Below are 140,448 nucleotides of genomic sequence, written 5' to 3'. Positions count from 1 at the left end.
GCCACAACGGGGCAGTGGGGTGTCTCAATACGGCAATCTCATCAAACCCCAGTTTCCAATAGCCAAAGAGCACGCCATCTCTTACCACCGGCAAGACGAACCAGTCGTAGCAGAGGCCAGCAGGCCAATAAGGGCGGTATGGCTCAGTGGGGTCAGGGCTGTGGGACATAGAGCAGATAACAGAAAAAAGAAAATAGAAAGTCCTTATGGAAATATTAAATGTCCTGGTGGACTTCCTGGATTAGTCTCGGCACGGGTTTTCACGTTGGGGACGCTGCCCGCGGGCGCCCCTCCCATCCAATTCTTCAGCCGTGCGTAGAGATATCAGCCTCCGGAGTGATATCAGCAGGGCGGTTGTCTACCGGGCGTCTGGAGATGGTCAGCCGAAGGGAGTTCTCTGGATCTGGTGTTACTGTCCAATCGGAAATGGCTTTCTTCACTCGAGTATGGTGGACCCACGGGGTGATGCCGGCAACCTTCACAGCAGTAGGGGTAGAGAGTAGCACGGTGTATGGTCCCCTCCAGCAGGGCTGTAGGGGGGCTCGCTGCCAGTCTTTCACCCACACTTCGTCACCTGGCTCGAACTGATGGAACGGTGCAGTTAACACACATGGGGTGCGAGCCTGGGTCCACCTGTTGAGATAAGAAAGAACTCGGGAGAGTGACTGTACATAATTATTCAATTGCACATCTTGGCTAACATACGGAGTTAACATTCTAACATATGGGACTGGTCTCCCAAACAGAACTTCAAAAGGTGACAAGTGGGTCCGTTTTGACGGAAGCCTGCGGACCCTGAGTAATGCCAAGGGCAACATAGCCACCCAATTAGACCCGGTTTCCTGTGTCAGCTTGGACAGCTGATTCTTTAGAGTCCTGTTCATTCTTTCTACCTTTCCAGAACTCTGGGGTCTATAAGCAGTATGCAGCTTCCAGTTGATCTGGAGCGCTTTAGCCAGTCCCTGTAGGACTGCATGAACGAATGCTGGTCCATTATCAGATCCTATGGACCTTGGCAATCCATAGTGAGGGATGATTTCCTTAAGCAGGCATCTGGTTACTTCAATTGCCTTTTCAGTCTTTGTTGGCCATGCTTCGACCCATCCGGTGTAGGTGCACACTGCCACCAGCAGGTAGCGATATAGTCCACAACGGGGCAAGTCAGTGAAGTCCACAACAAGATCTTCCATAGGTGCAGTTCCACTGTGCTGAACTCCCGGGGGAGCCAGTGGTCCGGTTCTGGGATTATTCTTTTGACATAGCAGGCATTTCCTGGAAACCTGGGCTGCCAGTTGATAAAGGTGGGCTATATAGAAGCACTTTGCCAGCTGCTTGGTGGTAGCATCTGGCCCCATGTGGGTTGACTCATGGTACCTCTGAGTTATCTGTCGAGACAGGGACTCTGGAATCCATTCCTGTCATCAGGTGTGAGGTACCATCCTTCGTTGGTCAATGTCAACTCCTGGGCGTCTGCAGTGTCCCTTTCCTGTTTTGTGTAAGCCGGCTTGTCAGCGGTGCTTAAAATCTCTTCCGGGATCAGTGCTCCAATGATCGGAGCTGGGGCCAGTTCCCGGGCTGCTTCCTTGGCCACTTTGTCTGCCAATCGATTTCCTCTGGCCACTTCCCCGGTCCAGTTGTGTGTCCATAACAATGGATAACCGCTACCGCTTCAGGCTCCCATACAGCATCCAGAAGGTTCAACAAAGCTTGTGGGTGGGCCACCTGGTTTCCTCTGGAGGTAAGCAAACCTCTTTCTTTCCATAAGGCTCCATGGGCGTGTAAGGTCAGGAATGCATACTTAGAATCAGTATAGATGTTTATCTTCTGCCCCTTTGCCAGGCTCGGGGCTCTGGTAAGCGCAGTTAGTTCTGCCAGCTGGGCCGATGTTCCAGGCGGGAGTGACTTTGCTTCAATCACCTGGTCGTCCAGGGCTACCACTGCATAGCCTGCCTTTCGCTGCCCAGCCTCGACAAAGCTGCTTCCATCCACAAACCATGAAAGCCAGTGGGGGTTTGCCTCGTCTTTGAGATCAGGCCTGCTGGAATATACTTCGTCCATTACTTCAATGCAATCGTGCGTCTGCTCCTCACCTTCTCCTACCGGCAACAGGGTAGCTGGGTTGAGGGCGGTGGTGACCTGGAACTTCAAACGTGGGTGCAACAATAACATCTGACACTTTCTCATCTTTGCTTGGGAGAGGAAATAGGTACCCTTCATGTCAAGCAGTGCTGGGACTGCATGCGGAGTCACACAAACAGTGTCTTGGCCAAAAGTAAATTTGTCAGCTTTGTTCAGTAGGGTGGCTACTGCCACAACTGCTCTCATACATGGCGGTAAACCTTGTTCTGTGGGCGTCAGGCGTTCAGATAGGTATGCCACGGGCTGTTGCCAGCTCCCCAATTTTTGGCATAGCACTCCCTTCGCTGTTCCCCGGTCTTCATCCACAAACAGGGAAAAAGGCTTCTCAGGATTTGGGATACCCAGCGCTGGTGCTTGCTGCAATGCCCTTTTCAGATCCTTGAAGGCCTGCCGTTGCTCCTCTCCCCACACAAAGGGGTCCTTTTCAGTTCCTCTGGTTGACTCGTGCAGAGGCTTGGCAATTGTGCTGAAGTCAGGGATCCATATTCTACAGAATCCTGCCGAGCCCAAGAAGCCACGAAGTTCTCTGCGATTCTTTGGCTCTAGAATCTGGATAATGGCTTGCTTCCTTTCTTCTCTTAGGGTCCGTTGCTGATGGGATATATCAAATCCAAGGTATTTTACAGTGGGTTGGCATATTTGGGCCTTTTTCTTAGATACTCGGTATCCTGCTTCAGCCAAGTGATTTAACAAATCCTTGGTGGCTTTCATACACGTGTCCTCGTCTGAACAGGCCAAAAGAAGGTCATCAACGTACTGTAACAGGACCCTGTGTGGGCTGGTGGGGAAGCTAGACAGGTCCGAGGCCAATGCTACCCCAAAAAGGGTTGGAGAATTCTTGAAACCTTGTGGAAGCCTCGTCCACGTATATTGCACCTTGGTGCCTGTTCCTGGATCCATCCATTGAAATGCAAACAGGGGCTGACTTTCCTCCGCCAGACGGCAGCAGAAGAATGCATCCTTCAAGTCCAGTACCGTGAAATAGCAGGCAGTAGGAGGTATTAAACTCAACAGTGTGTAAGGATTGGGCACATTGGGGTGGAGGGTTTCCACGGCTTGGTTGACCAATCGGAGGTCTTGGACCGGGCGGTACGTGCCATCTTCCTTCTTCACCGGCAAGAGTGGGGTGTTCCACTGAGATTGACACTGTCTCAGGATGCCATGGCGAAGCAACCGTTCTAAATGTACCCATACTCCTTCTGCAGCTCGCCGGGGGATAGGGTATTGGTTCACGGCCACAGGGTTAGCAAATGGCTTGGGCTTAACTATTACAGGTGGGATATTCTTTGCCATTCCGGGTGGGTTGCTTTCTGCCCATACACCAGGGTCAACTTCTTGCAGGAGGTCCTCTGGAATAATCCCCTCCTCTTCTTTTACCATCATTAAGCGCCAGTGTTCCCTCAAGGGTAACTCTAAGGAAAACTCTCCTGTTGGCCCTGTGGTCATTGTTACTTCTCCTGTCGGCTGGAAAGAAACCTGGGCTTGCAACTTTGATAGCAGATCTCGGCCCAATAGTGGGATGGGACACTCCGGTATATACAAAAACTTGTGTTGGACTACTTGGCCGCCCAGGCGACAGATAACAGATTGCAGGAAGGGGGCTCTTTGTGATTTCCCTGTGGCTCCTATTATGTTAATTGTTTGCTTGGTGGGCTTGGACACTGGTATGGGCAAAACAGAGTGGGCGGCTCCTGTGTCAACCATAAAGGGGATAGTTTGGTTCCCTGTTTGTATTTTGACCATGGGCTCACGGGAACCTAAATCAGCTGGGCCCGGTCTGTCCTAGTATTCTTCCTCCTCTCTCAGGCTCATCATGCCGGGCTGCCTTTGGGCTGAGGGGTACCAGGGAGGTCCCTGTCCACGTCCTCTACCCCTGCTGGCATTTGTCGATGACCAAGATCTCAGTTCCTGTCCAGGTCCCGTGGGGATTGGGCCTGGAACTCGTTCCCCTCGTCCTCTTCCTCCTAAGTGGGCCTGTGGGCATTCTCCTTTCCAGTGCCCTTCCTGCCAGCAGATGGCGCACTGATTCCTTCCCAAGCGGCCTTGCCCTCCTCCCTGGGCACTTCCTCTTTTCTGAGGGATGGGTGTGGTAGCCTGTAACGCCATCAACTTCTTTGCTTGATACTTCTCCTTTTTCTTTTGTTCCTCTTCTTCCCTCTGATTGTAAGTGGTTTGAGCCAGTTCTAACATCCACTCAAGGGTGTGGCCCATGAACCCCTCGTGTTTTTGAATTTTTCGGCGGACATCGGGCGCTGCCTGAGCTACAAAAGCAGCCTTTACAATAGGGGCGTTGGCAGCCTCATCTGGGTCTACTGGAGTATACTGACGGTAGGCTTCCTTCAGGCGTTCCAGGTAAGCCCCTGGGGCCTCTTCATTCCCCTGCACTACCTCTCTGACCTTCACAAAGTTGGTGGGTTTCCTGGCTGCCCTCCTCATACCATTTAACACATTCTGGCGGTAGGTAGTGAGGGTTTTCTGGCCATCAGCAGTCTGATAATTCCAATTCGGTGTACTATCAGGGTATCCTGTTATAATGTCTGGATCCGGTGTTCCCTGTGCTCTCATGTGTACTCGGGCTTCAACATGGATTCGCCTAGTTTCTTCTGTGGTTAGCAGCGCATCCATCAAATACTGCACATCATCAAAAGTGGGATTATAGGTTTTAAAAATCCCTTCAAACAATTTTATAATTTTTGCTGGATTCTCCTCAAAGGAAGGATTTTGATTTCTCCAATTACAAACATCTGCACTTGAAAAGGGTATATGCTGGACCGTGTAGGTCCGTGGTGCCTCCGCCCCATTAGGCCCTGGAGGTCCCGGTGGGTCATAAACCCTTCGGAGGGGCATTACTCCTGCTGCCTGACCCTTCCTGGTTTTCTCATATTGTCTATGAGACATAACTCTCTTCGCCGCCTCTCCCCACTTACGTTGCCATTTCTTTCTCCTGTCCGGGGTACAACATTCTGCTGCCTCAACTAACAAGGGGCTCACATCCAACTTTTCCGCATAGGGGCTCACGTATGCCGTAATGCGTTCCTCTTGTCCCTTGGTCCACTTCTTATACTCCTCAGTCCATCTCATTAACTTCTCTATAAATTCCTCATCATCCCCTTCCTCCTTCTTTTCCTCTAAATCATCATTCTTTAACAAGTCGCTGTCCTTTTGTTCTGGGCTTGATGGGGGGCTTGCTTGGGCTTGGGGGCCAGTTCCTCCCAGTGCTTGGGGACCTGGGCCTAGGGGATTTGCTAGAGGGGCAGTTGGTGGAGCATAGGGTGGTGGTGGTTTGATGACTCCCCCCTCCTCATCTTCTGGGTCTGGTATCACCGGGGGCTTTTCTGCCTTCCCTGCCGGTCGAACTGCACAAATTGTATTTCGTGGGGCGTCGCCTTGGCAGGCTTTCAACCACGGTGGATTCTTTTCTACATTGGTTTTCCAAGTAGAAATGTAGGGGATTTGGTCTGGGTGGACATTCAATATGTTCTGATATAATGGGCTGATTAGTTGCAAATCAAAGCTTCCTCCTGACGGCCAATTAGTTTGCGTGGGCCAGTCAACTTCACATAATGTCTTCATTCTCTGTTTTCGCAATTTGACTCCCCAATCATCATGCTTTGTGGCCGCTTTCCAGTTGTTTAAAAAACATTCCAGAGGACTACATTGGCTTGCCCCAGACCCCATTTTTTTTTTTATTTTTTTTCCAGATACTCCGCTCTTAACCGGGCTGTAAATTCTTTCACACTTCACACGATTCAGATTGTGGTCTGGACGAGGTCTCCCTGCCAGAAAACGCACAATCCTGCAATCGCCCGGCCAAGGGGAACGCTAGGCCCCGGCCCACACTCAAAATTCACTCACAGGAGTATCTGAACACGCCACACACAAAACACACCAATGCAATTTCCACATGCAACACACAGCAATACAATTTCCCCTCTGTTTCCCTTTTTCCCCCCCCCAACCTTACCGGCGGCCCCCCCTGGTGCCACGGCCAGTTCCCTTCCTGGTAGCACTGTACTGCTATGACCAGGTGAGGCTGATCAGGCCTCTGGCCCTTTCCCTCGGGCCCCTAGCCCTTTCCTTCGGGCTTACCTTTTTCTTTCCGCTGCGGATTCCCTCTTTTGGCCTCTTTCCTCCCTCGACCGAGGTTCCTACTCAGGAGCGGTGTGGCCGGTTTCCCCCACGAATCAGTAGGGTGCGCGCTGAAGCCTGCAAACTCCGGTCCGAGCTGTCCACCTGGTCGAGCCTGGCTCTCCCCGGCCCCCTGGGGTGGGGCAATTCCCGGCCAACGCACCAAGCTGTAGGCTTATGCCTTTTACTTGCCAGAGAATTGCTTACCCGCGTCCCCAGGACCGAGAAGAGAACAAAAAAGTTCCAGGAAAGTTTCTTCTTTGGAGAAAAGAGTTTTATTGCAAATCTGTGCACAGAGACAGCCAGCAGAATAATTTCTGAAATCTGACTGTGTTGTTACCATGTTCAGCAAGCATTTTTATACCTGAAAGCATTCACCCTCCTCCCATACCTCCCCCCAAAACTTCCCCAATCAGCTGGCAAGTTTTCAACTCATTACCTTTTAGGGCATATCAATATTTGCTGGCTAAGGCTGCTAGCTAAGCACTTCCCCTGCTGGTTAAGCATTTTCTCTGCTCAGTAAGCACCCCCTCCCACCTCCTTGTACACGTGTCTTCTTTTGCTAGCTAAGCATTCCCTTCGTATCTCTTCTTATCTTGCATTTACTAAAGCAGAAGCAAAGCAGGAAACATCTTGCTAGTGGTTTTTAGTTAACAGCAGTTTCTGGCTAGGCAGGAAACGACCTCCTGACCTGTAGCTAACATCAGCAGTTCCAGATAGCTGGTTAGGCAGGAAACGGCCTCCTGACCTGTCTGGTTTAGACTTTTGCAAAGAACTGCATTTTTGAATTTGAGCTGTGTAACCATCCTAGCAGAGTGCAGGAATTTACTATGTGTAGATAATATTAATGATTAACCGTTCCCCTCTCCCTTCAGTGGTTCCTTCCAACTCTACAATTCCATGATTCTATGACAATCTTCTCTTCTGCAGTGAGATGTATCACATTTCTGCTGACAACTTCATTGTCCAGAAAGTGGGAGAAGCAACAAGAGGAACAGCCATTTTAGATCTGGTCCTAACCAATGTTGATGACCTGGTTAGTGTGGTAGAAGTGGAAGGATCATTAGGCGTGAGTGATCATGCTCTTCTGAAGTTTACTATACAGCGGAAAGGAGCAGCCAAGCATACTAGGACTCAATTTCTTGACTTTAAGAAAGCCGACTTCATAAAACTTAGAGAAGTGCTGGGTGAGATCCCATGGACAGTAATACTAAAATGAAAGGGAGTTCATGATGGCTGGGAGTTTGTTAAGAGGGAGATAGTAAAAGCACAACTTCAGGCAATACCAATGAGATGCAAACATGGAAGGTGCCTAAAGAAGCCAGGGTGGCTATCTAAAGAACTTTTAACTGAGTTAAGATTAAAAAAGGATGTGTACAAAAAATGAAAAAGGAGGGAACCACCAAAGAGGAATTCAAACAAATAGCCAGCACATGTAGACACAAAGTCAGAAAAGCTAAAGCACAGAATGAACTCAGGCTTGCTAGAGAGGTTAAAAGCAACAAAAAAGGCTTTTATGGATATGTCCGTAGCAAAAGGAAGAACAAAGAAACAGTGGGGTCATTCAGAGGAGAAGATGGTGAAATGCAAACAGGGGACACAGAAAGGGTTGAACTCCTCAATGCCTTCTTTGCCTCAGTCTTCTCTGATAAAGAAAACAATGCCCGACCTGAAGAATTTGGAGCAAATGATTCAGCAGAGGAAACACAGCCCAGAATAACTAAGGAGATAGTACAAGAATACTTGGCTAGTTTAGATGTATTCAAGTCTCCAGGGCCAGATGAACTGCATCCAAGAGTATTAAAAGAACTGGCAGATGTGATCTCAGAACCACTGGCAGTCATCTTTGAGAATTCCTGGAGAACAGGCGAAGTCCCGGCAGACTGGAGGAGGGCAAATGTTGTCCCTATTTTCAAAAAGGGGAAAAGAGAGGACCCAAATAATTACCGCCCAGTCAGTCTGACATCAATACCAGGGAAGATTCTGGAGCAGATCATTAAGCAAACAGTCTGTGAGCACCTAGAAAGGAATGCAGTGATCACCAATAGTCAGCATGGATTTCTGAAAAATAAGTCATGTCAGACTAACCTGATCTCGTTTTTTGACAGAATTACAAGCCTGGTAGATGAAGGGAACGCAGTGGATGTAGCCTACCTTGATTTCAGCAAGGCATTTGACAAGGTGCCCCATGATATTCTTGTAAAGAAGCTGGTAAAATGCGGTCTTGACAGAACCCTCTGCCCCCCCCTGCAAACACCGCCAGGGCCCTTCCTGGTCTCTGCACAGTTCAAAGCATCTGCAGAACATCTGCAGCGATGCATTTTTGCAAGTGCACAGCCTCACATCTTATGAACCCGTGCCCCTTCCTGAACGCCAGACCGTTTGATGGGCGGCATGTGCACGCACCCAGCCAGATGTGCCCAGGAGCGGGCAAAGTCATGGGACGAGGGAAGGAAAACCAGGGGGGCTCTGTTCATGGCAGACCTACAGGGAGCCAGACCCGAACATGTGGAAGGCTGTGGAGAGGCAGAAGATGGGACGGGTGATGGGGACCAAAAGGGAAGGGGGGTCCGGGTGCACTCGCCCAAGCACATGGCTAAACAGTGGAACTCACTGCCACTGGAGGCCATGACGGCCTGACCAAAATCACCCAGATCTCTCAGGCCCAAGATTCCCATAGAAGATTGAGCGTAGTTTCTTTTGGGGGGGGGGAATTGTGAGACACTTCAATGCCTGGCTGAGTAAGCGGCTGCCTCAGAAACCAGACGGGTGAAGGAGGGGGGAAAGAAAAAACAAGAGGGGGAAAAATGTGGTCTTGACTATGCTACCACTCAGTGGATTTGTAACTGGCTGACTGACCGAACCCAAAGGGTGCTCATCAATGGTTCCTCTTCATCCTGGAGAAGAGTGACTAGTGGGATGCTACAGGGTTCTGTCTTGGGCCCGGTCTTATTCAACATCTTTATCAACGACTTGGATGATGGACTCAAGGGCATCCTGATCAAATTTGCAGATGACACCAAACTGGGAGGGGTGGCTAACACCCCAGAGGACAGGATCACACTTAAAAACGACCTTGACAGATTAGAGAACTGGGCCAAAACAAACAAGATGAACTTTAACAGGGAGAAATGTAAAGTATTGCACTTGGGCAAAAAAAAATGAGAGGCACAAATACAAGATGGGTGACACCTGGCTTGAGAGCAGTACATGTGAAAAGGATCTAGGAGTCTTGGTTGACCACAAACTTGACATGAGCCAACAGTGTGACGCGGCAGCTAAAAAAGCCAATGCAATTCTGGGCTGCATCAATAGGAGTATAGCATCTAGATCAAGGGAAGTAATAGTGCCACTGTATTCTGCTCTGGTCAGACCTCGCCTGGAGTACTGTGTCCAGTTCTGGGCACCACAGTTCAAGAAGGACACTGACAAACTGGAACATGTCCAGAGGAGGGCAGCCAAAATGGTCAAAGGCCTGGAAACGATGCCTTATGAGGAACGGCTAAGGGAGCTGGGCATGTTTAGCCTGGAGAAGAGGAGGTTAAAGGGTGATATGATAGCCATGTTCAAATATATAAAAGGATGTCATATAGAGGAGGGAGAAAGGTTGTTTTCTGCTGCTCCAGAGAAGCAGACACGGAGCAATGGATCCAAACTACAAGAAAGAAGATTCCACCTAAACATTAGGAAGAACTTCCTGACAGTAAGAGCTGTTCGACAGTGGAATTTGCTGCCAAGGAGTGTGGTGGAGTCTCCTTTTTTGGAGGTCTTTAAGCAGAGGCTTGACAACCATATGTCAGGAGTGCTCTGATGGTGTTTCCTGCTCTATGATTCTATGAAAGTGTAGTAATGATGTCTAAATTTCCACCTGCACATATAAAGTACTGAAAGCAAATCCTATTCAAATATGTTTGCATCTGCACATATAAAACAGCAGATGCAATTTTCATGCAAATCCGTGTCATGCTTTTTTGGCGATCAGTAAGCGACCGCACGCGACCAGCGGCAGATTATCACAGCGTCGTTATCCAGTGATGGGGACCGCGTGCAGTTCCTCCCTCCAACCTCCAGAGGGCAGAAACGTCCCCTTCAAGCAAGCCTTCTAGCTCCCCTTCTCTGTGGTAGTCTAGCGCAATTTAGGCGTTTAAGATCCCGTTCCGGGGCTATCGCGCTCTCTTCCACGCCTCCAAGATGGCGGTGAGTAGCTTGTGTTTGAGGAGTTGCGCGGAGGGACCCCTTGAATCCGCCGCCATCCTTCCGAGTCCGAGTCCTTCTGGGCAGGAATTTACTCAGGCGCGGCGGGGAAGGGCTGGGGGCTTTCCGTGGGGCCGTTTTGGGAAACGGCGAGAGTCTCGCCGGGCGGGGAGGGAGGGCCGTAGGAATAGCTGGCCCTATGGCTAAACCAGGCTAAGGAGTCGAGCTTCCTCCTTTGGAGAGGCCTTAAACGGGGGTCTGCAGATACTGTGGTCCTCCAGGCCCTATTATCTTTGACCATTGGGCAAGCTGACTGGGCCTGATGGGATGTTTCATTCCCATCCTCCATTCCACACTCAGTTCTCTTTGGGGTGCGCGCTCCGGGAAATCAGTGCATCCCCCAAACTTCACTTTCTTTGGGGCTGCATTTTCTTACCCAAGATGCTTTTCCTTGGGTGATAGGTGGTTGCCAGCTCTCCCTTCTGTTTCTTCTCCCCCCGCCTCCAACTTGGGTTCTTTGAGAACAGCATGATAACACAAGAAAAGCAGCCAGTGCAATTTGCCCTGTTGCTTTTGTCTCCATGCTTGAAAAAGCTTCGCTTGCTGAATTCTGTAGATGTAGTTCTCTCTCTTAAGGCTGGAGGGTTTTTTTTTGGGGGGGGTGCTGGAGGGCTTGAGGGATAGAATACCTCATGCAAGAAAAGTTCATTGCACACAGGAAGTTGATATGTTGTTTGAAAGGCTAGTTTAGAATATTTCTACCTAGCATTCTAGAAGTCTAGGGAAAGGGAATGTGTTTGCTATCTTGTTGTTTTTGTTGTGCTTTTTCTGAGCAAAGCCAGTCCAAAGTAGTTTACAAACAACAAAAATGGCAGGTATAAAAAGTCAATGTTACTAAAAACAGGGCTAAAACAAATTCATGATGTTAAAAACAAACCAGGACCTGTTGGGCTGTCTGCATGTCTGGTTCTTGTGTTTACCTTTGTGTATTGGTCACCAGCCTCACTATATGTTAAAGATAATGTAAGTTGCAGTTACCCCTTGGAAAGTATCACTCAGTATTGTATTTACCTTGTGCTGAGTTTGGTTTATAGCCATGCTTATGAACAACCTATTAAAACTCTACTTAGGGTAGCTACCAACAGGTTTTTACAGAAACACCGCAAACTTTGAAACAGACATCCAGAATTAGGAACCATTTTAACAATTACTGTGTTTCTCGTGGTGCTGCTTATTCTACTCTATAAGGTGCTCATGTGATAGCGGAGAATACCACAAAGAGGGGTGGAGTGGCCACTTGAAGGCCTTTTAGGGTCCAGGGCAAGGATGGGGAACCTTTGGCTCTCTGGCTGTTGCAACTCCCATCATTCCTGACCATTAGCCATGCAGGCTGGGACTGATGGGAGTTGGAGTCTTAACATAATGTGGGGTGGGGCACACATTCGCCACCCCAGCCTAGGGTTTCATGCTAAATTGCCAACATGGGGACAGAAGATGTGATTGTAAACGTTAAGCGTCATATGAAAACTTGTCCCAGCCCAATACATTGCTTCTTGTGTTATGCCATGTGAGTTGGGTATAGGGAAATCTGTCACTGGTTTAACTGCTTTCTTTTCCCCACCATTGCACAGCAACAAGACAAGGGTGAGAAGGAGAACCCCATGCGGGAGCTGCGCATCCGCAAACTCTGCCTGAACATCTGTGTTGGGGAAAGTGGAGACAGGCTCACCCGGGCAGCCAAAGTGCTGGAGCAGCTCACAGGCCAGACTCCTGTTTTCTCCAAAGGTAAGCTTTTTTGGAAGAATGTTACTGAAGTTTCTAGAGCAAGAAGGCTGAAATTTTATTCATACCATTTTATTTTTATTTTTTAAAAAACAAAGGAAGGATCAGCTTCTGTGCAGGATGTATAGCAGTGTTTCCAAAGTTATTTAAGACCATCAGTGGTCTGGAAACTTCATTTGCTTCCCCTTACCCAGACTTCTCTTTTTGTTGTGTGGGTGGGCACCCTGGTCCAGCTTAACGCATGCACAGCATGGTGACTAGGGCAAAAGAATAGGGATAGGTGATTGCCCCAGGGCAGGAAGTCAGGGAATGGGTTGGCCGACCTCACAGTTCTCTATATACCTAATTGGATTGATTTTGAACTGGAATCCACATTTCATGCTTTCTGTTCTCTAGTGTCCACGTCTTTGTCGTTTGCAGGCTTCCCTTTAACTATGAATGCTAGAAATCTTTAAAAAAGAGAGCTGGATTCTTAAGTTAGCCTATCAGTATTACCAAAAGTAGATTTTAGCTCAGGCCTCTCTGTCTAGTGCTCTCTAGAAGTTTGGGCGGCAACTTCCAGGAGCCTCACTAAGCACAGCTAGTGGGTAAGTGTAATGGAACTTGTCCAAAAACACATGGTGAGTACTAGGTTGGGAGAAGTTTAAGCCATTGACTGGGGCTGCTTACAGCTGGTGTTTTTGTTGGGGAGTTGCCACTCAAACCCACTTCCTTATCAGCAGTGATGCATGCCTTCCCCTCTTTGTGCTTGCAGTCACGTGGCCTGTCAACACGTTTTCTGTATAGCTTGTTTGCAGATGTGGACCTACTGTTTGGAAGTTGTAATCTTAAACTTGGAGCTGGGTGTTTGGTGGACATTTCTGACCACCATATTTTTGTTTTCCTTGAATATGGCATGTCATATCTGTCCTTTTGCTGACCCTTTGAGCAAACTTAAGAGAAGTTGTGTTTCTTCTTCAGCTCGATACACAGTCAGGTCCTTTGGGATCAGGAGAAATGAGAAGATAGCCGTTCACTGCACTGTACGCGGGGCCAAAGCTGAGGAGATCTTGGAGAAAGGGTTGAAGGTGAAGTGCTGTCCTTGCTGTATTTGGATGCTTTCTTAAGAGAACTTGGCACATGCAAGGCGGAAAATGTCAAAGCTTAAAGCTGATGTCCATGTTTCAGGTGCGAGAATACGAGCTGAGGAAGAATAACTTCTCTGACACCGGCAACTTTGGCTTTGGAATCCAGGAGCACATTGATCTGGGGATTAAATACGATCCTAGTATTGGTATCTACGGCTTGGACTTCTATGTGGTTTGTATACTTAGCTTACCCTTTTGCATTCTTAGGCTGTAATCCAGAGGTCATGTCTGTAGAGTTGTTTTGTCAGTCTTACTAACTCTGAGCCTAGGTGCCACTGCAGTGGTAGCTGCCATTTTCTGCATGGTTGGACACACACGAGAGGGGCTGTTACCCTAAAACAAATCTGGGGAGCCTGAACTTAAGCTGTAGCAAGTGCACTTGGTGCATGCATGCAAGCAAATATTTATTGATAAAAGTAAACAGCTGCAAAGACCTATTGGCATAGAAGGTTCTTCAAGATATGCCTGAAAGTCAGATGCAAGGATGCCTGCTGAATCGCTCCTGGAAGACTGTTCCACGGCGTGAGAACAGCAACACTAAATGCCTGATTTATAGTTGAGGCTAGTTGGGCCTCTGTAAACACAGGAGAAAACTAAATGCTCTCCACAGAGGGTCTCTGTGATTGACCTGGTATATAAGGGCTCAGCAAATCCTTAAGTTATCCTGAGACCAAGTTGTTCAGGGTTTGTAAATCAACACAAGAGCCTTGAATCTGACCAAGTAGCATAAAGGGAGTCAGTGCAGAAGTTTTAGCAAAGGTGTCACATGCTTTCAGCTCCCATCAGTGGTCTAGCTCCTGCATTCTGCACCAGCTAGAGCTTGTGGACCAGAACATTCAATGATATTTTATTGTTCCAGTCTGTATCTAGTTAACATTTGTATCTATGGACACCTGAGTTACATATGAGGTTAGGTAGGCCCAAAACATGTGGTTTGATGTGCTTGGGCCCTCTCTCAGCTCTCTGCCCCTGTGCTATAACAACTGGCAACAGCTGTAGAAAGGGAACCATGTGGTTTGACCAATTAACACTTTTTACTTTCTCTGCAAACTTTGCCATTGGATATGCTCATGTTCAAATTCCCACTTTGTCAAGCTTATTGGGTGAGAAGAGTCTCCTTTCTCAACCTATTTTAGCTGACAGGGCAGCTGTGAGAATTGAATAGGAACAAATTGTAAAAGCATCAACTGAAAAGCACTACTGGAATGACTGCTGCTGTTCTTTACTGCTGCAGCCATACAGGCCTGCAACAGAATCGTTTTTTGAATAGTTTACTGTGTGTTCCTGGGGTGAGATTGACATGTATGTCCAGTGAAGCACTGCTGACACTGCTCCTAAGATAATTTTAATTGACTTGCTGAAAGTTGTCTTGTTACGCTTACTGTTTTAAAAATAGATTGCTGCTTTTATTTATTTATTTCCCAGATTCGTGTGTTTTTTTAACAAAAATTAAACACATAAAGTTAAAAAATTTATATAAAATATAATAGTTTAAAAGTAATTAAACTATACTGGAATCAAAAGGATATTGTCAGTTTTCTGCTCTGTTTTTTGATAGTCAGTTTTGGGGTAAGTCTCTGTGGGGGCCACGCAGGCGAAAAAGTGGCTTTACAATGAACACATTAAATAGCTGTTCATGTAACATTGTGTCTATAGATTCCTTAAAAGGAGCATAGGAATTAATCCTAAGCAAGTGTTGCTCATGATGGCTTTGCTTATCTCATTAATGTTGGCAGGTGGGGTATAGCATTTTAAACTTCAGACCTACATCTGAGGTAGGTTAGTCTAGGAGAGTGACTTGCATCAGATCGCCCAGCTCTTCCTTGTTACCCAGGTCCTGCATCCAAATTCAACACTCTAGCAGCTGCTGCAGTGTGTGTACTCTGTGAGAAGCTGTGAACACCCTTCTTGGGTGCTATGGATAACTTGGGTGCTTTTCTTAAATTTCTTTCTCGAACACTATGAAAGATGGAAGTCTATCTGAAAAGGCTTTCTAAAGGTAGGTCTTCAGGACTCAATGAGGCTTGTGTTTCTGCTGCAGGTTTTGGGCAGGCCAGGCTTCAGCATTGCTGACAAGAAGCACCGAACTGGTAGCATTGGGGCCAAGCACCGAATCAGCAAGGAGGAAGCCATGCGTTGGTTCCAGCAGAAGGTAGGTTTTGCTGCATTTTAAGCTGCAAACAAGCTTGCAAAACATGTTTAGTCTGCTTTGTTGACTTCTTTGTGTTGGACCAATATATTTAAAAGAAACTATCCCTGCCCCCCCCCCCCAGTGTACAGTGATGCCAAAATCAATTGGAGGCTTAACAGTACAATTTAATGCAATCAACAGTTTCTGACCTTAGCATCTTTAGGATAGGGTTTACAGTTAGCTTGGCTCATGTCAAACGGTCAGCGAGAGCAGAGGTATGTTGAACTTTGCCACCTGGCCAAGCTCAAGGTTCTTGTGTTAATTCACAAAGCCCTGAATAACTTCGGCCCAAAGTACTGTAAGGGCAATCATGATATCTTATGTTCCACCTAGATTACTGAGGTCATTTGATGGAGCACTTCTTGGTGTTTTGCACACTCCTGAAGCCCAATCATCCTTCACTTAGGACCAAGCCTTTAGTGTGGCAGACACTGCCCTGTAGAACTCCCTATCAGTAGAGATTTGGCAGGAATCACCCCTGCTTTCTTTTAGATGTCTCCTAAAAAGGATTTTATTTAGACAGGCCTTTGAGATGTGAATTTTTCCAATTTGCAATTTATTTGTTTTTATTGTAATTTTTGTATGGTGTAAATAGCCTTGCATTTTTATGGAAGTGCTGTTTATAAGTATTTAAGTAAAGTAATTGTGCTCAATTCTTACCTTCCACTTCTAAAAGAATTCCAGTACATAAGTCTTCAGCAGTTCTGATAGTTTGGAACAGTTTTGGAGAGCTGCATTGAATTGTTAGTGTTTGCCTACATTAGTCTAATGGATTAACAAATGTAAAAGATGTGTGTGACCTGTGCATTCTGCAGCAAGGTGGATGGAGATTTCGGGGGGCAATTCATACAGTTCTTCACAGTATTGGGAAATGTTCCAGTTACAGATAGGTAGCCGTGTTGGTCTGCCATAGTCAAAATAAGAAAATTCCTTCCAGTAGCACCTTAAAGACCAATTAAGTTAGTTCTTGGTATGAGCTTTCGTGTGCATGCACACTTCTTCAGATACACAGTGTATCTGAAGAAGTGTGCATGCACACGAAAGCTCTTACTAACAGTTGGTCTTTAAGGTGCTACTGGAAGGAATTTTCTTATTTTGGGAAATGTTGTGAGCAGCATCTCAAAAGTATTTGGAATATGCTTCCACATGGCAAGATCATTATTTACAATGTGTAAGCTTCTCTTTTATAGCACTCTTCCTGCTTAAATGGCTTGTAAATATACTATTGCTTTTCTTTTTCTGTGCCACAAAAAATCACTAATGTGTGGGCTGGTGCAATATTTATAATCTGCTAACTTCTGAGTTTGTTTCCCAGTGCATCAAATCACTTTGCCGAAGACATGATGTGGGAGAAATTTCCTGGTGGTGGCTATGCTTTAAAGACTAGTCTTTCTTGCACAATTATTTTGATAATCCTTTTCTTCTCTTGCAGTATGACGGCATCATCCTTCCTGGTAAATGAAAAGTTTCCAGTATAAAAAAGTCAATAAATTTTTCCACCATTTAACTTGCTGCTGTGTATTTTGTGGTCATTTATCCTTTGCTGAGCCACTATATCTATTTGTCCTTTCCATGTTGTGTCTCAGGAGCTATTGTCTGCCTAATCCGGAGGCATGGCAAAAGCTGCTATAGGAGGAGGACTGTGTAGACATACAACATGATTTCAAACAGTTCCTGTAGCCTATCATTTGGCAGGGTGGGGGTAGATGGAAAACAGGACAGAGACACTCCACAAGTACAGAGGGTGGGGTGAAAGTGGCAATATTTCTGATTCTGCTTTCTGTTTCACTCTTACAAAAATAGCTTGGAGGTGTTGCCTGTGGTTGGCTTGGCTGTAAAGAGCCTAGTTTCCCCAGCCTAGGCCACTGGCCATCAAAGACACAGGTGATCCCAGTAGCCGTCTCCTCATTGATAACAATACATGTCCTTTCTCTACTTTGGAAGATCTTGTACCTTCTTAGATAATTGTATGCATGATAATCCATTTCCTGTACTAGGAAAATGCTCCACATTATTTTGACATCCAGGCCACCACTTTTATCTTAACATTTTTCTTCTAAGGAACCAAAGTGGCATATAGAGGGCTCCCATCCTCTTGCGTCCAAGCACTGACAGTAGACCTAGACCTACCGTATTTTTTGCACCATAACATTCACTTTTTTCCTCCTAGAAAGTAAGGGGAAATGTCTGTGCATGTTATGGAGGAAATGCCTACGGGTGGCATGCCTACGGATTTTCCTCCTCTAAAAACTACGTGTTATGGTCGGGTGCGTGTTATAGAGCGAAAAATACGGTAGTTAGCTTCAACATGGCTGCTGCATCACATGTCTTCAGATCATGCTCTGTCTGATATTAGTAACAAATTGAATTCTGTAAAAACTTCAATTCGTATTCTCTGTGTGTAGTGGAGCAGAGTCTTTGCTCAGACTGCCTTTTAGCATATTCTATTACTAATCCCCTTTCTCCAGTTCTGATCTGTATTCAATATTTGGTAGACAGCTGGAGTACCGTGGGTGATTCTTTTAGTTTTGGGTGGGTTGTAAAAAACCCATTGGCCTTGGCTGGGACAGCCAGCCAGACGTTTCCTGAGATCAAATTAGTAGTGCTCCTTGAAAAGCACAAGGCACAAGTGAGACCATGAAAGAGAATTAAATATATTCTGAGTCTTCACAAGATGTGCCATCCAAAGACACACAAAATGAGTGACTTCCTACTCCCCAAATGGAGCTAGCTCAAAGCCAATCTAATGAGAAATAATTGCTCTGACCTAAGAGCCAAATGGGTAGATAAGAGGAAGGGCCCATGGAGGATGGCTTTTAGCATGTTGTGTGTGCAGTTACTGGGGAAAGCTGTAGGCTTGCTGTGATAACAGCGGAATACAGTGGTACCTCGGGTTAAGAACTTAATTTGTTCTGGAGATCTATTAACCTGAAACTGTTCTTAACCTGAAGCACCACTTTAGCTAATGGGGCCTCCTGCTGCTGTGCCGCCGCCACACAATTTCTGTTCTCATCCTGAAGCAAAGTTCTTAAACCGAGGTAATATTTCTGGGTTAGCGGAGTCTGTAACCTAAAGCGTATGTAACCCGAGGTACCACTGTATACCACCTCTTGGTCAAGGTGGGGACAGACAAAAGTGAGCTGGCATGGAAGATTTAATTTCTTATGGTAATTGAAGGGGCTGTAGCTGAGTGGTGGAGTACCTAACTATGGACACAGAATGCCCAAGTTGAGTGTTGAACTCGCCAACTAAATGCATCATAGGAAAATGGCTCTGGAAAGACCTACGTATCTTTTTTTTTTATTATTTTTAGGACAAATGTTGGCACCAAAATTACACAGTGCAGGAATTTCCACCTATTTAAACTGCAAGTAGCAATGGGAGCTGATCCAGATAAGGACTGCCAAGGGGAGGGACGTTTTCCTTCCCGTTTCTATTGCTACCTGTAGAAATTTTAAAAAGCAATCCACATATTTCCTGTTGTTGCATCCTTACTTAGTAGATACTATTGGGTTAGATGGACCTGGTATAAAACAGCCTCATAATTGGCACGAGGCAGGCCTGTGTGAAAACAGGAAACTCTCGTGCCTTCCTCTGTAATGGTTGCACTTTTTCTTGGGAGGCTTATACTGCCTTGTACAAAAGGCTGTCGCCACAATTGCACAATCCCCTGTGTTTGATTCAACTCAGTACAAACACTTCCAAGCACACGTGCCCGCTTTGCCCAGGGTGGTGGGGGAAAGTGCTGTCAGCCACCCTGCAATTAACTCAGCTTCATTTGCCTCTCATAATTATTCTGTCCCCTAGCAACGTACTTCCTTGAGGCATGGCGTGAAAGAGAAATTATTAATGTAAAAGGTTTGATGAGAAACCCTTTTGTTCTTATGGGTGGTTCTCCGGGGATGGGGAGGCTGTAAAACTGTAAGGGCCTGAATGGGCAGTGTCAAAGCCAGGTATGAGAGTGCAGGATTTGCAGCCTAAATCCCTTCCTTGAAAACTTCCTTTCAAGAGAGTCATTGGTTGACAGTACACACAAAATGCCATTTCAAAGTTCCACACCACATAGACGACGCAACACAAAATTGTAAAGTGTGCTTCAGATTTTTAATTTAGACCTCAAGAATCCTATATCTCAGTGACACAGTTCATTCAAGGTAAGTCTTAAGGGTCACACCTTTCTTTTAAAAAACTGGTGGTGATATTTGGGGGTAGAAGCTGAGGGACGGGGAGTTGTATTTCAGCTCAAATGACGTCTTCAGGTTTCACTTGAGGGACTGGAAATTGTGCTTTAAAAGTGTTATTAAAGTAAAGCCATGGGAAGGCGGTGCTGTATTCAGCCCTGTTACTTATTTTTCTGTGAGGTAAGCTATAGTACATGGGTAACTAATTTGTGGCCCTCCAGATGCTCTTGTACCCAATTAGCCACAACAGTCAAGGATGGGGGTTGTCCAATAACACCTGGAGGGCTGCAGGTTAGCCTCCCCTGTTGCAGTAAGACAGTGCTAATTCTATAAAGCAAGTTTGGGGGACCTTTGGCCTTGGAAGTGTTGCTGAACTACAATTCCCATCAGCCTCAGCAAGCATGGCCTGTGGCCAGGGATGATGAGGTTTGTATTTCTGCAACATACAGAGGGCCAAGAGCTGCCCACACCTGCTCTACAGGTAGAATATTTATCTCCTGGAAGCTGGCAAAACCAAGCCATAAATGAGATTTTTAAAGAAGTATTTCGACGTTCTTGTGAACCCCCTGATCATGCCAGCTGAGGCCAGTTCTGACTCTTTCCTCCATTCCATCCAACCATCCTCTCACCCTTAAATGCTGACCGTTGCTGAGGCAGCTGAGCTGGCTCTGGAGCCCCTGGTGCTTGAGTGCGGAAGGGCGATGGTGCAGCAGGAGACCCCCACGGTGCCTTCGGAAAGTTCTCCTTCCTCTGTCCATTCATTCAGGTCCGGATTGTAGGCGTGGATGCTCTTCTGGTACTTTTTCCCACTCTCATTCCAACCACCGACAACCAAGATCTGCCCACCGAGGGTGGCCACCCCCGCCATGCTCAAGCCGGTGGGCAGGGGGGCCATGTGGCTCCACTGGTTCGTGGAAGGGTTGTAGCACTCCACAGGGATGACGTCCACCCTCTCCCCCCGGGGACCCAACTGGCTGCCACCCAGGACGTAGGCGCGGTCTGCTAAGGTGGCAGCGCAGTGCCAGCCTCGGGGGCTGCTCAGCCACGCCCCGTCTCGCCATGAATCTGTGGCGGGGTCATAGCTGCAGACGGTACGGGAGTAGGCGTTGTTGACGTAGCCGCCAGTCACCAGGATCTTGCCATCGATGACCACGCTGGCATGGCAGCAGCGGGGCAAGTCCATGTTGGCTTTGGCTTGCCAGGTGTTGGCTGAAGGGATGTAGCATTCCAGAGAGACTAGGGTCCCCTTGGCATTACGTCCCCCGATGGCATAGAGGTTCCCATTGAATGCGCTGAGACTGAAGTGAGTTCTTCTGTGCGACATGCTGGCCAAGTGCAGCCAGGTGCCAAAACGGGGATCATACCTGCAGAGGGGAAGAGAGTTTGTCATTGTCACCATTGAGTGTGATGGCTATGCTCTGCCTCCATAGTTGGAAGCAGTAATGCCCCTGAATACCAGCTGATGGGAACTGCAGGAGGAGAGCGTGCTCTTGTGCGTGGGGCCTGCTTGGGGGTTTCCCACAGGCATCTGCTTGGCCACTGGGAGAAGAGGATGCTGTACTTAATGGACCATTGGGCTGATCCAGCAGGCACCACAGGGGTTGCTGTGTTGGCTCCTTATGTGTGGTTGAAGCAGGGGATCTGAGTTTGCCTAGTGAGGCTGTCAGGGTAACAGTTTGCGGTCCCACTCCTCAGGTGGGGCCCCTAGCAAACCTGAGACCAGTTAACTTAAGGGGTCACAGGTTTTACATTTTCTAAATACAGTCATACCTCGGGTGACAGACGCTTCAGGTTGCGCACTGTGCCAAACCCGGAAGTACCAGATGGGTTACTTCTGGGTTTCGGCGCATGCGCAGAAGCACGAAATTGTGATCCACACGTGTGCAGATGTGGCGCTGCGGGTTGCGAACGTGCCTCCCGCATGGATCACGTTCGCAACCCGAGCATCCACTGTAAATAAATGCAGCAGGGCCATAAGACCACTAAGCCCAGAGTCATAGAGAACGTTCCTTTTTTCTAGGTGCCCCTGGGGGAAAAGACCTCAAAACACATCTAAAGTCCCTCTGCCTGTTGTGCCCCTTAATTTTTTGGCTCAAACGGATGTCTATTATAATGTCTCTCTCACCCATGAAATAATGTTTTGTGACATGCCTTAGGCTTCTGTCCTCAATAAAAATCAGGGTTAGAAATAAGTACCTTCCCCATCCATAGGAGCATAATATAAGAAGAGTCTGGCGGCTGAATCAGCCCAAATGCCCATCTATTCAGCAGCCTGTTCCCAGTGGCCAACCAGATGCCTATGGAGAAAGTGTAAGCAGGACCTGAGTACACCAGCAACTCTCCCCACTTGTGATTCCCAGAACCTGGTCTTCAGAGGCACATTCCCTCCAATACTGGAGGCAGCATGCAGCCCTAGCAGCCAGGGATAGCCTTTTCCTCCATACACCTCAGTCCATCTCACCACCCCAAAACTCTTCAAGCCTTGCTAGCTGTTGGCCCTGAAATGGACCTGTTCAGTGGTGAACCCCCCACCAGCTTTAGAATGCCTTGCCTCTTAAAAGTATGTAAGACATCTACAGGACTGTCATTAAGAAGCCAACAAAAAATATGACTTCTTACATAAGCATTTAGAGATCAATACTGATATTCAGATCTATGTCTACCTTCCTATATGTGATTTTTATTTTGTGATGCTATTTTTTAATTGAGGTTCTTTTTCTGTGCCCTATGAGGGAGTTTATGCATCAGGTGTGGGGAGCCTCAGCCCCAGGGGCCACATACAGCCCACTGGATCTCTCTACTTGGCCCGTGGGACTCTCCCCAGGCCACACCTCTCACCTGCCCCACTTCATACTGTCTTTGGATTTTTTTCCTGGCTGGAATGTGTCTTTGAGCTTTGACAATGCCTCTTGCTTGCCTAGACTTAGGATAGAGAGGGCTGGGTGTACAGAAACTAGTCTACTGTGCAAAGGTAAAATTCACATTTGTTGCTCTGCCTACTTGTGCCTCTGGCAGGTGGCCCCAGTATATCCAGGGCTGGGAAACTGCTGGCCTCTTCAGATGTTGCTGGACTACAGCCCCCAAAACCATTGTCCATGATGGCTGGGGATAATAGGAATTGGAGTTGGGCCCTGGATACCCCAACATGGATTTAGAAGATTTCAGGCATGAGGAAGACCCCTGCTTGGGAACCCTATAGACAGTGTCAATCAAGGTGCAACTTCCCCATTACCTGCACAGGTTGTTAACTGCATGCTTTGCCTGGTTCCGGGCATCAGTTTGATCCTCTCCACCAGCCACATAGAGGAATCCATCCATTACCACAACACATTGGTTAAAACATTTGGTAGGCATCTCTGTTAGCTTATTCCAGTTTCCTTCTTGATCTCTGTAGCTTACATCTTTGCTAAGAGCTTTCTCAGCCGAGCATGGGCGGCCCCCAACCATGAGCAACACTTTACGGCTTCCTCGAATCTTGGTCCTTCTGGACTGGAGGTCATTTTGCTGATAAGGTAACAAGTGGTAATTCATAGCGTCTACCAGGAGCTTGTGGCATTCTGGGTTCTGCATCATGCACGGCACAGGCTGAATGTAGTTGATCAAGTCGTGAGCCGGGATTGTGCCAAATCGGACATTGTTCAGGAGGTCGGCGGCGTGTTTGATCCGCTTGGGATCAAACTCGATCCATTTCATGACAATCTGAAAGACCACCACCTCATTGGGGAACTGAAGGTTGTCGTCCATCAGCAGCTCGTTGAGCTGATCGAAGGTGAGTTTCATGAACTGTTCAGTGTCGGAGAACTCCAGGAAGCATTCCCGGATGAACTTCCTTGCAGCATCCTTCGCCTGGCTGAGATTGTAGGTGTCTGCCAGGTTGGCGATGTACATCCAGTTTTCCACATTCATCTCCTGGATGAGGAAGTCAGTGCACATGTTGAGCAGAGCATACATCCTCAGGCGGCTGGCTATGGAAATGGTGCTCCCAATGGTGTACAGAGAAAGGTTCAGCTTTCCAGTGTAGGTGTAGGCAATGGCGGTAGCCAAGCCTAAGGAGGAGGCATCTTTGAGGTCCACTTGTTGAAGGTTTGGGTCTTTTTTCAGCAGGCTTCTGAAAAACTCACTGCAGGAAGACATGACCAACTTGTGAACGCTGAAGGATTTTGTTTTTGTGACAATAGTGAGGTCACAGAGGAAACGCTCCTGGTGCATGAGGCTCATCTCCTCCAGAACACTGGTTCCGTGGCTAGGATTTGTGACTTCTGTGGCAGTGCAGAGGAAGCCACCTGAACCATTTTCAAACAAGCCGTCTAGTTGCTGATGGTGGTCAATGTCAAGAGAAGAATCCTCTACCATGGTGACATTCGTAGACGTCTCCGTCTTCGACGGCTTGCTCTTCTTTGGGGCTTTCTTCTTGGGTGCCATTGGAGCGGAAGCGTGGCCTGTAAGGTGTATTAAGGAGAACACTGCTTTGTAAAGGAATATCATAGGTGACATATATATTGGCCTCCAGCACCAAATGGATGGAGGAATTTGAAAGAGACAAGAGTGGGGAACCTGTGGCCCTCCAGATGTTGCTGAACAACAATTCCTATCAGCCCCAGGATGCATGGCCAATTGCCAGGGGCAATGGGAGCTGAAGTTCAGCAATATCTGGAGGGCTAAAGGTTCCTTATGCCTCTACTATCAACTGCAATTGCATTTAGATGTAGCCCTAATCTAGGAGCCAAATGCATTCTACCCCCCACCCCTGTTTCTCTAAGGCCCTTGGGACTGTCTCAAGGCCACAACCCATTAGCCACACCCTCTCCCCAGGCCACACCTCTCACCTGCCCTACTTCATACTCTTCTTGGGTATTTTTGCCTAGCTGGAATTCATGGGCATAGCCGGGGGGGGGGTGAGCTTCATGGGTGTAGCCAGCATTTTTGTTGGGGGGGCAGGCCTTTTCTTAAGGGGGGCAGAACCTCAGTTTGTTATGTATTTTTATTGATTTAGGGGGGCAGCTGTCCCCCCCTTGGCTATGCCTATGGGGAGGTCCCCCCCCAGATCAAGTAAAACAATAGAAATACTTAACTTCCTGACTAATCACGTCAGTTCTGCCACCTCCCAACAAAAGTCCTCCCCCCCCCCAAAAAAAATCCTGGCTACGCCCATGCTGGAATTTCTTTGATTTCTGTGAATGCCTCTTACTTATTGGATGGGGGCTAGAGGAGGGGTTTGTGGGTGTATGGATAAACAAGCCTATTTTACAAAGCTAAAATAAACATTTATTGCTCTGACCACTTTTGCCTCTGCCCACATGCTATTTTATGTGTTGCATTTATATCCCACCTTTCCCTCCAAGGATCTCAAGGTGACATACTTAGTCCCCCCCCCTCCTCTTATCCTCACAACAACCCTGTGAGGTTGGTTAGGCTGATAGGCAGTTTCTGACTCAGAGTCACCCAGGGGGCTTCATGGCTGAGGGAGATCAAAACCTGGTAGTCTGACACTCTAACCAAGTGACCCACCAGACTAGCTCTCACTGATTTGTGCCCCCCTGGAAAGTTGCCAGGAAGGGAACATGGCCTTTGGGCTGAAAAGGCCGATCCCTGGATCAGACAATACTGAGCTAGTTGGACCAGTGGGTTGACTGGGCAGAAAGCAGCCTCCTGTGTTCCTGTAAAGTAAAGGTAAAGGGACCCCTGACCGTTAGGTCCTGTTGCGGACAACTCTGGGGTTGCGGCGCTCATCTCACTTGATTGGCCGAGGGAGCCTGCATACAGCTTTCAGTCATGTGGCCAGCATGACTAAGCTGCTTCTGGCGAACCAGAGCAGCGCACGGAAACGCCGTTTACCTTCCCGCCAGAGCGGTACCTATTTATCTACTTGCACTTTTGATGTGCTTTCGAACTGCTAGGTTGGCAGGAACAGAGACCGAGCAACGGGAGCCCACCCGATTTGAACCGCCGACCTTCTGATTGGCAGGCCCTAGGCTCTGTGGTTTAACTCACAGCGCCACCCGTGTCCAGTATTATAATACTGTAATAATACTGGGCCAGTATTATTACTGTCCTAGCACTCACAGATAGGTAGCCGTGTTGGTCTGCCATAGTCAAAATAAAAAAAAAAAATTCCTTCCTGTAGCACCTTAAAGACCAACTAAGTTAGTTCTTGGTATAAGCTTTCGTGTGCATGCACACTTCTTTTATTTTGTCCTAGCACTGTTAACGGAAAAATCCGAGGGCTCCCTTGGACAAAAAACAAAGACACCAACCAGGATTACTTGGAGCAAAACAGCAGCCTGTAGGCTTGGCCTTTATTGATCGGTTGCAACAGGGTGCTCCCCTCACCTGCAGGAGAGAGGAGAGACCCAGAAAAATGGTGTGCAAGGCCTTATAAAGACTTTTGAAATTGCCACCCTGTAGATCAAGACCACCCCCAGAAACATCATACATACATCACAGAAGGGGTGTAACCTAAGACCACCCCTCAGATACATCACACCTACATCACAGAAAAGGCGGTCCAAAATAGAAATTTTAATATTGTTTTTCTCCTGTTTTTGTTTATCTCCTGTCTGGCAGGTTACTTGATTGGATTTCCTGGGTAGCCTGGCCAGTCTTTTGTAATGATAAATACTTAGTTCCTGGGCCAGGTCACAGGCTCACACCCTATTCAAACACAGACATACCCTTAAGACAGGATTTGTGAAGGAAAAGACAATGGGGAGGCTTTTCCATTTTGACCTTGCAGTGAAAAGATTTGGTCAGTTTAGGAATAAAAATGGTTCCAGGTTGGCCTTCCTGTGCTGATCTATGTATGTGCTTGGTTGGTACACTTATGAACATTACCATATATCTAAGACCATAAAATTCCTATCACAGCACAAAGCTGGCAGGGTGGGCCTGAGGCTTTAAAATAGTAGCTTGGCCCAGGTCAATCAAGGGAGCTCATAGCTGTGGTGTGATTTGAACCAGGGAGTTGCTCCCTCACTGCCCAAACTTCCAGCTACTTAGCTACTCCAGCTCTGTACAGTTCTTTTTGCAGAAACCCATCGTGGGAGAATAGAGTATACGATTTAGGCTGTTGCATGTAACTGAAAGCATAGGCTGTGTCTCTGGGCAAGACAGGCACCGTATCTTCCAGAACACAGAGAAAGGGTTGGTGTACCCTTCTGTAATAATTCCTTCCATCAAGGCTTGCCACGTGTGGACTTCATGACTTGGGACATGCGGCATGACTGCATTTGATATCTGAACTGAGCGTGCATACAGATTCTGACCCTCCACAGGCAGGACGGCTTATTGCTAATGTTTCTCAGCTGTTTCTGTCCACCTTCCCTTCCCTCTGCTGGGGGCTGGGAGAGGAGGGAAGGAGATCTGAGCTCCTGGGTGACAAACCTGTTTGTTACAAGCCAGAAATAGCCGAAGTGCCTCTCTGTCTTGCATCTCTCAGAGCTGGACATAAAGATCAAATTTCTGGAGGGTTAAGCAATTGGCAATTCTTAGAACAGGATGGGGAGGAAGCAAAGTCCTAGGCTAGGGTTGCCAACTTTTTTACCAGCCTTTGTAGCTGTGCCTTTAATAGGAACTTGATCTGCAGACATTTGTAAGCGTTAAGGATCTAGATGGAGTAGCATACCCTCTGAAAGATCAGGCTTTCAGTCTAACAGTGTTTCTGGACCCAGCTTTGCCTCTGGAGGGCAGGTTGTTGCTGTGGCCACAGAGTGTGCTTTGTGCATCTGTGACTAAGGTGCTAGCTGCGACCCTTCTTACAGAAGGCAGATTGAGCCACAATTACACATGCTTTGATTACATGTAGGTTGGACCACTGCAACATCCTCTGCATGGGGCTGACTCTGAAGACTGTTGGACAACTATACTCTGCTACTGCCACAGACTCCTTATTGACAGACTCTGTATCTATTTAGTAAAGGTAAAGGTGGCCCTCAGTGTATTTTTGAAGCCCAGTTCTAAGTACGCAGCTTGGGTCTGTGAAGGACCCCTCCCCTTGCTCCCTCCACAGGACTCTTCTCACCAGTGAAGACTTTCTGAAGACCCTTTTCTCTGCATCTTACCACCATCTGATGTGCAATTGGAGAGTACACAGAACGGGCTCTGGAAATTCTTCCCTGCCTCTTCCCAGTCTTTAGGAAAATGTCCCAAGCGGACTTATTTAGACATGCTTTCCATGCTGTCTGTTTCCCAGAGTTGTATTTATGATGCTACTGGTTCCCCCTTCCACACACACTTTTCCTAGTGGGGCTGGTTGTTCCTAAATTGATTTTATTGTTTTGTGATGGTTGTACTTCGGTCTGAGGACAGAAATGGTGTGCAAAATCTGTAAAGGCAATGTGAGTCCAAAACTGGGATGTGCTAGTGTGCCGCAAGCAGGGTCTGAGACTGCAATGCTAAGGCACTTTCCAGGGAGTAAGCCCTTTGAACTCAATAGACTGTTGTTGTTATTGTTGTTGTTTTTAAAAAAACCCACTTCGGAGTAGACCCATCTACAATTGCACTGTAATGTGTGTTTTGAAAAATATATGGTACAATCTGATATGTACATAGGAAAGCCACCTTATACTGAATCAGACCATTGGTCCATCTAGCTCAACATTATCTATGCTGACTGGCAGTGGCTCTCCACAGTTTCAGACAAGGGACACTCTCAGCCTTACCTGGAGATGCCAGGGACTGAACCTGAGACCTTCTACATTGAAAGCAGATGCTCTACCACTGAGCTACATCCCTTCTACTTAAAAGTAAATTGAGTTCAGTGGTATTTACTCCCACGGGTGGCGCTGTGGGTTAAACCACAGCGCCTAGGACTTGCCAATCAGAAGGTCGTCGGTTTGAATCCCCGCGACGGGGTGAGCTCCCGTTGCTCAGTCCCAGCTCCTGCCCGCCTAGCAGTTCGAAAGCACGTCAAACTGCAAGTAGATAAATAGGTACCACTCTGGCGGGAAGGTAAACGGCATTTCTGTGTGCTGCTCTGGTTCACCAGAAGTGGCTTAATCATGCTGGCCACATGACCTGAAAGCTGTACGCCGGCTCCCTCGGCCAATAAAGCGAGATGAGCGCCGCAACCCCAGAGTCGGTCACGACTGGACCTAATGGTCAGGGGTCCCTTTACCTTTTTAAGTGTGCCAAGGATTCCAGCTTGAGCCATTACATTGGATGCCTCCACTACTCTGTGCCCATTGAGCAGCAATTGGGAGGAATAGGGATGCACTTTTTCCTGACGGGGTCCTGCATTACAGGTGTACATCTGGCCAGTGATGTATAAAGCACTGTGGACCAGGTGGTTCCTTGATCTGATCCAGCAGGACTGCTCTTATGTGCTTATATCATAGAACATTAATTACATTCATGGAGATGGTGCAATCGAGCCCTAAGGTATTAGCTATGGCAGCTGAAGAGAACCTCCCCATCTAGATATAGTCTACCTGTTAATGAATAACAGCTGCTGGGTTGGGGGCAAATGACAGGTGAGGATTCTTGCTTCCATGTTTTGCTTGTCAGCGTTTGTCTGGCCAGTGTAAGAAACTGGAATCTGACCTAGATGGGCCCTTGCTCTGATCCAGCAGAGCTCTTATTAGTGTTCTAAAAGGGATCCATATTTTTAGTGGGAGTGAGTGAAGTGTGTGCCTCCAATATAAGCCAAAAAACAAGCTAGATAACAAATTTTTTTGAAACACTGTAATGCAATAACTATTAAAAACAGCAACAGCAGCATCAACTATGTGAAGTTCATTGTAGGCTTATCTATGGGGCTACTAGCTGACACACCATTCACTGCTGCACAAACCATATGGCTTGCCTAAGCATTTGCGTGGAGATGGGTGCTGATTCCTGCCTTGGAGGAAATGCTAATATAAGCCATCATTCTCATTTCCCAGGGATTCCCCCTCTCCTTTCCAACTCTCTATTGAAGTTTCTAGCCGAAACAACAGCAAAGCCCAATTGAAAATGTCACTTTCTGAAAGCAAATACATTTTTGAATTACACTGCAGAATACAAGCTTGGATCCAGACTAACCAAGTGGCAATTTGGTCTCACTTAAATCAATATGAAAAGTTTAAGTCAATGGGACCTAAATGTGATTGACTTGCAGACTTAAACTGCAATCCTGTGGAGTGCAGTGGAGAATAAACCCGCTGAACTCAATGAGATTTACTTCTGAGTATAGGAATATGCCGTTAATCTGGATCCAGCACATCCAACTCAATTTGCCAGTGTAAATCCCTATCAGTAGCAGAATTATGTGCAAAGTTACTACTTTGTTGACTAAATATCATATACACACAACACACAGTACAAAACCTATTGCACCACAATGTTTGGAATCTGGATCTTTATTCTGTTCATGTTTTAATAAAATAATAATTAGCATTTATCTCCTGCTTTGAGTTTTCAGAGCACTGTAGGTACCCGTCTCAGGACATCCTCAACTGTTCTATATCTATATTCCTTCTCCCTCCACCTGCTGCCTTTTTGGACATTACCTTTGTTGACCATTTTTAAGCCGCACCGGCAGATTAGATCAGGGTTAGAATAATCTGTTTTATGTGTTGCAGTCCTCCCTCCCTCTGCTTACAATCCCTCGCTCATGGCCACCAACATGTGTTAAATTTATCAGCGAGAGTGCACATTCAGTATCTCTTAACAGTTAAGGCATAAGTAATCAGTGTCAGGTGATACTGAGCATGCTAAATGATACGTTTACAGTACTTAGAACATAAGAAGTGTCTTGCTAGATCAGGCCAAAGACTACTGAGTCTAGCATTCTTTGCAAGAATCCTAAGAACCAGAAATTGTCCATTACGAGACCTTCCCCTCCAATCTATTTTTTTCTGCCCACCTCTAGCTTAGCTAAAATACTGCTATGGCCATTCTGGGTCATATTTACTTTTTGGAGTGATGACTTTGTGTCGATAAATAGCTTGAGTTTGTATTTTGTTCCCCCACCCTGAAATCATGAAAAATTGTAGGTTTTAGGCAACGGAAATCTAAGCCTTCTCCTGTTGTTTTTTCCACATTCCAGTCACTCACACAGCTAATGTTTCTTTCTCTTAAGAAGGACTCGCTTTGTTTCATCTGCACCCAACTTTTTAAGAGCTCAAGTGACCCGTAAACTACTCTGCAAATATTAAAGTAGAAATGGGCAAGCTGGTTGGTTCAGGACAGACAGACAGACAGAAGGGCCTTTGCTCCCTACCTTCAAGAGGCTGATCCAGTGGAGGGTATAGCAACCAATGCCTGTACGCTGCACAAGCTAAGAGGCACTCGGGAACCCAGGCAGACGTCCAAAATGTAGCAGCTACCCTGTCCCTCCTCCTCCTTTCCCAATTCAGCCTGGCCAGCTGACGACCCTTATCAACTCACCAGTTGCATCCAGCTTGATGGGAGTGACGCACTACTGCCATACAAGTATGTGGTTTAAAAAAAAAAGAAGACATGGGACTCCAAATGAATGTTTGGGCTCCAAGTGGGTCTGAGGTTGAAGACTATTGAATTCAGTGGTCTTAGGCAAGCCACCATTCTCTGTCTTAGCTGCTATTTGTTATGTGGGGGTGATGATTATTATAATTAAAATAATAAATAATAATAGATGGGTGCCAACCAATAACAACTGACTTATCACCTTTGCTGTGCACACACTAAAGGTAAAGGTAAGAGACTCATTAAAGCACATAGCTCCCCCCCCCAAAAATACTAGGAACTGCAGTTTACCTCTCACAGAACTACAATTCCCAGCACCCCTTAACAAACTACACTTCCCAGGATTCTTTGGAGAAAGTCATGTGGGGTGTGTACATAGCCTTGGTCTGTTGGAAGGATTGATTATGCATGCTTGAACTACATATTCAGCAAAATGACATGGTGGGAAGAATTCTGGTGCCAGACTTTGGGGAGCCCTTGGCACTGTGCTGCTGCTGCCCTTGAGTACACACATCCACTTAACAGGGAAGAACGGCCACATGCCTTGGGCAGGTGGGCCGAGTGCTGTTGTACTCATGTCCAGTTTGCAGGCTTTCCACAGACAGTGGGTCAGCCATTGTGAAAACAGGATGCTGGACTAGTTGAGCCTTTGGCCTGATCCTGCAGGTTCATCTTATGTTCTTAGGCAGCAGTGGCACCGCACATCATCATCTCTTTAAAAAGCAAGAGGCTCATCCTGGGGGGAAAATAGAGGGCCCTGCTTCTCATAATTTTATCATGAACAAAGTTCAGTTCATAAGAAGTGTCCCACTGGATCAGACCACAGATTCATTGCCACATATTGTGATGGTGAGGTCTGTAAATTAATTTTGCATCATATGAAGAAGTAAGAGGTAAAATCAGGGATAAGGAACCTACCTATAGCCCTCCATATGTTTTAGATTTGTCTGTCTTATAAGGTAAAAAGATAAAGGACCCCTAGATGGTTAAGTCCAGTCAAAGGCAACTGGGGTTGTGGTGCTCATTTCACTTTCAGGCTGAGGGAGCCGGCGTTGGACCACAGACAGCTTTCCGGGTCATGTGGCCAGCATGACTAAACCACTTCTGGTACAACAGAACACGGTGATGGAAACCAGAGTGCACGAAAACGCCATTTACCTTCCCGCCTCAGTGGTACCTATTTACAGTATCTACTTGCACTGGCGTGCTTTTGAACTGCTAGGTTGGAAGGAGCTGGGACAGAGCAACGGGAGCTCACTCCAACATGGGGATTCGAACCGCCAACCTTTCGACCAGCAAGCTCAAGAGGCTCAGTGGTTTAGACCACAGCGGCACCTGTGTCCCTGACTTGGTTGGGGTTGATGGAGGGTATTAGGTTGGGGAAAGCTGAAATAAGAGGCAAATCAAGAATGAGGAACCTGTGGCTCTCCCATTATTGGATTCTCCCATCATCAGCCATAGCATACCCTCCAACATTTCTCCAATGAAAATAAGGACACCCCATTCGGGCCATTCCATAATGACAATTTTACTATTTATACCCCACATATCTTACTGGGTTGCCCCAGCACTCTGGACAGCTTCCAACATATAATAATAACAATAACAATAACAATAAAACATTAAATATTTAGAAAACTTCCCTATAAAGGATTGCCTTCAGACAGCTCGGGGGTTGGATAACTCCATACCCTCCAACATTTCTCCAGTGAAAATTGGGACATCCTAAGGAAAATCAGGACATTCTGGGATCAAATCAGAAACCGGGACGGCTTCTGTAAATCAGGGACGTTCCTGGAAAATAGGGACACTTGGAAGATGACTGACAAGAGTTGGAAGGCCACACATTTCCCCATGCCAAGGATAAGCACTGTTGTTTAAAGAGGAGTAACCAGTCTTGCTCTTTCCTTACAGTGGTACCTCTGGTTACCAACTTAATTCGTTCCGGAGGTCTGTTCTTAAGCTGAAACTGTTCTTATCCTGAGGTGCACTTTCGCTAATGGGGCCTCTTGCTGTGTGCACGCCAGCGCACGATTTCTGTTCGCATCCTGGGGCAAAGTTCACAACCAGGATTAGCTACTTCCGGGTTAGCAGAGTTTGTAACCTGAAGCGTTCGTAACCAGAAGTGTTCATAGCCAGAGGTACCACTGTACTTAAATTCCAGTTTTGGGGTTTGTTGATGCAGACACAGGACCAGCAGTTGGTCTGGTTGGGAACTATCCAGGGCTCAGCAGAAGGACTGATCACTGGCCTAGCCCAGCTATGCTGCAGTTCATTGCTGTTTGTGTTGGGGGCATGGCTGGCTACTTTAGGGGTGGGTGGTAGATCCACTTTTGAATAGGAAATGAGGTCGTCTACTGGTATGCAGTGGGAAAAGAGTATGTGTGAGAGTTGGGGTCTGGGTAGGGCCCCATTGGCAGCACTAGGCTGAGAGCTCCCTGAATGGTTCTGGCCCTGCAGAGACAGTTTTGTTTGCTCTTGATACTTTGGGAGAGGGATCCCCAAGAATGGATTAGGATGGAGAAAAGGCTGATATGCAACAAATTCTCAGTTGATAACAGATGGAGATTCCTGGAAGCATTTCCCACAAATTGCAGTGGAAAAAAGACTTTTAAAACAAAACACCACCCCATTAAAAGTATATTTTATAGTAATTTCCTTATTTGAGCTATTTACTCAGTAAAGCTGAGATCCTGGCGTGTTCATACTATGTGAAAGGGCACGAAAAACCTCAGCAACCGACTCCAGGCTTAGAACATATGAGGAGAGTAGGTTCTTGCCAGCACGCAAGATGGCGGCTGCACCTCAGCAAGGAAACTTCTTGCCCTTCTCCAAGATGAGAGGGTTCCAACCCGTTATCCCTTCAGCTGTTTTTCGAGCTTCGCCCTGATCCGAGATGGCGATTTTTGTCCCTCTCTACCTTTCTCGGTTTCGAAGCAACTTGCCAGCTTCTAAGATGGCGGAGCCGACCTATGGAAGAGAACGGCTTACTGGCCCTTCTTTTGCCCACCGTCTTCTTTTTTTGCCCGGAGCAAATATGGCGGCGCGAAAAAAAGGAAGCGAGGGAGTAAAGGTTCGGAAGGAGGGAAGCCCCGAGTCCTCCTGGGTAGACGGTGAAGCAGCAGCCACTTCCGCCGAGGAGAGGCCTCGCCAGCAGTAAAAATGGCGGAGTCGGTGCTAGAAGTTGTAGGGAAGCTGCAGTCGCGGCTCACGGGCAGTTCGGAGCCCAAGAAGGTAAAGGACCCCCTGAAGGGGAGGGCGAAGCAAAGGTGGCGGGTGGGTCCTCTGGTAGCCGAGTGGTTTGGGGAACTCTGGCTAACTGGGTGGACAAAGAGGGGGCCCCGCTTGTAAGGGCCACACAGCAAAGGAGACGAGAACTGGGGAGGGGTCCTTGAGAAGGAGGTGGGGGGCGACTCGGAGGAGGTCGGTGGGATGTGGCGGGGTGGCTCCCTAGTATGGATCCAGGTGTTCTGGAGTAAGGGATCCCACCCCCTACTCAAATTATGAATTTGGGGCAGGCTGGGACTTTTTCACACCGGGAAGATGGAAAGACCAGGAGATCCAACGTCTCTTTTTCCGAAGTGGGGTGGCAGTCAGCAGAGCTCCGTTTCCAAGGGCATGTACCTTAACGTGTCTTAAGTTATTCTACGCCTCCCCCCCTCCCCGCCCGCCCCACGACACCCTGGTTGAACTCTGAACCGGGGTGGTTGCAATGAGGGCTCCGATCTCAAGCCCCGTTTTCAGCGTGTTCCCTGAACCCCCTTTTCAGTGTGTGCTGATGAATGGTGTGCGGGTTGTCGCTGTGGACCTATGAAAGGGTCGATCTGTCAAATAAAATCATCATATGTGCAGTGTAAAGAAGGAAGCGGGGAGGTTGTTGGGTTTACCCCCACATCGAGCGGGTTGCTGGAGATATCTGAAGCAAGGCAGTCCTCAACATTTTATAAATCCCTCTGCACAAATGTGGAATCATAACCACCCTTTGATTTTGTAGTTGCAACTACTTTAGGTGTGCTGACCAAAAAGTAGAATATATCCTAATTAATTTTAAACAGTGCTTTTTTCCTGGGGGGACTCAGGGGGACGCATATCCCTAAACATTTTGTGAATCTAAGTTTAGCTTCATTGAGGGGCAGTATTTCAATATGAGTAGGAAAACGAGAGTACCCCTAAACATTTTAAAAGAAAACACTGATTTTAACCATCATGTTTACATGCATCCCCAAAATGGTTAAAGTGTGCAAAGAGCAACTAAGCTAAGCTAAGTGATTTTCATTATGTGCTGATTGGGGATGTAAAGCATGGGGGGGCAGGCATGGGATATGGTGAGTGGCTCTGTGAATAATTTAGAAGAAAGGGCTGGATTTCTTTTTCCTGGACTCATAAAAAGAGGGTTATTCTGGCAAATCAATATAACTTTGGTGTCTGCTGAATACCTCATCATGTCTTTGCATTGAACTGATTTAAAATAAGGTTACGGGAGAGATCAGATGCATTGCACTCCATGTACTGGAGCACATTAATTGCTAGAGGGAAAGCACCATATCTCTGGTGCACAGCATCAAACCACGAAGTGAAAGCAACTTTGTATCTAGAAGTGCTTCCTGTATTTTATGGGTTTTAGGTTTGCTCAGCAATGTGAGTTGCATTTTTAACCTAGAAATTCCTTAAAATCAGATGGCCCTGCTCCTTGGGAATTCTGGGAACTACAGTACAATAGGCTTGGGGTTTCGAATCAGGTCAAAAATGCTTTTTGATTTAAATGTAAAATGTTTTTTTTTAAAGTGCCTGGTTTTTGCAACAATTTATAAAAAAGAAATTCATAGGTGTGAAAAGGAGAGTTCCAACACCTCCCCAGCTTAATTCTTATTAATCTGCATGTCTACAAGTATGCTTTTTGTATCATTTGCTCTGTGTATTTGTGAGAGGGGGTGGGAAATGGCATGCACAGCTAGAATCTGGTGTCTGCCCTATAAAATATTGGCTTCTGCTTAAATAAAAATGTGAAGGTCCTAGACCTACTCATTAGGGGGTGGGTGCCGATTGTCCAAAATGGCAACTTATCATAGTGTACCTGTTACCATGTGAGACATCAGGGTGGTCTGTAATATCCAGGCAAATGCTAAGGAGTGTGTGCCCTTTCCCCTTGTTTTGTTGACTTTCTGAATGGGTGCAGATGTTTGGCCAAGGTCTTGTCATACAGGCAACTAGTTGTGCCATATGGCAGCATGTGTACCGTGATAGCTGATACCACTTGGTAAAAGGACCGTCTGTGTTCACCCTTCATCCTGAAAAATTCTGTGAGCTTTGTCCAGGGCAAAGTCCAGAAACCAGTAATATAAGCTTCTTGGGAAGAAGCTTGGAAAAGCAAAATCAAATAATTTTGCTGCTTTTAGCAAAAACTTGATTTTATTCTTGCAACAGTTTTTCTAGTTAGAGTCTTCATAAATCATCAAGGTGAGAGGACTGCAATTTAGAAAAAAGGGACTTATATACTCATGTAGACCAGTGTTGAACAATCTCAGGTCTCCAGACATTACAACTCTTGTCATCCCTGGCTAACTTAGTCAATGGGCAGGAATGATGGGAGTTTTAGTACAGTATCTTGGGACCCAAGTTTGAAGAACACTGTGCTACTACATGGTCCTGAGGCTCCCAAGTGGGGATTTGATCGAAATAATTTCTTCTTTGCCTTTTAGCCAATCAGGCTTCCAGAGCAGTTAGAAAAATCAGTAGTAAGTGGTTCACTGCCCTCAGGCTTATGACACATGAGGAAAAAGGGACAGGAGGGCACTCTTTCTCCTTCCTCTCAAATGCTAACACCTCAGGTGGACCCTTGCCTCTCCTCCCCCGCCCCATGAGGCTTTATGTCTGTTGTCCAGGAGATAGGGATTTTGCACGTTTTATAAAACCCAGGGAAGTAGAAGTGTTGTTGGAATATAACTCACACCAGCCCTTAGTTGGTGATCAGGGCTGATGGGAGTTGTAGTCCAAAAACATCTGGAAGGCTACCCCTGCTATAAATCCTCTTTTCTATTGCCCTTTTATTGTTCTGTCATCTGTATTAAATCCCCACCCATACTTTATTCTCGTACTTTTCTTTTTAAATAAGCTGTTTGTATGCCTTTATTCTTCACTCTGTCAGATTTTGTGTAACAGAAACTCTAATTTTGGGCTTAGCATAAATGATTACACAGTTTGTAGTTTTATTTTTGCTTCCAGACAGTTTTCAAAGATGTTGATTTCTCTTTTGGGCGAAAGGCTGAAGTGGCAAGGTGGCAAAAAGGACTGAAGACCCCGGAGATGGGTTTCTTTGGCCAGTCGGGGCTTGTGGGTGCACTGTGGTCAGGGGGAAGGAAACGGGGGTCGGAGAATGGCCCTGTTCCACCTCTGTGTCTGATCCTTTATGAAGCATTTTCTATTTGTTTCCTTACATGTCCCCCCCCCTTTTTCTGTTTTGGAGCCATGCTGTTAGCTGCAGGTCTAAATGCTAGACACCAGACTAACACCAGACATGCTTGACCTGCTGCAGAACACATGCAGCCCTGGCTGCAAATAAAAGTCTGAAAGGAGTTTGATCTCTAACTGAAATTTTGCCATTGAGCTGCTAATCCAGGGTTGGGCAAGTGCATTTGTGTACGTGGATGGCTCAGAAAATGTTGCTCAGTGGTCTGAGTTGCAGAGGTTCTTTACAGCTTGTGAAACATTTTGCCTGACTCTGGTCTTTTGCTTGCAGACTGGTTTCTGGGAAAGGTAGTGCTCTGGCTTTAGCCAAGGGGCTGTACAGGGGAAGATAGGAAGTTGACATATGAAGTGAGACCATTGGTCCACCTAGCTTAGTGTCATTCATACCTATTGGCAGCTGCTCTATGGTTTCAGGCAGGGAGTCTCTCCCCCTTCTACCTGGAGATACTGGGGAATGTTCTGTGTGAAAAGCGGATGCTCTGCCGCTGAGCCACGGCCCTTCCCTTAAACAAAGATAGCGTGCACTAGTGGCAACACCAATGTTTTCTTTTTTGCTTTGTTAGTTTGGTCTACTTTCTGAAGAGAGGCAGAGAGAGAGAGGTTGAGCAGCTGCAGGAGAGAAAAGGAGCAGATATCTGGCCGCACCGAGAGTAAATAATTTGGCACGGCACATTTTAACTCGTGCAGCTCTTCTTTGGACCATCTATAAACAAAACTGCAATAAAAGAACAAATGACAAGACAATTGGATGGGCTCACTTTGTAGTTTAGATCCATTTAGTAAGCGAGTTTGTACAATTATCCTGTTAAAATATCTTCGGATTGTAACCAGTGTTGGTCCGACTCGGAGTAGATCCATTGCAAGTAATGGACATGGCTAACACATTAATTTCCACAGGTCTTCTGTGAACATAACTTACAACCCCCTTGCTGAAGAAAGAGCAGCACCACATTGGCCCAAATGAGACTCTGCACCTTTGAGGCCACGTCTCCCTTTTGTTTTTAGACTTGGCAGATGGGAAGGAGGTGGGCGGAATTTTTCTCAAACAGTTGTGTAAAACAGGAAATTTGGATAGATGCTGCTTTCTCACCCACGAAAAGGCACTCTGCACTTGGAAGAATTCCCTCTGCTCCACAATTGTTATAAATACAGGAGCCTTGCCTTTGGGGAAGGGCTGTAGCTTAGAAGCAGAGCATCTGCCTTGTCTGTAGGACACGCCAGGTTCAATCTCTGCCCCCCAGCAGCCTTAGCTGGGCAAAAATAGCCTGGCTTCAGTTATCCATTCTATGGTAACCTTCAGGTTAGACTACTGCATGGGATTGCCTGGAAATTATTAGTGGTTGGTGGGGCATAAATAGAATATATTTGTGGCATTGTATACAGTGTTAGTCTTCCTCAGAGTAGCCCATTGAGGTTACTGACCTTACTAGGCATCACAGTTTGAGTCATAGAATCATAGAAGTGTAGAGTTAGGAGGGACACCAAGAGTCATCTAGCTTAACCCGCTGCAATGCAGGAGCCACAGCAAAAGCATCCATGATCGATAGTGCTTGATTCGAGGTGGTGCAGCCCTCAGTAGGTCTCTTATTTATTTATTTAATTTCCATCTCACCCTTGCTCCGAAAGGAGCCCATGGTGGCAAACAACAAAGCTGCGAAACAACACACGTAAAGATAAGTAAAAAAAGAAACAACCCGTCAGAGACTCCATCAGCAATGCATACTGTCCTTGAGGTTGGCCCAGAAGCTGCAGCCGGTGCAGAAATTGGCAAGTTGACTATCACCACCGTGTTTCACTGCTGCTGAAAGAATTGCTCTGGCTGCCAATTTGCCAGCAAGCTTAAGTTCAAGGTACTAGTGTGCAAAGCCCTGTACAGCTTGGGACCAAGGTGCCTAAAAAATAGTCTCACCCCTTCTACACCCAACCAATCACTGGGTTCTGCAGGAGAGGGCCTCCTATGGATACTGTCTTATTAGGAGGTCCATTGAGCATGATAGAATTCCTTCCAATACATACTAAGACAGGCACCGACTATGTTGACTTTTTGGCGCCTACTGAAGACATTCTTCTTTCAGCAACTCTTTTAAGTGGAGATCTTTATCCCAGCCTATGACCACATTGGAACTGTTTTTATATGCAGATTTTTTAAAAAAATGTTCTATACATATGGAACTGGTTCCCCCCCACACACTTTTTTTGTTTTACAGCTGTAACTCTTTTATTTGCTTTTTATTTGTATTAATTTATTGTTGCTACCTTTCCTGGGACCTTGTGGTAGAAGGTGGATTTAATAAATAAATAAGAGCATAGAAAAACATTTTTTTTAAAAAAAGTTGCCTGTTCTCGTGGCTAATAATTTCAAGGCTGCCAAGACCTTGAAGACCTCTTTCAGCCACCAGATGCCTGCTTAAACAGGAATGCGCTAAAACTTTTCCTGAAACTTAATAATGCGGGGAGATGGGCATGCCTCACCAGGGAGGGCGTTCCACAAATTGGAGAACCACCACCGAAAAGGCCCTGTCACGAGTCAGTGGCAACCTGGCAGCATCTAATGGTGATACTGCCACCAAGGTCACAACTGCCAAGATGGTTTATATTGTGGGAAGGTGCTCTTTTAGGTACCTGGGCCCTCAGCCAGTTAGGGCTTTTTATGCTAGCACAGACATCTTGAATTGGGCCAGGTAGCTCTTGGGCAGGCCGTGCAGCGCATTTGGGACCAGTGGCACATGGTCCTTCCCACTAGCTTAGCTGCTATATTTTGCACTAGCTGCAGCATCTGGACCACCGAAGCAGGTCTAGGGTTGGCAACTCCTTGACTCTGCCAGCTTCTGGTCCTGGCCATGCTGCCTTTGCAGACAAGCCACAGCAGTGAGGGCTAAAGTCAGAGTGCTACCTGCCTTAGGAGATGCTAGGAAGCTTCCTGTGCTCCAGTAATTCAAATGAGAGGAGGGCTGCAATGGGGCTGCCTTTTGCTGCATCCTCAGGATTCCTTGTTTGCCCACAAAAGGTGTGAGTATTCTTGTTCAGCAGGACTTAATTTCCCTCTGTGTCGTCATAGAAGCTGGATGGATTTGTTTTCTTATGCCCTTCCTGCTTTGCTGCTGCAAAACAGAACTCCCCTTGATTGGCGGACACCTCACTCCCTTTTCGTTTTTGTCTCTGCAGCTGATGAAGAGTTTGAAGCGGCTTTCAGAGTTGCCTATTACGGTTGATATCCTTCTGGTAAGACCTATTTTGATAACAGCTCTTCTTATTCCCAGATATGCAGTGCATCACTGAGGGTATGAACCACCTTTAGGATGAAACAGGTGGAAGCCAAAATGAGCTCCGGTGGCTTTTTGTCTGACCCTTAGCATCATTCCTAATCTCACAAAAACCCAGTAATTTCTCCCAAATTGAGAACCAAGCAAAAGATTCATTCATATTTTATTTTTAGTGGTTTTTTTATTTTGTTGTGTTCTGATGTTTTTAATTTAACTGTTTTGGGCTCCTTTTTGAGAGTGAAAGGTGGGGTAAAAATAAACAAGTTTTATTTTATGTACTTGGGGGGATTGGACATGTTACCTCCCAGGGTGAGACTGGATATACACAAACCTAAAAGAAATACACATTGGCAATCAATGATGGTCAAAACTTGAGGTTTTCTGTATCTCTTCTGCAGGAGACTGGAGTGGGGAAAACTGTGAACGGTTTACGGAAACACGAACAGGTTGGAGAGTTTGCCAAGAATTTGGTGGCAAGGTGGAAAAAGCTAGTGCCAGTCCCACAGGAAGTGGAACGGTAAGCTAGACTTATCCCCTAATTCTGTTCTTTGATGACCTTTTATATCAGATGTCATCTGGGGACTTGTAATTCATCAGCTGAAGTCATTTCATGCCTCAGAATAATTTGAAAGACTCCCACGTTTCTTGCATTGATTGTGGCTGACCAGGTAGGGACCAAGTAAGTAAGCCCAAAGCAGTGTGGGATAGAGTCCAGTTTTGGGGTACTTGGTGGTACAGCGCATTCTTGGGGTGTAGAGTTTCCTGGCTCAATCTCTGGCATCTCCAGGTAGCACTGGGAAAGGACCTTCTCTATTGGAAACCCTGGAGAAGTGCTAACTATGGGTTATAGCCAATGTTAGTCCTACTCAAAGTAGACCCATAGAAATTAATAGGCATGACTAACTTAGGTTTATTAATTTCCATGGGTCTACTGCTTGAATATCACCTATTCTGTGTAGTGACAATATGAACTTGGTACAAGGCAGCTTCCTTTGTTCCATAGCACAGGGGATTCTGGTTCATCTCTGATCTGCCTTGTAAGCATTAGGAAGGTTAGAAGGGGCCTGTTGGATTAGGCCACTCTAGCACAGCATCCTGTTTTTGCGGTGGCCACTCAGCTGCCTATGGGAAGACTGCAAGAAGAACCCAAGTGCATTCCACCCTTCGACTTTCCAGAAATGTCAGAAGCATACTGCCTTCAATACTGGAGGGTTGTGCATAGCGACCGACAGCTTTATCCTCAATGAATTTGTCTGAATGCTTTTTAAAACCATTCAAGTTGGCCCCCACTACATCTTATGGTGGTGAATTCCATACTTTTAACTTTGTGCTGTGTGAAGAAGTACTTCCTTTTGCCTGTCCTGACTCTTCCAACATTCGGCACCTCTGCATGGGCCTGGGTTCTAGAACTGGGAGACTGGGAGAGAGAAATGTCTCTCTGTCCATTTCCCCAACACCATGAATAGTTTGTCCACTCTGGTGTTTCTCTCACTTTTGACCGTTCATAGAATTCCTTGCCGGCATTGTAGTGAAACATACATGCCACTCTTACAGGAAAGCTTTTAGAGAACCCAAATATGCTTTTAGTTGGAAGGCAGGCTATAATATATTTTTTAATGGATACCTTCCCTCAGAAGAACAAGCCTCCTGTTACTAGTATTTCTGCAGGAATTGGTGATCTGGGCATGTCTCCTGATTAGAAAGACACAGTGGGTTGTATCTCCCCACCAGGAATGCTTGAATGGTCCAATTGTACCCATTCTAGAGGCAGGCAGCAGAATTGTCCACCTTTAAGTGATGCTGCATAGCAGAAAGTGAGGATAGCTATATGAGACTTATCCAGAGGGATAGTAGGCATCTTCCTCAGAGGCCATGTAATCTGTTGAATCTGCATTGTGTGCAGTCAAATAATCTGTTGTTCCCAGTCCAGAATTGGGTCACAGCAGGAATAGCCCACCTCCAGGAGAGACTGGCTGAGAGTTGGCACGGGCACTTTCATGTAGAGATAGCAGCAGGAAACTTCTTCCATGTGATGGCCCCTTTGGGCTCCTTGGAGTCTTTAATTACTATTTTTATTTTTATCGTGGCTCGTTGACCACTTTCTCCTAGCAGTAAGAATTACTGGCCTAGCTGCTGCTGCTGGACAAAGAACAGGCATTGAGAACTGCTGGAAACAAAGGCAAAGTTGACTGACCTCCCCTCCCTTATGCTCAAGGAGGGCAGTGACTAAGTGTGTGAGAGTGAGACTAGAACTGTAACTCAAACCCCAGAGAGTTGCACCATCTGTGTTGCCTTTCCTGTGCATTGTATGTGATCATGGAACCTGGGTGCCAATTTTTTTGGCTCTTTTGAATGATGACTGTAGAACACCAGTTTAAGCAAACATGTTCACTTGCATTTTGTCTTCTTCTGCATTATCTCAAATGACATAGTCTGTACTTGGACTGTTGGCATGTGAGAAAGTAAATAAGGGACTGTCAAGGTGAAGGAAGAGATGCGTTGTGCTTCTTGAGTGCAGGGGTATTTCATAGACACATGTGAAAGCTCAATCTTTGGCCATAAGGACTAGAAACTTGGCCTCAAAAAATATCCAGCATTCTGCCTATTGTAGAACTGGAATGGGGAGCCTCTGGCATTCCCAATGCTGTTGGACCGCAACTCCCATCACCCTTGGCTATGTTGGCTGGGGCTGATGGGAGTCATACTCTAGCAGTGCTTGGAGGGCTGGAGGTTCCCCCCCCTTGTTGCAGAGGCACTGAAGTCAACAGTCTTGGCTGGATTCTTTTTCTACCTCAGTAAAGGGAGGGAGGCCAACCTCAGAAGTAACTTAATGCTTCAATGTCAGGTTTTTCTGATCTACTACTTCTTTCCTTTTCTATTTTGCAAAGGCCTAACCTCGAACCTGTAGAGCGCAGCTATGACCGAAGCATCTCTAGGAAACGGCAAAGGGAACCTTCCCCCAAAGAGGATGAAGAGGTTGACCAGGACTACACAGAGGCGTACCAGCCTTCCTGCAGCCAGTCGTACGAGCCAGACAATGGGGCAAAAAAGCCCAAGAAATATTATGAGCCCGAAAAAGCCCATGAGACGTTGAGCTATGGTGTTCCAGAGGACAGGACGTGGGGCAGAGAGTCCCCGGCTCTCTCCTCCGACCAGGAATGCTCTGACTATGGACACGCGGCCTCGCCTGAGCCTAGTGATAGCCCTCAGGACCTGTACATGGACCTCTGTAGAGCTGAGGACCAGGAAAGGGAGCAGAAGTCCCTTAATCGGAAGTCCAATAAGGGCCATGGCTTTCAGGACAGGCAAGAGGGAAGCCAGAATAGGAGCTTCAGTGACTCCCAGGAGAAAGCTGGCTTGGGTCGGAGCAAAGAGCACAAGTCTTCTCACAAGGAGAAGCTGCGGCTGGAGGCCAAGGGGGAGGAGAAAGGGCCTGCTTTTAGCTCGGAGAGGCTGCTAAAGGCTTCCTCCAAAGAGCCCCTGCGAGACTCTTCTATGGTGGGGGGCAGCAAGGAGAGGCTGAAGGCCTTGGACGGCACCAAGCGAGAGAAGAAGAGAGAAGGCGGCAGCAGTAGCAAGAAGGACAAGCCACACGTGGACTTGGAGGAAACGCTGGACAACCACTTGAGGAAGCAAAAGCACCAGGACTCTGAGAGAGTCAAGTCAGAGAAGGTGAAACTGGGCAGCCTGGAGGCCTTGCCTGGAGATCGGGAGAAACGCAAGCCAGAGGGCGATCCCTCCAAGAGCAAGGAGAAGAAGGCTTCGGGCAGCTCCAAGAACTTGGAGGGCAAAGCCAGGGCCTCCGAGTCAAACAAGAGACCAGCCAACTTCTCTCCTCCAAACGATGGGGAGGGAGACGCAGAGGATGAGTATGAGAAGCCGAAGATGTCCTTTGAGTCCTACCTGAGTTATGACCAGCCGCAAAAGAAGAAGAAGAAGAACGTGGTGAAGCCCACGGCTCCCGTGCCGGAAAAAGACAAAGGGCACGGCAAGCAGAACGGTTCCAAGTCCAGCACCAAGAGCTCTGACACGAGCAGGAAGACACACAAGCAGGCCAGCGAGAAGAAGCAGTCGGGGGCTTCCAAAGCGAAAAAGGTGAGTGCGATGTTTTGGGGGTACATTGCACCTTCTCCCCTTGAGGGATCACTTGCTCATAAGTGCCTTTTACAATAAGGAAAGGGGAGATGGCAGGTAGAGAGCATCCACAAAGGCAGCAAAGAGGTGGATCTGCCTCATGGCATGGCAGCTCTGGAGGAAGTTCTCTGGGATGCAAGGGAGCTGGAGTAGCATTCTAGGGTGCTGCTGTTCATTTCAACGAGACTTGTGCAGAGACAGTCTCCCAAGGGATTACATACACCCTGACCTTATGAATGAGGAGAAGAGGGAAGACCATTTATCTTGGGGTGGTTCTGCATGTGCTCCATCTGTTTGTGAAATATGGTCTCTCTTATCTTTGTGGTCTAGCGCCTTCTGGGCAGCCCAGGACCTCCATACATGCTGCCCAGGCTTGCACCCCAGAGAGGTCATCGGTGCTGCAAATGCAGCAAAAACAGTGTGGGAGGAGGCAGTGCAGTGCAGTTACATCTTGAACATTTGCACACTTATCAGAGGCTGTACTTTACTTTATTCTTGATGTTTTACTAAAAGGTGTAGCTCACCTATTTTTATTTCTATTTAGCTGTGGGAGCGGCCTCAGCTCAGTGGCAGAGTTTCTGCCTTGAACCCAGAAGGTTCCAGATGCAATTCTCAGCACCTCTAAGTAGGGCAGAGAAGGACTCTTGCCTGGGACCCTGGATAGTCGCTGCCAGTCATTGTAGACAATGCCATGCTAGATAGGCCCATGGTCATTGGTCTGACTCAGTATAAAGCAGCTCCCTAAGTTCCCTATGTCTTCTTGGTGACTCCAGATTTCTCCTTTGCAGCATAATTGCAAGTGGTGCAGGGCTTGTGACACCTCTGCTCCTCAATGCCTCAGGGCATCTTGCTCTCTGTTTTGCTCCTGTGAGTTCTGAACTCCCCAAATTCTGAATTAATGAGAAAGAACTCCTCTCTGCTTGGTACCTGATCTAGCTTCAGCACACTGAGGGGCAAGCTAGCTTTAGTAAATCAGAAGGAGGATAGAACTTCTTCATGGAACAGTTCTATGAGAATAAGGAAGACTATCCATGGAATTGGGATCTGCCTTGTCTTCATCCCAGACTTATTCACATGTAATGATGATCCATGGTTAGTGGATAATTGCATGTATGGGGAACCTTTGGCCCTCCAGATGTTGCTGAATTACAATTCTCAGCAGCCCCAGCAAACATAGCCAATGGCAAGGATGATGAGAGTTGTGGTCCAACAACATCTGGAAGGCCACAGATTCCCCGGCCCGGCCTGCACAGTGCCACCTCCCTCACCCTGAAAATGGCTCATCAACATTGTGTAAAGCTTGCTTAACTTCTGTATTCTTGGGGCCACTATATTCTTCAGGCACTAATCCACAGAGACCAGAGCAAGCCAACCTGTTGGGCAATGAAATAAAATTGACACTGCCTAACGGTGACAGGTTCAGGTGTATGGAGTGCATGAACTGGCATGGCATGAGGTCATGGGGGCTGGGCAGAGCGCTGCCAAATAAAAATGCCTCCCGTGAGATCCCCTTGAGTGGCAGCACTGGCAGGGAAATACATGTCTGGGTAGGACTTGCTGTATCTTTCCTTTGAAGAAAATTTCAAACATTTTACTGAACTTTTATTTTAAAATGCATGCTGCACTGATGCCAATCTCTGTTGCTGGTTTTATTCTGTGTTAGATTTTCTTTTCATACTGTATTTTATGTTTATAATTTTTACTTGTAAACCACCCAGAGGACTGTAGTCATTAGCTGGTATATAAATATTGGAAATAAACAAGCAACTCCCTTTGGCCTCAACTTGAACTGAAAAGAAGACTAAGTGCATGTGATTGTATTTGCTCTCATTTCTAGTGGCGGAAGGGAGGTGATCATAGGTCACTGGTAGTGAATGTGCTTTGCATTCTGGGAATCCCTGGTTCAGTTCCTGGCATCTCCAGTTTAATGGATCGAGTAGTAGGTGATGTAAAGAAAAATACCCCTTATGTCTGAGACTCTGAAGAGCTGCTGATAGGTTAGTATAGACCAAGGGTGGGGAGCCCCAGGGCCAAATCTGGCCTCGGAACCCTCCCTCAGGCCCCAGGCCACACCCTTTACAGGCTGCTGCCAGTCAGTGTAGACAATACTGAGCTAAATGGACCAGTGGTCTGATTCAGTATGGTTGCTTCTATTTGGAGGGCAGAGAGAACTGCCTTTAGGTGTTTGCACTCTCCCCACTCCTGCCCACCAGCCGTCTTCCTTCAGGACATCTATGGGCCACAAATGACTATGTGTGAGAAGAAAGGCTAGTAAATATTTTAGCGGATTAGCAACACTTTCATGAACTTTATTTTGCAGAGCTGCCTTAACTTAAACACTTTATTTTCTCCTCTATTCCAGATGATCATTGACGTGGTGCCAACGCTTCCTGACATCCCCTTGCCCCCAATCCAGGCCAACTACCGCCCTCTTCCTACAATTGAATCGATGCCCCTTCCCCAGCCAAAAAGGAAAGGTAACTTCTGAGCTAAGAACAGGATGGAATCTGCTTGAGAAAATCCTTTCTAAGACTAGTGGGACAGCTCCATTCTTTTAAAACCATCAACAGCGAAACCCCTATTAGAATGTAAAAAGCAGGTGCTGAAAATACCCAATACAGAGATTATTGGAGGAATCTTACCTTCCAAAGGCTCTTGGAAAAGAAATGCCCCATAGCTCTTCCCCCAAGGCCTCTAAAGAGCTCAGCATGCAGTCCTCCTGGGGAAGGAGGTTTCACACCTGGGTGCCACTGCTGGAAAGGCACTGCCATGAGTCACTCTCAAAGGGTGGAGAGAACGGTGTCATGTGAAGATCTTAATGTACAGCAGGGATGGAGAATGTATGGCACTCCAGATATTGGATTCCCAGCTCCCATAAACCTTGAACGTTGGCCATGCTGGCCGGGGGTGATGAAGGTTGAAGTCTCACAGCATCTGGAGTGCCACACGTTCCCTACCCTTGATATATTAGGGAAAGGTGCACTCGGGTACCTTGGACCTTAGCCCTCCAATATGCCTGCTGGATTGAGAGATAGACGGACTCAAAATTTAAGTAATCAGGATCTTGTGGAAAAGGTATGCCCCTCTGAACATGCTTGGAGATCAATTCTTGACCTCTGTTTGGCTTTGAAATGCAGACATGGATTTCACTTCATTGATCCGTGATTCGGTTCATGCGAGGCTTATTTCCACTTCTGTCAATATTTTGCCGTGCAGCATTCTCCTTGTTTTCTGTGTTGCTTTTGGATGCCTGGCATAGAGAACCATCATTCAAAAGCTCTTTGCTTCTCAGTCATTTTAGTCATTATGATATTAGTGGAAGAAGGGCTGGAGCTCGGTGGTAGAGAATCTGCTTTGCATGCAGAAGGTTCTAGATTCAATCTGTGGCATCTTCAGGTAGGGCTTGGAAAAGGCTCTTGTCTGAAATGCCGGAGAGCCACTGCCAGTCTAGCACTAAGCTAGATCGGCCAGTGGTTTGTCTAGGTATGAGGCAGCTTTGTATGTTCTTAATACCAACCCCCTGAAATGCAGTCTACTGACATCTAGAACACCACTGGTTTCCCACCCCTGTAATAAATTATGGTGATTGCTATGTGGAATCTCCCAGGTTCACCAGCACACCTGAGTTCCTGATTCAGGAGTTGTCAACTTCCCAACTTTTGGGCCCAGGGCTAGAGAAGGAGTGGTATCTAAGACGGATCATTGACCTGCTGCAATGAGACAGCAGGTCTTCTTGGGAAGGACTCAGCAAGCCGCCTGAGCTTTGCGTTGTATTTACCTAATCTCTGTACTGGATCCTGAGAACTGACAGTGACTTGCTTCTCTGCTTTTATCTCATTTTCCTCCTGTCCCTCAGTACTGTCCTCACCCACAGAGGAAGACGAGGCTGGCTTCACAGGACGCAGGCTGAATTCCAAGATGCAGGTGTACTCAGGCTCAAAGACGGCCTACCTCCCAAAGATGATGTCTCTGTATGAGCAGTGCATCAGGGTACTCAGCAATAATATTGACTGTGAGTATTTGCCAGCTGGGCTCCTTTAACATAAAGGGGTGGGTTTTGCAGGGAGGAGTTTGGGGCCTCTGGATGGCTGAGGAAAACTGCCATTTCTGGTTCCCCATGTTGGCTGAGTATTTCTAGTGGGGGAGGGGAGGGCTGCTTAGGCCTTCTCCACAGCTCCTCACCTTGACTTCCTCCTGCCCCACCTTAATGCAACCATGTTTATTTCCTGGCTCAAATGCCGGAGACCCTCTGTCAGGGTAGGCAATATATACAGCATATATATTTCATTTATTTATCCCAGCTTTCCTGCAAGGAGCTCAATGTAGTGTGCATAGCAACTCCCCCCCTTTATCCTCACAACAACCTTGTGAGGCAGGTTAGGCTGAGAGTAAGTGACTGGCCTGAGGTCACCCAGTGAGCTTCATGGACAAGTGGGGATATGAACCCTGGTGTCCCAGATCTGTTCTGACTCAAACTAAAGCAGTTTCCTGTGCTCCTATTGGCTTGCAGTAGCAGCCACTCTAAATTGTCAATGCCAGGCCTATGTGTCTTTCACTAGAGACATGCAAGGCTACAGGAACGTACTTATTTATATTCATAGGGTCATGACCAACAGCAACTTTCACTTTATTTATTGGAAGTTCTCTCTGCCTGTTGCTCTGGCTCCCCCCCCCCCTAATTCAAGATCCTCCTGCTCATTCAGCGATGGGGAACTTGTGGTCCTTCAGATGTTGATGGACTACTATTCCCATCATCCTTGATGCTAGTTGGGAATTGGAGTTGATGACAACACCTGGAGGCCTATTGGTTCCCCATCCCTGTGCTAAATAGTGGTTTGAAATGGAAGTAGGACGTCTCTTTGTGACCTTTTTTGTTCACTTTCTTCGTTATCCTCCTGCTTTGCCTTCCTCAAACCTTTCCTTATATGGTCTATCAAAGCTCCAGTGGGAGAATATTCACACCCCACTCTCCTGGTAAACACTCCTGATGTGTGTGCCCCTCTACGCCAGTTTCAAGCACCCCTTTCTACATATTTGTCCGTTGCCACCAATGGGCTCTGTGACTGGTTAAGTACAAAGCAGTCTAGGTCTTGCTTCTGCTTACTGCCCCCTCCCCAGCTGGGTAATGGCCTGCAGGGAACATTTGTTATGATCTATTTCTGCCTTTGCCAGCCCTTCAGATGTTTTGGAATACAGCTCCCAGCCAGCACAATAGCTGTGGCATTCTGACACCTCCCTGAGTTTCAGAAGGTGCTACAGTGGCCTGTGCTCTACAGCGAGTCAAATCAGTTGGGTCGTTGGCTGCTCTTGGGCGCGTTTTCATAGATCTGATGGGTCGCCTTCTCTCTTACAGCAATCTATGAAGTAGGCGGTGTCCCTTTCTCTGTGCTGGAGCCTGTCTTGGAGAGATGCACCCCGGAGCAACTGTACCGCATTGAAGATTGCAATCATGTGAGTGTTATGAGATGGTGTGGGAGAGTCAGGGCCAAGAAGTGTTTGCATCTGTTGCTGCTGCTGTTCCATTACCGGCTGCGATTAGTGTGTGCTAGTGGAGGCTGGTCCATTAGGGGAAGTGTCACGCTGCCCCATCAGCCTCTGCCTGCCCTCATCCAGCCCCCACTTGCTTATCTTCTTACTTGCAACCAGTCTAGGGTAGCACTAGCTGTCGGCTTCCTTCTCCTTAGCCTCAGTGTTGCCCTTATAGAGTTCAGCAGGGAGGAAGATGGAGACAAAACAAGAATCACTTGGCTCTGGCTTCACCTACTGTTGTTCTCCTTGCCTTCTGCCCTATTGGTCCCAATGGGCACTAGCTTCCACTTCCTTATTCAGCCGTGCCCCCAGCTGCCAGTGCTTTACTGCCTTCTGCAGTAATGAAAGGCAGCCCCATTTACTTACATTGGGGACACAAAAGGGTGTCTTGAACCTGCCCCTGGTTATCCCATGCATTAGGAAACAAGACTGCTCCTTCCTCTCTGTGTAGTTTTGCACCCTGGATTCTGTTTCCTGGGATCTGCAACGAATTTTTGCAGCACAGAATGTTCCTGTTCAGGTGCCGGCCAGTGAGTCATGTCCATCTGTAGGATATTCCTTTCTCCTTCAGCCAAACTTGCAGAGTCAGCATTCCATGCCACAGAGCATGCTCAATTCTCACTGGTCATTTTTATGAGGGAGAGCATGCTCAATTCTCACTGGTCATTTTTATGAGGGAGAGCATGCTCAATTCTCACTGGTCATTTTTATGAGGGGGTTCCATCCCTCCCCACCAATATTAGTATATACTAATATTAGTATGATGAGTTCTTCCATTTATCTGGGTCTTTCTTCCAGTGAGCTCAGGCCAATGTAAGTGGCTCACTTCTCTCCCCCCTACCATTTTGACCTCACAACAATCCAGTGAGGTAGGTTAGACTGATGATCACTCAGTGAGGGATTTAAACCCAGGTCTTCCCAGTCCCCCTCTGACACTCCCCAGCCTTCCCCAGCCTGCTGTACTCCAGAAGACTTGGACTTCCAACTCCATCAGTTCTAGCCAGCACAGCTAATGGTCAGGGATTTTTGGAGTTTTAGTCTGGTAACATGTGGGTTACCAGGTTGAAGAAGGCTGCTCACAGCATTCTTTGCATGGGTTCCCAGCCACCCTCTCAGGAAAGGCAGCCTTGGAGCTGAGAAGGGAGAGCAAATCCTTTCCCATGGGGTAAGGGGGAGAGGAAGTCGGGTCTCCCTCCTTTAGTATCGACGTGCTCCATGGTTAAGATTGATAGGGCAGCTGTTGTATCTTATCTATAAAATGCTTACTCATCTGAAGCTCCCACAGGAAAGCTGACAAAACAAAAACTCTCTTAATTGCAGTTAGCCACAGTCTTGTCTGCTGCTTTTCCAACATGCAAAAATAGTTTGGTTTAAAAGAGTTTAAAAAGGCAAAACTAAGTTTAAAACTAAATTTAAAGGCTTAAAAAACTACTGAGCTATAAATCTAGCTGCCGTTCCTGTCCTCAACTGGAGCCAGAAGGCTGCTCTTAATCATTATGTTGTGTTTGTGTCCTAGTTGGACAGGATGCAACTGATTTCACCCGTATGAAAATTATCTGACTTACTCCAAAGACACACCATCCCTTGCTTCACCAACCTTACTAAGGGTGTAAATCATTACAGTGGTGCCTCGCAAGACGAAAATAATCCGTTCCGTGAGTCTCTTCATCTAGCGGTTTTTTCGTCTTGCGAAGCAACCCTATTAGCGGATTAGTGCTATTAGCGGTTTAGCGGCTATTAAAGGCTTAGCGGCTTAGCGGCTAAAAGGCTATTAGCGGCTTAGAAAAAGGGGGGGAAGCAAAAAAAATCGCAAGACTCGCAAGACGTTTCCGTCTTGCGAAGCAAGCCCATAGGGAAATTCATCTTGCGAAGGGCATCGAAAAACGGAAAACCCTTTCGTCTAGCGGGTTTTTCGTCTTGCAAGGCATTCGTCTTGCGGGGCACCACTGTAACTACTTAACGTTTATTTCCAGTATTGAATACAATGAGCCTGACTGCTTTTCAGGAAAAGGGTGAGTTGAACTACATCTGTGTTGAATAGTAACATTTTAGTTCAGAACTCATACCTTTAAAGTTGGGGGACGCTGGCCAGCATTTCTGGCACCGAGATCAAATTCTGATGTGAAACTTGAAGTTCTAGCTGTTTAGGCTTCCTAATTCAGATTTTGAATTACAAAATCAATCATCCTCTTGGGTTTTTTTCTTTGTTGATGGCTTTAAAAAAAAGGCAGCACAGATTTATCAGCATGCATGTGTGTTTCCTCCTTAACGCAGCAAGCACTTTGTTCAACGTCATACCAGTTGTGTTTTGATGAGAAACCTTAATACAGCTTTCCCCAATCTGGTGCCCTCCAGAAGTTTTGGATGCTACTGCCATCATCCCTGACTGCTTGCAGTGCTGGATGGGGCTGGTAGAAATTGTAACCCAAAGCATCAGGAAGGCATTAGTTTGGGGTGGGCTGCTTTCATAGTACATGTGGATTTTGCTACCTTCCCACAAGGCAGAATCTCTTAGAGCTCAGCTGGATTAGGGTTCCCCAGACAGCGATGGAGCGGATGCTGCGTTTTTCATTGAGAGTTGTGCTCAGTAGAGGGAATTAGATCTTGGTTAGAGCAGCGCAGGTTGGTCAGCAGCTGTTGCTGCTCTAAATGAGCCTCGGGGGTATAAACAGAGGTGGAAAAAAAGAAAGGTGTCACATGTTTTTGGAGAGCGAAAAAACACACTCAAGAGCCCTTTAATTTATGCTCCGAGGGGGAATGAAATGCAGCCTCCCCAGACAACCAGGAGGCAGGTGGTACAAGTGGTCTCTCAAGAGCAGTGCAGAGAGCTCTGCCTTTAAGAAGCCTGCCTTTAGAAAAGCAGTTCCAAGTGGATGTGTAGAGAATTAATTTAATCCCCCGCGGTGTTTGCCCAATGTTTTGCCTTCTGTCTTTCCCATTTGCTGGGCTCAAGCCTTTTCTCCTCTCATGGCTTGCAGGTTTTAATTGAGGACACAGATCAGTTGTGGCACAATCACTGCCTTCGCGACTTCAAGAAGGAGAAGCCAGAGGAGTTCGAGTCGTGGCGGGAGATGTACTTGCGCCTGCACGATGCCCGTGAGCAGCGGCTGCTGATGTTGACCAAAAACATCCAGTCAGCTCATGCCAATAAACCCAAAGGTAGAATGTGAAGGCCTGGGATTTGAGGGGGAAATGCTAGCCATTTGCTTATGAAACTGAAAGAAAGTGTGGATGAGAACGGCCAACTTTTAAAATAATAATAATAATAGTCCTGCTCTTTTGACTTCAGCAGTAGCCTAGGTGGACAGAAATTTAGCATCAAGCCTGGAAACAATGAGAAGGAAAATCTGGTTTATTTACTTTCATTTGTAAATAGTTTCCTGTGAAACATATTTAAATGATTTAGCAATTTTAAAAAGTCAACTAGTAAAACCTATATAAAATCATTTCATAGATTAAAAAAATATGATTTAAACAATTTCATATATAAACACAATTTTGAATCCAGTACAGGTACACACTGGGGTAAAAATCTGCACATAAAAGGTTTGTTTAAAAAGGAAAGTATTCAGTATGTGCTGAAAAGAGAGTCAGCACCAGTCTGATGTGTAATGTAGGGTTGCTATATTTCAAAAAGTGAAAATCCAGGCACAGATTTTTTACAAAATATCAAAAAATAATGAAGTTTTGAGCTATTTTTAAGGAAATTTGCCAAAACCTACACTTCCGACACAGGTTATCATATGTCCACATTTTCCAGGACATTTAAGCGATTTCTGCCTACGCACTGTTTACGAGGAAATTCAAGACATATGGCAGCCCTAATGGGATCTTCACTTATATAACTTCCTTGTGCCTTTGTTAAAGGCATAAGAACAAGGACAAACAAGATATGACCATTTTAGAAGTATTTTTGCGTCTTGAGTCAGAGCTCCTTTAGAGGCATTGCTGTCCATGATAACATGAGTTATCTGAAGGCTTTGGCTCCATTCTAGGAAATGAGAATCTGTCCTGTAGCCCTTTCATAGGTGACTCTCCAAGGTTATTAACTAATAGTGAAGTGCTCTGGCTCTCTCTTGTATCTTTTTAAAAGCCAGAAGCTTCTAACGGCATGGGGTGAAATATTATTGCCTGCTTACATCTACAAATCAAGGAATGACTACAGTAGCCAGCAGAAATGTTGGCAGCACTACCTTGTTCTACAGAGTAGGGTTGCTGCACTCCGTCTGGGATTGGGGCCCCTGTTCCTTTAATCCAGGGGTCTGCAACCTAAGGCCCATGAGCCACAAGTGGCCCATGGGGGTCGTTTAACCGGCCCATGAGCCGCCCCCGAACCGAGCTGCTTGCTTGGCGAGTCCCCACGCTCTGGAGTAAACCAGCACAGCACGGCGCAGGGGCTTGCTTCCGTGGCGCTGGAAATCACGTCTGCAGACACAGATGCTGGAACTCGCGAGTGTGCGCGCTCATGTGATCCAGCCCACGGACGGATCTCCACTGGAGTGAACCGGCCCAGGCAAGGTAAACCTTGCCGACCCCTGCTTTAATCTGCCTTCTTTGGAAGGCCGATTTCCAAAGAAATAACTTTTTCCTATCTCCAGTGTTGCAGTGATTGGGGGGAGGAAACTTTGACTGCTGAATATTTCCCAGAGTTGGTTCTTTTAAAGAGGCCGTAGCCATGTCCTAGATGTTAGGGGCCCCCTGTCCTAAAAGACTGTGAATCTAATCATGCATGCTTGAGTTGCTCTTGGTAGTTAGCAGTGAGATGGCTTGTATGTGTATTGCATGTTGTCAGAGGGAAGATGCTATCACTGGGATCATTCTGGAATTTCATGCAGGAAAAGGTGCAGCAGGAGGAAGAGGGGATGCAAGCCATCTGCTTGATGTTGGGAGAAAGCCTCCCCCTGCTCCATGAATGGCTTGAGGCCATGAGCAAGGAGAGGGGGGGTGGATATATGGGTTTTCCTTGCAAAGCGCTTTTTGTTTAACCCAATCCTTCTCCATTTGCTCACCCTTTTAGGCAGAGTAGCCAAGATGGCTTTCGTCAATTCAGTGGCCAAGCCGCCCCGGGATGTGCTGAGACGGCAAGCAAAATTTGGGACTGGAGGAGCTGCAGTCCCAGAGAAAATCAAGTGAGTCTGAAACCATATAGTCACTCTTTTTTTGTAATATTGAGGAGGAGAGGACCTGGGGGTGTTAATTTGGTGATCTAATCTGATTCCCGATTTGCACTTTATCAACCAGTGGGTTTCTGGCAGCTCACTTTGACACATTCCAGCATTTTCCCTATACAGTCCAATAAAGTTACAATTCCACATTCGCTGAGATGCCGTTGTGGTTCTCCTTAGCATCTTACTGGGTATGGCGTTGTCTTTTAACCGTATTCTGGGTTCTGATTGCCAAAGAATCACAAATAGGAAGTGTTGCTGTTGCCCTCAGGTCCTGTTTTAGGGCTTTAGGTTGGCCACTGTGCAAACAGAATACTGGGCAAGATGACTGCTACTCCCGGATCCAGCAGGGATTCAGGAAAAGTTCCAAGCAGCTTACAAGATGCGTACATTTCATTCCTCTCCTCCATTTTGGCCATTGTGGCTGTTCTGGTGTTTGCAGAAGCTGGTGATTCCTTGAGCCTAGCAGGGGCCAGACTAACAAGAGACAATTTGTAGGGAGAGGGAGCAAGCGTCCGTGAGGCTGAAGTGTACAGTTTTGATTGTTTTTTGGTCTAGCAGTTGCTTTCACATAGCAAGTATGATGGCTGGGGCTGAAAGGAGTTGTGTTACAAAACATCTGGAGGGTACTAGGTTGGAGAAGATTGCGCAAGATGGTTCAGATTTAGCAGTGGTGCTATAATATCTTCTCTTCCATTCATTGTTAGTCTGGTGTTGTTTTTTTAATCCTTGCAACCTCCCTGTGAGGGATGTTAGGCTGAGAAAAAGAGAGCTTCCACTCTCCCTGGTTCTAAATTGACACCCTCTCGTCTACATTCTGCCAGCTTAAACTCAGAGTGATTGAAATTGCCTCACTTATTCCAGTGGCAGTGTGATTTCTTGGGTGCACACAGAGCAATCTTGTGTCTTTTCTCTCTGTCTAGGATCAAACCAGTGTACTTCACGCCAGCTAAAAGCAGCACTGTTCACACAGAAGAGGAACAGTCCTACGATGGACCCAGCACTAGCAGCGGCCACTCGGGGCCATCCCTGGGCAGTGCCTCCTCTGCTGGCTATGACTCCAGGAAGCCTCCTGTGAAGAGTAAGTAAGGCAAATGTGGGAATGCAGCTTTCTCTAGGGGTTATGCTCTGCTTGAACTCGTAGCTGTTGGTATACATTGTAATACAGCCTGGGAACAATGCTGGAGCTGTAGGGCATCTTGATTTAAAGGGCTAGAATCTTACTTTTAACATCATTTTGGGGCAGCTGTATTCCACAGGCACTAACTGGAATCCGATCAAGCACATTCTTGCACGAGATGGTCTCAACTTTCCTTTTCTCTCTGTCTTTATTGTGTTGTTTCAGAGATTGCACCTATGATGGCGAAGACGATTAAAGAGTTCAAAAATCGATTTTCTCGGAGATAAAGACACCCATGCCTGAGCGAGAAGGGAATTATTCTCCTCCTCTTTTGATGGAAGCAGTGCTTAATGGGAAAACAGGGAGGGGTTGGGGTGGCTAAGAATCCCCCCAAGCCCAATTTTAAGACCAACAGCACAGTATTGTTCAAAGCAGCCCTCCAGTTCCTTCCTCTGCTCCTACAACCTGGTCTGTTCACCCAGCGTTTTTTAAAATGTGAAGTCTTGGCACTTGCTGAGATAAGAAGGTCCACAAACTGTTGCTCTTCCTTCAGTCTCTTTCTCTGAACTCCAGAATGGAAAGGAATACCTTCTTCCTCTACCTACAGTGTTCTTTTCTCAGTCCCAATATGTATGGATCTTGATCTCTCCTAGCATCCAGTTTGGAGAGTTCTTTTTTGCTGGTACTGTTACGAACAAAGGCCTTTACTTGTGACTGTGGCAGCCACTGCTGCTTCTCAAACCCCATTTGGAATCCCAGAGCCCTAGATCCACCCCATGGTTTTGACAGCCCTCTATCAAATCATCCCTGGTGCAGCACATTCTTATCCCCTCAATTCTTAAATCCCCATTTTCCCTCTTATCCCTAAAACTCTCATGCCAGATATGTGTTGATTAGGCCTTTCTACATATGGACACAAAACTGTCCCTGCCCCCTGCCATTTCTCCCTTCTCTTCATTTGGCAAAAAACACATGATAAAGCTCTTCCACTTCTTCCTCTTCCTTTTAAACTCATAGGAAAAACAGCACAGGATCTGAGAGGAGGAGCCTCAGGAGCGGAGAGAAAATGGCAGGTTGCAGAAATCTAAATTTAAAGCAGTCTGATGAATTGGAGACTGATCTCTGCTTTTGAAAGCCAAATTTATTTTAAAAAATGAATAGTGATGTTTAAGGTTTTGTGTCCCTGCTCCTAACACCTCTCTTGGCGGGTTTGGGGGTGTTGTTGTTCTAATACCCACTTCCAGTTTTTGGTCAGACTGTTTTCTGACTTTTTTTAAAAAAATGATGACAACAACTGGCACTTTAATCAGTTCCCTGCAAGGAACTTTGGGAGAGATGCATGGAGTAGCTTTACAGCCTGTCTTCGTTTTCACATTGAGCTTCTAGATGGGAAGATGATGAAACTTCTTTCACCCAAGAATCTTGGACGGCACCTAATCTTAGAAGGAGCTCCAGGCAAAAGATGCAGGTGTTTTGTCTACCTTGAAGCGGCAGCTTGTGCAACTGAGTAGAATCTGGACCTGCATTTTCCCCATGCAAGAGGCCAAGGGAGAAAATCCACTGGGAGTTACATCTTTTTTGTCTGTCTGAGGAGTTTGAGGCAGCTGTACTTTTGGGGGCCTGCTTTTTCAGCAGCTGGAGGGAACACAGGCTTTAACTATTATTTATGCTGATGGTGATGGGGGTTGTTGGTTGGGCAGGTCTGAATCAATTTTGGGAGACTTGACGGTGTGTTTTTCTGGTTGCCAAGGCTGCATGAAGTTCGGCTAGGGGGTTTATGAAGGAGCCTAGCCCTTTCCTGATCACGTGAAAGTGGAAGATGGGAATCTCTTTCTTCAGTGGTTTTTCAGCCTCGCTCTTGTAAACTCAGGCCTTGCAAAGATGTTCCACAGTTTGACTGACACTCGGTGGTGTTAACCGAATTGCAGCAGCTGAAGAAGCCCTGCTACCTTTAAAAAACCCTGCTGCTAATTCCTCAATGCTTGGGGCTCGATGGGACCTATGAAGTGTGTGCCATGCAGGGTTTGAAAACTTTGATGTTCTCTCTGTTCAAGCTGAAAAAAGCACCCCAATGTCCCTCGAAGTTCCAGTCTTATACACGTGCACACATACACGCACACACATGAAAATTTTAATGATGATGGTGTTCGAAAAAGGGACTCTTGGTCTCTCTCATGCTGTTTGGAGCTGATTAAAGTTCCGCGGAAGCTTTAATGACATCGTGTAGCATTTCAAGGTGTGTTGTGATGTTGAAAAAAAGAAAAGAAAATCATGCTCCTTTTTGCTTTTTGCTGTACTTCATTTTGCTGTATTAATTTAGTTTATTATATAGATAAATCTTCTGCCAACTGTTGTACTTAATGTATTTTCTCCTTGTAATAATTGGGATCGGTGGTGTGGATGGGGGAGGGGGAATTGAAGAATTATCAATCACTGAAGAAAGAGCATTTGACCCTGGAAAATATCCCTTCTGTTAGCCACAAAAAGGAAACGTGGGTGGTTTCCCTGTTTTTACTAACCAAGGAAGCATCTGAGCAATTGTGTATTTGAAATGGTCAGCTGGCTGTAGCCCCTCCCACCTTGCAGTGTGTGATATCATTAGTCTGCAGCAGCCCTGGTGTAGGAGAAAGCTCCATAGTGTACAGCACACAATAAGTTATGGCGGGGGGGGGGCGGTGACTGTGGCAGCCACTGGACCGGAATGATGTGATATCAGGCTTGCTTGTCTGAAAAATGGGCAGTTGGGTGGACTAGTTCTCTGAGATCAGGGTTTGCCCCTTAATTTCTGGTTGTTGCTATTGCCATCTTGTTGGTAGAGATGAGTGTCTAGATGATACTTGCTGCTGCTATCAGCTATGCCATCGGGTGTATCCCACCACTGAAACTGAGCCATCGAGTATATTCCACCCTTTGTGTCTAATCTGAGACTTCAGCTGTCTTATCAGTATTACGGACTAGTTAGGTGGCATTGTCCGATGAAAGTTGCAGTGCAAATACTGTGACGTCTAGCTCAGTGATACTGGAACAAATTTTCTCAAATAGGAAAAGCGGACCCAATGAAGAATGAACTAACACATTGTCATACCCCTCTATTTTACAGGTGGGCTTTTTCTCCAGCCAGATGCTAGATCAGTTGGCTTAAAAAGCATTTTTTAAAGCTTTTCAGTGCCTGGGTGATACACAAACAATCTCATGCAGAGTAAAATGACTCCAATTCGGATTCTTCTTTTGGGCTTCCCACACATTTTAAAATGGGTACAATTTTCAGAGCTATTCTACATGCAAAGGAATTGAATGAAAGTGCCCTTCCTCCCCTTTCTTCCTTTTTTTTGCATACTACAAGGAAAAGGTAATGCTGAATTGCATTTGTCTTTTGTTTCCCACAGCTGTAAATAACAGTTTTCTATTTTACTTTTTTGTGGTAACTATATGGAGATGAATATTTTAACTAGATAAGTTATATGAAAGGAAGAAAATTGTGTCTCAATAAAAGCCAAACACTGGACATTTGTGTCTGTCTGTTCTGCGTTGTTTGTTGAGGTGTATGCTTTGCTTGTTGGGACTTGGGAGTCCAACAACATGTGGAAGGCCACAGATCACCCATGCTTGCCACAAGGCAATAATTTCCAAACGTGTCCACAGGGCCATTGTAAATGCCATGAAAGTATGGCGGGTGGACTACTAAGAATAAATGAAATAATTCAAGGATTCTGTGAGTTCAAGATCACAACCTGCATATGTGTCTTGGTTGTGGCATGTGGCAATTCTATTGTGTCTACATGTAAAGCAGAGCTTTCCAAACGGTGTCCACATTAGTGTGTCGTACGAACACTCTCTGCACTCCTCCCAGAGCTGGAAAGGGATTAATTTAACCTCTGGTTTGCTAGTAAAACTGAATTGCTGTGTTGTGAAATGATGGATGTCTAAAAAGTGTCACCAACATGAAAAGTTTGGAAAGCTCTGGTATAGAGTGTGACTTAGTTTCAGGAGACACTGTCTATGACCAAGTAATGGCACATGAATGTCACTTACACCTCAGTTGCTTACTGACACTTGATATTTGTACGTTTAAGACTCATATTGCTGTTGGGGTTGTAAGTTGTTTTGAACTGTTTTTTTATATTGTGTTTTAATGTTGTAACTTGCCCTGGGACCTTGGGATGAAGAGTGCGTAACTAATAACAATAACATTAATGATAAATGCTCTGGTGGTTAGGGCGTGGTGCTGATCATGCCAAGGTCGCAGGTTCGATCCCCACACGGGCTACCATCATATTTCTCCATTGCAAGGGGTTGGACTAGATTAGTTCAGTTTGTGCGGGGACACTCTATACTTTTTCTAGCTCTATTACAAAACGGGCACCGTGTTTCAAGAGATGCGGGAGGAACCAAGGGAGGCCGGCCTCATCTCACAGGGCCGGGAGATGCCTTTGAAGGCGGCAGTGCGCATGCTCTGCCATTGTTGACATCCGGGTTCTTTCCCTCTGCTCAGTGCGTGTGGCTGCGTGTTTGCTGCTATCGCTGCGGGGAACGGGGCGTGCGGGGGCGTCGCCACGCGCTCGGCCATGTCTCACGGGCACAGTCACGGCGGGGGCAGCTGTTGCCATAGCGACGACCACGAAGAGCCTCCCGAGCGGCGCGGCCAGGCCTGGGGCCTTTACCTGCGCATCGACCGCGAGCGCCTGGAGTGCCTGAACGAGCGGAGGGAAGGCAGCGGGGCTCTTGTCTTCCGCGCCTGGGAAGACCGCGGGGACCGCCAGAAGGTCTGCCCTCCTTTTTTTGTCTCGCCTCGCGGAGGTGTTGTGGGGAGGAGGAGCTTGTGGACGTTTCGGTGCTGCTGAGCTGCAATTCCTACCAGGCCTCGCCATGGGCTGTGCCAGGGAGTTGCAGCTCGACAACACCTGGAGGGCGTTGGTGCAATGCACCAGCACAGGTTGCAACACTAGACCCCGGTGTTGCTGAAGTACAACTCCTGACATCCATGCATGGGAGCATCCAGGATTTATTTTTGGGGGAGGGGCAGGCTTTAGGTTAGGGGGTCAGAATCGAGTTGTCTTAGACGCAATTGTTCAGTTAGTTAATTTTTTTTTTATTTACTTGATGGGGGACACCTGCTCCTCCCTCTGGCTGTACCCATGCATCCCTATCATTGGCCATCTGGCTGAGTCTGATGAGAGTTGGAGTCCAGCAACATCTGGAGGGCCACAGGGCTCCTCATACCTGGCGTAGATATCGACCCAGCGAAGGTGCTGGTTACGGGGAGGGGCAGAGGGAGGGTCAAGGGTGTGTGTCAAACGCCCAGGCACTCACCCGCCCATTCAATGTTATTGGATGCATGTGGTAACTGCGCAGAAAGGTATTTTTCCACATACAAATTATAACTCAGTTATGAAGTGGAAACTTTTAAAAAATCCTAAGCATTTTCCAGAGAGGTAACGGTGTTTATTCTGTTGCCGTAGAAACAAGGCTTATCTATTTAAGATATTTGTAAGCTGCCTCTTAGGTAAGCTATCTGAAGGTGGCTTCTTAACAGTATAAATTGAAAACCGGCATGCTTAGAAAACAAAAACTAGAGTTTTACCCGGAAAACATATGGGAAAAAGTTGCAGCACTCAGGGCTTTGTAGTTTAGAGAACAGGCGAGTATGAGGTGACATGATAGAAATTTATAAAATTATGCATCTCATTCAGGAAGTGGATAGGGGGGGAAACCATTTTCTTCTCTCAAAGTATTAGAACTCATGGACACCGAGTGAAGTTGAATGTTGGAAGATTCAGGACAAATAAAGTACTTTTTCATGCAACACATAGTTAATCTCCAGGACTCGCTCCCACAGGAGGTGGTGATGGCCACCAACTTGGATGGCTTTAAAAGAGGATGGGACAAATTTATGGAGATAAGGCTATCAATAGCTACTAACCATGATGGCTATGCTCTGCCTCCATGGTGATGCTTCTGTATACCAGTTTCTGGAAACTGCAGGAAGGGAGAGTGCTTTTGTTCTCGGGTCCTACTTGTGGGTTTCCCACAGGCATCTGGTTCTCTTCTGTGAGAACTGGATGCTGGACTACATGGGTTATTGGCCTGATCCAGCAGCTCTTCTTATGAGGGCTCACAAATTTAATATGGCAAATAAGATTGACGGGAGTCTGCATGCTTACTATGAAAGTTAACTCCATCAATATAAATATAAATTACTTTAGAAGGCATACAGTATATTTAGGATGGGAACAGTAATGTGAAGCGTGATGCTATTTTCCCATTAGAACTTGAACATATGAGACAAAGTGTTGAGGATGTCCAGTGTACTTTTCAGGTCAGAGAGAGATAAGACAGCCCTACTTTTAGAAGCAAAAACTTACTGGTTTCCAGTACTGTCTGTCAATGTACGTAATACATTGACTGTGAAGGGACAGGTCTTGTTACACCACCTGGTCCAGTCAGTTTGTGTATTGACTGGAAAGGGTCAGAGAGGTGGCTGTGCCATCTGGCACTATTGCTTATGTCTCCTGATAGATTCCCAGTGCACACTATGTTATAGGACTGTTTTATAGGTAGTTAAGTTGTACTTGCCTGTATTGGATTTAAAGTGCAAAGAGGTTTGAAAGAAGACAGACTTAGATTTGTATGTGTTTGCCTAGATGTCCAGAATTCTGTGCCTAGAAAATTACTGCATTCTGCAACTGAGATGAATTAAGGCAAATTATATATTTTCTGTCTGTGCACTTAAAATTCAGGTTTTGAAGTCACATAGAATTATCTGGGCAAGAATGGTATGGGCATAGAGAACAGGGTTAGACTGACAGCAGGTGTAGTCTGTGAGTCACAGTGCATTAGTTCTGGGAGACATAAGAGATGGCCTCATCCCCAGGCTTCGAAATAGCCACCTGCTTGGGGTGGATCATTATTGCCTCCAGGAAATCCAAGAGGGTGGTCTTGCAGAGTGGAAGCAGATTCCTCCTCAATTTTTCAAATAGAAAATGAATAAGTAGCATAACTTTGTGTAGGTTGCTGAAATGTGCGGGTTGATGTAACATATGTGCATTTATTTGCAAGGCTTTCTTTCAGTTTATGTTGCTACTGTCCGGCTTACATGCATCCAGACTTTTCTTCTTAGCTGTGATGGCTAGGAACTTGTTCTTTAAAAATTACAACCTAAAAGTAGCCTCTGGTGTTCTCAAGGTGCCATGCAGGACAACATTTTTATTCACTGGATATAAATTTCCTTATATTAAATTTTTTGTTTTATGTTTTATGTTTCTTCTAGTTTGTAGAAAGCGATGATGATGAAGAGCTTTTGTTTAATATTCCGTAAGTACCTATTTTGCATGAGTGCATGATTTATTGACATTCACGTCTCTCCATGTTCAGTGCTGTTTTTTCCTCACTCTTGAAATGTAACTTGAAATGCAGAGCATCTGGTTGGCAGTCAAGCTGTAAGAGGTAATTTTGGAAGATGGCTACTATAATTTTATTTTTGTTTCTACCTGATTTTCAGGAAAGACTGACTCTCAAAGCAGGTTGCAATTAAAAATCCACAAAAAGAGTGATATGTTAGGGATATGTGAAGTGTTTATGGCACTCTCCAGCAGCTGATGCCATAATAGACATTTCAGAGGGGGGTGCAGAAGGAGCTGTGGGTAGACTGGGTGGCAGTATGACTGGTGGTAAAGATGGCAACCCACAGCAGCAGTCTTTCCAATGTTCTGAAGAGTCATTGGACAATGTTGAAGGTGTGACATTCTTACTGCAAGATTTTAATCATATGAGTACAGATTTTGTTACACTTTAGTACACCACCTAGGAATCTTTTTGTTAAAAAATGCTTTAAATCTACTGTACTTGGAAAACCAGCAATCTGTCTCTTGTTGCAGTTTTACCGGCAATGTGAAACTAAAAGGGATAATTGTGATGGGAGACAATGATGACACACACCCATCAGAAATGAGACTGTAAGTGGGGCTGAAGGGGAAATATTTTGTGGGGGAACTGTTGTGCTGTGCAAATGCCTAATCCTACCAAGACAATAACTGAGTGGTTATTCTTATTTTTTTTGTTTTAGTTCTTCTATTATTCTAGTCAATCCTGGCCACTGTGTAGCTTGCAGTAAACGGTTAAGTTCAGTAAATTTGAAATTGCCCCTGCCCAAATTCTGTGCCCGAAGAACTCTCTTTCTTTACTCTCATAACTTCCAGGTCATCATGTAGCAGTGACAGCAGAAGCTACAATTGGCAGAATTTGTCAAGATCTGGCTTCTATACTAACACATGCTCCTCCCTTGCTTTCCTGCCACTGCTGAATGGTCCCTGTGCCCCAGTCCTACGTAGGAGAAAGTAGGAGAGTGCCTCCCATTCTTCAGCTCCTTCTTTCCTCAGGTGTCTGCTTTGTCCCATTTCCTTCTAACCATCTTGGCACTTGGCTAGCCTTCCTTCCACCTCACCTTGGTAGCACATAGTGTACTTAAGGTTTCCCTCTTTGCACTTTTGTCCCCTCTGAACAAAATACAGGATGCTAGTTCTTAGGTGGAGCCCATAAAAATAGAGCCATACAAATAGAAGCCTATGATATGACCTGTGGGACCCCTAGAAATCATACATAGATCCCTCACATTCATCAGGAAGAGTACACGTTTTTACACTCCTGTGTGCAACTGTGAAGACCGAAACTGTAGAATCATGAGAGCCATCTTTAGTGCTGCAGTGGGATATTGTTGCTTTGGCTGTGTGCTCTAGGCAAATTGGCATTTGGCTTTGCTGTCATGGCATTTGCAGGTTGGTGCCCTTAGCAGTTGGGTGCAGGAGCTTCGCAAGTAGCTTGCCATTCTGTCATCTGTGGTGGTTTGAGGGCAGAGTCGCAAAGGAACAGGAAGTTGGTGAATTGGGGATGTGGCTGAAGATTCATAAATTTCTAACATTTATTAAATCAATATTTCCCCTAGGTAGCAATGTTGGTACTACTGATCTACCAGCCCAGTTACTCAGAGATCCATGAGTTGTAGTTCCTTTCTTTTTCAATAGGAGGAGCAGTTTCCTTTTCTAAGCAGTACATTAGGGCTATACTGTAGTCTTCAACTACCGTATTTTTCGCTCTATAACACGCAGATTTTTGCTCCTAAAAAGGAAGGGGAAATGTCTGTGCGTGTTATGGAGCGAATGTGTGTCCCTGGAGCCGAAAAATGAGGCAAAAATCAAACCGCGCTTCAGGGAGAAGGGAGCTCCGTGAGACAGGAAGCTGCTTTCCTTCATTCTGCCTCAGGGTCTTACTGCCCACCCTGCTCTGTTTCGTTGCTGTGTTTGCTCAAACGGAACAAAGAGCAGGGAAAGCCCCTCCCCTCCAGGCAAGTAGAGAGGAGAGCAGAGCGTCCAAACAAAGAGCAGGGAAAGCCCCTCCCCTCCAGGCAAGTAGAGAGGAGAGCAGAGCGTCGCTCTATCCTCTCCCTGCTCCGGAGGGAACAATGTTTGTGAAGGGAAGAGAGATTACAGGTTCGGCTTAAAATTCTGATTTGACTTCCTGCTTTTTGTTTTTGGAGACACACAGCATTCAAATATGCTTTCTTCCATTTAAAAGGATGAAATCCTTAAACAGTGTTTTGCCTGTAAATTCATGCGATCTGGAAGATTACAGTGTCTGTACCTCTTAAGGGATGGCAAAGCTTAGGTTTCGCTGCTAAATAGTTCTTAATGCAGTTAAAATGCTTTCTTCTGTCATGCTGGTGGGAGGGAGAGGGAGAGAGAGAGAGCGCACGCTGGCTGGCTTGGGTGGGTGGATGGGGGGAAACTTTTGCCTTCCTTTCCTCACGTTATAGCCCTCTCCTGCATTCTTAGCCTTCTGTGTTTTTCCTTCCCTCCCCACTTAAAATGTGGTTACAAAGCATGGATCCTCAGGATCTTTGCATTGGGTCACCCCAAATTCACCATCAGAGCACACAGCATGTCCATGGCTACAGCCTGCCCCCCCAAAATCACACACCCATTGTTGCCTGGGGCTGCAATGGTGCAAAAACGTGGTTACAAAGCATGGATCCACATGGATCCTCAGGATCTTTGCATTGGGTCAGCCAAAATTCACCATCAGAGCACATAGCATGTCCATGGCTACAGCCTGTCCCCCCCCCCAAAAAAAATCACGCACCCACTGTTGCCTGGGGCTGCAATGGTGCAAAAACGTGGTTACAAAGCATGGATCCACAGGGATTCTCAGGATTTTTGCATTGGGTCACCCCAAATTCACCATCAGATCACATGTCTGTGGCCACAGCATGAAGCACAAAAATGATACGTCCACTGTTTCATTCAGAATATTTTTTCCCTTGTTTTCCTCCTCTAAAAACGATGTGCGTGTTATGGTCAGGTGCGTGTTATAGAGCGAAAAATACGGTATTTCAGACCTGGGACTCACCTTCAACTCAATATGCATTTGGGGACGTATCTCTTAATTTTTTTTACTACATACAGGTAACTCGCACTATCATAGCTTTGCGTGGGTGGGTAAGGGAAATAATTAAGTAAATGGAGAGCGTAGGAAACCCACTCTCCATTTATTTATTCCCCCCACCTGTGCAAAGCTGCAATTGTGGGCTTACCATGCTTTGGGTAAGCAGTGCAAGGGCCCTGGAAGCATCCCAGAGGCCTTTCACCTCCTTCCCAGAGCCAGATAAGTGAGGCACTGGGCTTTGGGAATGAGGCATGAGGGCTCTGGCAGGGTCCTAGAGTCCTCCCACCTCCTTCCCAAAGGTGGGCAAGTAGCGCTGGAACTTGCAGGGGGGCTGACTCTGGGAGTTCATGACTAAATTTATTTTTGTGTATATGCATGGGCCCCTGGAACCTAGCCCTGATATAAGATGAAAGTTACCTGTACTTTCAGGGTAGTATTTCGGCTGTTGTGACCTACCTTAGATCTGTCTGTGACCCAGCAGTGGATCCCAACCCACCAGTGGAGGACCAGTGGAATGGAGCAGGGTAACCATTGTAGTGCCCTCCAGATGTTGACAAACTACAGTTTCCATCATGCCTGATTTTTGGCCATGCTGGTTGTGGCTAATGGGAGTTGTAGCTCAAAAACATATGCAGCTCCAAAACACAATATTGGGCTGCCTTTGCAATAGATAGACTTAGAGCATGTCAATCAATCAATCTTTATTACCGTCCAGAGACCCAACAAATCATTACAAATCAATACACAATTCATACTTAGACCATGTCTTAAGCCAGCCTTCTCCAACCTGGTTCCTTCCTGGTGGTGGTGGGTTACAGATCTTGCCCCCTTGACCTTTGGCCATAGTGCATGGGAATGATGGCCATAGCAGTCCCAAACAGTTGGAGGGCACCAGGATGTGAAAAATAACTTGTTTTTGTCTTCTGATTTCTCCGTTTGTGTGGTGCTCCTAGCAGTTGGGCTATGTTTCGCAGTACAAAGCCAAATTACTACAGTGGTTGGGATATGTAAGCAAACTTTGAATTTGTGCAGGATGACCTTTGCTGTTGTCTTGTATTTATTTCAGCTTTAAGAACATTCCTCACATGTCTTTTGGTGATACTGCCAGAGAACCAGATCAGATGTTCAGCCTGAATCGTGACGTTACTGGAGAACTGGAATATCCTACAAAGTGAGTCATTGCTCAGCTCTCACAGGGGATGTGCAGAACTCCCTTGTTTTGAAACTGGAAACAAATATTCAACCTGTGCCTCAACACCATCTCTCTTATAGTTCTCCATGTACCAAATGTCAGGACCTTCTCTTTTGAACTATAATCTGTCGTGTTCTTGAGCATAAGGAGCCATGGCAGTTAAATTGGTTAATATTTCTACTGTGCAGACATGCTTGGTGTAAGAAACGGAACATAAAGAGAAGGGCAACTGTTTTATTTCCAGACTGATTCTTAATTATATTTTATTTTCTGGTATAGCTCACAAACAGCATTTTTGCCATTGCTGTCAAAAATGTGGTATGGTGCTTAATTGCTGCTCCTGAAGCGTATGTGTTGGGTGGGAACTAAGCACCACAGCTGGATACATGCAAATTAATAAAGAAGTCAAAGAAGGGAAGTTAACTTGATACCTAGACTGTAGAGAAGCTTTTTCCTTACCTAGCTTCTTCTTGAGCTTTCTTCTGCAATTGAGGATTAGAGAGTCTTTTGTGACTGGAGAAGACTTGAAATGTAGCAAAAGCTATCCATCATGGGGCTTTGGCCTCCTGTTTGTGTGACACCCATTAACTGTCATCATTTGTTCCCATTTCCTTTTGTGATATTATAATTAGTTATTATTGATGTGATGTTTTGTCATTACAACAGAACAAAGGTGATATGTATCATTTTCTGGAACAAAAAACCACAGGAAATTTAAGGGTGTGGAAAGCTGCAGCCCTGGTTTTGAAGTAATTCAATTTCTGAATTAACTTCACAAGGTGACATAAACCCCCATGTGCCCCAAAAGAGGAAAGGCAGGAAGAAGAATATAGTAGGTTGGTTGTGTTGCTGAACAGACAAAACTGGAATTTCAGAGAGTTGGAAGCCCTCTAAATGGGGCGGGGGGTACTATGACGCATAAATAGGCACAACGGTCTCTAAATGTGATCGGTAGTGTAGTCACTGAAAAATCCCAACGATCAAGAAGTGAATTGAGTGGCTTTAAGGGGCAGAATCTGATAGAGGAGTATTTCAGTAAGGGATCAGGCATTGGTAGGTCTCTCCCAGAAAAGAAAGATAGCACCAGTGACAAGTGTGCCCTGATTGGTTGGCTGAAACAGCCAAAAATGCTCTAACTGCTGCTGCAATCCAGGAAGTTAAGGTGATCCCTTTCTCCCTTCAGGCTTTGCCAGTCCCTGAGCTTGTGTCTCAGTCTGGAGTTGGTAGAGACAGTGACCCCCAAAAACTGTTTTTCTATCCCTATGTGATTATTACTCCAGAGACCAGAATGCAATCTCTTGCGTGTGTGTAATGAGAATTGTATATTCAGAACACCAAATTTCTTTTTTGTTTCAGAATTGCTCGCTTCTCAAATGTTTATCATCTGTCCATCCACATCTCCAAGAACTTTGGTGCTGAGACAACGAAGATCTTTTACATAGGCCTGAGGGGAGAATGGACAGAAGTAAGGGGCCAAGATGACAAATGGAAAAAGTGTGCAGTTATGAGGAAAGAGGGCCATGCAGAGCTTCTTAAATTTGTATAAATTATCAATAGAGATAGAAAAACAAGACAGCCCTAGCCCACGTGCTTCTAGATCAGTACACAATAAAAAAGGAAAAAGAGATGTGGGGTGGGGGGCAGGGAAGGGAAGGGAAGCAAACAAAGATAGATCTTGTGCCAGCAGGAAGGCCACCAAGGATACTGTTACTTATTTATAAAATTTCTATACCGTCCTTCATCACTGGAGAGTTTATAATAGCAGGAGACAAGTCAAATTACATACAATTCTGTATGTAATTCTGTCTGGGCAGAGGCTCCAGGGTGGGTGCAAAATCAATGTGACAACCTTGGATGTTGTATATTTGAACGACTCCTAGCTGTTGTCTGCTGTTGTTAGTGGCTAGTGGAAAAGAGCATATGAAAGTCTGTGCTTAAGGTACATCCATAGTAAAACATTAACAAGGTTTAAATGCAACTATTGCCTTCTAGTAGGTGCCCACCACTTATGGTTCTTAGTGCTATTTGCTGTGGTAATGATGAGGAGTATGACGTATACCCAAGCCATGCAGATGAGTCCACAAAAGCTGCTATCCCGTTGAGCTTGCTTGACTTCCTGAAGGTTACTTGTCACTTTTAGCACGTTGTATAAGGGAGCCACCCTTCTGTTAAAAAAAAGAAGCAGCTTTCCTGCCTTGTCACATCTTGATGCATCTTATGTCTCACAGATGACTCAATGAGTGGCTGTTTGCAGAGATGCCACTTTTATATACCTGCCACTTGATTGCTACAAATCTGGCCCCAGGCTCTCTGTGCAGGATGTGTTTCAGTTATGTGGAAGATCTGTCGTAGGATCTAAAGCAGAGATTCCTTAGATGGGCAGCTTGTCTTCAATCCCACCTGTTGCTCCAAATTAGGGTATGATTGTAAACAAAGCAGTTGTAGCTATTTTGCTGGTTTTCCCTAGTGCAGAGCTCTGCCAGGTTAAAGCAGCCACTGACTTATCTTGACAATCCTGCCATTTTTCACTGCACACAGCATACCTGAATGATAAGGCATGCTAGACTTTGAGGGGACAAGACATGAAAAGAGTCATCACTGCATCCCCAAAGGGGTAGGTTAGCATCATCTTAAAACTCATCAAAGCATGCACAGGTTACTCAAGGAATCTTTGCGTAGTGAGTATTCTAGGGAAAACATATGGTGGAAGAGAAGGTCCTGCTAAATGGAAATTGTATCAAAGGACTGCTCTGGCTTTCGCCAATTCTCAACTTTACTGTGTTGCATCTTAGCAAGTCTTTTGTCTTTCCTGTACAGCCTCATCGACATGAAGTGACCATCTGCAACTACGAAGCAGCAGCGAACCCAGCTGACCACAAAATTGATCAGTTCACACCGGAGACGCATTTCATTTCCTAAGTGGTTTGTGCACCACCAGACTGCTGTGGAGGCTTGGAAGACTGTCAAACACTTGAGGCTATAAGGAGCATTGTAGTGTTCATTCTTTTGTGGGTGTGGCTGCTTTGGTAAAGCAGGGCACTAAATGCTGGCAATTAGGTACCAATTATACCATTGCTAAGGACAATCATGGCTTGAGATCTTACAAATATTGAAGGAGTAGGTTTTGGAAATATTGGCCTTTGCCTGCCTGTAACATGGTTGTCTCAACTATGTTGTATCTGTCAGGGCAGAAGTTGTTTTTTTCAGTCAGTGATCTTTCTGTTCAGTTGCTGCTTCTGCTGGCAATACATAAAGGTATGAGGCTGGTGGAAGACTTGGTCTGGGAGTGTTGTATCATCTGAGATTCTGTTCTGCCTCTTGAATGTACTTTATACAGGGGGATAAGTTATTGGTGTTCTAGATGAGCTCTTGGCTAATTTCAAAAGTTAATGTGACTTGTACATGGCAGTATTCATTTGGTTGTGCTCCAGAGAGTGCACCAAAGTACTGCATGCTTCTCCATGAATATCATCCAGTAAGCTGCTTGCCAAAATGCAACAGTTTCAACTGTGCATCTAAAACCTGAAGAGGGGTGTCTCTCTCCTGGGCTTAACTTTCTAACCAATGTGGCTTAATTTTTTCTAATAAACATGGCAAAGAACGTGTATGTCCCTTGCTTATATCTTTTTTTTTTTTTTTTTTTTTACTCTCCAAGCAGGAAATCTGCCCTTAGTGCCTGACACAATTGACTGGTACAAAATAAATGTGGAGGAGTACAAAGAGCACAAGAAGAGCCCTACTGGATCAGATTAAAGGCCTAGCTAGTCCAGTTTTTGGTTCTCACAGTGGCCAACCAGATGCCTCTTGGAAGTTCACAAGCAGGGCAATGAGGAAATAAAATAGTACAGAAGGGTGAGATTTATGGAGCGCTGTCAGCATTAGAGTTTTGTTGACAACAGTAGATTTTTAAAAAATCTTTCCCCCCTGCAATGCAGGAATCTCAGCTAAAGCATCCATGACAGATGGCCATCCAACCTCTGCTTAAAAACCTCCCTATCATCACAACATTTATATTCCACCTTTCTTTCAAGGAGCTGGAGGTGGTGTATGTGGTTTTCCCTCTCTCCAGTAGGCTAGGCCAAGAGAAAATGTGTAGTTCAAGATCAGTGATCTTCATGGATGATTGGGAATTTGAACCCTGATCTCCTTAGTCCTAGTCCAACATGCTAGTAGCCAGTTCTTAACTAAGGCTCAGCCTTAAACCCTTATAACATATTATTCTCCATTGAACAGCAGGACTAGAGCACAATCCTGTGCATGTTTCCTGGCAAATGTCACTTTACATGTGCCAAAGTAATAAACCCTTTGTTGCCGCTGGGTATAAACAACAGCCAATCCAGCTTCCTGTACATTTTCAAAATATGTGTGCATTCAGTGTCCACTTTATAGGCTAAAGATGTCAGCCCTTTTCCTATTACACCTTAACATTTGATGAAGGGAGGGAAGAGGAGTATTTGTTTCATTGGTAGTGGTGGTTGTGAGCAAGTCCATTTGTTGGCATCCATCTCAAGACAATGGAATGTGCCTCTGAGAGTAAAGTCAGACCATGGGACGCAAGCCTGCACAGTGTGTATGAAGGTCCCGGGATGCCAAGACAACAAGAACTTGCTTTTGGTCTCACTGATGTGGTCCAACGGAAAGCAGCAGTACGTTTGGCACCAGCTTGGCTGCAGGAGATGCTGGAAGGGAAGGAAATGTACAAGGCACTATCCTGCCACCTTAGGGACTCCACTCTGGATTTGTGTAGGGTTTACTCCTTAGCCTTTTCTTCTCCCGAAGATATACTGCAAGGTAACGGAGGCTTAGGATCAGTGTTTTCCTTCTAGATGGGCTACCTTCCCAGGTTAATGAACCCCATCTACCCCTCACTTTCCTGCGCATGTAGAAACTGTCCTATTGTCCGTTGGACCCACTTTTGACTTCATCCGCTCAATCCACTGTAGCCTGTCTTCACATGCAGAGGAAGTCCTTAACTCAACAAGGGTTTGAGACCCATGGGCTACCCTCACCTGGTTTAGCCAGCCAGTGGAAGCAGTTCCCAGGGTGCGGCCACTGTTGCATGCTGACAGCTTCTAGCAGCTATGAGAGCTAAGTGCAGGGTGGGGACCAAAGGTGGACAAACTACCCACTACCAATTAGCCTTTTTCATCTCAGCACATAGATAAAAATAAGTAATCTTGTTACTGTTGAACAATTGTGTCAGAAGTCCTTGCCGATTCCCCATCCCCTCTCCTCTTCTTCCTAAATGTTTAAACCAATTCATGAACCAAGAACTTATAAATTGACCACTAATAATGAAACACGTATGTATTTTTCCACATTTATTATGCTATTTTTGTGATATACAAATGACATGAGAAAACTCGGTATACTTGTTTGTATAACATTCTTGTTTATAAAACCCAATTAAAAGAAGAAGTCATTGCCGATCTACGGTTGTACCAGCAGATCCTAATCTATCTTTCACGGGCATACCCATTGCAAATAGGTGTGGGATGTTAAATTCACAGGAAAGGATTGCCCTCTAACCTGGTATGCTCAGTATGGTCACCTGGTCAGACTTTCAAAATCAAGTCAGGCAAAATTTATCCTGCTAACTCGATACAGTTAGCAGGCACGTGCTACCATTAAGTACAGTATGTGTGACGTTATTATGACTAACGGCTGATACCAAGAGCGCAAAAATAATTAGCAACGCCAACGCTGCTGTTCACCATAATAATTATGAATTGGCCATGGCATCAAATGCTATAATCCCCATTACCAAGACCCACCAAAAAAAAGAGCTTCTATTTCAAATACAGTGGTACCTCGGGTTAAGTACTTAATTCGTTCCGGAGGTCCGTTCTTAACCTGAAACTGTTCTTAACCTGAAGCACCACTTTAGTTAATGGGGCCTCCTGCTGCTGCTGCGCCGCTGGAGCACGATTTCTGTTCTCATCCTGAAGCAAAGTTCTTAACCCGAGGTACTATTTCTGGGTTAGCAGAGTCTGTAACCTGAAGCGTATGTAACCCGAGGTACCACTGTAATAACAGCAAAAAGCCATATGAAAATTCTGAGCCATTTACAGTAATTTATGACACCGGCACGAAGAACCCCGCGGGTTGTTACTTCAGCCAACCAAGATGGCCGCGCCCCTCGAGGCTCCTCTTCCGGACTCAGTTCTTTCCAGCGGGATAGAGCGGCGCGCGACACTTCCGGCGGGGCCGAGGCTTGGGCGGACTCGCCCACCTCGCGCGCGCTGGCGGCGGCGACGGCGGCGGAAGTTCCGGAGCCGTCTGGTGAGCTCGAGAACTGACTGAATCCTCTTCAGTTGGAAGCCGGGTAGAAAGAGACAAGAGGAAGGAGGTGAGCGGGAGGGGGGAGAGGAGCAATTAGAACCGGGGCCGTCCTCGAGGGGAGGGTCTCTTCGCCAAGGGGGCTTCTGTATGGGGAGAGGAGGAGGGTGGGCCGGTGTCTGCGTGAGCGGCGAGCTGTTGGTAGAAGTGGGGGGGGGGGCACGCGAAGGGGCCCAGGTCTGTGAGGTAAAGGGTTGGGGGAGGGAGCGGAGGGGGCGTGGGCTGGAGGAAGGCAGAGGGTGGGGCGGGCTGGAGGGAACGTGTGGCCAGGAGGTGACGCGAGGAGGGAAGGGGAGCTGAGAAAGTGGAAGAGGCTTTGAGGTACTGGATTTTTTTGGGGGGGTGTCCAGGGGTTGCAGATGGGAAGAGGTCAGTGATGGAGGGTTAGGAGCACGAGGAGGTGCTAACATGGCCCAGATGCAATGGAAGAGATGAGAGAAAAATATGCACCTGCCAGGACTCCTTGTCATTCTGAGAGTTGTGTGTGTGTGTTTTTAAAGGTGTCCTGGCAGGTGCATATTTTTTCTCATCTCTTCCCAGTTTACATTTACATTTTCCTTTGATGTACAGGAGCTGCCCACCCTTCTCTTCCTTGGCATGGGCTCATCCTAAGAGGACAGGGGATGAGGAGGGGGAATGAGTGTGGGCAGGAAGATGCAAGCAGTCGTGGGTAGAATGTGTGTGTGCAGATGAATGGGGGGGGGGAGAGGAATCTGGGTGGGACGCTAATAAGAATAAGGATAAGAACCAAAGCTGTGCCAAATCATAGGAGAGAAGTTAATTGCATGCTGCAGTATCTCATGCAAACTGTATTTTAATTGTGAGCAGTGACCTGAGTACCTTTAACTGCTTACAACCTTTGCATATATTGTAGGTACCCTTGCAAATAATAGATGATATTCACTCAGTTTCTATCTTCTACCTTATTCCGAGAACAAAGGTGGACAACACATTCATTATTAAAAGCATATATTGTCCTTTTTCCATTGCATAATAATGTCCAAAGTGAATTGCAAGTATCATAATAAAACAGTATGAAATAATAATAAACTAAGCAGCATAAAAACATAACTTTGATAACTAAAATAATATGATTCACCTGAACTCAAAGGCTTGTTGAAACAAAATAGCCTTTACTACAATGTTGTATTGTGTAATAACTGTAGATTACATTGGAACTTTTGCCATCACACATCAATAGAAAATGGGTGTCTCTCATGGGCTGGGTTCTTTAATATTTAAAGCGGGAGAGAGACATACATTCGTTAGGAAGGAATAATAACTTCGTTAGTTGTAAGTTGACCACAAGTTTGAATGTCTTAAACCTTAGTTAACCTACAGACTGATCTAACCATGTTTCCTTGGCATTCCAAGATTGCCTAAGATTGCAGTCAGCATGCCAGAAGTTATAATTTGACTTACACAAAAACTCAATTTGTGAAAAACACATCGGAGTGATTTGTAAGTTAATTGATTCAGCAAGGCCAGAGTTTCCTGAGCAAGTTATAATGGAATCAAGCTGATGAGTTGTGGTTTTGGCTGAAGATGCACAGCACAGTGTTCTTCATTACAGTACACACAAGTCACATTCCTAGATCTGACCAGGAGCCCACTAATCATGCTGTCTTCAGCCAACTAAATGCTTCAAGATAGAACATGAAAGCAAGAGCCTTATCCTTTTGCCTTTCCAATTATCTGATGCTCAGCTATACTCTCTTTAAACATGGAGGCTTTGCTGAACTTTTGTGGCTAAAAGTTTCTGTTAATCTTATCCGTCTGTGCGTTTGTCTGATCCTTTTTAAAAACCATCTCAGTTGGCTATCAATCACTACTTCTGGCAGTAGCAAATCCTATCAGTTTATTTCATGTGTTAAGTACTCAGGTCCATTTGCAAAGGTTGAAAGCACCACAGCAATACAGTGGTGCCTCGCATTACGAAAAGAATCCGTTCTGTGATTCTCTTCGACTAGCGTTTTTTTCGTCTTGCAAAGCAAGCCCATTGACGGAATAGCGGCTTTTAGAGGCTTATCTGCTGATCGGATCAGCTGATAAGCGGCTTAGCAGCTTAGAAAAAGGGGGGAAAGGGAAAAAAACCAGCAGGAACTCGCAAGACTTGCGAAGCAAGCCCATAGGAAATTCGTTTTGCAAAGCACCTCCAAAACGGAAAACTCTTTCATCTAGCGAGTTTTCCGTCTTGCAAGGCATTCGTCTTGCGGGGCACCACTGTAAATAGAATGTGTGGGAAAGGTTTGAAGGGAAGAGGATTTATTCTTAATACGTATAGTCCCTTTCCCCATACATCTCAGGCATGTAAAATGCTCCACATTGTAGCATGGAGGTTTGATAAACCATTTCCAGCTTGTTGGGCTATGTGTCCTATAAGAAATGAAGTATCTTTTTTACTATAGCATAGGAATTGATATCAGGGAAAGAACAACATATTTGTGTGAAATAGTGCTTAAAGAGTTGACTTTTCTTTCCAAGCAACCATCTACTTATGACATCCTGTTCAGGAGGTACTAGGGAGAGACTTCTTTGAACCAGTAAACAACAATTACAAGTAGTTGTTAGGTCTTCTAGAAAAAAATCCAGAAGCAGTGTCATAACACCTTTATTAGGGCCACCTCAAACACTACCAAGTAGTGAGCAACCTTTCAAATTGTTTGAAACTCACTCTTTTGTAGTGTTTTAGTTGGTCCTAATAAAAGTTTTATGCTACTGTTGCTTTTGGACTCACTCATGTCATGTATTTTGGGAGCATGTTGGGACTGATTTTGTTAGCAATGTACTTAGCTCTGAGAGTGCTGTTATTACTGAACAAGCATTATTATTAATATTGCATGACTTCTCTTTGTTACTAGAGAATGAGCAGAGAACACAAATGAAATTCCATTTGCCATTTGAATAGCTTGTTTCTCTTGCCCCATCACTCAGATATGGACAAGGAATGTTCATTTCCCCCAATCCATTCTTCTAAAGAAGTGCTGGTCATAAGAGCATAGAATTGCCTTGCAGAAAGTCTCTTTAGTCCGGCTTTCTTTTCCAGCTATGGCTAGCCAGATGTCTCTAAATGAAAATCATGAGCAGGGTATGATGAGAGCCATCCCCTGTTGTTTGTCCACAGCAGCTGATATTCTGTAGTATGCTACCTCTGAACATGGATATTCCAACTGTTCCAGGGTTATTGGCCAGTAGCTTTATCCTCCTGAGAATATCCCTTTTGAGACAGAGCAACTGGTAACCTAGTATTCTAATAGTAGGTGCACCACAGTTTTCTATATATGTAATGGCTGTTTTATTTTCAGTCTCTTTCCTTGGGATTCTTCTATCCTGTCTGAAAATTGCTTTATCTTCTACTGCTACCTCATTGTTTCCCACAGCTCCATATAATTTATGAAAGGTGAAATAACGCCATTCTCAATTCAGAACTGAGGGAGTTTAGTTTGCTTCCCACCACTGTGAAAACTGACAATTTATTTCTAATGTCTGTTTCCTGTTTTTTAACCAGAATGCTAAGGTTTTTTTTCTTAGCAGCCCTTGATAAAAAGTTTTGTCAAAAGCTTTTGAGATGTATTCTTGAATTTTCTGAAATCTTTTGACAAAGTTATATGTCTGGCAGGTCTCATGTTTAATGCTCAAGGAATTTTCAAAAAATGGCTAGAACTATCCTTGAAAAAGCTGTGCTGAATCTTCCTCAGCATACTAATTCCTCAGCTGATTCTTCCTCTCTATATGTTTAACAATTCTAGCCCTTAATAAGGTTTTCTATCAGTAGCAGGGACAGCAGTTAGCCTAATTAATCTGTAGTTTACTGGATCCCTTAAAAATAAATGGTGTTACGCTGGCTGTGTTCCAATAAGGAAGCTGATTTCCATGATGCTGTAAGTGTGTGCTAAGTGGTGAGTTCTCTTAAATTCAAGCAAAATTGTCATTGTTCTTGAAAACTACCTATCTTATTCAGATTTAGCATGGTTTAGCATGAGGTTCTGTAAAATGTTTTCCCCTCTCCTCAGTCCTTATATTTGACAGACTTTCACATCTGTTCCTCAACTAGGAATGAATGGGCCCTACATGCAGGTATGCTTTCCTTTTTTAAAAAAGGAAAGCCTAAGTAATGTATTGTGTAAAATGGGGGGGGGGGGTAATTAGATTACAGTACCAGTGTTAATTTCAAGGTGAGTACCTTGTATAGAGGTGAAAATGTATGCAAGGTACTAAGATGCCAGTGTCTGATTCTAATTTTTAAATGCACAGATGACCAGGTTTACTATCTGACACATTTCTTTTACACTCCTTCATATAAATAAGGCCATGGCATGCATTTGGGGGAGGAAGGGATTATGATTTCTTAACAGTTAGGGATTGTATTTCTCATGGCTTTTTCCACATGAGCCAGGGTGCCTTGAATGAGGGAATCCTGCTATTTTCTGCACCAACCTTTTCAACATCTTGTGCTCAGAGATCATATATACTAGGGATAGGAAATCTGTGACACTCTAGGTGTTACTGGAGTTAAGCAACCTATGCTATGTGCATAGCAATTTAAATATTTTGGTCACCGCCCAACATAGAATTAGGCACCTTTAAGTTCTTTGCTTTTTGGTGGATTTATGTACACGTGGCCCTTGCACAGGTTTGTGGCCCTGATCTTTGCCTTTATTGAATTCTAACCTTGAATACTGTACTGTGTAGTCACTTTTTTTGGTAGGCTTTAAAATGATGGTATGGAATAAACAAGCTTGGTATGTCCTCATCTCACTCAATTTGTGGGCAGGTTACAGGACTTCCGGGGAGAGGAATGGTGGTTTGGCTGCCTCTCTGTTAGCTCCTGCTTACAGAAGATAATTACGGTATGTAGTAATTGATAATAGACAGATAGTCTGACTATTAATCATTATGCAGATAAGGGTGATCTGGGAGTTGACCTCAAATGCTTTGTTCGAGACTGTTTTTATATGCCTGGTGGCTTGGACGGGAGTTATAACGAGCTGGGAAACTGACGAGTTGCCATCGTGCCCAAACTCCACGTAATCAATTTTCACAGGTAAGAAAGAGCCACACCCTCTCTTTTTAAAACACTTCTGGGACAAGGAAAACTGTAACAAAAATTCCCTCCACCAGCTGGTGAAAATCTACAATCTGAAAATCTGTAAGTAACACCTTCCGTCATTAAGGAAAACAGAAAGGAAAACGGATTGTTGTCTAAGGCAGAGTGTCTACGGCAGAGCAAAATTCCAGATTTATGGTTGACAATAATGATTAAATGGACAAGGGGAACCTCTGTGTGAAAAATCTTTAACCCTTTTTCTCTTTTCCTACCACTAAACAACTGAAAAAACTGAAAGTAAAGTGGCCATTGCCAGCTGTGGGTTAGAAGTTAATATGAGATAAGACACGTTGCAGCTGTGATTTTAAGGTGGAAATATTAAGCTAGACTGAGTTGCTAATAATATCCAGAACATCAAAAGCGTCCATTATGGTAAAGGCACTTTTGGATCTTCCAGTGACTGTTGGTGTAGTTCAACAGTTGATGACTGAATAATTTCAAATGATCAGATCAGAATGGAGAAGGGGAATACTCAGAGGCTTCAGACTAAATAGATGAAAAGTTGGGAGGACTGGATCATGAAATAGTTAAGCAGATGGTGATGCTGAAGTGGAAATGAATTCCATTTGTTGATTTGGATGAGAAGGAGAAAATAAAAGTGAGGTTACAGGGAACCCAACAGAGGGCCTTCTCGGTAGTGGCGCCCGCCCTGTGGAACGCCCTCCCTTCAGATGTGAAGGAAATAAGCGGCTATCTTAAGTTTTTAATATTTAATGCTGTATTGTTTTTAACACTTGATTGGAAGCTGCCCAGAGTGGCTGGGGAAACTCAGCCAGATGGGCGAAGTATAAATTATTATTATTATTCAAAATTATCTGCATATGGTATTGATGAAGTTGAGGGGCGAAAAAAAACTTTAAGAAAACTTCAGTCCTAGCCTTGCTTCAGTTCTAGTAGAGAGAAAGTATTCTGCATACAATCTGAAGTGAATTAAGAAAATTATGCTGCTAAAGTTATGGTATTCTCTGTGGAAAAACACTGGAAAAAATGAAAATGGGCATGGGCAGAAGAATTTACTATCACTCAATATGGAGTAATGGTGGTGGGAATTAATGGGGGTAATGGCAAAAGAAAAAATATGGTTGACATTTATCAATAGCAATAACAATTAGAGAACCAATCTTGGAGTTTTCATGAGAAAAAGAGGCACCTTGACATAAAAGAAATATTGTTTAACAGAAAGTGGAGAAGATGGATGTTGGTGTGGACTGAATGTTTGAAATAATCCTTTTTCCCTTTTTTATGTAACCTGCAGGTGAAAAATCAGAAGTTTTCTTTTTGTATCTTTCTCTAATGTTTCTTCTTTTGTCTCCCCCGCCCTTCTCTCTTCTTATTGTTCCTTTCTCTTTTTGTTTCTCTCTTTTGATTTTCTTCTTTCTTTGGAGTCTTATGTCTGGGGCCTTTATTAAGGTCCAGAGATTGTATACTTATGGGAGTGGTAGATGGTGGATGGAGAACCCTGGGTGAGAGATAGGGAAATGTCGGTCTCCCAGGGTGCTTAGTTGTCCTCTGTGGGTGATAAGGGCTAAGAAGAGAGAACTCTGTAGTCTAATTACTTGATTTGTATTTTTTGTAGAAGCTATTTTATTGCATTTTGTAATAATAATAATATTATTAATAATAATAATTTCATTCAAGGAAAAAATTGTGGGCAGGTTACTGTTCAAGAATTCATGTGTGGAATGCAGTGGATCAGTCTGTGTCTGGACTCTTGGCAAATGGCCTTATCTGAACCATTCAACTTGATTGCACGAATAGCTCAAGATGGCATTTTCAGTGGGGAGGTAAAAAACTGATGGACCTATGAAAGATCAGCTTCATCCAGATAAGAAATAAGTTGCAGGAAATATAGCAATGCGAAGAAGACTTGGTTCCTATGTATTGTTGATATCTAGCTTGGTGAGGATGCTCAGGACTTGAATCAGGGTGTGAATGATTTGAGGGTCATCTGGTCCACCTTTCTCTCTCATCCTCCCTTCACAAAGATAACTGTGGACCCCTCTCCATACCGCCCTGTCCAGTCCACACCACACTGTGACATAATCAAATAACAGTTGTTTGATGAGGGGGGGAAACAAGCAGAGCTAGCTGCTTCATGTTATTCAAGCAACTGGTACCCTATTGCAATAGAGATGGAAGACCGCTTGAGCTGGACCTCTAAAGATTCTGTGCTTTAATAGCCAAAATCCTTCAAGTGGGATACATTTATTGTTACCATTATTATTATTATTATTATTTGAATTTATATCCCTCCCGGGGTGGCAAACAGATCTACAGTTTAAAAAACAAAACCCTTCTAAAACAGTTAAAACCTTCTAAGAGCAGTTACAGTTTAAGCATTCTAAAAGTTACAGTTAAAACCATTCATTCATTCCAGTGATCTCAGGGTTGCCAAGAGCAGTGTTCATGCCACCAAATGCCTGGGTAAACAAGGAATGTTATAGTATTCCTCCTGAAAATTAATAATGATGGAGACAGATGTACCTCACTAGGGAGAGCATTCCACAAACAGGGGACCACCACTAAATATGTCCTGCCATGGGCCAGTGTCTGCTGAGCTGCCATTGGGTGGGTGGGTGTTTGGTGTTGTTGATGGGGAACATCTCTGTTGTTTGTGTTAATTTCAGGGAAGCAAGGGATGGGCTCACAACAAAGACAAGGGAGCATGGGCTAAGAAACTGGAGTGTGGCTGATAAGTGCAGTAATTAGTGAATTACTCTTGTCCTGACCTTTTGGAATTCTCATTCCAGCTTCCTTCCTAATCTTTTTGCGCAAGTTTCTTTGCATAGCTACAGTCACAGGAGGCTAGAAACTTTGTGTTTATTTTAAATAGAAGATCAGATTCTGGATTGTATTCTTAGCCTCTGCTCTAAGTTTTTGTGGGTAACCATAGCATTCAACTTGCCGTTGCTTTTGGCTGTAACACTGATGTGGGCTTTTAGGTGATGTGGTGGCAGTTGAGTTATACAGTGGTACCTCGGGTTAAGTACCATATTTTTCGCTCTATAACACGCACCCGACCATAACACACACAGTTTTTAGATGAGGAGAACAAGAAAAAAAATATTCTAAACGAAACAGTGGATGTATGATTTTTGTGGTTCATGCTGTGGCCACAGACATGTGATCTGACAGTGAGTTTGGAGTAGCCCAATGCAAAAATCCTGAGGATCCATGTGGATCCGTGCTTTGTAACCACGTTTTAAGTGGGGAGGGAAGGAAAAGCACTCAAGGGACAAGGAGCACGTGTGGGGTGGGTGGAGAAGGATGCTGCTAATAATGAAGAAGAGGGGTATAAGGGGAGAAGGCTCCTCTCCTCTCCCATTTTGCTCCTTTAAAGCAAGCAGGCTCTGCTTTTCTCCCTCCTCCCCGGTTTAGCGAGCTGAAAAACTTTGCTGCTATGTAGCGAGCTGAGTGGGGAGGAGAGAGGGACAGAGAGCCTGCTTGCTTTAAAGGAACCAACCGGACAGGAGCCGCTTACTCCTTTAAAGAAGGAGCTTTGCTCCTTTAAAGAAGCAGGCTCTCTGTCCCTCTCTCCTCCCCACTCAGCGGCTCTTCTCCCGCTTTGCTGTTTCAAAGTGAGCCACGGAGGAGGGAAGGAAGGGGAACCATAGATCCTCTGCTCACGACTGCAGCAGATCCCCCCCGACACCCGCAGGCATTCGCTCCATAACACGCACAGACATTTCCCCTTACTTTCTAGGAGGAAAAAAGTGAGTGTTATGGTGCAAAAAATACGGTACTTAATTCGTTCCGGAGGTCCATTCTTAACCTGAAACTGTTCATAACCTGAACCACCACTTTAGCTAATGGGGCCTCCTGCTGCTGCTGCGCTGCCGGAGCACGATTTCTGTTCTCATCCTGAAGCAAAGTTGTTAACCTGAAGCACTATTTCTGGGTTAGTGGAGTCTGTAACCTGAAGTGTATGTAACCTGAAGCGTATGTAACCTGAGGTACCACTGTAGTATGATGATTTGCACTGCGTGATTAGGTTAATAATAGGCTTCCAGATGTACTGGCAGTGTGGCAATGGCTTGATACCTTCCTGGCTTTTGTGGTCATAGTTACACCCAAGTGGGCAGCCATCGGGCATAGCTCTTGTTTTTCATGGTATTGGCTGCATCAGTACATCTCCAGTAGCAGCCGAGGCAGCACAGACTCTTGAATCTTTATGCCCTTGCACTGTTATCAGTGGTTATATAAATAGCCTTGTCCTTTACTGGTGGCATTGAAGTAACAAAAACTACTTTTAAGCCTTCAGCTTTTTGGTTGCAGGAGGGGTTTGCTGGGATGAGAAATCCCAGGCTTAATATCAGGGTCTTTATGCTGCAGTTTTGTAAAAGCCACTGACTCCCACTCTGTCCTTAAGCTGTGCCTCCCAAGGCCTTTGGCAGGATGTTACAGGGAACCCTTATCAAACCATATCACTGAATATAACAGATAAGCAGCATTTGAAAAACAAGTCACGGTTGCTTTGAAAACCCTCAGAGTTGGGAAATACAGAGTGGGAGCTCAGCTACCATGTTGTAGCCAATTATTAGCCTGTTCGAAATGTGTTCACACACACATATACATATTATTTTGTGCCTACGGTATATTCCTCTAGTTGCATCCTGGTTTTGAATTCTGCCTTTTATGAATGTAGCACTTCTTACTCTTATATTTCTACATTAAACGGGTTCATACTTAATTTGTGGGAAAGTACCTTGTGATTAAATACTCGGGGACAAACCCTCATGGTTGTTTCAGTATAGGATAGGATTTTGCTGACTAGATAATCTGTTACAGACCTCAACTCTGTAATTCATTGACGTGTGTCTACTAGAGGACAACTATAAAAGGGTACAGAAATGTTTTCAGAGGTATTAATAATCTGAATCCTCGCATGTGTCCTTCAGAGGAATGTTTGTAGGTCACATTTCAGGCAGCTCTTTGTGTTTCACATTTTATATTAAATAATGGTCTAAAGAAGAGATCCATGGCCTGAGATAGGTTGGAGTTTAAAGTATTCAAGGCTTTTAAACGTTGTGTATGTTAGTCTTTTTGCACCTGGCCTGTATGCAGCCTTCTTTTTGTTAGTTCATATCTACCGGAAACTTTCCCAGATGAACTTTTTAAGCAAATGTAAAGTCTCCTTGGAAACCAGACTGGATTTTTGCTTTGCCTAGAGATGGAATATTCTCTTTGCCACTGTCAACTGCTGGAACTAGCTGATCCAGGTTTTCCAGGTGGATATTCCACCTTGAGAGCTAGTTGTTTGTGGCTTTTGGTCTTGGGTGCTGGTCTGAAGCCCAAGGTTTCTGGGTTGCAACCTTTGCTCTGAAAATCTTGGTTTTCAGTTTTAACCCAGGAGCAAGCTTCTAGCCCTTATGTAGGACAGGGAAAGAGATGAAACCTGATGGGCTTCAGAATGGGAACTTGTACATCATGCACACATTTGAAGAGAGGTTTTCACACCCCTTTTGATTCTGTACCCTGCCTGGTTATAAAAGTGACCTAGCTCTTCGCATAGTTGTAAGGTCCAACAAGATTAAGCATTGCAGAGTGGCTCTTAAATTAAAAGTGCTATGCATATAATAAATGTGTGTGTGTTTCTCTATCTCTGTGTCTTTCAGCCGTGAGCTGTGAAACCTCTATTGGTGTATGTGCGGTAACAACATGTCTGTCCCCCTCCTCGCCGATGCCGTGACCATTTCAGGGGCAGAGCGGGAGACTGCAGCGGTAAGGGCTTTCTCTGTCTCTCTCCTTGGCTTGCCATCTGTTGGGATCCAGAAAGATTAGGGGAATTAACTGGATTTCTTTCCTCCACCCCCCCCCTCCTCTTGGTTGCTGCTAATGTCAAGGGGCTGCCCTCCCTTTAACTCAGAAGCTGTTTGAGAGAAAGGGGTGGTGGGGGTGGTGGCAGAGGAATTGTGCAGAGAGAAACTTTGGTGAGGGGAGGGCTGCGGGAAGAGATCAACATGGTTTCGTTCCTTTCCAGTAAACAGCACAATGTTGTTTGTGTAGGACCTGCGCAAAACACCACCGCTGCCTCTGGCAGGTAATTAGCCCAGCTGTATCAAATTGTGTTGGCCTTGACGCTACTACTCTTGCACTAACAAGGAAATAATAGCCAAGGCTTGCTTTCTACCACCCCCTTAATGCAAATATGGGGCTTCTGCTGTCAACCATCATGGATAGGCGCTTCTGCAGAAATGACACTGACACCCACCAGGCTCCCAAGCTCCTATAATCCTCGCCCTTGTTGCTGGCTCTGCCTGCATTTGCACCATCAGATGTACCTTGCAGTTTTATTTCCTGCCTATCTGTGTGAACCATGCCCTCCCCTTCACAAAGATCTAAATTCTGCAAGGAGAACACATTACATAAATCAAACACATTTTGCCTAGATCGGCTTATTTGTATATAATAATTTTTCAGTATTTGGTCTCCTCAGTGCTGTGAGAGCAGAGAGATGAGTGGTCTCCAGGGGCATGGCTGTGAGTGATCAGGAGGCAAGGAGACACCGGAAGTGCTCCCTTCTGACCACTGGTTAGTTCTGCCAACCCCCAGAACACTTTTTTTAAAAAAAAGTTTGTTTTCTGCATTCCTGAGGACTAGTAACGGAGCTTTTCCGAACATATGTGCCCAACAGACAAAAGATGCTAAATTTTGCCACATTCTGGCCAACAGAAATTATTGCATTCTGGAATTCAGCAAATATTACTTTGTAAAGCCCATCATCTTGTTCTATTAAGCAAATGACTCTTGATTAATTTGCAGGTGTAATTGTGGCTCTGTTTCCTTTTTAAAGGACAGAGAGAAAGGTTGATGGGATATGAAGATTTGGAGTAGGGTGTTAAATGTTTCAGAACTGTAGGAAGGAGTGAGATTAAATTCTCAAAGAGCCAACTCCCCTTTGCACCCAAGTTCCATGGGGTGGGGTGGGGGCTTAAATCTGTGAAACAACCCTCGGATTGTCAAGAACTCTGTGGGATTGAGAGTTTCGTTGTAATGTGTGCTGATTGAGATGGGGTAGGCAGAGGTGTTTGTAGAATTTGTAGCCGTTTTGGTGAGGGTTAGACATAAGAGAGAAGAATGGATGTTTTAAATGAAAGATGGAACTAGGACAGTAATAGGTTTTCTGGCATAACCATTTGGAACCACAGGAAGGGAAAGGAAACTGTACAATTTCCTCTCCCAAAGACCACAGTGATAATGGCTAGGAACTTCCTCTTCCACTAGAAATGAAAGCCATGTTTTTCAGAGCTCATAAGCAACCAAACCATATATCAAGATCTGCAACAGAAGCAAAGCTTTACAAGTCTCTAGCTTTCCATTGGGTAAATCCTGTGAAGACATTCACGAGAAGTTAGTTTGCACTAACCTCTCTGTGAGGGTCTCTGGTGGTCTGACACATGGGGAGTGGATGTGAATACTCAGGTGTAAATATTTGGAGTATGCCTCCTCAGTTAACTTGGCATGTGAACAGTCTTGGCTTGTGAACAGAGATTGAAGCTGCTCAGGAGACATGACTGAGGTAACTGATGGTGCGAACAGGCCTGTCTGCCCGCAAGTGGATCTGTCACTGCCAAAATACTGCTGGGTTTAGCAGTGTGGTAACCTGCTGCAGAGATGTAGCCATGGAGCTGGTTGATGGAAGCTTTTTAACCCTCTCACCTGGACTGGAATTGCTAACTTCCCTGACCTTTCTAATGAACAACTCTGTTTTTCTTCAAGAAGGCTGGAACTTGTGGTTGCCAACAGAAATGGGGAAGCAAAGCACATCCAGCTCTGCTAGGGGGTGTTTGGTTTCCTCTATCTGGGCTGCTGGTCAAGAATAACATTGATAACAGAGGGGTGCAAGAAGCTGTGCACCAGCATTTCTGGGTGAATTTTCGAAAGGCCAGATTCCGTTGCATGGAGAGCCTGCCTTTTAAATAGGACCTTTAGATCACTGTGATTCTCAATGCTAAGATAAATTGCCCTGTTCTTCAGCAAGAAATGTTGAATTCTTAAACCTGTATAATTTTTTGCAAATTTGTGCAATATTTCTTTATTATACATAATTTACTGCACAACTTCTACTGTTTCCATTCTCAGCAAATAAATATACCGTATTTTTCCATGTATAAGACTAGGTCCCCCCCAAAAAAAATAATGTCACAAATTAGGGGGCATCTTATCTACAGATACATCTCTTCCCACCCCCCATTTTCTTAAACATGCGTCCCCAAAAATAGGGGGCACCTTATACATGACGGCATCTTACAGATGGAAAAATACGGTATTATGCGAGGGGGCAGAGGTGTTATGCAAGGCTCAGAAGCCTCAACCACTAGAAACCAGACTGGGTCACCTCTATGGTTTTTGAGACTTTGCCGATCATACCCACTTGGCCTCAAAGCCATAAAGGCTAGAAACATCTTCTTTTTGAAAATGGAGATTCTCAGGAAGCCAGATATTGTGATCCTGCGAAAGCTTATACTTTCTTTGAGGTGAAATATTAAATGCTTGAAATAGGCAAGGTTTAGGAGAGGAGGTGGTAGCAGCCTGTCAGATTAATTCACAGAAAGCAGTAACCTTGACCCAGAAGTTATTGGGGGTGGGGCATATTTTTTAAACAACATTTATATAATGGTTACTCAAACAAAAGACTTCTAAGTGGTTTACAAACAATCTATAATATTCCTTTAAAAATACCAGCAAAAGCAAACATTTAAAAAGTTACATCAAAAAGTTCAAAATACAAAAGAAGATAAGTAAATTTAAAAACACAAATTGCAACTACATGCCTGAGTAGGCTTGCTGAAATGAACAAATTTTTACCAGGCACTGAAAGTATTACAGTAGGTGCCTCCTACTGTAAGTGAGCAGGGAGTTCCAAAGTTCTGCTACACTAAAGGATGGATTTCTCACAAGTGTGGAATGCATGTTTTGTGGCATTTGTAGAGTGCTGGTTCTGGAGATCTAAGCAGTCAAGTGGGCATGTATGGGGTGAGCTTATCACAGTGCCTAGGATTAGGAATCCTAGATGATGGTTTAGGACTCCTAGGTTCCTAGATTTCTAGGTTTAGGAATCCTAGATGATGGGCCTCTCTGCATGGCTCAGCTTACGTCTTGTGTTTGCCTCTGTCTTCCAGGTGCAGATGTGTACATGATGTGTTAGCAGTCCCTTTTCAGTGACGTGGGGTGTGGTTGAGGCATCTTCTCTTATTACAGCTGGGGCACACACATGGTGATGTGTAGGCTCTTCGTTCCCAGCCTCTCCTCCTCCCTTTAGGTTGGGTCCTTCCTGCTTTTCCCCTTTAGCATAATTCACTGCTGCACTTTTTTTTTGGCAACTAATTGGTCTCACAGGATGCTCCTGATGTGCTTTGGTAGCACTTTTGCACTTGTTGTGCTGCCTAATGTGTTATTTTCTGCTTGATTTCACAGGTCATTTTTTTACATGGGCTTGGAGACACAGGGTGAGTGTTTGGGTTGTGTTAGTAACTGAGGCAAGAAGGGAAGGGGGAAACCTTCTTTGTTCCAGCAGCCTGGACCCAAAAAAGCTCCTGTTTCTAGTTGGGAAATGTTGAATGTTAATATTCTAGCCAGCGGCAGGATTGGAATGAGGAGATGTTGAGACAAAAGCAATAGTTTACCAATCCAGAACACATTTTCACATAGGAAAATGCCTTCTACCAAATCAGATTATTGGTCTATCTAGCTCAGTATGTCTACACAAGCCTTCTCCAACCTGGTGCCTTCCAAAAACCTTGGACTACTGCTCCCATCAGCCCATTCCAGCATGGCCATTGGTCAGGGATGATGGACATTATAGTCCAAGACATCTGAAAGGCACCAGGCAGGGGAATGCTGGTCTGTGTGGACTGACTGCTGAGCTCTCCTGTTGGGATGCTGCATCAGATGAAGGAGAACTTACCGACTTTACTGGATTGCAGTTACTCATACAGGGTATATAAATTTACTTGCGTCTTTATGCATAGCTTTGCATAAATGCTTCTAACTACAGTTGGCAGCTATGAAAATGTCCCACCATGGCTTTCCAGTAGAATGGGTTTTGGTGGGGGAGACAGGCAGTGGAAAATGCTTGCTTCTCCATTTTAGCTTGTCTGCTGTGCAGTGCAAGTTCTGATCTATGTTCTTTCTGCCTTCCCTACTTCAGGCACAGCTGGGCTGAGGCCCTGTCCTCCATCCGGCTTCCTTATGTGAAATACATCTGCCCTCATGCGTAAGTGTTGCCTCTGCCCTGGGTTACAATTAAGGCTTGCATATGTTTCAGGAAACAGGCCTCTGCTTGGGGTGTGTGTTCCCCTTATCAGTCTAGTTTCCTCCAGCCAGAAATAAGCTTCCCTTACAAACTCAGAAAATACACTCACCATCCCCAGCCTAGTGCCCTTCAGTCATTCTGGACTGCAGCTCCCATTAGCTCCAGCCAGCGCAATCTCATCATCCCTCACCAATGGCCATGGTAACTGGGCTAATGGGAACCAAAGTCCAACAATGGGGAGGAGGTGCGGAACACCGGTTCCCTTAAGGCCTGTGTGTGGTTTTAATCCTAGCCAAACTGGAAACATTCTCTTCACCCATGGAAACTAGTTTGCAGGCATTCTGACAGCTTTGCTCTCATGTAATTTGGTACCTTGTAGGTTGAGAGGCAGGATAAGGTTGTTGCCTTACGTCATTTTTGTGAGCTTTTCTGGGCTTCTGGTTGGTTACTGTAGGGAGCAGCATGCTAGAGTAGGTAGCCCTTTGATCTGATCCAGCAGAACTCCTCTTATGCGCATCATTGCCCCAGTGCCAGAGACTTCGCTTCCTTAAGCACAATACAATATATATTCCATTAGTGGAATTGGGCTGTGATGTTTTTCCTGCCTGCGTCCACTTTTTCCTTTTTAAAATAGAAATATATGTATGTGCTAAGGCAGAATCTCAGCTGCATCCCAGTTCTCTTTCTTTTTGGATCAAGCCAGCTCTGGCTGTCTCAAAGTGAGAATAGCACTTAACTTATAGCTTTTTAGGGACTATGGCTTAAGTTTTTGCTGCCCGCTTAAGATTCTGCCCTTGCAAAAAACAACAACAAAACAACAACAACAAAAACCAACCCATCCCCACCAATCATTGTGTTATCCCTGATATTCTAACCTTTTTCAATCAATTTTTTTGAAGATTTTAAACTGTAAAATACTACAATCGCACAAACATCACAACAAAAAACAATAATTTGGTGTTTATGGTAAAACAGCCATATTAAATATTACAGATTGAGGTTAGTACATTAATATCATAGTGGTGACCCAATCTGAAAAATAGACATCAGACATGATGTTGACTTTTGACCAAACCAGGTTGAACACCTGGAGGTCAGTTAGCTCAAACTTCTTGACCGACCAACATTAACAGAAGCCACCATTTCTCCACGAGGATGTCAGCCTTAATCAGCTGATATTCCAATCTGAGGAACAGAAGATGATCCTGCTGGATCAAGCCAATGATGCATCTGATCCAGCATCCTGTTCTCACAATGGCCAACCTGTTGTCTCTGGGGAGCCTGCAAGCACTCTTCCCTCCTGCACTTTCCAGCAACTGGTACTCAAAAACATTCCTGCCTCTATGACAGTGGCTGGAAGGAGCTCAGTAGATCTTGCTAGCCAACCCAGCACTCTACCTGAACTCCCTAAGCTCCAGCTCCCTATAACATGCATGGATTATTCAGTGTCAGCCGTTCAGGGTATTCTACACCACACAGCAGAGGTGCTTATTTCAAAAAGCCTTCAGTAAATTAGCCCAAGATCTTTGAGGCACAAAGCACACTGCCTCTCCACCTCAGCCCTTAGCACGAGTTTGCTTGCTTTGGACAAACATAGTATCTGCCAAGCACATACTAAGAGGGGCTCACAAATAATTTTGCCCTTGTTACAAAACTTGAGAGTCTGTTTGACCTGGTTTTCCCTTCACCAAGTCCCCACCCCCAGCAGCTCCCAGGTGGAACATGGACGGATAATCATACCCCACAACTGGACCATCGTGCCCCCCCCCTTACACTGGGGAATCTTTAGGTTTGCCACAAAGAGCCTGTTGACAAGCAAGGTGGGGATGCATCAGCTGGGGTGGGGCTAAAGTGGTGGGTCTGGGTGCCATACAAGATGATAAACAGGCATCAGTTTCCCTTCCTAGGCACCTCTTTGAACCTGGACTTGCAGTGGTAATGGCAGGATGAGTAAAATAGGCTCCAAAAGAGCTGATGTTTGCCTTCACCTACATTCTTTCTGTCAAAACACTGGGAAGAGCCACGCAGTTCTGCCTTCAGCCTGCAATATCTTCCCCCACCCCCCACTTACCTTGCAAAGCAGCCGTGTCTGTTTTTGCGACGCCACCTGGGTCAGATTTAAGACAAAATGGAGCGACTTGCAGACTGCTCCTACTTGAGTTCGGCTCTTTTGTTGGTAGCAACAGGCAGACACGCAAAGCCCTGTGCCCACTGTGGTGAGTGCAGGCTCGTGAGCCTTTCAGCCCAAAGGAGATAGCTGCTGCTTCCTCAGCAACTCTAGCCAAAGCACCTAGCTCATGCTCAAGTCAGTCCCCAAATGTCCAGGTCCCAGGGTGGGCTGCTTGGCAACCACACCAAACGCTGCCTGATCCAGGAGGGACTGTGTGTATTTCTTAGAAAGGAAGTAAGGGCAAGCAGAGCAGGCTGTGTGTGTGCGCGCATATGTAAAGATCTTTGTCACCTGCTTCTTTGCAAAGCTAACCCTACCTGGGCAGACCCTGAGGTTGGGTACTTGGGGGAAAACACCTAGCAGTTCTGTAGCTGGAACTCAGTCACGTTTATCCCATACCTTTTGGAGTCACATTGTACAAGTTCAGGATTTGATAGAATGTGCAGCCTTTGCAGGTTTTTGCAAACTCTGCTATGTCTGGATGAGTTGAGGTTTCTTAGGTTTGTGAGGAGCCTCATGTCCTGTTGTCTCTTCCTACTGGAGCATAATTGCCTGCTTCTCTCTCTCTCTCTCTCTCTCTCTCTCTCTCTCTCTCTCTCTCCCTCCTCCCACCCTCTCATATGCTTGCAGGCCTAGGATCCCTGTCACCCTCAACATGAAGATGGTCATGCCATCCTGGTTAGTATAAAACAATGTTAATTTAATTGCTGACAGATAAGTGATGTGCCCCAGCCTGCTGCCTCCCAGGCACTTCTTTTTCTGGCCTGCATGGCATCATAAGGAAATATGGCAGCCAGAACTGGGCTTGTGGCAGTCACCAGGAGTGATGGGGAATGATACAGATGAGAGGCTGATGGGAGGGGGGAAATTAAAGGCAGCAGCTGTGTGTAAAGGTTTAGTGGACCTCAGGAAGCTGGCCGATGCTTTTTGGCTAGGGCAGGTTGGTGCATGATTTGTAGGGGGCACACCATGACTACTCCTATAAGGCTGGGGTTCAAACACTGTAGAGGATGAAGAGTGCGTCTTTAAATAAGACATTTGGGCCATGAGGTCGAGGGGTACTGCCTACCAGGTAACTTGCCTTGCCTAGGGTTCTGTTCCACAGCCCTTTAACAGTCTTTTAAGAAATGTATATTGTTTCAACACCCACAGGTTTCACTTCTAGATTTTTCTACAAACTTTTCCCGTATCTCTGGTTTCTTTTCTGGGCAATGGGCATTAATGTATATTCACAATACAGCAGGGGAGCATAGGCAGGCTTGCTGCCTTTTAAGACCTGGTGGAAAGAAGGTCTCTGAATTGGTGCATGTCTGCAGCCAGCAGATAGTCTGTCGGGTAGAAACCTCTCCAGCTTCCCAGCAGAGTCCTCCCTTAATCACTTTAATTCTTTCATACAGAAGATTTTGGAATGGCACAGCCAAGCTGCCAGGACACTATATAGTCATATAATGTGCTTGCTTAGCCAGCCTCATGCAGGCTGCTGGTGGACCAGAGAACAGGGGCGAACTTGCATTTTTTTCTTCCAGGTTTGATTTGATGGGCCTGAGTCCGGATGCACCTGAGGATGAAACTGGAATTAAAAAAGCTGCTGAGAACCGTAAGAAAAGTTTGCCCAGGGGTAGTGTTAAAGCTGGTCTACATTTCTCCAAATTGTAACTGACAACATTTGAAAGCCGGAGAGAAAGAGAGAGACTTGGGTTCTGTCATAAAGAGCCTCTGCCCTTTTTTACATTCCCAGTTCAAAAAGGCCCACTTCCTAATTCTTACAAAAAGTAAAGCGAGTGAAGCAGTTTGGGATGAATGCATGGAAGGCTTATTTTAAAACACTTCCTCCTGGTGCAAATGTAACAGAGGCATCCTGTAGACAATGTTTTGCATATCTTAAGCCATCCTCCACTCACACACCATATTTATCCCTTCTCCAAGAAGATTTCACCCCTGCCTGCCCTTTCCAGTTTTAACTAGTTTTGTGTTGCAGGTGCAGTGGTTGCAAGCCATAGTTCCTATCGGAAACATATGGAAACCATGGTTATGAGGAAAGCTGGTTGTAGTAACCATGGTTTGCATTGGTCTGTATAACAAATCCTTGGCCAGCAACATGGGAAATTACCTTACTTAGTCAGACCTTTGGCTGGGTGCTGTCTATGCTGATGGGCAGCTTTTTGACAAGGGTCTGTCCAGCCCTATCCAGATTCTGGGGATTGAATCTAGGATCTTCTGCATGCAAAGCAAATGCTCTACCACCGATTTGCAGCCATTCCCAAATTGTTAATGTTGGCAGGAGAAGAAGAGGAGATGAATCACTCCAGCAAGAAAGACCCAGAGAGTGGGAATGTGTGCTCTCAAGGCGGATTCCTGATTTGCAAATATGTGGCATCTTAGCACTGTCTGCCTTTTTAAACATTTCAACACCAAAGAAGAGTGGCTTCTGGGTTTTAGCAATCTCACACCAACTTTCTCCAAAGCTGGGGTGACATAGTGGTGAAAGCTGTGAATTCAATGAAGAGGTCTTGGGCAAGCTTCAGATTCCAGAGAAACAGCCATGTTGGTCCACTGCAGCAAAACCAAGAGTCCTCTGGCATCTTAAAAGACTAGCATGTATTTTGTGGCATCACTTTTCATGAGGGAGAGCTGAGCCCAATGCAAACGTTGATTGTCTTATGCTCCCCCCTCCCCCACTTTTCAATCTCTACTCCTTTTCCCTTGATCTCTGCCACCGGAGGCCTTGCCAGAAAGAACATCACACTCCTTTTAAAAACATGACATTTTGAAGCAGAGGAAACTTTGTGAAATAGATCTGTGCCATCAGACTTTGTCTTTGTAATTATTGTTCACCCAGCATATTTGGCACCTGAGATGCAAGGCCTATGATATTATGCCACCTTGAACTCTCTCCCTCTGCATTTCAGTTAAAGCGGTGATCGAACATGAGATCAAGAATGGGATCCCAGCCAACCGTATCATCCTGGGAGGCTTTTCACAGGTGACTGGTGTGTGTGTGGCAGGCTGCATCCTCAGGATGGCAAGCCGGTGTGTAGACGGCGGGGTTGGAAATGAGGAACAGGACATGAGCACTGGTGCTGGGGGAACATGGAGAACTAGTGGCTGCCACCTTGCTAATGGGGGGGGGAGCATGGGAGATGAGGTATAGCTTCCTCTGGAGCAGCAACTTGGATGTGTGCAGTTGTTCCAACAGTACTGAGGTTAAGTGGTATCCTGAGTCATAATACTTTCACTTTTTCCATTCAAAACACATTTCTAACCCTTATTGTCATGGGAAACACATGCTTTGGGACAATGTCTGGTAAAACCTTACAACCCAAGGATGGGTGTGGGGACAGAGTTAGACTTCTGGAGTGGAACTTCTGCCCTCCTAACTACTACAGTGGTACCTCGGGTTACAAACTCCGCTAACCCAGAAGTAGTACCTCGGGTTGAGAACTTTGCCCCAGGATGAGAACGGAAATCGCGTGGTGGCAGCGGGAGGCCCCATTAGCGAAAGCGCACCTCAGATTAAGAATGGTTTTGGCTTAAGACTGGACCTCTGGGACGAATTAAGTTCATAACCCGAGGTACCACTGTACTTCCCTGTTTCCTTCTGGCAAGCTGAACATTGCATGCAAAAAAAGAGAGGGAAGCCTTTGAAATTTGTGTAGGTAGAATAGAATCAAGTTGCAGAATTTGGTTCTATATTTTTGAAAGGTTTAGGTTGCACCATGTCTGTTTTTCCCCCCTCAAGCAGTTAAGTGGGGCAGGAAGCGGTGAGGGCTCTTCTCTAACGCTGTGCATTGGGAGTGTGGCCTCCACTGACCTGTGTGTCCCCCCCATACCATTCGTGCCATAAGAACCAGGAAATCTCCTACAAAGGGGTGGGGTGGGGAGGGGAGGGCTGTTCACAGGGGTGGCAGTAGATGAGAGTTGTGTGCACCTTTGCATTGGTAGAGGGTCTTTTCTAGAGCAAGCTCTGACCTGCTTTCTAATCTTGGTTGTGCTTCAGGGTGGCGCACTGTCCCTCTACACGGCGCTCACGTGCCCACACCAACTGGCTGGCATTGTGGCCCTCAGCTGCTGGCTCCCCCTGCACAAGACCTTTCCTCAGGTACTGCAGCCCCCTCTCCCCCTTGAATGTGTTGCTGTGGGCCCTGTGGGTTGGGCTTGGTGCGTGCCAGGGTGGCTGCTCAACTGGGAAATGCCTGTCTGGTAGAGCAGTTCCTTCACAACTAGCTTGCCCAGGTACTGCATTTCCCAGAGTGCAATGGGTTGTTCACAGCTTGGTGTTCCTTCCCCTGCTGCTGTTCCCCCCTTCCTCCTGCAGGCAGCAAATAACAGCATGAACAAAGACATCCCCATCCTACAGTGCCATGGGGAGATGGACCCCATGATCCCAGTCCGCTTTGGAGCCCTCACTGCCGAGAAACTGAAGGGCATTGTGACTCCAAGCAGGGTCCAGTTCAGAACCTACCCAGGAATGATGCACAGCTCCTGCCCTCAGGTTAGTTGGCAGCCGGTAAACCCATTTCCTAAGATGACTAACTAGTCTTAGTTGAGTGCCATATCTTGGTTGCAGCCAGGGTGCATGCCAGGATATTAGGGTTGAGATGCCCTTACTCTGGGAGTATCTGAGAAGGTCCTATGCCTGGTGCCTTGACCTTCAGAGGTTTGGTGGATGGCATCCAAAAGCAAAGCATCCTTTGAGGTACTCCTTGAAGTGCCTTCTGCCATGAGCCCTTATTATGGCTTGTATGCTCCAGTGTCCTAAGGCAGCTTTGCAGACCTGGTGGTCTGAGGCAGCCTCTTTTTGATCCCCACTTAATTATATCGTACTGCTGCAATCAGCTGTCTTTAACTGGATATGTATTTTTTTTAACCAATTAATTCAAAAGAGATAACAGTGTTAGTCTGGAGTACTAAAAATAGCAGGTGCCCTGTGGAAGCTTAAAGGTTGTGGCATCAGCTTTCATGGGCCAGACCCCCAAACTCCTGATAAAGCCAAGTGCCAGCATGACACTTTAATTGTGGCTTTTGTTTAATCTAGACTTGCTTCAATTGACTTTTGATTTTATATGAGCAGCGAAATAAATTGCTGTGAGCTGGCTTGGCAGCCGCCTCTTGTGGCAGCCAAAAGACTGCTTGAAACTTGAAAATCAGCGTACATGTGTGGGCAGCAACTCATGTAGCATAACAAGGAAAGTGGCCAGTTCCACCCCACCCCACCCCACCCCCCGGACTCTTGATAAGCTCAGTTCTCATTTCAGCTCTTGACTTTTTTTCTGTTTTATGACCCTCAGTTCAATGCAGAGAATCTTGTCACTCCCGGAAGGGAGCACATGAACTGTTTGAGGCTGTTAAGTCTTTGAAGGGGAGGAGAATGAGCACACGCACAAACAAAAACCACTACTTCTCTTTTTACTCTGTGCAGGAGATGATGGCTGTGAAAGAATTCATTGAGAAGCTGCTGCCCAGGATTTAAACAAAGCTACTCGAGACTGTTGCAGGGAGAGGAGACAGAGGTCACCACCTGTGATCTTTAACCTTGACCTGCCCAGCTGCAAATGGGGAGCCACAGCAATCCACCTCCACTTCAGCCGGTTTCCTTTCTCTGGCCTTTCCCTTCCTCCTGCACCGCCCCCCTCCTGTGCATAGGGAGGGTTGCCCCTCTCTCTCCTGTACATGGAGTGAAGGCACGGAGCGGTTTTAAGGTACAGCTGAGAACCATGTGGCTGCCTCCTTGCAAATTTAGTATTTTTGGTCATCTGATTTCCGCCTTTCTTTGCTATCTCTCCCCCCTTCCCCAACCCCACACAAATGCTTGCTGTGGCAATGAACTGGGTGGTAGCCAAAGGCTTAAAACAAAGGTATTACGAGACTGTGTTCTGCGCTGTTAGAGTATTTGCAGGGAGCATCTGCAAAGGTATCTGAGCTCCCTGATGGGTTTGCAACAATCCCACCCACAGTCCCTGTGCCCCCCCTTTTCTGTGATGCAGAGCCTGAGCCTGTCCTGGTGGAACCACCTTAGAGGTGCAGGTAGGGTCAGGGGCCCCCTCTCGAGTTGCCAGTGCTTGGCTTTTTGGGGGCAGGGGAGGCAGGTAAACTGCCCCACCCAGGCAATCATTCCATCCCTATTCTGCCATCCCATCCACTCTGCCAGGCAAAACGAGGAAGGTCTGGCTGGCTGACGGGTTGCTGTACATCCTCCAAGCATGTCCTGGGGCTGCTCCTCCCCAGTCAGCCACATGCACCATTCAGTGTGCTAACAACTCCCAGCTTGGGCTGGAGATACCATCAGTTGGGGCGTTAATGTGGTGGAGGGCCCCCCCACCTCACCAGGAATTGCTTCTAATGTATGTTCTTTTAAAAAATCCTTTGTTTGTTTCTTTCAAAATCATCTCTGTTGTGGTCTCCTCCATTGGGTCTATCTTGTTTTGTACCTACACAGATAGGGTAGCGTTTGTCCAGAAGGTAGACACGCAGCAAGCTCTCTGCAGCCTTTTGGGCACCGCAGCTCTCAGAAGCACCACTCCTCCACTTCCTATCCAGTCTGTATCGAGTAGCTGCAAGCGGCCTTTTTGTCTATGGGGTGCAGTCTCCCTCTTATCACTCCCCACCCTGCTGGTCTTGTTAGTGGAATGGGCAAGCACGGTCCCCCTCTCTCCCTTCTAGCCCTGGTGGCTGGCGTATTTTTTGAGGCTCTCCCCTAAGTCTCTAGTCTGTTTTATTTCAGTAACTGTCCCCTTTCACCTCAAGCAGAAGGCTCTCATCCTCATTTCTGGCAAGGGGGCTGTGCTGTTGAGCAGCCAAGGTTCTCTTACCATCACCCCTTCAGCATCCACACCCAAATTATCCACCGGCGTGGGCTGACACCAGCACTGACAGCCAGGGACAAGATGTCTCTTCAAGGAGCTTTCCTCTTCTTTTTGTGTGAAGGGCTAAATGTTGCCTACCACATTGTCCTACTGTGTTGCTCTTTGTGAGTGATCTCTCTGCTCACTTCCTTCCCCTGGCTCTGTATGGTCCTCGGTGGTTGGTAGCAGCAACAGCAAGGGAGGGGCTTGGGGTCCCCCAAAGCTAGGACAGCCCTCCCTCTGCTACACTTCTACACTTTCCAGTGCTTTATACAGCTGTGTGCAGCAAAGGGGGATCTCAGCATATCCATGTAGGAATACATGGCCTGCTCTTCTAGAGCTTGCATCACAATGGCAGCCCCAAAGGAGATGTTGCTCCCCTTCCTGCTTTCAGTGCAAGGCTTCCTCCTCTGCCCTGAGCAGCCGCTGCTTCCCCCAAAATCTGCTTTTTGCCAGCCTTGGGGATCATTTGGCCAAGGCCAAACTTGGCTTCTCTAGAAGGCAAAGTGCCTTCACTGCCAAGCGGAACGCCTCCCACTTGAGGGACTTTCCTTTTTAGCAGCTGGCAACTTGCTGGGTCGTCCTCCAGGTCGCAGGGGCTTCCCAGATCTCACTGGAAATAGGGCCAGATTACATGGCTTGGTGCCGGAACAGCTCACATTCACAGAAACAGCAGGAATGGTTGGAGAGATTTGTTTGTAATGGGCCGGAATATTCTGTATGGCCTCTTTTTATCACCAGAGAAGCAGAAAGCACTAATCCTTTCATAAACTGATCTGCATTAGACTCATTTTGAGTGACTGCTTAAATGGCAAAGCTGCCTCTTGCTTGCTCTGTGGAGGGTTTGAATCCTCCGATATTCTGCTTTGGGTTTGGACGTTCTAGTGGTTGGGAGGACTGTGGCTGGTCTTGGACATGCAGCAGAATGAAGTGGTAGAATCCCAAGGTAGTAGAGGACTGTACAACTTCACAATTGCAAGGTGGGTTCAGTGGCGTAGCGTGGGGGGTGCCAGGGGTGCCGGCCGCACCGGGCGCAACATCTGGGGGGGCATGAGTCCAGAGGGAAGGGACAAGCAATTGAGGCTTGTTTGCGGTGGGGGGTCGTCGTCTCCGTTTGGCCGGCCCCCCTCGAGGAAGCGGGAACCTCTCCAAGGCGCAGCGCGCCGTCGGTGGAGGGAAAAGAGCCGTGCAGCAGCAGCAGCAAAGCCGGGAGGAGGTGGAGGCGCCGCCTTCCGCAGGATCTGATCCGAGCCTGCTAATCGCTTGCTGGGAATTAAGCAGCTCAAAGAAGCAAAGGAAGAGGTGGAGCCGCTGGCCCAGCCGGGAGGAAGCTGGAGAGAGCAGCGCGCCTGGGCGCGGCGAGGTTGGGTAGGTGCGCCCTGGCTGGCTACCCGCCTCCCGGGCTCAGTGCCTCCATGACCCCTCCAGCGGCGATGGTAGAGATGGGGGGGGGGGTCTGGAGCAGCCACGGCTGGCCTGCTCCTGCTTCTCCCCCGCCTCCTTCCCGTTGCCGGCGCCTTGATCTCATCCGGATCAGGGACGAAACACGCCCATCCTTCGCTACTCCTTGTCGGGTCACTGCTTCATTTCTCCAGGGAGAGAGAGAGGAGAGGAGAGGTGCCGGGGATTGCCAAGCGCGCGTGACGCAAAGGGCCTGCCCACGCACAGGCTGAGCTCCGCGTGGCGGGAGGCGGAGGGAGGCGCTCTGCACATGCTTAGGAGGCGCTCGCCAGTGGCGTAGCATGGGGGGTGCAGGGGGGGCCGGCTGCACCGGGTGCAACATCTGGGGGTTAGGGTTAGGGGGCGCAAATCCACGGGTTAGGGGGCGCAAATTAATTGCCTTGCCCCGGGTGCTGACAACCCACGCTACGCCACTGGGTGGGTTTTGTGTGCACTGTTCTTGAATGCTCCCTGACGTAAAACTCAAATCCCTGTAAGTAGCAACACATCAAACAGATCTGCTGGATTTCTACCTGCAGGGACCTTTGTGCGTGTTGTATGCTGCTTTTTTACGTAGGGAGTATTTAGGCATGTTATCCCACCACCACTTCAGCCTTCACAAGGAAGGCACAAACCACAAGAAAGAAGATTCCACCTAAACATTAGGAAGAACTTCCTGACAGTAAGAGCTGTTCGACAGTGGAATTTGCTGCCAAGGAGTGTGGTGGAGTCTCCTTCTTTGGAGGTCTTTAAGCAGAGGCTTGACAACCATATGTCAGGAGTGCTCTGATGGTGTTTCCTGCTTGGCAGGGGGTTGGACTCGATGGCCCTTGTGGTCTCTTCCAACTCTATGATTCTAAGTGTTGTGGTGACAGTCCTTTTCCTTCTGCATTTTGCTCCATCTGCAGACCAGGCCTTGGCTTCCTTCTCTATGGTGAGCGTAGGCAAGCAGACATGAGGGGCGATGCTCCTCCTGTGCTTGTGGCTGCCTGGCTGCTGCTGCTGCTGCTGCTGCTGCTCTCTCCTCTTCTCTGACCATTAATTGGAGTGTTCTGTATAGGAGTTACACAGAGAAGTGCCCTGGACTCTGCTGCTGTTGCCACTGCCAATTTTGACTAGATCCTTCTCAAAGCAAAGTGGCCTGCAAGTCTTGGGTGTCTCTGGAGGGACTGTGTTAAGAATATGGAAGCCAAAGCAAAACAGTGGCTTCTGTATGTTCCTGCACATGAATTAATTCTCTTCCCCAACCCCCCTTTCCCTTTTGTCTTCCCCATACATCATTTTTATTTTTGTGTTCCACTGAGATTAAACAAACGCAACCATCTGTGCCTCACCTTGTTGTTTCTTCAGTGTTGTCAAGATGTGTCAGTTTCTCCTACAGTTGTTAAGTGTTTAAAGCACTGTGTACGCCTCTTGGTTTAGATGAATAACAAGCCTGTGCAATAGCTCATAGGCCAGGGGCGGCTGGTATGTGACCCTCCAGATGTTGCTGAACTACATATCCCATCACCCCCAACCATTGGCCATGCTGGCTGGGGCTGATGGAAGTTGCAGTTCAGTAACATCTGGAGGGTTGCAGATTAGCTTATAGGTGACTTTCCTACACGATGAGCAGCAGGGGAAAGAGAAACTCACCTAAGGCCACCTGTGGGCTTCATTTGTGAACTAGCATTTGATCACAGATATTCCCAGTCCAGGCCCAAATACCTATTGCAACACTGGAATTCTACAAACTGCAAGTTACCATCTTTGATTTCTAGAGTGCAACATGTGACCCACAAGACAAACTCCCTAGAAAATATTGGTTTTGTCTACTAAATTTTAAAAGGTTCTAGCCCTTATTGTGGCACAAAAAAGCCTCCTGAGGCTAACTGCTGAATGGCTCTGAATCCAAATACTGTATGTACAAAAGGGCTTTATGTAATAGAGAAGCAGAGTGGGTGGTTTGGGTAGGAGATACTATTCCCATGTAACACCCTTGGTTTGAAAGGGGTTTTTCTTAACTTCTCCTGCTCATTGAGTCAGGGCCAGCTCTACTGTTAGGCAGGTGTTGAAGAGGTAGGGAGCAGCAATGAAGTGTTGGCTAGCGCTGTGTGCTTGTGCCTTGTGATCCGCCTTGCACCCCCTCAGCTGGCCGCCTGTTTCACCCGTCGCAGTGGAGAATGCTGTTCCATCACCAGCACTGAAGTAAGGCTGAGATGCCGCTCGGGGTGTGCATCTGTGTGCATGCATTATTTTGTCTTTCTGGCACTGGCAGCTAGATCTCTTAGGCTGGCCCTGAGGACAGTATTGTTTACTCTGCTTAACACTGGCTCTTCAAGATCTCTGTTCCTTGAGAATTGTTTCAGCTGGAGATGTTTAGGGACTGAAATGGGAACATTACATGCAGAGCAGGAACTCCCACCTCAATCACACAGGAAACTTGTAACCCAACCAAGGCAGCATTCTCATTGCAATAGATCTTGCTATCGCCAGGGTGTGTGTGGTAGGCATCTGTCTTAAGTGAGGACAAGGAAGTTCCTGTTGCCTACGTTTTGTCTCAACAAAGAGAGATGCCTTGTGCGTCTTGAGGTGGCAGTCTAATCTTACTCTGCTATCTCAGAGTATGTTAGGCAAGGCCTTGTAAATACCTGGCTGTGGGGCAGGAAGCCTTAATCCACTTGTTTGCAAACAGTCCCATTGACGTCGGTGGGTGCTGTTTCACCACCAGGATGTGCTTGCATGTTACTGCTGGTGCTACAATAAAAGCTGGAAGTGAGCCTAGTAATTATTACTATGTGTTAATCATTTCGTGTATATTTTCCAATATCTAAAAATATATCAAAACACACCTTTTAAAAACCTCACCCCCCTTAGTCTCAAGCCACCAAATTTACACTGGCAAGATTTACATTTTTCTGGTACCTTCTGGGATGTGTTCCAGGCAGATGACCCTAAGAATAACATAGTTATCTATAATCATTCAATTGCATTTCCCCCAATGCCCTTCTATATGTTTTTTTAGACCTCAGAAAAATCTGGCTCCTTTTAGAAGGATCAGTGCCACCTCTGCTGCTACTTGGCCATGTTTCTGGTGGCGGTGGCTATCATTATGCTTTACTTACTCGGCACAATTTTAATAATGTGGCTATTTTTATTGAACTTCTAATTTGCCCTAAAATACTTCTGCCTACATTAAAAATTATATGCACATTCAGATGATGGTGCTCAAATAAAGAAGTGTTTCAGTACAGATTTTAGAGTTCTTTAAAAAGCTAGGCTGCTAAATGGCCATTCTTCAGGGCACTGTAACTCACTAGGGCAGAGGTTGCCAACACGCCACACACAGGTGCTAATGTGCCAGCCAGTATCGCCTACGGTGCCTGCAAAAGGTCTTGGTAAATATATATAACATAAGAGTCTGTTTGATCTTCCTGTTCAAATTGTGTTTGCACTTGGCTTGGTTTCTCCTACGTTGAATATGCCTACATTTTTTTGGCTGCCCTGGAGTGGACACCTACCATCTCAGCTGCTCTGAACAGGTAAATTAGGCTACCCCCCAGCAGCCATTTTGACACTTCCTCAAAATATCAAATACGCCACACAGGCCCCAAAATGTTGGCAACCCTTGCACTACGTTATGTTTCCCAATGTAGTTGGAATATAGCATGACACTACCCACCTCCCACCCAAATTGGGAAAAATCAGCTGCAATTCTACATGTAGCTTACAGTGGGAGCAATGAGCTTTAAATGAAGTTTTGAAACATTGGAAGATGGTAGCCACAAATGGATTCTCCTCTTGTTCACTCCAATAGGCAAGGCTATGCAGCTTCTAAGCCCCACAGAACACATTAAGAATTGCTTCTGAGTAGGCAGGCACAGGGTGATGCTTACAGTGGGGATAAAAAACTTCTAGCAACAGGCATGGGAGTTAAAGCTTCACCTGTGAACCGCTTGCCCACAAGCAGGGTAGATCATAGATTATTAGCAACACAGAGGTGCAAAATCTGGCCTTTTTTTAACTTCAAAAAATCAAGTATTTAGTCCTTTTTAAGATGGAAGGAACACAATGGCAACAATAGCACTGCAACAGAGAGACACAAATAGATCAGAAGGGTAGAAAGAGTAATCTCTAGTTCTTTGATTTTGTAATCCAACATCTGGGGCTGCATCTCCTATTATCCCTATTAACTATGCTTGCTGTGGATTATGTGAGCTGTGATACAACAAGAGATAGGGAGCCATGGTTGAAGGACATTGCTCCAGTCAATCAGGTAGAGCTCTTTCCCTCAAAGCTTTCTGCCTTCAAGTTATACACTAATAAAACATTCCGTACTCGTGAAAGCTGTTATATACACAATTTCTTCTAAGTGCACAATCTGGCTTTCCACTGCAGGAGCTACACACAACTTTGCTACTGGAGTAATTTATCTGCTGCAAGATGACTGCAGCAGGATTTTGATTTGGCTGCGACAGAAACTGCTGTGTGAATTCGAGTTAGTTGTAACAGATAAAGGCAGACCAGAAAGGGGAACTTATTCCACCAAGCAAATCCTAGCTGATGCTCCATTTTTGCAACTGGTTTCTTTTCTTCTTTAATCCGTACACCACCAAAAAATTTCATAATGCTTCAGAGATTGCTACTTATAAACTTGTGGTGGATGATCACTAGAGAGGCCAAAATAATTGGTTCCAACGGGGGCAAGAAATGTGGCTGGTTTAGGAAAACATGTCCTGCCTCAGAATACATTAAAATATAGAAAGAGGAAGGCTGATCTCTGGTAGTAGGGATGGTACACTGATCATCAGGCATTGCAGGAGGGCAATTGCAAAGAAATCCAAGTGTGATGGTGAGCTGAGCTAGCTGGTGCAAGACTAGGCTTTTGAGTTTCCAGGCTGACCACAGCCTGTGTCTCTACTTGACCAAATAAATGAACGGATTTTTGCATCAACTGACACAGTTACAATGAACACCAAAAAGGAGCTTAGGAAGTGCTCCCCCCCCTCCGGTTAGGGATCTGGCCCCTATGCCACACAGCCTAAGCTCAATGAACTAGGAGTGGCCCATTCTGTGGCGCACCTGAAGTAAAACGTGAATGTGCTGTCCCCTGCCCTGCTCCACCACCATACACTGCCTGCCCCTCACTTCCACTGCCACCGGAACGGCCCGCTTCTCACCAAAACTCTGCAAGAAAGGGGCATTCTGTGAGTCCTTGGCACTCATCTTCACCCCAGGGGAAGAGGAATAGCAATATTGTGGCCAGCTCTGAATTTTACAGGACTCTCTGGATTCTGGTTTTTATGGGGCTACACAAGCGCAATTATGCTTAATGAGAGGTCAGCTATTTGCCTCATTATCTAGTGCAGTTCACACTGGGATTCCACCTCCTTCCGCATCCACTGCAGCTACAGCCCTAAAGCCAGCATTAATTATAGTTTGGGTGTGACCTTTACAGCGACCGTTTGCTTAGCCTCTGCCTGCTAGAAGATACTTCAAAAGGTTACTACATTCCTATTCAGCTGCAGTATTTGTCCCCTCCAAGTTTGCTTAGGAGCAGCCCCTTGCCCTGTTGAAGAGTAACAGTGCAAACCAGATTTCCCTATCCTGGTGGCATCCAGCTGTTGTGGACTACAACTCCATTCAGCTCCAGGCAGCACAGCCGATACTCGGGAATGATAGGAGTTGCTGTCCAAAGCTTTCTGGGGGGCACCCCTTGATCTAATCTGAAAAGCACATTTTCCCACAGTGGTAGACATGCCCTCGGAACTGATGCCCCTCTTTCTCCTCTCTTGATTTTCATCCCAGCCTCACGGCCTCAGTGACGCCTGGCAGTCTGTGGACCACCCTGCAAAGGGTCACTTGACCTAGCATGGCCTCAAAGCTGCACCAAACTATAAGCCTGAAAGTTCACCTGCCAAAGAGTTGGTGTACTCTCCTACTACTGCTTTGTCACATCAGTATTGGTGAACCTGCTGGACGGCTAAATCCCAGCACAGCCAGTGGTCCAGGATGATGATGAGCTGTAGTGCAGCCACATCCAAAGGGCCACAGATTCCCCACCTCTGATTTACAGAAGGCATTACAATTTAGAAATGGGAAGCCAGGGAGCAAACGACAAGGCTCCATGGACCTAGCTGTCGTTTTCCAACTACATTTTAACACTTGTACCTCCATGCAGCCTCTTCCCCCAGCTCAGAACCTCATGGAGCAGCCTGCATCCATCAGGACATCTCAAGAACCTGGCAGCAGAGGGTGGACTCTTTAAAACCAAAGAAACCAAGTTTGTCCCCAGTGAGGGGAGCTCGACATCCTCCATGGGCTCCCATTGACACTTTTTATTTGTCAGTCTTCCCACTCAATGGGAGGGTCAGAGTTCCTTGCTCCCTGTTTGGTACCAACCTGGCTGGCAGAGAAGGTTCAGGGAGAAGGCACAAGAGAGTTAAAGAAATGGGTACAGCAAAAGGCCAAGATAATCTTCCCCTTCCTGAGTCTATTTGGTCTCTTACAAAAAGGGAGAAGAAGGTCAGGGGGAGGAACGAGCAGGAACCACCATCTTCCCTGAGTGAAACGCAAAACAGCCCTTGGAACTGTGCTTGGGTCATGGCAGCCACGCACTGGGGAGGACAGGCAACATCTTCCAGGCGCTAGTTCTTGCTGTAGCCAGTGGGGTTCTGTGACTGCCACCTCCACAAGTCCTCACCTGGAAAGGGGCAAGAGAATAACGGCAATGAGTTAAACTGGAATTCGCTACCACGCTGTGGGGGTGGGTGCCACTACGGAGAAGGTCCTTTCCTTGATTTGCAGAGAGATTAGACAAATCCGTGGAGGATAAAACTAAAAATGGCTACTGGTTGTGATAGCTATGGTCTACCTCCAGTGCCAGAGGCTGCATATAGCTCTGAATACCAGTCGTTGGGGATTGCAAAGGGGGAGAGATGTTGTTGAGCTCAGGTCCTGCTTGTGGGCTTCCCATTGAGGCACCTGGTGGGCTGCTGTGAGAGCAGGATGCTAGGCTAGCTGGGCTGAAGGCCTGACCCTGCAGGATTCTTTGCATGCAGATGTCAAGGCAACACCCCACCCCATGAGACTCCAGGTGAACAGTGGCGAGTGAAGCAACTTGGTTGAAATGAGGAGGAGGGAATGGAAACCCATTTATTTCTCCAGCTTCCGCCCCTAGGAATAAAGAAGGGGGAGGCAAAGGCTGGCAGAAAAGGAGCAGGCAGATGGCCCTCTGTGGGGAGGCTCCACTTACACATTTTGTCCAGGCCAAAAACAGCTTTCCAGCCCAGCTCCCGTTCAGCTAGGGCAGGGTTGGCGTAACAGGAGGCGATGTCTCCTTCCCGACGTGCAACAATCTTGTAGTTTATCTAGAACAAAGACAGCAGCCTGTCATTAAGTGGAGGGAAACCGACCAGGGGCAGCAGCCAAGATGATAAGACACATTACTATTAGTAGTACTATAATTTTGATTTATTAGTCTCTCACTACAAAATAAAACCCTCTCAGACATAACAAATTAAGTGTCACAGGCAAAGAATGAAAATGAAAAAAATACGCATTACAGTGAAGCAAATCGCCAACAGCAATAAACAAAATGTCTATCATAAGCCATCAAATGCATGGGAGAAGAGAGTTGGAAGGATGTTAATGATGGTGCCAGGTGGACCTCACTAGGGAGAGCATTTTTTCATTTATTTAAAGGCCATCATTGGTAAGCTGCTTAATATTCAATTATCTGCAACCTAATCACAATGGCATTCCTTCCAGAAGACTAAAGCGCTGGTTGACGTTCTCTACTCTAGTGTGAGGCTCCTAGACCAAAATGTTGGCTGCTCCCCTCAAAAGCACCCTGCATTCTGCATAGTAGGTGGGCTGGTCGTGCCACTGGCAGAGGGGAGCAATGTGCCTCTCTATAGTCCCAGTATTAAAATTTAAAGGTACACATTCCAGCCCCAGTTTTATGCCAACTCTTTTTAAACAGGGTTGCAGATCAAGAGGCCATGTTTGCCTCATATCAAAGGAGGCAGATTTTGGATCCCAAAATACTGAAAGCTACCTCAGGTATGGCAGGCATTTATTATTTTAGCACAGGCTAAATAGCCTATGAGCCCCTAAAGAAGGGGTGGGAACCTGTGGCAAGTCATTTGATTCCAATTCCCAACATCATCTAGAAGGCCACAGGTTCTCCCCAGCCCTGCAGAAAAGTGGATGCAACCCATCAGCCATATATGGAGACCTGGCTTGATAGCCAACCTGATCTTGCTGTCATAACTAGCACTGCGAACAGAACAGCCTGGCAATGGTCTGGTAAGTGCTAAAATGTGTGGGGAGCCTCCAGTCCAGGGGGAAAATGCAGGACTTCTCCAGGCCACTCCCCTTCCTGGCCTTGCTCCACTCTCAAGTGCTTTTGCATTGCTGGAATGTGGAGGGCACCAGGTTGGGGAAGGCTGAACCAGACTCCTGCTTCGTGGTGGGCCCAGGGAGGGTTGGCCAATTGGCAATGCCTTCCTCTCTCTGGTCCCCTTTACCTAGACCCTAACAGGAGTTCAATCCCCCCTCCTGGAACCCAGGTTGTCCCGATACTCTACCTCTCTTCCCGACGCCTTCTCCATTGCCTTCACCATTTGCAGGACTGAGCAGCCAGTGCCGGTTCCAAGGTTGTATATCTGCAAAGATGCAACTCTTGTGACAAAGGCTTTGCCGACCTTATTGCCCTGTGCGGCACTTTCCAGGCGCCTGTCCCGAGGAACTTACAAATATAAGAAAAACTGCACCACAAGGGAAGGGTCTATAGGAAGGAAATGCATTCACTTTTCAGGTACACATCCCTAGAGCTTAGTTTCTGTAGGTTGTGGGAAGTAACTAGGGGGCCATGCCAAAGTCTTCATGGAAAAAGCATTCCGTGAAACGGGAGGTATGCCTAATAATATAGGGTGGTGGAACTTTATTGGCACAAAATTTTGAACACACCCCTGCCTAAACTGAGCCCGTCTCCTGAACAAATTAGGAGAAGTGGCTGGAGTCTGCAAGCAAGGATGCTCCCAAAATCCAGGTAACAGAGGCTCAGTTGACGTGGGCTCCAGCAGAACACAACAGGGATGGAAGCAGTGCTTCTGACCAAGTCTATGCACTTCCCTACCTTGCAGCCGCAGTTCTCCTTGAGCTTCTTCAAAGCCGCAATGTGGCCTTTGGCCAGGTCCACCACGTGGATGTAATCCCGGACGCCTGCAGAAGAAGGAGGAAACCCATCAGCCAGCACCCTGGCCACCCCCTCTGGGTAGGCCTACATCTTACTTAGTTCAACCTTTGCCAACCAGAAAGCCTCCAGATGATCCCATCAGCCCAGCTAGCTGAGTTGCTACCAGGATGGCGAAGGCTGAACTGGTTTATCATCAGAAGAAGGGATGATAAATACAGACGCTATCCTGCTATGAAATGAAAGGAACAACCCAGGGAAGATTTTCCAAGCAGATCGTGGATTTGCCAAGTCTGATTTTAAACAGGGCTTCCAAAAAAGAATTATGGAGATTCTGGTTTGCCAAGGGTGCTGGGAGCTGTTAGGAGACCCCCTATTCCCCTCCCAGGGCTTCAATTCCCAGGGAAGAGGGATTGTTAAAGCACTCTGGGAATGAGACCCTCCCCAGGCCACACCCCTCACAGGCTATGGCTTGCAACCAGACTGCTTTCGCCTGGCTGGAAGGTGCTCTGCTTCTTGGTTGCCTGGATGGAAGACAGAGACGGGTGTTTCAAAACTAGCCTATTGTAAAGGTAAAGGGACCCCTGACCATTAGGTCCAGTCGTGGCCGACTCTGGGGTTGCGGCGCTCATCTCGCTTTATTGGCCGAGGGAGCTGGTGTACAGCTTCCGGGTCATGTGGCCAGCATGACTAAGCCGCTTCTGGTGAACCAGAGCACCGCACGGAAATGCTGTTTACCTTCCTGCCGAAGTGGTACCTATCTAGCTACTTGCACTTTGACATGCTTTTGAACTGCTAGGTGGGCAGGAGCAGGGACCGAACAACGGGAGCTCACCCCATTGTGGGGATTCGAACCGCCGATCTTCTGATCGGCAAGTCCTAGACTCTGTGGTTTAACCCACAGTGCCACCCACATCCCTTTATAAGGGGACAATTCATGTTCATTGCTCCACCCATGTTTGCTGTTCCTGGCCCTGCCCTTCACTGGCCTGTGACCCTCAGAAGGTTCCCCTTAAAGTTTTCCCATCTTTGCCCTAGAACACATACAAAAAGAGAAAACACCCCCGTGCCTATATGTTTCTATAAACCACTAGGGTTAGAGGCCCATAACCACTCTGGCTTCCACATCTCCAAACTTCCCAGTGCCCAGCGTATTTCAAGTAGATTTGGGGGTGGAGGTATCTTTCCTTTCAAGCTAGGGTGATTCCAAGCAACTCACCAGTCCCATCCACTGTATCATAGTCATCCCCAAATACACTCAGGTACTCTCGGCGCCCCACAGCCACCTGGAGTGAACAGAAGGAAGAAACGACAGGAAGGCACAGGAGTTAGCAGGAGAAACGCGCTGTGCAAGAGGTGGAGCAAAGCAAACTCTCTCAGGGGGGTCTTGGGTACCTGAGCAACGTAGGGCATCAGGTTGTTTGGGGTGCCCTGGGGGTCCTCACCAATCCTCCCCGACTCGTGGGCTCCAATGGGGTTGAAGTATCGCAGGAGAACCGCGTTCCAGTCCTGAGAGAAGCAGCACAAGAGATTGGATCAGAAAATACCACCCAGGAGAGCTGTATGGAGGACTCTGGGACTTGCTTTCCAGTTCTGCCTTGCTCAAGTCTGACTTTAGAGGCATGAGATAAAAAGCTTTTATTTGTAGTGGTATCAGAAAAAGTAACATGTCACTCAAAGGTACAAAGAGGTAAAGCCACTTCTGAGGATCTGGCCACTGTTTGGTGGTCATGGATCAATGATCCACTTAAATATTATATGCCCAGACACAATTCATTTATATGGAATTACTTGTAACCAATCTCTGGCTTATGTCAATTATATTTTAAATATATGTTTTTATATACTGGGGCAGATAAACTAAGCTAAATGGATAGGCTTATGCTGGTATTATAAGGCCATGTACTTGTGGATTCTTAATATATGCCTTTCTTTCCATTAGTTCCAGAAGTAATTAAATAAAATTAATGCTATCTGAGTTTTTGCAAAAATGACAATAAAGATTATTTTAGAAGAAAAAACCCCAGAAAATACTGCTGAGGACAATTGTACCCCTGCGTGATAAGGGGGTTAGTAGTGTGGTATGTTGCTCACTCACCGGCTCTGCTTTGCACAAGTCTCGGATCATCTCCTCGATGAAATACTTGGATTTCCCGTAAGGGTTTGTGCAGCCTCCCACAGGGTGGTTTTCGTCAAGGGGGAGGTAGGCCGGGTCGCCGTATACCGTGGCTGAGCTGCTGAACACAATGTTTTTGACCCCATGCTCTTTCATGGCCTGCGGAGGAATGCAGACAACCTAAGCTCAGTGCTCTTCCTCCAGATGTCTCTGGATGTTGTTGGACTGCAACATCCATCATCCCCGACCACTGAGATGGCTCGAGTCTAACAAGAGTCGGGGAGCAAAGGTCGAAGGGCACTGAGCTACCCAGGCTCCATTTAGCAGGGGTTCTGTTTGAAAGTGATTCCTCAAGAGCATGAGGAAGCCCTGATGATGGGTGAACAGCACTTCCCCAGGCCAGGGCGGGCCAACTGATGGGCCACATCCAACCCCTGCCCAGCCTTCCTCCAGGCCAACATGGTGCCTTGAGTGACACTATGGAAAGCCTGTCGCACGTGATGCCGGAAGCACCTTTGGGCTGCTCTGACAGGCGTCTGTGCCACACGCAAGATGGGCCTGCTACAGTTGACATCCTCCCGCAAACCCAGACTTATAAAAGAAGCCTTACAAATCCTGGTGGAATAAGCCATGTTCCTGCTCACCTCCAGCAATCGGATGGTCCCAGTCAGGTTCACTTTGTAATATTCCAGCGGCATCTGGACAGACTCTCCCACAGCCTTGAGGCCTGCAAAATGCATCACGGCAGAGAAATTGTGCTGAGGGGAAACAGAAGGGGGAGCTGCATTAAGAATACTTCTGCGGAGGCTACAGTACGTTTTCTATTTATACGTGCCCATTAAAAAATAAATAAATGTTCCCCTAATGAAAAGCCGGAAGAGGGCAAAAAGCACCTGTGGTCCTTTTTTTTTAATGAGAAACGCCATTTTGTGTACTGATTTCAAAGGGCTTTTGGCCCAAGCTTGCAAACACACACACACCAGAGCCAGATGTCCTGCATCTCTGGCAGGAGAGCCAAATGCCAGCCTGACACAACCCACAACAGGGCTGCGTGGCTCCTGAGTGGTGCAGATGCCACTTCTGAGTTCTGGGATTGACAGGCGTCACTCGTGGCTCCCCAGCAAAGCCCAAGGAGGCACATCTGGCACTTTTGCCACATATCTTTAGGCGCCAGGCGAAAATGTTTTTCTAGAAACAGGCCTTTGGCTAATTGACATCCCATGTGTTTGTGGGAAAGGGGGCTATTGGTTTCTTTTTGTTCTTGTTTTTACTATGTATTTACAAAATACAAAATTATCATGTTTCGAACCACCCTGTGATCCTTCAGGTGAATGGCGGTATACAAAATAAATAAATAAATGGGCCAGAAATAAACACAGCAGGGGTGTTGGGGGAGCAGCATGGCAGCAACACAAAGATGCACGCACATTGGGAACAATAAAATCTCCCCAGAGGCTGAAAGGAATGCTGTGGGGAGGGAGGGGGGTGAGCAGACAACAGAGGGAAGAGAGATGGAACCCCTTTCCTGCCAGCCCAAAGTGTAGTCCAAGACAGTGAAGACAGGAGATCTAGGGGACCACCACTGAGGAGGCCCTGATGCCACCCAGAGAGCAAAAAGTAAGCCAGAATAGTGCCCCCACTGGCAGGGCAGAGGGGGCGATGCTCTGACCCATCTCAATAGGTGTAATGGGGAAGGAAACATTAAGCTGTGGGATCAGGCCCTCACCTTCTTGAAGAGGTTGTGGAGACCTGCCTCATCGAGGACATCCAGTTCCTGGAATGGGATCTTCTTGCCCACGATCTCCTCCACCCGCTGAATACTCTCGGGGACCGTGCTGCCCCCTGGGGAGAAAGACTGTTTTTGACACCATGCCAGAGTGGACCCAATTCCCAAATCATTGCTGTCCTCTACAATGAGGAAGACTTAGTGGTGCCTTTTGGGGGGCAGAAACACAGGGGCCACCACTCAGCAGAGTAAACAGTTGGGGGACCCTCAAATACGGAACGGCTGGGCTAATGTTCACGTTGTGAGGTAAATACATGTTTCCATCTAAGGACTTAAATTATCCTAACAGCACTACTGAAAGGACTCACACATCCAGATCTATGACCCCCTTCTTAGGATTGGAATAGGCAACTGGTGGTCCAGGAGCTTGGTCTGGCCCTCAGGGACTTTCCATCCACGTTCCAGCCTAGAGCAGGGATGGGGAACCTGTGCCCCCCCCCAATTGTTGGACTTCAACTCCTATCAGTCCCAGCCAGGATAGTCAATGGTTAAGGAATGATGGTTGCTGTAGTCCAACAAACATCTAGAGGTTTCCCCTCCTTGTCCAAAAGAGTTAAATAAACCTCTGTTTTTGTGAATGGGTGAGTGCAGCCAATGTTGCTGCTCTTGATCCCTTCCACAGGTGGAGCAATAGTGGCCTGGTCAGATGACTGGCTGAGGTGCAGAAAAGCAAAATCCTACCACTGACCCAGTTGCTGTTCATGTGGGGAGGTTGGATGAAAAAAGGAGAGCTTTTGTCTGTATCTCAAGTGAGTGAATGGGGAGGCCTAGGAAGAGGAAGGCCAAAGCCTGTGTTGCCACGCTGGGAAAGAGAGGGTTAAAGAGCCCTTTGCCTCTGCAAATCAGTGGGTGGAGCTAATGTTTCTGGCCTACGGGGCTTTGCTCAGTTATGAATCTCCCTTTGCTGAGTTGGACTATTGGAAGGGCCATAGCTCAGTGGTCGAGCATCTGTCTTCCATGCAGAAGGTCCCAGGTTCAATCCCCGGCATCTCCAGGTAGGATTCCTAGGGAGCTGCTGCCAGTCACTGTAGACAACCCTGAGCTAGATAGACCAATGGCCTGAGCTCAGCTGAAGGCAGCTTCCTGCATTCCTACAGGTCCATCTAGTTCATCAGAGCTCAACCTCAGGTCCCCAGATGTTACTGAACTACAACTCCCATCATCCCCAGCCACCTTTGCCAATGGCCAGGGATAATGGGAGGTGCAGTCCCAACAGAATCAAAGGACCCACAGTTGAAGAAATCTGGTCTTCATGAAATGGTAGCGGCTCTCCATGGTTTCAGGAGATGGGACTTCTCCATTCTTCTGGATAAGCATCAGGTGTGATCTAGCAGGCCTCTTTTGCCAGGGATTGAACGTGGGACCTTCTGCATCCAAAGCAGGTGCCCTACCACTGAGCTATGGCCCTTCTCTAAATCCCCATCAAACCAGTTGCTGCCAGCCCTGGCCTTGGCTGCCTCCTTACCTCGGATGGCATTGTGGAAATTGTCAAGGACCACAGGGGTGTAGCCAGCCTCAGCCAGTTCCAGAACGCAGTGGCTCCCGATGTAGCCGGCTCCACCCGTCACAAGGATCTTTTCCGACATCGTCACCTGAAAGGGGACATGGAAGCTGCTTGAGAGAGGAGGGATGGGGGCCTTCATGGGAACCTCAGGGCTGCAGAAGCTTTCACGGAGGACCTAGGAAGGATGTAGGTGCCCCCAACTGATATCTGCCTGGATGGCACAAGAGGCGAAAATCCAGCCTGAGTCAAGGCAGGTGTTGCACAGCATGAATGCACACAGGTTTCATATATCACGACTGCACTGGGGAAGTTGTGACATTCTTTTCAGGTCCAGAAGTCAGCAACCTGAGAGTTTTGGCTCATATTTAATAAGGGAACATAGCAAGTTTCCAGTCTTTAAGACTGCAACGGCAGGCTTGGAAATCAGACCGCGCCTGGTGATGTTTCAGAAGATGGGCTTCCAGTGGTGATTAGGTACTCAGGACACTAAAACTGCGCTAAGACAGGGCAGGGTTGTTGTGAAGAGAACCATGATGCCTTTGGGCGCCCTTTGCATGCTAAACAGAAATAGGGGAGTGTTATCTTCTCTGAAGATGTGACATTAATGCCACAGGATGAAACCCCCTCCAAGCCTGCCTCCTTCCTTCCCACAACTTCCCTCCACCTCAATGCAATTTGGAGTAAATTGCAACATTTACTTCATCATCTATTTCCCACTCCTTTGGGGTCCTCTGGAGGGTAGATGCTATACAGAACCAACACTGTTCTTAGCCAGGGACCAAAGAAACTTGCAGTTCGTGCGAGTGGCGAAAATATAGTCATATGGGAGAGGACAGGATCAACCACTGGGGGGGAGGGGGAGTTGGACTTTGACCAGGGCAATGAGTCACTTTGTTGAGATCCACCCTGTTTTGCCCAAGAACCAAAGAGTGGGTTGCCAACACCACAGGACAGCTGCCCAAAAGCACACCTCTGGGCATGTGAGCCTCTTCGCAGTCAACAGACACATGGGTCAGCCCCACCTTTCTGCCCACTGAAAGAGGTTTCTGTCCTTCTGCTCCCTGGAGAGAAAGGCGGGGCTGGAGCAGGAAGGGGTGGGCGGGTGTTTCATCCTCCCAAATGGACATTTTTTTCCCCAGAGAACAGACAAGCTTTTAGTCTTCTTGAGCTGGCAAGGTTCAGCGTCTTGCTTGGAATAGAAGCCCTCAGAGTAGCAGCTGAGAAGACTAAGCCAACTAGACAAACTGGGCTCACTCCAAAGGCCAACGGAAAGAATATCCAAACACACATACACAGAGAAAAGCATTCATGTTGGGGAAAAATAATCGCAGAGATGTGGCTGGGCTGTTAGCCTTGGACTAAGGTTCAAATTGAGCCTCAGGCATGCTCCTGAGCAGCTTGGGCCAGATTACCCCAGAGCCTCAGTTGTCTTCATCTGCAAAATGGGAACACATTGGGTCTCTGTCTATTTCTGGATCCAGCAAGAGCACCCTGTCCTTAGCTTCAAAGCCCTTCTTGGCCTTGCCCCCTCCTCATCCCACGGCTCATAGTATTCAATAAACCCTTGTCCGTGATCTTCCCTCCTTCAGTTCCACCACCCTCAACCAACCAAACGTTTTCTCAAAAGATTTCATTCTTCCTCTGTCTGTTAGAAACTGCCTCCTACAATGCCAGCCTGATACCACCTCTCCCCCTTCAAAACCCACCCCCATCATTTTTGTGAAATCTTTGGCACAACCCCACCCCAATATCCTACTGAAGCCACATGCAACTGAAAGGGATACTGTACATATTTTATCCCCATTTCCTCCCTTCCTCTGTTGCATCTGCTGCCCACTGAGTCAAATTACAGATTGGAAATGCCATGGGGGCAATGACTTATACATTGTAAAGTGCTGATACCACTATGGAAATGAACGATTAAAAACTAAACTAAAAACAAGGTGAGAACAAGGTCATGGAAGAGATGCAGAGCATGACAATCTGAAACCAGAAACATGCCTAATGTCCAGGCCAGCCTCCCTTAACCTCGTTCTCTCCAGATGCTTTAGGCTAGGCTGATGGAACCCAGATCATCTGGAGGAGAGCACCTGGTTGAGAAAAGGCTGGTTTAGACACCCAGCAGAGGAAATACGAAGGACCCAAGTGTACATCTGATGCCCATTAACAACTCTTACAAAGGCATCCGCCACAAAATCCCCACCACTTCCTAAAAGAGAAAAAGGAACAGGCGTGAGGAAATGGCTGGCAAATGACTATGGCGTGACTATGGCTGGCAAAAAGAACTGCAGTTCAGCGATTGAGCACCTTTGCATGCCAACAATCCCAGGTTCAATCCCCAGCTTCTCCAAGTGGGACAGACCCCCATACAAAACCCTGCAGAGCCACTGCTAGTTGCAAGAAGGACCAGCTTCCCATGTTCATAAGCTCCTATGACAAACTCAGCATATGAGCTTCTTCCAGGGCCTCAGGCCCATTTTCACACCATAATAAAGCAGTTGTATGGACTTTGGCGCTCCTGCAAGAACATTTGATCCAATATAGTATTTGGATTATTAATTTTAGTATTTTAAATCATGATTAGCCAAAACAGAAGCCCTGGTGATAGCCAGCAGCTATGATGCCTCCCCCCTGCCATTTCTCCTGGCTGAACAGACCATCTGCTTAGCCCCTTCTGGGACTGCCCTGGCGTAACCTCACTTGCGCCTCCGCCCAAAACCATGTTTTCAATCCGTTTCTGCTTTATAATCTGCAACCTTTGCTGCAGGGTGATTAACGTTTAAGCTTTGATTGCCAAGACAGGCAATGGATATACTGTGCTTCCGACAACCGTGCAGTTCCCAGCACCCTCCATATTAGCCAACTTTTAAAAATATGTTGACAGGTTCTGCTCCTGCGCCTTTAACAACAGCCTGAAAAGCACAAATGTAACAGAGAAAGCTTTCCCCATTTCTGTGTATCTTTATGTCTGGAAAAGCTACACTTGCTGGTGGTTGTTGTTGTTTTTTCAGGAGCAGGGAGGTTAAAATGTTGCTGGCTCAATTCCTGCATTGCTGCTTTTGCAGGGAACAAGAGAATTAAGCTCCGTGCCAGTTCAATCTACTTTCTGGCCCCCATTGCAGGTATGTTGAAACACAGTCACACCCTGTGGGTGTGCAGAGTCAGTTACATGGCTGGGAGCCAACCTGCTTCAGAGAACAGGATATGGAGACACCAAAGTCACACAGTTCCTGGTCAGAGATAAAAGGGGGAGTGGCATAATGGACTGGAACTCACCTGGGCAGGCCAGATACTTGCAAGTGGAAATAAAGCCTTAGGAGGAACGGCTGAGAGAGTTGGGTAAGTTTAGCCTGGAGGAGAGAAGGCCGAGAAGTGATGATAGCCATCTTCAAATATCTGAAGGACTCTCCTTCACTGGGGGTTTTTTAACAGAGGTTGACTAGCCATCTTTCAGGGATTCTTTATCTGTAATTCCTGGATTGCAGGAGGCTGAACTTGGGGTCTCCTCCAACTCTACAATTCTATGATAATTAGACTCTCCTAAACAGTAATCATTAGAATAGTAGATGGATTCAGGCATGGACTTTTCATATTATTATTAATTAGATGTATCGGTCACCTTTTTTTACCAAGGTAACTCAAAGCAACTTACGGTATATAAGCAAAGAAACACATACAGTGGTACCTCGGGTTAAGTACTTAATTTGTTCCGGAGGTCCATTCTTAACCTGAAACTGTTCTTAACCTGAAGCACCACTTTAGCTAATGGGGCCTCCTGCTGCTGCTGTGCCGCCAGAGCATGATTTCTGTTCTCATCCTGAAGCAAAGTTCTTAACCAGAAGCACTATTTCTGGGTTAGCGGAGTCTGTAACCTGAAGCGTATGTTACCTGAGGTACCACTGTACAGTAAAACCAGCATAAAAGGAAAACATTTGAAGCAATATCAAAAGGGTGATTCTATCAAGGAGACCACAGATAATTAACAGCCAAATGTTTTTCTAAGCTATGTAATGATGGTGCCAGGCAAGCATCCCTGGAGAAAGCATTCCACAAGCTGGGAGCCACCACAGAAAAGACCTGGTCTTGTGTTGCCACCCTTGGACATCCTGAGGAAGGAACACACGATTAAGGGCTTCAGATGACACTCACTGGGTCCAGGTTGGTTCAGAGGAGACTTTAGAAGGTGGTAGGCATACAAGCTGTACTGTAGCTACACCAGCAGTGCCACACCAAGACCATCTGGCTCTGCTGGCATACAGTGGTACCTCGCAAGACGAATGCCTCGCAAGACAAAAAACTCGCTAGACGAAAGGTTTTTGCGTTTTCAATTTGCCTCGCAAGATGAAATTTCCCTATGGGCTTGCTTCGCAAGACGAAAACATCTCGCGGCTTTGTTTCCTTTGTCTAAAAACAAAGACATGTTTTGTTTATAAAGTTAATTTATTTTCCCTTCAATTTTTGAACTGCTCTTTACAGTATGTGTGACTTTAAAGAGCAGTTAATAAACTGTTGTTGTACCAAATTTGGCTTTGTTTCGACTTTTTTTGACCATAGGAACGCATTAATTGATTTTCAATGCATTCCTATGGGATTTCGTGATTCGCAAGACGAAAAATTCGCTAGACGACAAAAATTGCGGAACGAATTAATTTCGTCTTGCGGGGCACCACTGTACCTTGAGTACACACAGCCCTCTCTTCCACAATTTGAGTGCAACTCTAACAGCCCAATGAATGAGGACAAGTTAAGGTGACTCAGTTATGTGAGAAGAACCACAAACTGTCAACAACTGTAGGAGAAGCAGGAAGAAAGCTGATTTGAGTCAGACCTTGTACAAACAACAGAAAGAGACACTGTGATGGGCAAGATGCAGAAATCCAGGTAGTAGATCAACTAGCAGGAACACAAAAGCATGTATAATACATACAGGTCTTTATTGGCATGTCTGTGAATTTTGACAGGTACAAATTGCTTTAAACCAGATTGTGGAGACATGTCTAGAAAATTTCTTTATTCTTGTAATGACCAGAAAAATCTTCTGTCATATCATTAATAAACCTTGTACAGCTTCCGTTTATTAACTGGCAAGAGCCAACATTTATCCTGGGTTACAAGCATGCTCGCAGCTCACAGCATCTGCATCGCTGAAGGGGTGTCTTTTCCTTAATCTGAAATCTCCCCCTTCCAACCACTATTTGTTCTGAAACCTGTATGCTGGAGGGGGCAGGGGCAGGGGCAAATATTTCGATCAAGGAAATAGCACCAGAGGGAAATTTCAACCACTTCCCTTATCTTCAAGGCAGCTATGCAGTGCTGGTAATTAGTTAACCAAAAAGACAAGCCATGGTTTGGCTTGACATGTTGTCTGAACCCAGGCTCATGGTTTAGCTCTCCTGGACTAACCATGAGCTGTAAACCATAGGTTCAAACCACCAGCTCTGTTTCAGATAACATGCTAAGTAAGGCAAACAGTAGCTTGTCCTGGCACATCTACAGATTGACTGGCAGGGAGCAAAGTGACCTCAATCTCCTCTCCCACAGCCCATGCATTTGTGCTAATCCATGGCTTGGCTCAGCATGATGTGCAAAGTCTTTGTTGGCCATAGTATCACACCAACATGATGCAAGAATATGAAGATGAAGGGATGGAGCTATGCACGTCCAACTTGCTCATTTCTCAGTGGCACTCACTCACCCAGTTCTGTATGTGAAAGCTCAGTCTGGGATAAAGTTGAAAGTGCACCAAACCTTCCTGACAACGAAAGGGCAGGGGTGGGGAAACTGTTAAGACTCCAGCTCCCATCATCCTTCACCTTTGGCCATGCGGGCTGAGGCTGATGGGAGCTGGAGTCCAACAACATCTGGAGGGCCACAGGTTACAATGCCAAGAATGACTTCAATATGATATCTTTGATTTTTTTTATTTTATGGTTCAATTTCAAATACAAGGGAAAAGTGAGTATAACATGAAACATATCCTGTATAGAACTTACGTTCCAAAAACATCACACATACACTATGTAAAAGAATGAATATTTACTACCCCCTTCTCTCCCCATCTCTCCCCCCCCACACCATATACTGTATACAGCATTCAAATTTCACATAGAATAAAAACGATCTGTAAAAAAAAAGACTTTATGATCTGAAAACATATTTGTGATCCAAGAAATTCTTTAATAAAAACAATTTTTAAAAAAAGAACTTGCATTCCAAACAAAGCACACAGGTGTAGCCTCAGGGGGATAGGAAATGTTTTGCCACACACCTTAATATCACCCCAAACAGCCATCAAACCGCAATATACTCCCAGCACAAGTCACGTGCAGCAAGGGGCTTAATCCCAAGTACATCAATTTTAATGAAAGAAAAGACATGAGAACCACATTGCTTCAACAACAACAGCATCCTCTAATCTAACAAACCCTTTAGTAATCTGTTACAATGTATTAATATGCCAAACTCAAGAGTAACAGCTTGTATAGACACAACTTTGAGGACATTGTCCACACTCCAGATATTTCCATGCTGGCTGCTACTAGAAGGAAATTTTTCCTTTACAGAAAAGTTCATCACTGCAGAGAAGCAAAATCTTCCCTCTATATGTGATGCTAGGCGATCTGAAACCTACAGAGATTATGTAATGGGGAAAGTGCATCTCTGTGTAAAGAAAACATTGGGGTACACTGAACACACCTGGCTCCCTGCAACACACTGGTTTCTCCTACTACTTCCTATTCTAAAACATAGGAAGTTGCCTTCTGCAGAGTCAGACTATTGGTCTATTTAGTTTATTATTGTCTTTTACACTGACAGGCAACTACAGTGGTACCTCTGGTTACAGACACTTCAGGTTACAGATGCTTCAGGTTACAGACTCCGCTAACCCAGAAATTGTACCTCGGGTTAAGAACTTTGCTTCAGGATGTGAACAGAAATCGTGCGGCAGCAGCAGCAGGAGGCCCCATTAGCTAAAGTGGTACCTCGGGTTAAGAACAGACCTCCGGAAGGAATTAAGTTCTTTACCTGAGGTACCACTGTAACTGCCTTGCAGGGTTGTTTTTTTTTAAAAAATATTTTTTATTACATTTTTTCCAGGTAAAGATAAACAGTCAGATATACAAAGAAACAAAAACAACAAGAAAAGAAAAGAAAAAAGATGGATCATTTCAAAGCTTATTTCAGTCTTCTATCGGACTTCCTCACATCTCCCGCACAGTGCATTCTTAACAATAAAATTATCGGCAAATTATAACCTTGTTTCATGTGTTTCTTTTATACTTTCAAATCATTACATTTTAAGCTTAAATTACTTATTATCCATTAACTCTAAAAACAAATACAATATCCTTTTAAACATTTAAACATTTAATCCTTTCACTGGTATTGCCTAGTTTCATGTATCCTCCACTCTCATTGCTGGGGCTAACCTTTCAAAATCATGCGAAATCTTATAATTCATATAACTTATAAAGCTTTTGCAAATAGTCCTTAAATTTTTTCCAGTCCTCCTCCATTGCTTCTTCTCCCAAATCTCGGATCCTGGCAGTCATCTCGGCCAAGCCTTGCAGGGTTTCAAGCAGGTATGCTTCCCAGGTCTACCTGGAAATGCTGAGCATTGAACTTTGGACCTTTTGCATGCACAGCATGTGCCCCAGGCACTGTACCCTGCCCTCTGCCATAGCCAACATTTAGCTGGTTATAACTTTAGAGGAAAAGCACAAAAGTTATTATGGCATAAGCTTCCACTGAGTACAGTAATTTGTTCGTCTTTTATTAGGTGCGACGACAATCGGTTATAAATATAATGGACTGTCCACAGTTTGAAGTGATCCAGACCAGCACGTGGAAACAGCAGATAAACATGCCTTGCTTTGATTTTAACACACAGGTGTTTACTTGCATACTACTAGAAGCAAGATGCCAGCTCTGCCACCGGATATTTAATTTCTGGAGATTCAGGAAAAAGCAAGAATAGGAATGCAGACTAACCTCCCCCCTCACCCTCCACTAGCTCTTGCAATGTAATTACCCCAAAAGCAAACAGGAAATGTAGGAATACGGAGAACTGCCTATACTGAGTCAAATCATTCGTGCATCTTGTGTACCTTGACTAAAAGTGGCTCTCCAGGGTTTCAGGCACAGGCCAGCCCCCAGCCCTATCTGGAAATGCCAGGGATTGAACCTAACACCTTCTGGGTGCAAAGCAGATGCTCCACCCCTGAGTTATTGCCCTTGAAGAGGTTTAAGACAGGTATCGGGAAGTAAATGGAGACAGCTGTATTGTTTCACAGCAGGTGGACACATGATGGAAACGATCAGGTGAAGGCTTTCCTTTGCATGGAGGTACAGCAGGCCGGGAAAGGCTGCTCATTTGCTAATACTCCAGCCTGCTGTTAAAGGCACACGAGCAGAGCCATCAGGAAAAGGTGGCAACCTGATTGCACAAAGGCTACCCGGGCTGCTGACCTCCCTCGCTGAACACCAAGAGATCCTATTAACCCCCCTAAAAACTCCCCCACCCCGCTTTTAGGATGAGCAGCATCCCTCGAACAGCATGGCATGTATTAAATCGAAACCTCAGTCAGTAGCATCTTCCTCCCTATGAGGTTTCAAATTGCCAGGGCCCTCCATTTCATTCACAAATATATAAAAATGCACACACACTGCCCGGTACCGCCTCCCAAACTCCCACACTCACCAGCAGCTCTGAAAGTGCCTCCAATTCAACAGGGGCGCATTCTTCGGCGCGTCTCCTTTAAGAGCTCCTGGGTCCCCCTCCTCCCTTGTTCCCTCCTGGCCCCGCCCCGGCCCGTAGCGTGGCGACACGCAGCAGCTTCCCCATGGAAACGTGTCACTCTTCTCCCGCCCCGTCCCCGCCCCCCGCTACGGGAAGAGGCAAGAGCCAAAAACAGCCAAGCCATCAGCCATTGGATATAGACAAGTCGGCGCTGTCCTTCTCCCAGCCAGGCATCGGCTAGGCAGAGACCTGCTCAGCTCCAAGCTGCATTGTGACTGGCCTTGAGCACCTTCTCTGCTTGGCTTCGGAGGCAGCCTTCTCCAACAAGGGATCCCCAGATGCAGCTGGGCTACCCCATCATCTCTAACCAGCAGGGCCAGCGGTGAGGGATGCTGGGAGTTGTAGTCCAACATCTGGAGACCCAAGGCTGAGAAAGGATGCCCTAAGTGCACCTTGCCAACAAAGGTCCGTATAGTTAAAGCTATGGTTTTCCCAGTAGTGATGTATGGAAGTGAGAGCTGGACCATAAAGAAGGCTGATTGCCGAAGAATCGATACTTTTGAATTATGGTGCTGGAGGAGACTCTTGAGAGTCCCATGGACTGCAAGAAGATCAAACCTCTCCATTCTTAAGGAAATCAGCCCAGAGTGCTCACTGGAAGGACAGATCGTGAAGCTGAGGCTCCAATACTTTGGCCACCTCATGAGAAGAGAAGACTCCCTGGAAAAGACCCTGATAGAGGGCACAAGGAGAAGGGGATGACAGAGGACGAGATGGTTGGACAGTGTTCTCAAAGCTACCAGCACGAGTCTGACCAAACTGTGGGAGGCAGTGGAAGACAGGAGTGCCTGGTGTGCTCTGGTCCATGGGTTCACGAAGAGTCAGACACAACTAAACGACTAGACAACAACAACAAAGTGCATAGTTGCTGTTGTTTTTCCTCTCCTTTCAATAAGAATATCGAGGTGCAGAATAATAAACATGTCTTCCGTAATACAGATATGTGTCATTTTAGAATCAATTATTGCAAAGATTGATGAATACAATACATAAAGTAACAATAGAACAAATAACTATTTACTCCCGCACGACTCCGCCCCACCCAACAAAATTCTTTTTGCTGTTGTTCATGAAAATAAGCTTATATTCAAAAAGTGGGAGAGACACCGTTACCTCTTCGGAAAATCACATTACAAGCATTACCTGATTTAAAAATTAATTTCACTGGATGCGTTGTATCAGCGGCTGCTTCTTAGACCACACTGCTCCCTAGTGGCCGAATGTGTGAACTGATATCTCCCTTCTTGTACTTAATTCTCGAAGTACAGGGGTTGGGAACGCCTGGCCCCAGGGGCTGAATGGGGCCCTCAGACTCTACCCCAAGCCATACTCCACACTGGTCCTACTCCAGGCCCTCCTCGACTGCTTGTGCCTGGTTGGAATCTCATTTCCTTGACCTGTGATAATGCCTCTTGCTTGCCTGGATTGAGAAGGGTGCGTGAGTGTAAAAAGATTTGGCTTTTGCACAGCTGGGATGTAACAAATAGTAAAGAATCACACCTGTTACCCCATTGCCCTTGACTTGCCCACAAATGGGATGTTCCACCCCCAGCGAGGTTGCCCACAAGGGAATGTGGTTCTCAGGCTTAATGCTTTTGACATATTATCATCAGGGTAAAAGAATCAGATGACAATATATTTAAACAATGTAAGCCTACCCCTTAAAAAGCAGAGAATTCACCTTGCCAACAAAGGTCCGTATAGTTCTCCTGGGCAGACATTTGTCTGACAACATGAGGAATATAATTAATATTCTAGAAAAACTACAAGTGAATATTAATACTAAGGCAGTTTTGATATTTGTGGATGCAGAGAAAGCCTTTGACAACATTTCTTGGAGTTTTATGAAGAAGAATTTACAGGGAATGGGGGTAGGTCAAGGTTTTGAAAATGGTATAGGTGCAATTTATTCAGAACAAAAGGCAAAATTAATTGTGAACAATGTAGTGACAGAAGAGTTTAAGATTGAGAAAGGGACACGACAAGGTTGCCCAATTTCTCCATTGCTTTTTATATCAGTCCTTGAGGTTTGTTAAATATGATTAGAAAGGACCAAGAGGTTAAAGGTATACAAGTGGGAGCTAAACAGTACAAACTGAAAGCATTTGTTGATGACTTAGTATTGACTTTACAGGAGCCAGAATCTAGTACTAAAAGGGTATTGGAACTGATTCAAGAATTCGGACAGGTAGCAGGTTTTAAGTTGAACAAGATGAAAACTAAGGTTTTAGAGAAAAACCTAACTGTGAATGAGAGAGAGAAGTTTCAGGAGGAGACAGGACTAACATTGGTTAAGAAAGTGAAATATTTAGGGGTTAACATGACTGCCAAAAATGTGAATTTATTTAAGGATAATTATGAAAAATGTTGGATTGAAGTTAAAAAGGATTTAGAAATATGGACAAATTTGAAGTTATCATTGTTAGGCCGAATTGCTGTGATAAAAATGAATGTGTTGCCAAGGATGTTGTTTCTGTTTCAAACATTGCAAATTTTGGATAAGATGGATTGTTTCAAGAAGTGGCAGAAAGATATTTCCAGATTTGTTTGGCAGGGCAAGAAGCCTCGAATAAAATTTAAGATATTAACTGATGCCAAAGAAAGAGGTGGATTTGCCCTGCCAGATCTTAAACTTTACTATGAATCAGCTGCTTTTTGCTGGCTGAGAGAATGGCTGCTTCTTGAAAATACTGACGTGTTGGATCTAGAAGGTTTCAATAATGCATTTGGCTGGCATGCATATTTGTGGTACGATAAGGTAAAAGCACATAAAGCTTTTAAAAACCATATTGTTAGAAAAGCATTGTTTAATGTTTGGATAAGATATAAGGATTTGTTAGAAAAGAAAACCCCAAGATGGTTGTCACCAATGGAAGCGAAGGCACAGAAAAAAATCAATATGGAGGCCAAATGGCCGAAATATTGGGAAATTCTGGAGCAAGATGAAGACAGAATAAAATTGCAGAGTTTTGAAAAATTGAAAAACTAAGTGCGAGATTGGCTCCATTATTACAAAATAATGGAGGCATACAATTTGGACAAAAAAGTTGGTTTCCAGGTGGAAAAATCAAAATTGGAAACAGAATTGTTAGATCCAAAAATCAAGAATTTGTCAAGAATGTATAACTTGCTGTTGAAATGGAACACTCAGGATGAAATGGTGAAATCAGCTATGATTAAATGGGCACAAGATTTTGGACATAATATAATGATGGCTGACTGGGAACAGTTATGGACCACAGGTATGAAATTTACGGCATGTAATGCCCTAAGAGAAAATTTAATGAAAATGATTTATAGGTGGTACATGACACCAGTCAAGCTTGCAAAAATTGACCATCTGCCCGACAATAAATGTTGGAAATGTAATGAGACTAAAGGTACATTATTTCACCTTTGGTGGACATGCCCAAGGATTAAGACATTCTGGGAGATGATTTATAATGAAATGAAAAAGGTATTTAAATATACCTTCCTGAAGAAACCAGAGGCCTTTCTTCTGGGCATGGTCGGCCAATTGGTGCCAAAGAAGGATAGAACTTTTTTTATGTATGCAGCAACAGCAGCAAGAATACTCATCGCGAAGTATTGGAAGACACAAGATTTACCCACCCGGGAAGAATGGCAGATGAAGTTGATGGACTATATGGAACTGGCGGAAATGACTGGCAGAATCCGAGACCAGGGAGAAGAGTTGGTGGAAGAAGACTGGAAAAAGTTTAAAGACTATTTACAGAAATACTGTAAAATTAATGAATGTTAGAAAAATGTTGGAATGAAGTTATATGGCTTTAGTAGAAATGTTATAAGGAATTAAGTATAAATAGATTAATAGAGTATTAAAGGAAAAAATAAGGTTAGAATGTGTTAAGATAATTATAGGATAGAAAACAGAGGAAGATGGAAAGGAATTGCTGAAATAATTAACAGAAGTGGAATACAAAAAGGGAGGTGTGAGGAGGTCGTGGAAATAAGTGAATGAAAGATATTGAAACTGTTTGATGTGTTTTAAACTGTTTTGGCTTTGTTTTGTTAGTTTAATGTGTTAGTGTTATGTAGTGTTTTTGTATTGTATTGTATTGTTTTTGTAGTGTTTAAATTGTTGGAAAAGTAATAATTTTTTTAAAAAAAATTTTAAAGGTCCGTATAGTTAAAGCTATGGTTTTCCCAGTAGTGATGTATGGAAGTGAGAGCTGGACCATAAAGAAGGCTGATCGCCGAAGAATTGATGCTTTTGAATTATGGTGCTGGAGGAGACTCTTGAGAGTCCCATGGACTGCAAGAAGATCAAACCTCTCCATTCTTAAGGAAATCAGCCCAGAGTGCTCACTGGAAGGACAGATTGTGAAGCTGAGGCTCCAATACTTTGGCCACCTCATGAGAAGAGAAGACTCCCTGGAAAAGACCCTGATGTTGGGAAAGATGGAGGGCACAAGGAGAAGGGGACGACAGAGGACGAGACGGTTGGACAGTGTTCTCAAAGCTACCAGCATGAGTTTGACCAAACTGCGGGAGACAGTGGAAGACAGGAGTGCCTGGCATGCTCTGGTCCATGGGGTTCATGAAGAGTCGGACACAACTAAACGACTAAACAACAACAACGGCTCGAACCCACAACATTGAGATTAAGAGTCTCATGTTCTAGAGACTGTCATCCAATCTTGCTCAAATATTTGTGTATCACTTTCGTTTCCCTCCTTCTCGTCAGAGGGCTGGGAAATAGAAACCTAAAGGTTTGTGGAATGGTCCCTGGACGTTACTTAATAACTGGAGCAGGGCTGCAGCATGGAACTAGAGTCCAGATTCTGTTTACATTGGTGTAGCATGCTGTCAGTCACTAGCCTCTCCCCACTACAGAGAAGGATATAAACAAGAGGTGGCAGTGGCTGCAGATACGCAAGAAGCGGAGTGGGTGATTAGGAACGTCTCGCAGGATTACCCAAAGGGTAAGCAAGGGAAGTTGATGACTCCATCAGTTCCTTCCCCAGCAGCTGAATATTGAGATGTTTCTATTTCGTAGAAATATTTCTTAATATGCAAGACCAAGTATCACTTCTCAGAATGTATACTTTCCAAGAATTGAGTAGCTTTTAAGCTTATTTGGTGGGGAGGTAAAGATACGTGGTGTTTTTGACAAAGTATCATAAAAGGAATCAAAGAAAAAGCAGGGTGTGAGCTTCCCTTGCCCCCTTGGTTTTGCTGTTAGACAACATTAAGGATGTTTTTAAAATGAAAGGTCTAACTGTTAAAGTATTGTTAATAGGTTGTTTTCAACACAAATACCGAATGCCTTTTTAAAAGCAACAATACCTTCGTTTAAGAAAAGAAAATATGGTGAGAGGAAATGTGAGGTAGAAAATTCTAAAGATTAACTCTTTGGCTGTGAGGAAGTTCTTTATTTCACCTGAGTATAACCTGGTGGCTGTTGGTTGTTTTCCTGGTACTATTAATTTTTAATCATATAAGTTTGCACATATTAAATTTACATTTGGTTATTTTAAAAACACAGTACAGTATTCAGGGGTGAAACTATGCTTTATTTCACTGAGGTCAAAGACACAGTTTGGCACACACACCCACAAACACGCCATAGGCATTTGCATACACAAAAGCATCTCAACACATTTGTTCCTAACAAGTAGACAAAATATTATTTGAATACAAAGTTTTGCTTTTAAAAAAAATTCCCCCAGCATAATTTACACAACAAAATATCCAAAATAACTTTTATCAACAAGTAATAAAAATTATGCATTTTTTTTTTTACAATTTTAGGGGATATAATTTATATCTATTTAGAGCATTATAATGTTTTTGCTGCAGGTTAGCTGTGAGATAAATAAACTGTTCTTATATATTAAAGGCCAGAGCCAAACTGACTGAGGATGTGGGTGGGTGCGGAATAAGAGGGCAAAGAGCAATATACATGCATGGAAACGTGAATCAGGATTGCTCACTTACGAACAGGAAGGCTGGGCACGCAAGCTAATCCCTGAAGCCCTGCAGGCTGGGAGCCTCAATGACGCCCCTCTGGATAAGGATTATTATTATTATGACGACCGGAATGTAATTGAAATTTGGAACACAAAAATAAAGAAAATCATCAAATCATCAATTCCAGCACCTGGGGGCCACCTTATCTAAATTATATAATTTGGTATCCTAATGATTGATATTATTAATTGTGTTATAAATTGGTATTATTATAATGAGGGTATTATTGGATTATGATTGAAAATTAATAAAAAATATTATTTTTTTAAAAAATGACACCCCCCTGGAGGCTTCACCCGCAGCAAAAAACGTGGCTACCCACCCCACCCTCACCCCCAACTAACTTTTTATCCAACTAACTTTTTCCACCAGTGCCCTTCTTACTGGCTCTTCTATGCCTTTTAGCAGCAGCCTGGCCTGCAGAAATGTCTCTGAATATTTTCCTGCCAGGCGGATGACAGAGTGAGGAGCCCTCTTCCCAGCACTTTGTTTATCTGCATGCCAAACTACAAACTGACAAACTACAATTCCCAGGATTCCTCGAGGGGGCACCGTTTTCTGAGTTCCCTGGGAAGAGGGATTGATTGCTAAACCACTTTATCAGAATTATCCTAAATTGGCCAAGGGATGTACATACAAATGCTTGGGAGGCGGAGGGTATGGAAAGGTCAAGAGGGAAGCAAAATGCCAAAAAAAACCCCAGGCAGTTGGTAATTGTGTAAAGGGAAATAATAATAATACCCCACCCTTCTGGGTATAAATACCCAGCCACTCTGGGCTGCTCCCAGCAAAATATAAAAACAATAAAACGTCACACAGGAAAAACTTCCCGAAACAGAGACCAGCAGAGGAGGATAATTGTCACTGTAACTATTTAGGGAGTGATTGTTAAACCACTTTGATATTTGTTGCTCTCAAACAGGAACAGGGATCTCCTCACAACTCTCAGCACCCTCAACAAACTATAGTTCCCAGTATTCTTTGAGGGAAGCCGTGAGGACCATTTAAAGTGGTACAATACTGTCAACCAGCACATGGGCGTAGCCAGGATCTTTGTGGGGGGGGGACAGGATTTGGTGGGGGGGTCAGGACTTTTGTTGGGGGGGCAGAACCGACCTGATTGGTCAGTTAGTTAAGAATTTACAGTATATTGTTTTACTTAATTGGAGGGGAGCTGCTCCCCCCGCTACACCCATGAGCCAGAGTCCTTTTTTAACTCATGGAAGCTTATGCTGAATATAATTTGCTAGTCTTTATGTTATCATGAGACTCTTGGTTGCTTTTGCTGTGAAACAGAATTAACACAGCAGTTTCCCACCTTGGGAATTGTTTTAAGCAAATCATTTTAACAGTGCAGTGGCATAATGTGCGAGTGGATTCTGGACGCAGTGGGAGTCTGAGTGGTTGTTAGTTAAGAACATAAGATCTTGCTGGATCAAGCCAATGGTCCATCTAGTCTAGAATCCTGTTTTCACAATGGCCATTTAGATGCATCTTCAAAAACCCTCAATCGCAACTCCACTGGTTTCCAGCAACTGGTATTCAGAAGCAGAGCACAGCCATTATGGCTTGTAGCCACTGATAGCCATGTCCTCCATGAATTTGTCCAGTCCTCTTTTAAAGCCACTCAAAATTGGTGGCCGTCACTGCCTTCTGTGGGATTGAGTTCCAGAGTTTATCACACAATTGTACACTGCATTATCCTAACAAGAGTTTCTGGCACCTCTATACAGGTCTTTAGGAAGCCAGCATGGTTGAGCCAGGTAAGAGAGCCTGTTTACTTTCTTGGGGATTGGGTAACTGTAACCGTATAGTCCAAAGCAGTTGTCTCAAACTCTCAGTCAGTGACACAAACTCTCCTCACCTCCACCCCCACTCAGCGCAGATTAAAATTGGAAGCATGCTTCACCGTTAGGATATGTTGACACTATGGCATTAATGTGTACACAGGTAAGGGGAAAAGGTAAAGGACCCCTGGACCTTTACCAGTCAAAGGTGACTATGGGGTTGCAGCGCTCATCTCACTTTCAGGCCAAGGTAGCTGACATTTCTCCACAGACAGCTTTCTGGATCATGTGGCCAGCATGACTGAACCACTTCTGGTGCAACAAAACACTGTGATGGAAGCAAGAGTGCATGGAAACGCCATTTACCTTCCCGCTGCAATGGTATCTACTTGCACTGGCATGCTTTCTGCTAGATTGGCAGACGCTGGGACAGAGCAATGGGAGCTCACCCCATCACGGGGATTTGAATCCCCGGCAAGCCCAAGAGTCTCAGTGGTTTAGAACACAGCACCACCCGCATCCCAGTACGCAGACACTGTTTCTGTGAATGTATTTGTGTGCCTTCATCCGCATAGCAGTGCTTTTAATTTTATGTTTCCAAAATCTATCTTAATGTTCATGCACACTAGTAGGCAGTACTTGGTCAAATGTGTGTGTTGCCCCATGCTTCAATTAGAACTTCCCCGTTCCTGAAACTGGAGGTCTCTTGTGGGTAGGAATGCAAGTACAGTGGTACCTCGGGTTAAGTACTTAATTTGTTCCGGAGGTCCGTTCTTAACCTGAAACTGTTCTTAACCTGAAGCACCACTTTAGCTAATGGGGCCTCCTGCTGCTGCCGTGCCGCCGGAGCACGATTTCTGTTCTCATCCTGAAGCAAAGTTCTTAACCTGAGGTACTATTTCTGGGTTAGCGAAGTCTGTAACCTGAAGCGTATGTAACCCGAGGTACCACTGTATTTCAAAATCTTGTACAACTGTATACATAGTGACCAAGACTAGATGAAAGAATTGAACAAATCTGAAATACTTTTCTTCTAGTTCTGCATGGGCAGTTACATGCTCTTGTACATCTTAATGTAACAGGCCACATCTTGGGCAGCTTTTGAAGGCAGCACGGAAACTGAAGCTGGTTAAGAAATGCAACTGTGCCATTATGTTGGAAAATGCCAGTTTGAAATATATCTTGCCCAGTATTAAAAGATTTGCACTGGATAGCAGTTCATTTCTGGGCCAGTGCCAATGGATAGCTTCCACTTCCCTCTGCCACAGGTAGGGATGGGGGAGAAACTCATTTCCTTTCAAATTGGAAGGTGAACCTCCCTAATTTGCACTTTCAGAAGCAGTACAAGAACCAAAACAACAACCCTTTGAGATGTGCACTTCTCCGAATTTTGCAGTGCAGTTCTTCAGCCAAGCAATGTGTACAAAAAGGCACACACTGTCCTTCAAAATGTGTAGATTACTAAAAATAACATTTTTTGAAATGTATTATTTTAGAGAAATTGCTTTGCAAAAAAAAATATGTGTGCACTAGGGAATATTCCATACAAATGTATATATTAGGAGAAATCAGCATTGAAATGTTGATAAATTTTCATGAGAATTTGTTTGTATTTGCTTTTAAATCAAGGTGATATGGAAATGTGAACTGAACCTGAGATTGAAAAACATGAGGAACAGAAAGGAACTGAAACTGACAAATATGCCCATCACAGTTGTAGCTCACCTGATGCTTTTTTGCATTTTACAGTCATACCTCTGGTTGCAAACGTGATCCATGCAGGAGGCACGTTCGCAACCCACAGTGTTTGTAGCAATCTGGCGCTTCTGTGCACACGTGACATCATTTTGTGCTTCTGCACATAAGCGAGCACTGAAACCTGGAAGTAACCCGTTCTGGTACTTCCGGGTTCCGCGCGGTCTGCAACCCGAAAACGTGCAAACCGCAGCATTCGTAACCCAAGGTATGACTGTATATGTACTTGAGATCCATTATATCTTATTAAAACAAGTCTCTCTTTCAGTAACTGCAGTTTTGGGAGGTGCAGCCGGCTTGGGTAAGTAATCTGGATTTGCAGTTGGGCAAGCTTTGGTGATTATTTTGCTTGTAGCAGCATGAATGAAGCTTGCAAGTCATTGGAAATGGTGGAGTTCCCAATTAAAGTCTGGCTTGATGAGAGCTGTGAAATGGCTTTGACAGAACACCTGGCATATCAAAACAGAATAACTGAAGGGATAGCCAATAGCATTAAATTTAACAAAAGTTGGATGCCCTTTCTGCATTAAGCAAATACAGTGGTACCTCAGGTTAAGTACTTAATTCGTTCCGGAGGTCCGTTCTTAATCTGAAACTGTTCTTAACCTGAAGCACCACTTTAGCGAATGGGGCCTCCTGTTGCTGCTGTGCCGCCGGAGCACAATTTCTGTTCTCATCCTGAAGCAAAGTTCTTAACCTGAGGTACTATTTCTGGATTAGCGGAGTCTGTAACCTGAAGCGTATGTAACCTGAAGTGTATGTAACCCGAGGTACCACTGTATCTATATATCGTAGTCAGTTCCCTCACCTTTTTTTCAAGAAAAAGCACTGGTAGCCGGGATAGCCAAAGCAGGAAGGATGGCAGGGGTGGGTGGGAGGGTGGATGGAGGAGAGAAACAAACTGCCTTGACTGTCTGCTGAAGTTATGGCAAGTTGTTGTGAGCAGGTGCTAGCAACGGAGGTACCTAGTGCTGGTGAAAAGGTTTGTCCCCCCCCCCCACTCCACTGGTCTCAGAAACAGTGACTGGTCTAGGGCTACTCTGATTTTTTAAAGCAAAAAAGGGACTTGAACCAAATTCTCCCCAAGCCCAAATCAATGAGGTCTGGACGCAAAAATATGCATTTGCTTGATTGGGCATATTTTTAGAATCCACCTTATTCATATGGCATTAAGTTGTTTTCTATTGCCTTTAAATATTGTGTTTTAATTGTTGTAAGCTGCTTTGGGACCTTGGGGTAAAAGATGGATTGATGATGACGACGACAACAATAGGTGGAGAGCTTTACATGCCAAGTCGTCTGAATTAGGCGCTCCTAGTTTAATTATTTTAGATCTGGCTTCCTCAAACTCAGCCCTCCATATGTTTTTTGCCTACAGTTCCCATGATCCCTAGCTAGCAGGACCAGTGGTCAGGGATGATGGGAATTATAGTCTCAAAACATCTGGAGGGCCAGGTTTGAGGAAGCCTATTTTAGATGATAGGCAACCAGGAGCTGCTTCCCCTTTTGTCCATGAATTCGCCCCGTGGAGCAAGCAATTTGCATTCTCACTCTCTCCTTGTACCAATTACAAGAGCCAGAAAATGATGTCAGAAGTTTTCCCCCAATCCCTACTCTCTTGCCATCCAGCAACTTTCCCTGATAGTGTGTGGAGGCTCAATGATCCACAGAAGGCTTTCACTCCCCAATTAGCAAGATAAGCAAGTTCTCTCAGGGGGGTGCAACAGACCACACACCCCGCCAACTGGAAACCACTGCCCTAAATACCCCAGCCCAAGAGCCTTAGCTTTTGAAATTAGAGTCTGTCAGTCAGGGCCCCACCATCCCAGGCCAGGTGGGAAAAGGCCTGCAAGGTCTCCTAGGACCCACAGCCAAGACGGTTAAGCACTGTGGTCTAGGCAATTTAGATTTAAGGCTTCTATCATGTAACATAATTTATTCTGTGTTCTTGCAGCAGTGGCCACGATTGCTGTACCAGTAGCACTGGGAGCAGCAGGCTTCACTGGAGCTGGAATTGCAGCTGGCTCTCTGGCTGCAAAAATGATGTCGGCAGCGGCCATTGCCAATGGTGGAGGAGTAGCAGCTGGGAGCGCTGTTGCCGCACTTCAGTCAGTCGGTATGTCTGCTGCTCTCAGGACAAGAACCACATGATTGGCAGAGCCAGTCTCCCCACCTTGAGATCTTCATCACAATAATTGTGTGTCTTGATCATCTTCTAGGTGCTGCTGGGCTGTCCACCGCTACCACAGCTGCATTGACAGCTGGTGGAGCACTGCTGGCTGCCATCTTCCCTTAAGAAGAAGACACACATACGCAGAGGCCATATCTATTTGGAAAAGCAGTACTTGGAAGATTATGCTTTGCCGTCAAAGGCATAAATGACCTTAAGCAAAATGTGATTTTAATCAATGCTACGTTATTCCTACTGGCCGAGATATGCAACAGCAAATAAAGCTTTGAGAATTCAACCAGTGTGTTAGCAAGAAAGCTGACTGGTGGCATCACACAACGCACATGTAAAATACTTGCTGTCCCATGAGGAAAAGATCCATGTTTTCCTTAGCAGGCTTTTGACTTCAGTGTTTTGTGCTGCACTGGGGGAAACTCCATTTCCCCTCTTTGCACAGTTATGAGCTTCTTAGTTGAGAATCCCATTCTGACTGGAGTCCAGACATGTACTGAGGCCCCCAATAATAGAGCTCGGATTCACCTAGTGCAATTAACTGGCAGTAGATTCAGAACCAATAGAGGAAAACACTCCTTTGCAAAGTTGTGATAGTCAATAGCTTTGAGGGTACATTAAAAAGTAATAATTGAGGATCAGACCAATTGATGGGTGGCAGATATGGGACAGTTGCATATTGTTGGACTAGATGATCCTCAGGGTCCCTTCCAACTCTATGCTTCTATGACCCCAAGGCCCGTTGATTACTATTAATCACAATAGTTATTTGGACCATTGGGCAGGATATAGTAGGAACAAGCATGGGACAGACCTGCCTGTTAATCTTCACAAAATGTATATTGCCAGCATTCAAGGGTGGTCCTTCAGCACACACCACAAACTACAGTGGTACCTCGGGTTAAGTACTTAATTCGTTCCGGAGGTCCGTTCTTAACCTGAAACTGTTCTTAACCTGAAGCACCACTTTAGCTAATGGGGCCTCCCACTGCTGCTGCGCCACCACTGGACAATTTCTGTTCTCATCCTGAAGCAAAGTTCTTAACCTGAGGTACTATTTCTGGGTTAGCGGAGTCTGTAACCTGAAGCATATGTAACCTGAAGTGTATGTAACCCAAGGTACCACTGTATTTGGAGAACTTTTGAACTTGGGTATGTGCTACTTAATAGCAACAGTGTTAAATGGAAACACCAGGCAGAATTGGAACAGCACTGGAACTGATAAACAGGAGATCTAGGGTTCTTCCAGGTGGTCAGTATTTTATGTGTGATTACAGCACAAAGTGGAACATAAGGTCTATGTATTTAAGTTGATTAAACAACACTTCCCCTCGTGCAGGGATGTCAAATTGGGCTCTTTTTCCTTTGCGGGGGCAGAAGAGCATCTGGACCCGCCCCCTTGCCCCGTCCTCCATTTGTGCACAATCGCTAGTACGGAAAACAGAGTTTTCGCCATGATCCTGAGTGTTCTTTTGGTAAGCGACTTTTACCTTTCCCCCCTAAAGTCAACAAGTTTGGCTTTCCTCCCTAAAAAAAAGCTCAACAACTTTGACCTGAACCCCTCCAAAAGGGGTAGATCACTGCCAGTTTTTTATTCTGTAAGTAGATCACAGTCTCTTGGGAGTTTGACATCCCTGCCCTAGTGCAATGAATCCACTTTTTTTACTTCTGAAACTGAAATTGACCAATTCTATGAAGACTTACAACACCTTCTAGAAATGGCACCAAAGAAGGATGTTCTTCTCATTATAGGGGATTGGAATGCTAAAGTAGGGAATCAAGAGATAAAAGGAACAACTGGCAAGTTTGGCCTTGGAGATCAAAACGAAGCAGGGCAAAGGCTAATAGAGTTCTGTCAAGAGAACAAGCTGGTCATCACAAACACGCTTTTCCAACACCACAAGAGATGACTCTACACATGGACATTACCAGATGGGCAGCATTGAAATCAGATTGATTATATTCTCTGCAGCCAAAGATGGAGAAACTCTATACAGTCAGCAAAAACAAGACCTGGAGCTGACTGTGGCTCAGATCATCAGCTTTTTATAGCAAAATTCAAGCTTAAACTGAAGAAAGTAGGAAAAAGCACTGGGCCGGTAAGATACAATCTAAATCAAATCCCTTATGAATACACAGTGGAAGTGAGGAACAGGTTTAAGAATTAAGATTTGGTGGACAGAGTGCCTGAAGAACTATGGATAGAGGCTCGCAACATTATACAGGAGGCAGCAACGAAAACCATCCCAATGAAAAGGAAATGCAAGAAAGCAAAGTGGCTGTCCAACGAGGCCTTACAAACAGAGGGGGAGAGAAGGCAAGCAAAATGCGAGGGAGATAGTGAAAGATACAGGAAATTGAATGCAGATTTCCCAAAAATAGCAAGGAGAGACAAGAAGGCCTTCTTAAATGAGCAATGCAAAGAAATAGAGGAAAACAACAGAATGGGAAGAACCAGAGATCTGTTCAAGAAAATTGGAGATATGAAAGGAACATTTCATACAAAGATTACTATAATAAAGGACAAAAGTGGTAAGGACCTAACAGAAACAGAAGACATCAAGAAGAGGTGGCAAGAATACACAGAGGAATTATACCAGAAAGATATGGATGTCTCATACACCCCAGGTAGTGTGGTTGCTGACCTTGAGCCAGACATCTTGGAGAGTGAAATCAAATGGGCCTTAGAAAGCACTGCTAATAACAAGGCCAGTGGAAGTGATGGTATTCCAGCTGAACTATTCAAAATTTTAAAAGATGATGCTGTTAAGATGCTACACTCAATATGCCAGCAAGTTTGGAAAACTCAGCAGTGGCCAGAGGATTGGAGAAGATCAGTCTACATCTCAATCCCAAAGAAGGGCAGTGCCAAAGAATGCTCCAACTACCACACAATTGCACTCATTTCACACACTAGCAAGGTTATGCTTAAAATTCTGCAAGGAAGGCTCAAGCAGTATGTGGACTGAGAACTCCCAGAAGTGCAAGCTGGATTTAGAAGAGGCAGAGGAACCAGAGACCAAATTGCAAACATGCGCTGGATTATGGAGAAAGCTAGAGAGTTCCAGAAAGACATCTACTTCTGCTTCATTGACTATGCAAAAGCCTTTGACTGTGTCGACCACAGGAAACTATGGCAAGTTCTTGAAGAAATGGGAGTGCCTGATCACCTCATCTGTCTCCTGAGAAATCTCTATGTGGAACAAGAAGCTACAGTTAGAACTGGATATGAAACAACTGATTGGTACAAAATTGGGAAAGGTGTACGACAGGGCTGTATATTGTCTCCCTGCTTATTTAACTCATATGCAGAATTCATCATGTGAAAGGCTGGGCTGGATGAAGCTCAACATCAACAAAACGAAGATCATGGCCACTGGTCCCATCACCTCCTGGCAAATAGAAGGGGAAGAAATGGAGGCAGTGAGAAATTTCACTTTCTTGGGCTCCATGATCACTGCAGTTGGTGACAGCAGCCACGAAATTAAAAGACGCCTGCTTCTTGGGAGAAAAGCAATGACAAACCTAGACAGCATCTTAAAAAGCAGAGACATCACCTTGCCAACAAAGGTCCGTATAGTTAAAGTTATAGTTTTCCCACTAGTGATGTATGGAAGTGAGAGCTGGACCATAAAGAAGGCTGATTGCCGAAGAATTGATGCTTTTGAGTTATGGTGTTGGAGGAGACTCTTGAGAGTCCCATGGACTGCAAGGAGATCAAACGTATCCATTCTGAAGGAAATCAGCCCTGAGTGCTCAGTGGAAGGACAGATCATGAAGCTGAGGCTCCAATACTTTGGCTACCTCATGAGAAGAGAAGACTCCCTGGAAAAGACCCTGATGTTGGGAAAGATGGAGGGCACAAGGAGAAGGGGACGACAGAGGACGAGATGGTTGGATAGTGTTATCGAAGCTACCAGCATAAGTTTGACCAAACTGTGGGAGGCAGTGGAAGACAGGAGTGCCTGGCGTGCTCTGGTCCATGGGGTCACGAAGAGTCGGACACAACTAAACGACTAAACAACAACAACAAGCCCACCCCATGCCTCAGCCAAGCACAGCGGGCACCCCTCTCTGCAGGGGGTGGACTTTTGTGGAATGGGTTTCAATGGGCTGGAGAGGATATATTGATTACAATGTATCCCTCCAGACACCCATGCATGTGGGTTGAACAGAGTTTCCAAATCCCATACTTGGCATCAAAACTAAAAGCATAGGGAATTGAGCTATAAAACCTTATTTGGAGCAAGTCCAACTCTGAAGTAAGCTGGCTTTCCCCTTCTTACCCTGTTTAATTAAGAATCAGGGAGTAATTTAGGAAGTAAGTTTAAGAATATATTTACTTACTTTATAATCATGGATTGGTTCAAAGAAACATAGCAGTAACAACTATGCAGGCAAAATACTTATATTTACAATATAACCAGCTTCAGGCCTGTGCCTAAAGATGGGGCAAGCAGAGGCATGCCTGCGTCCAACACTGGTCAAAGGAGGAGAGAGAAGAACAGGAAGTACTATATGCTGCTTCCTCCCCAGGAGAGGAGGGGAAATGACATCACACAGAGCCCTCTCTATGAATTGCATTTCTATGGGCTGAGTATCTGGCTATTGGCAATACAACTCTGTGGACGTAGCCCCTTCTCATGCTAACTAGCCAGAACATGCACTTGTTGGGTTTGGCTGCTAATCTCCCACAGATTGTGCCAATGTTCCTCCTTGCACGGAGGA

At 45.8% G+C, this 140,448-nt stretch overlaps 7 protein-coding genes and 2 long non-coding RNA genes across 13 annotated transcripts; 6 read left to right on the top strand and 3 right to left on the bottom strand.

Moving 5' to 3' along the window:
- Positions 1-10,343: 10,343 nt before the first annotated feature.
- On the top strand, positions 10,344-17,068 carry RPL11 (ribosomal protein L11). The gene is made up of 6 exons (XM_081202630.1): positions 10,344-10,464; positions 12,093-12,246; positions 13,204-13,310; positions 13,411-13,542; positions 15,412-15,522; positions 16,994-17,068. The coding sequence occupies exons 1-6, from the start codon at positions 10,459-10,461 to the stop codon at positions 17,021-17,023; spliced, it is 540 nt and encodes a 179-aa protein (XP_081058756.1). The 5' UTR covers positions 10,344-10,458; the 3' UTR covers positions 17,024-17,068.
- A 2,575-nt stretch (positions 17,069-19,643) lies between these two features.
- On the bottom strand, positions 19,644-33,932 carry LOC308592519 (kelch-like protein 31). Of its 2 annotated transcripts, none has more exons than XM_081204066.1 (3): positions 33,840-33,932; positions 22,975-24,181; positions 19,644-21,106 (listed from the first exon to the last, which is right to left on the bottom strand). In XM_081204066.1, the coding sequence occupies exons 2-3, from the start codon at positions 24,162-24,164 to the stop codon at positions 20,374-20,376; spliced, it is 1,923 nt and encodes a 640-aa protein (XP_081060192.1). In that variant the 5' UTR covers positions 24,165-24,181; positions 33,840-33,932; the 3' UTR covers positions 19,644-20,373. The 2 variants fall into 2 exon arrangements, with proteins under 2 accessions (XP_081060192.1, XP_081060191.1); XM_081204065.1 differs by lacking the exon at positions 33,840-33,932 and adding an exon at positions 25,997-26,608.
- Positions 33,933-34,263: 331 nt separating this feature from the next.
- Positions 34,264-60,344, top strand: ELOA (elongin A). Its single transcript, XM_081204060.1, has 11 exons — positions 34,264-34,397; positions 40,794-40,850; positions 41,290-41,408; positions 43,780-44,986; positions 47,388-47,502; positions 48,882-49,037; positions 50,379-50,476; positions 53,533-53,713; positions 55,572-55,683; positions 56,643-56,800; positions 57,065-60,344. Exons 1-11 carry the CDS (start codon positions 34,326-34,328, stop codon positions 57,124-57,126), a joined length of 2,337 nt encoding a protein of 778 aa, XP_081060186.1. The 5' UTR covers positions 34,264-34,325; the 3' UTR covers positions 57,127-60,344.
- Positions 60,345-61,303: 959 nt separating this feature from the next.
- On the top strand, positions 61,304-72,072 carry PITHD1 (PITH domain containing 1). Its single transcript, XM_081204113.1, has 6 exons — positions 61,304-61,602; positions 64,107-64,150; positions 64,714-64,791; positions 68,340-68,444; positions 69,822-69,930; positions 71,283-72,072. Exons 1-6 carry the CDS (start codon positions 61,405-61,407, stop codon positions 71,382-71,384), a joined length of 636 nt encoding a protein of 211 aa, XP_081060239.1. The 5' UTR covers positions 61,304-61,404; the 3' UTR covers positions 71,385-72,072.
- On the bottom strand, positions 71,780-74,557 carry LOC308592559. 2 transcript variants are annotated; one of them, XR_014010549.1, is made up of 2 exons: positions 73,995-74,557; positions 71,780-73,249 (listed from the first exon to the last, which is right to left on the bottom strand). It is a non-coding gene; the product is annotated as an uncharacterized lncRNA (long non-coding RNA). The 2 variants fall into 2 exon arrangements; XR_014010550.1 differs by having other exon boundaries at positions 74,276-74,557.
- Positions 74,558-74,686: 129 nt separating this feature from the next.
- LYPLA2 (lysophospholipase 2) lies at positions 74,687-99,964 on the top strand. Of its 3 annotated transcripts, XM_081204112.1 has the most exons (11): positions 74,721-74,814; positions 79,579-79,654; positions 85,527-85,632; positions 89,329-89,360; positions 90,062-90,127; positions 92,967-93,014; positions 93,863-93,933; positions 95,246-95,319; positions 96,334-96,435; positions 96,652-96,828; positions 97,756-99,964. In XM_081204112.1, the coding sequence occupies exons 3-11, from the start codon at positions 85,555-85,557 to the stop codon at positions 97,804-97,806; spliced, it is 699 nt and encodes a 232-aa protein (XP_081060238.1). In that variant the 5' UTR covers positions 74,721-74,814; positions 79,579-79,654; positions 85,527-85,554; the 3' UTR covers positions 97,807-99,964. The 3 variants fall into 3 exon arrangements, with proteins under 3 accessions (XP_081060236.1, XP_081060238.1, XP_081060237.1); XM_081204110.1 differs by lacking the exon at positions 79,579-79,654 and having other exon boundaries at positions 74,687-74,814; XM_081204111.1 differs by lacking the exons at positions 74,721-74,814; positions 79,579-79,654 and adding an exon at positions 79,707-79,848.
- Positions 99,965-101,063: 1,099 nt separating this feature from the next.
- Positions 101,064-101,940, top strand: LOC308592551. The gene is made up of 2 exons (XR_014010538.1): positions 101,064-101,245; positions 101,480-101,940. It is a non-coding gene; the product is annotated as an uncharacterized lncRNA (long non-coding RNA).
- Positions 101,941-106,915: 4,975 nt separating this feature from the next.
- On the bottom strand, positions 106,916-124,020 carry GALE (UDP-galactose-4-epimerase). The gene is made up of 11 exons (XM_081204098.1): positions 123,904-124,020; positions 115,164-115,290; positions 113,639-113,754; positions 112,557-112,670; positions 111,895-112,071; positions 111,192-111,305; positions 111,016-111,082; positions 109,740-109,825; positions 109,189-109,266; positions 107,853-107,967; positions 106,916-107,300 (listed from the first exon to the last, which is right to left on the bottom strand). Exons 2-11 carry the CDS (start codon positions 115,282-115,284, stop codon positions 107,245-107,247), a joined length of 1,044 nt encoding a protein of 347 aa, XP_081060224.1. The 5' UTR covers positions 115,285-115,290; positions 123,904-124,020; the 3' UTR covers positions 106,916-107,244.
- A 7,711-nt stretch (positions 124,021-131,731) lies between these two features.
- LOC308592548 (uncharacterized protein) lies at positions 131,732-136,003 on the top strand. The gene is made up of 4 exons (XM_081204123.1): positions 131,732-131,759; positions 133,807-133,839; positions 135,493-135,654; positions 135,758-136,003. Exons 1-4 carry the CDS (start codon positions 131,747-131,749, stop codon positions 135,832-135,834), a joined length of 285 nt encoding a protein of 94 aa, XP_081060249.1. The 5' UTR covers positions 131,732-131,746; the 3' UTR covers positions 135,835-136,003.
- The last annotated feature ends 4,445 nt before the right edge of the window (positions 136,004-140,448 follow it).

Source organism: Podarcis bocagei (genome assembly GCF_964188305.1).
Source record: "Podarcis bocagei genome assembly, chromosome: 7".
Taxonomy (NCBI): domain Eukaryota; kingdom Metazoa; phylum Chordata; class Lepidosauria; order Squamata; family Lacertidae; genus Podarcis; species Podarcis bocagei.
This window is presented reverse-complemented; position numbering and strand designations above follow the sequence as displayed.

Bases quoted from the DNA above. Each gene is read 5' to 3' on its own strand.
- RPL11 (XM_081202630.1), top strand. The intron at 12,247-13,203 runs GTAAGCTTTTTT...TTTCTTCTTCAG, and splicing joins GACTCCTGTTTTCTCCAAAG to CTCGATACACAGTCAGGTCC. The intron at 15,523-16,993 runs GTAGGTTTTGCT...CTTCTCTTGCAG, and splicing joins TGCGTTGGTTCCAGCAGAAG to TATGACGGCATCATCCTTCC.
- LOC308592519 (XM_081204065.1), bottom strand. From the start codon at position 26,177: ATGTATGATGTTTCTGGGGGTGGTCTTGATCTACAGGGTGGCAATTTC. The intron at 24,182-25,996 runs GTTGGTGTCTTT...TACACCTTACAG, and splicing joins TTTTGCTCCAAGTAATCCTG to GCCACGCTTCCGCTCCAATG. The intron at 21,107-22,974 runs GTAATGGGGAAG...TCCCCTCTGCAG, and splicing joins GCAGTTAACAACCTGTGCAG to GTATGATCCCCGTTTTGGCA.
- ELOA (XM_081204060.1), top strand. From the start codon at position 34,326: ATGGCGGAGTCGGTGCTAGAAGTTGTAGGGAAGCTGCAGTCGCGGCTC. The intron at 40,851-41,289 runs GTAAGACCTATT...TCTCTTCTGCAG, and splicing joins TTACGGTTGATATCCTTCTG to GAGACTGGAGTGGGGAAAAC. The intron at 47,503-48,881 runs GTAACTTCTGAG...CCTGTCCCTCAG, and splicing joins TCCCCAGCCAAAAAGGAAAG to TACTGTCCTCACCCACAGAG.
- PITHD1 (XM_081204113.1), top strand. From the start codon at position 61,405: ATGTCTCACGGGCACAGTCACGGCGGGGGCAGCTGTTGCCATAGCGAC. The intron at 68,445-69,821 runs GTGAGTCATTGC...TTTTTGTTTCAG, and splicing joins GAACTGGAATATCCTACAAA to AATTGCTCGCTTCTCAAATG. The intron at 69,931-71,282 runs GTAAGGGGCCAA...TTTCCTGTACAG, and splicing joins TGAGGGGAGAATGGACAGAA to CCTCATCGACATGAAGTGAC.
- LYPLA2 (XM_081204110.1), top strand. From the start codon at position 85,555: ATGTGCGGTAACAACATGTCTGTCCCCCTCCTCGCCGATGCCGTGACC. The intron at 85,633-89,328 runs GTAAGGGCTTTC...TTGATTTCACAG, and splicing joins CAGAGCGGGAGACTGCAGCG to GTCATTTTTTTACATGGGCT. The intron at 90,128-92,966 runs GTAAGTGTTGCC...ATATGCTTGCAG, and splicing joins AAATACATCTGCCCTCATGC to GCCTAGGATCCCTGTCACCC.
- GALE (XM_081204098.1), bottom strand. From the start codon at position 115,284: ATGTCGGAAAAGATCCTTGTGACGGGTGGAGCCGGCTACATCGGGAGC. The intron at 109,826-111,015 runs GTGAGTTGCTTG...CTTCTTCTGCAG, and splicing joins TGATACAGTGGATGGGACTG to GCGTCCGGGATTACATCCAC. The intron at 107,301-107,852 runs GTAAGTGGAGCC...GCCCCTTTCCAG, and splicing joins TTTTGGCCTGGACAAAATGT to GTGAGGACTTGTGGAGGTGG.
- LOC308592548 (XM_081204123.1), top strand. The intron at 133,840-135,492 runs GTAAGTAATCTG...GTGTTCTTGCAG, and splicing joins GGGAGGTGCAGCCGGCTTGG to CAGTGGCCACGATTGCTGTA. The intron at 135,655-135,757 runs GTATGTCTGCTG...ATCATCTTCTAG, and splicing joins TGCCGCACTTCAGTCAGTCG to GTGCTGCTGGGCTGTCCACC.